This window comes from Maniola hyperantus, chromosome 6 (assembly GCF_902806685.2).
Source record: "Maniola hyperantus chromosome 6, iAphHyp1.2, whole genome shotgun sequence".
NCBI classification, from domain to species: Eukaryota; Metazoa; Arthropoda; class Insecta; order Lepidoptera; family Nymphalidae; genus Maniola; species Maniola hyperantus.
In genome coordinates, this window is record NC_048541.1 from 7038010 (window position 1) to 7182188 (window position 144179).

At 36.3% G+C, this 144179-nt stretch overlaps 2 protein-coding genes across 3 annotated transcripts; both read left to right on the forward strand.

Annotated features, from left to right (window-relative positions):
* Positions 1–16583: 16583 nt before the first annotated feature.
* On the forward strand, positions 16584–18432 carry LOC138402483 (uncharacterized). The gene has a single exon (XM_069499183.1). The coding sequence runs from the start codon at positions 17230–17232 to the stop codon at positions 18430–18432; it is 1203 nt and encodes a 400-aa protein (XP_069355284.1). The 5' UTR covers positions 16584–17229.
* A 17124-nt stretch (positions 18433–35556) lies between these two features.
* On the forward strand, positions 35557–85946 carry LOC117983053 (carbonic anhydrase-related protein 10-like). 2 transcript variants are annotated; one of them, XR_004673633.2, is made up of 11 exons: positions 35557–35805; positions 45848–46082; positions 60175–60225; positions 65254–65390; positions 66460–66651; positions 70229–70324; positions 73419–73485; positions 74854–75008; positions 83252–83369; positions 84700–84748; positions 85022–85946. XR_004673633.2 is itself a non-coding variant. In XM_034969509.2 (11 exons), exons 2-11 carry the CDS (start codon positions 46019–46021, stop codon positions 85042–85044), a joined length of 966 nt encoding a protein of 321 aa, XP_034825400.1. In that variant the 5' UTR covers positions 35557–35805; positions 45848–46018; the 3' UTR covers positions 85045–85946. The 2 variants fall into 2 exon arrangements, 1 of the variants encoding a protein (XP_034825400.1); XM_034969509.2 differs by having other exon boundaries at positions 83238–83369.
* The last annotated feature ends 58233 nt before the right edge of the window (positions 85947–144179 follow it).

A 144179-nucleotide genomic window follows, 5' to 3' on the forward strand; every position in this document is an offset into this window, starting at 1 on the left:
TTGTTCACGGAAAGGCAACCGACGTAAACAAGATACAACTAATGTGATAAATAATGTATGGAGGGCAAACGTGAAATCGAGGAGGGATCGGGTACATTTTCATGATCTTGCGGTTTGTGATGCCGGCTTGTTAATATTAGTTTATAACCCTCTTACGGAATTGTGTACATGAGTCATGAATTTCTTATCAGCTTAAATACAAACAATAGCCTAAATAATATAATTAACCATCCATACTTCTTTAAAACGAATAAAACACGAATCAGACTTGCGCACCAAGAGTTCCGTACTACAGACGTATTTTTCGACATTTTGTATGATAATTCAAAAATTTACATAAAAATAAATAAAAACCTGTTTTAGAATGTACCCCATTTGGTGTAGTAATCTTACTTTGAAAGTTGAAAATACTTATTATTTGTTCCTGATCACATTTTAATTTTTTTCGTGATGTAATCACAAATTCAGTTTTCGGATTTTTCCCCGTGTGCTATAAGACTTACCTAAATGCCAAATTTCGTGATTCTAGGTCAACGGGGAGTACCCTCTAGGTTTCGTAACAGGGTTCCGTTTTTCGTTTTGCGGTACGGAACCCTAAAAATACTGAATCAGTAGGTATATTATGCAGAATAATAGACTCATAATTTTTTTTTATATGATTTTTAAAATTAAATGCTGATTTTTCATATTTTGTATGCTAAGCCATTTTTGTATATTTGGTATCTAACTGGTAAGTGGTAACCCCCGCAATTGCACGCTTATAAAAATGCATGTCAATTTGCCAGTAATTGGGTGTACATCATGTAAAGGTAAACTTATTTTTTTCCTGTTCATTATAATATTTTTGTTATTATCTGTTGGTAAACCCACACAATAAAAATAACATAGAACGTACCTACCTTTCACAAAAAGGATGTTTAATTGTTTAACTATAATGTATGAAAATATTTAATTATTCATTTATGCTGCCGCAAAACCACAAAGGTACATAAATGAAAGAAAGCCCAGTGAGTTATGGCAACAAAAAAAAGTTTGAAATACAGTAAACGTGGGATAGAACTCGTAAAACTGACTCGTTTGTCAATACCTTCTGAAATACGGTAATGGAAATACGAAATAAAACAGAAAACAAAAAGCAAAATATGATTAGTGTTTGCCATACATCCTATTGCCAGATTTTACGGCCTCCCGCCCGGAGGATATCCATTTTAACTCGGAATATATTAAAACACTCATGTACCTATGCACCTATTAGTACACGTCAGTAGGTACGAGTATTTATTTTCTGGGACTGCTATTTCTAATTAAGTAAAATAAATTTTAAACTCTGTAACAATATTGTAAAAAATAAATCGTACAATTATCTTTCTCCTAATATAAGTTTGCATTCTTCTCATCCTTTAGAAGTTTAGTTTTCTGAAAGTTTCACTTCTACCGTATGTGAAACTCCACACATGTTTTTTTTCTGTCTTTCAGCCCATTAATTTTGCAGTGTGGAGTAATTTGGCCATATAATAATTTGGTACAGCGTGTATCTATCAGTAGATTCTGAAAATTAACCAACCTTGGCCCAAGTTGGTAAATGGACGGGACACGTCATGAGTCTACTCGTGTGCTTTAGTGATGTGGATTTGAAATTTCAGTTTTCCTGCGTGTCTCGAGAGCCACTTAACCCAAAAGTCGAAAGAAATACATATTTTATTTTAAACCTGAGTTTATTGTTTATCTATAAACGATTACGAGACTCGTAATCAGGAGTATCAAAACTACTAAGAAACTATCATCTTAATATATAAAAGGAAAAGGTACCTAACTGACTGACTGACTGGTCTTTCATATTCAAAATCCTTTGATCTTTTATCGTTTTGTATTTTATGGCTTTTTTCTTGTACCTGTATTTGTATTTAAATTTATTATTAATCATCTAGTTAGTGTAAGTGGCACTGCCTTTCTAATAAGATATAAAATAAATAAATAAATAAATCAACGCACAGCTCAAACTACAGGACGGATCGCGCTGAAATTTGGCATGCAGATAGCTATTATGACGTAGGTATCCGCTAAGAAAGGATTTTTGATAATTCAACCCCTAAGATGGTGAAATAGGGATTATTAACGGAATAAAAATAAGTAATTATTTCTAGTATATAAATTACATAATAATATAGTAAAAATAAATAAGGGTTCCATTTTTACCATTTCGGTAGAGAACTCTAAGATAAAGATACTAATAACGACCTCAATTGCCTCAATACGATCCACGCTGCATTATTGTTAGACTCACTCCAAACACAAGCCCGCTCAAAAAAAAATTGTAAGAACTTTACAATAAAACTAATTGTAGGGAAAGTGGAATATTAGTCATATTGGCCAGTCGACATAGCCAATATTATTTATATATCAAATGAAATAATTAGAATCCGGAGAGTATCCTGTGAAGCCTGAAGGCATTCAGTGACACGGCACACGACTACGGTGGTGCGTCTCCCTGAGTTCCGGAACGCAGACACACTGCTTCCCCTTCCTGTCCCATTCGTCGAGGACGTGTAATGCTCTGTAAAAAAGTGAAATATTCAGTTTTTATCTTACTTTTAGTGAAAAATAATAATTTACAAAACTTACTGCAGATTTATTTATAGGCTTTTTTATTGTACTGCCCCTGCTGCGTCTGTCAAACAAAATTAATGATTAAACGAACTAACCTGTACGTGAAGTTCTATAATAATTATACGTCTCAAATAGCTCATTTTTAGGGGTTCCGTAATTCCGAATCACCAGAGAAAAAACAAACCCCGATAGGTTTACTTCGTTGTCTGTCTGTCGAGAGTCAAGACCCATCAAGTGAATCAAAATCTAAAGGGTCATTTCCGTCGACCTAGGATCATGAAATTTGGCAGGTAGCATTGTCTTATAGCACAAGTAAAAAAAATCCGAAAAATGAATTTATGTTTAATATCTCCAAAAATGTAATTCTTGTACGATGGTACGGGACCCTTCGTGTGTGAGTCGACTCACACCTGACTGGTTTTACGGTTTCGTAGTCCAAATAAAAAAAAACGGGACACATATAGGATCAGTCGTGTGTCTATCTGTTTGTCCGTCAGTCCCAGCCAATGTACTTTGATTCCTATTTTGTTTAGCAATTAAAAAACTAACGAAAAATCCTAACTCAAATGTTATCAAAACCACGTACCTCATAAACATGTTCAGCCTAGCTATGAAACATATATAAACCAGAGCCTTTTAGCAAACGCCAATTTCGGTCCACGTAAATTTCCAATTTACGTTTGGTTTACAGATCTGTTTGACATCCAGCAAACGAATGTTGGGAAAAAATTAAATTTTTGTTACTCAGGTCAGACACCGTGCACGAGTAATTCAATCCGGTATCACTTTGATCAACCTTTAAACATGGAAACGTGATTGGCTTACCGCCATTTGTTGTTGGTACTTATCAGTGGCGAAGGGTTTTAGAAAAGTGAACACGGGTTCAAAACTCGTTTTGAAAACGATGTTTCTTCTTTTAAAAGAAAGATTGCCATATAATTCTCTTTATCTGATCCTGATACCCTGTAAACAATAACAACAAAACGAATCCACAATAACTGTATTTAAATATTTAAAAAACTTAAATACCTAACTAAAATTTTCTACTTTTTAGTGTTGGTCTTTACTTATTTCCTTGTATCTTTTTCTTTCATACGTACTATTATAAATGCGAAGTGTGTCTGTCTGTCTGTCTGTCTGTCTGCCTGTCTGTCTGTCTGTCTGTCTGTCTGCTAGCTTTTCACGGCCCAACCGTTCAACCGATTTTGATGAAATTTGGTACAGAGTTAGCTTATATCCCGGGGAAGGACATAGGCTACTTATAATAATCCCGGAAAAATGATGAGTTCCCACGGGATTTTTAAAAACTTAAATCCGCGCGTACGAAGTCGCGGGCAACAGCTAGTTAGCTATATTTAAAATTTCAGTTCTTTAGCTACTCGGGAAGTTAGTTTAAAATCGATTGCAAAATTTTGACTAAACAAACAAACAGAGAGACCAGAAGCGGGTTTATATAACATTGGTATCTCTGTTGAAGATTTTAAACCTCTAGCTCATTGGGAAGTCAATTTAAAATCAGTTGTAAAATATGTAATGAACAGACGAACAAACAGAGAGACAAGAAAGCGAGTAATTAAGTGCATTGCCATCCAATTCCAATCTAAGGACAGAAGGAAGCCGATGGAAATATTGTTATAATATGGACCCTTAACCACTAGTAGGTATACCTATAATAATCGTTACGTATAGTCCAAAATAAACATAACTTGTAAATAACTTCGGGTAGTTACATACCACGATAGTTTTGTTTAATTTATTCGTTATTTACTCATCTCCGCAATTTCGTCGTGACCTCAATGTATGTAACAAATTAAACATTACGTTGGTACAATAATGTTAAGGCAAAACTATCATGGTATAAGCAAACCAAATTAATTTACTATTAAGGCAACCATCCCTCTTAATCGAGGATTAAGATCGTTGTTAAAAATTAGAATCTTTACTAGGTTTAAAATACTACTGAGAAAGATATGAATCGTTTTTCTATAATATAGAAAAATTATCTCGCTTCAGTCGCGTTTTTATTTCATAATTTATTAATTGTTTGGGGGCCACCTATTTTAATGATGCGGATAGTCCGTCACTGGGTAAGTATTTTAAAATAATGAAATATTCAGTGGCGTACATAGGATTTAAAGTCACGGTAAGGAGTAGTTAGGTGGGTACCTAAGTACTTACTGGCAAGCCATAATGGATAATGAGCATTGAGCTATTTCCACCAGGGTAACTATTTCTTGGGTAAGCAATACCTTTTTGGCTCTATGAGCTGCATGTCACTAATTATATTAGGTAGGTTTCTTGAAAGGTCGCCAATTTTATCGTCCGCTGGAAACCTACAGGTCCGGTTCGCACGCCTTACAAAATTTTCGTTAGCTACACAGCAGTTAGGAAGTTGCGGCGAATGAGCGGGATGTTTGGTGTAACGCTGATAACACAACAAACAACTTGTTACAAACGTGTTTAGTTTTAGTTATTGCCTCGAGTTCGACGCTTTAACTTATTTCTGTAGTAAGTAGGGAGAAAAGCGACGCATTCACTGAGTTGTTCTGCTATTAGTATACCTCATTAATAAGTAATTCATCATTAAACAGAAACTTTTAATTACCTATAAGGCGCTAAGTTCCAAGTAAGAACCAAGGAGAATGGTGGCCCGAATCATTAGTAAGCTGAAGTGGCAGGCCTTGCTTGTCGTCGATGGCCGTTGGAGCCCAAAAGTGAATACTGCGTATAATTAAGATCCTCCTCCAGCACCATGGACCAACGTTATAAAGAGGCGGGAAGTGGCTGGCGGAGGAAGCCTGAGGACTGGGTGTGGAGGCGCTCGTTAGAGAAGACTATGTCCAACAGTGGACGTCTACAGGCTGCTAACGATGATGATGAGGCGTTAAAGTAGACTATAAGATTTGTACTAAGTAAGACTAGTTTAAAAAAAAATTGTCTTATGTTGCTGTCCAATCCTGCGATTGCGGTAAATTGGCAGCCACAGTGTAACAATAGGAATCACCTCTGATTGGCTAACACACTTCCGCTATTGACCAAAATTTATTGTCAGAGCACAAGTACCATAAATTCGCCAGTCACAACATTTGAGATTCTCGCAATGATTGATGCAACTTGTCCGCAAGCCACCAGCAGAATATTATGTTAAAGTTTGAGTATCGCATATGGCTGAAAGCCCAAAACTCTAGAAATAAGTTTCCAGAGCCACAAAAGGCGCATTTTTTAACACTGAAATGCTCAAGACATCATTCTGGGAACACTAGAATTTTTTCGATGCGCGTGATACGGCTTAATCTTGCTGCTAACTTATGCATATTTTGGCTCTTGTGCCTGTTATGGGTCACCTCATTGTTTACCATGACCTTTAAAATTATATTTTAGAGTACGTTATGGTTAGGTACGAACAATTTGCCTTGATGTATATGAAACTCAATGGAAAGATACGCATAGTTCCTTACACAATTCAATAATATTGTAAGTTGTGCAAATGTGTTCTAGTGGGAAACTAAATTAGTTGTAACAAATGTGGAGCATCAGTCAGGGCCCAGGGCCAGCGGTCGTCGTTAGTGGTCGAGCCGACAGCCATAAATCTGCGCTCCTCGAGGACAGAGACTATAAAACAATCCCTTGATCGGTTTCCTCGCGAATTATTAATGTGGTCGGTTAAATACGTTTTCTATAATCATTTTAGGTAACGTGAGCAAAATCACTACCCATCTTGACCATATTATTAGAAAATGCGAAAGTATTTTTATTTTTTTTGTTGGTTTGTCCTTCTATCACGTTCCAGCGGAGCAACGGATTGACGAGATTTTTTTGTGTGGATATACCTAATTAAAGACCTGGCCAGAAATATGGGCCTTTTTTACTCCAAGAAAACAAACAGTTCCTGTGCCATGTCACATTTTTGTCTTTCAATCAGTCACAGAATATACAGACCAACAAATCCACGTGATTTTGTCCATGGATACAGCTAAAGACCTAGACAGTGACATAAATAACTTTTTGTTCATACATCAACATAACATAATATTAATATACCCGGAACCTACTATACAAATTAATAATGTCTACGTAAAGCCAAAAATAATATGTTGTGTTAGAAACAAACAATACATACATGATTTTTTTTTAAAGCAAGTACTCTTTGAATATCTAGAGTCTAACGCAGTCCTTGAAAATTAAAAAGTGATGGCTTGTACACTAACAGTTTTTAACCAAATTTCATAACAGAGGACAAAACAAACTCAGGATAGCCGTAAAAGCTTTTCCACGCTTTGATCACATACAAAATAGACAAATGGATATAAAAACTGGAATTATGGTGCAATCCATCCTGGCGCGATGCGTTTTATTTGTAGGTAAATACTATACGGCTAGCATTAATCATAATGCACTAAGAGCCAGCGCGTGCCACACCTTCCTTATTTTATAAAAGCTGAAAGTTTCTCTATGTATTGTCCCCAACACTGGGAGGAACGTTTGTTTGGACTCAGTTTGTTTGGATCATTGTGGCTTTGGGAGATAATAGGTACCTAATAAAGGTGTAAGAAAGTCTAATTTTTTTATACTTTCTTCGGAATAGTATTAGAAATCACGTCATGCAATGCCAGAAATTTAGTGTCGTGGCCACTCCCAATCAGACAACCTTAAACTTTTAAATATTAAGAGTGTCTGGCACGCGCTGGCTCTCTCTCTATAACGTAGGGGTGGCGTCACTGTAGCGAGTGCGTGTGCAGTTGTGCACTCAGACAACGAGGCCACAGGCGGGGCTATTGCAAACAACTGTACCGAGAATTTAATCTTACGACTTACGAGCGTCGAATGCTCTACACAACATCGACTGATATCTACTTGGCTTCGAAATATGAGGTTTTTTTCATATTTGTATCTTAAGGAGAACATAGCCTAGTGGTTAGGATATCCGCGTCCTAATCAAAGGTCAGGGGTTCGATCCCGCTCACGCACCTATAACTTTCGGAGGTCTGTGCGTTTTAAGTACCTAATCAAATATCACTTGCTTTAACGGTGAAGGAAAACTTCGTGAGGAAACTTCCATGCCTGAGAGTTCTCCATAATTTTCTCAAAGGTGCGTGAAGTCTGCCAATCCGCACTTGAACATGGCAGACAATGGCCAAAACCCTTCTCACTCTGAGATGAGACCCGTGCTCTGAGTCTGTAGTGAGCCGGCGATGATGATGATGGTGATCATGATGATGATGATGAATCTCTAGAAGGGTTTCCATTAAGGGTTTCAACCACCTTTGCCCTACAGCGCAACGCCCACCATCCGCCGCCGCGCCGCCAGCTCGTCTTCCGCAGTTGAGGCTCATGCACAACAACGGCTGCGTTGCTGCGCCGTGAAGCTAACTAAACGTCAATTATTGTCGCATGTTGTTAGTCTGATGTAAAACAGTCTTTAGGTATAGGTATATTACAGCGACAGGTTGAGATGGCAATTGGGGAGGGAACGCCCCGCACACGCGCACAGCCCCCGCGCTAACCCAGTGCGAGCGAGCGCGGGTGACGTGCGGGTGTGCGGGGCGTCCCCCCACCTCATACACCGATTGCCATCTCGACCTCGCTTACTATACATAACAACAAAGATAAAAATGTCACTAGTCTAACCAGACATTTCCTATTTCTCAATTGATTGCATTCGTGGTTGGTCTGCAATCTACGGCAACGTTTCCAATATTTTCTTTTCTATATATTTTTGGTATTCACAAATAGGTACACTGATACTATTGGATAGGATAATTTACATTTGCGAACTATAAAATAAATAAAAAAGCCTTATATTCTCATGGTGGTGAGACTGAAGTGGCAATGGGCAGGGTACACCGATCGAAAAATCAATAGATGTTGCTTAAGGTGTTGGAATGGCGACCTTGCACCGGAAAGGGCAGCGTTAAAAGACCCCCCAATAGGTGAACAGGCAACCTCAAACGAGTTGCAGGGCACCGCTGGATTGAGGCGGCGCAGGACCGTGGCGTGTGGAAATCCCCACAAGAGACTTAATGTCGAGCAATGGACGTATATCGATTGATAATGATGATGATGAATACAGATGTGGTTAGTTTTGTTAGGTAAAATTAAAGCAAGAATTAATTGTCGTAATTCTTGGAAGTCGTAAGTTATCGAAAGTAACGTGATTCAATCAATTATACGAAGTGGCTGTTAGTTCACGTAGAACGTAAATGTAGGATCAAAAAGAGCAAAAACGAGTGGAAAATCGCTTAAGCAAATCCTCCGAGCGCGACGCCTTTATTTGCGTAGGGTTCTGGTGATAAAATTCCACCATCTTTTAACATTATGTTTATTTTATAACTCTACAGGAACGAATATAATACACCTTACCATATAATATATAATGTTTCTGTAATAATCAATCCATATATTATAGGTGCGAAAGTGTTTTCTCGTTTGTCCTACAATTACGCCGTAACGTAACAATGGATTGACGTGATTTTATACACGAATACAGCTAAAGACCTGGAAAGTGATATAATTATATAGACTACTTTTTATCCTGAAAACAGCAAAGAGTTCCTTAGGAATTTTAAAGCCTAAATCCACACAAACAAGTCCCGAGCATCAGCTAGTTTATTTGTAATTTTTACATGTAAACAACGTAACGTACTACACGTGTCATACTATTAATTAGCTTATTAGGTATAATATCAATGCCGTAGTTATAATTTACAATAATAGTTGTTGTATACTTATTTCATTTTCAAGACTAACCCGTTACCTTACATGCATCATATCTCATTACGTGCGATCAACCCGTTATTGATACCAAGGGGCTAAAGGCTACAAACGACCCATTTCATGGCATAAAGACATCAAGCATTATCTGTTCAAACATCGTGAAAACCATAAATCATGAATTTATTATAAGAATTTATTTATTCTACGCACTTACCACTAGGTGAGATCGTAGTCAAAGGCTAACTTGTCGATGGATGAAAAACCTCACGAACTAGAGACATAGCCGTTATATAATGTTGCAAGATGAGGAAAACCACGAGTTCTAATTATTATTATATTATTAGTATAATTAAATAAGTACAACAACTGCGGATTTCTAATGTAGTAAAGTGCTGTATCGCAGCAACTCTTTTTAGGTGCGCGTAAATGTCTACCGTAAGAAATACGAGAGCAGCTAATGACGCTATTTCCTTCAGCCCAAATAAACTGCGGTGCACTACAAATAGGTAGTATCCAACAAAAAAATTAAGATACTCGTAGGTACCTATACCAATTTTTAAAACTATAAAAGTAGCTTTCTAAAAGTTTGTATTTCAGTTAAGAAGAGGGAAGATAAAATTATTAATATAATAACTCTGTATCTACTTGTTTGTACTATCAGCTAATTGAGTCAATACACGTAATATTTTTGATTGATTGCGTCTGTAAATCAAGGACAATGCAAGGTAAAAAAGTGAAAGTGGCCTTCTGCAGGTCACGTTTCAAAAATAATGAAGATTTTCTCGAGATTGGCTCACTCCTTTGAATATTTTCAGATGAGTAGGATAAAAGCTAAGAGGCAATATTTCAGCAATACATTGTTTAGGTTAAGATGAGCGTGAGGCTGGAGTAGTATTTTGCGGCAGACAAATACTCTGTGAAATTAACTGTTTCGCGCCCAGCCTGTTTCGGACGCTCTCGTTTATTTTACAAAGATCTAACCCTAGAAGAATGTTTACTTAAACACTTTCAAGATTCTATGTTTCGAAAAAATGATTATGAATTTATTAATTATTCTTTTTAGTGGAACTCTTGCGCTATACATTGTACAAAATAAGGTTTTCAGGGACATCAGAGGAGTAAAAATCTTTTGAAATAATTCAAGACTCGATAAAACAAAATTAAACAAGAAGAGATATAAAAAGAGGGATAAGGAGAGCAAGAGTTCATGAGAAAGCTTTTGTGTTGTTTAAGCGAAGTGACCACTAGGAATAACTCTTGCAGAAGTTTGGCAAGTCACTTGCTCTATGTCCACACTCTTAGCAAGTCAACTTCTAAAATTGTTGTACTTATATTATGTAAATTGCGGAAAGTGACTTGTGAGCATTTACACAGTAACCTTACTGTAATGCTAGAAGTGACTTACCAGACGTCAATCCTGCAAAATATTACTTTGTTTAACAAGTCAAGTTTGTGTTAAGTTTTGTCTTTTGCAACGAGCAACTCGTTATTAAAATAAACACAACTTTATTTTGAGCTTTAAGAACGAGTTGTTAAAACTCAAAAGGTATTTTATTTATTACGTTACAAGTTCCTTTGACTGCTATCTCACCTAGTAGTAAGTGACGATGCAGTCTAAGATGGAAGCGAGTTAACTTGGAAGGGGTATTACAGTTTTATTAAACTCATAGCCCTGATCGATTTCTACGCGCCAACATACCGGAATGCTAAATTGCGTGGCGGCATGACTTTGCCGGTAGGGTGGTAACTGGTAACTATCCGCGGCCGAAGCCTCTCACAAACAAAAACTATTATGCCACATCCACGTAATTTAATTCAATGAAAATTGGGCAAATTGTATGCACAAGAAGCTAGTGGAGGGTGTGTGTAACAAGTCGAGTGGGAACAAAGGAAACTAACGGCGAGCGGACTGTTTAAGAATAGTTTGCTAACATGCTACTTACTCTTGTTGGCAATTTTAACTATCGCTTCGAGACCAAATATATGGGATGCAATTTACAACGAGAAAGCATTGCAAATTACAATTTATTTTAATTCTGTATATATTTGTAATGAAAAGAAAATCTCGGCCTTTCATTTAAGTAAATTATGTTAACTGAATATGCATTTTAAGCAATTAAGTATCATTTGCTTTAACGGTGATGGAAAACATTGTAAGAAACCTGCATGCCTGAAAGTTTTCCATAATGTTCTCAAAGGTGGCAAGTCTGAAAAATGTTACTTGACCAGCGCGGCGTGGTGGACTATGGCCTAAACCCTTTTCATTCTGAAATTAGATCTGTTTTTTGATGATTGTAACACTTAAAATTTTGACAGTATCATTTAGGTTTCTTTCTAAGGGTTGTGTAACGTTAAGTCCATATTAAATTAGTAGACATATCTCCAAAGTAATCACACTTTGTTAGAAACAAGTTATTTTTGATGTCATATTATGTTATCTCTAGACTGCGGTAAAGTTGCGATCGCCGCAAGCCTCGCTTGTATTAAGTTCTATAAAATGAACGTATGACTACTTTATTTATTTTAACGTAGGACTTGGCAGTATTATAATCGTAGAGTCACGACTCATGACCCTTTTTCTGCGTAATTCCCCTTTAAGTAGAGCATAAGTAACAAGTGAAAATATTAGAGGTACGGTTGGAAAATTTGTTGGTATTCACGCAAATACTATAAGAGTTACCTTTCCATTCACCTTTTTCAAATAGGTAAAGTTATTGTATGTGACGTACCTGATTATTATTGATGATATTCACTTTATGTAGATAGACAAGAAAATGATAATGTTAGTACTGCTGTTATAAATTTTGACTTGTGGTTCATTAATGCCTGCAGTTTAAGACATTTTGTAAATTAAAGAATACCTTACTTAAATCTCCACCACTTAAATGTCATAAAAGCGGGGTGGCAATTAACAAGTGTTTTAAAAACAGTGAAACATAAAAAATACACCAGTAAATATTTGTTTAAAACATATTTTATATCAGACAACTCTGCCTCAGATTGTGGCTTATTTCTGCAGTAAGTACTATACCTAATAAGAATACTTGAACGGCTAAGACCAAAATCCTAACAATATTGATAAGAAATGTCTAAAGTTAAAAATAAGGCTTTGTTGACTAAGATTATCCAAATATGTTTATAAAATATAAGGATAATTAAACATTTTTGGAGGGTGCTTCTTAATTTTAATGATATGACCGAAATATAGCTGAGTACGCCTCTTAGCAGAAGTGCGCGTCTCGAAAAGGTCTAGGGTGTACAAAGTTCACCTCTTACGATAATACCGCTATAGACCCTACTTCAAATCTGAAGCAAGATAAACGGAGCTGCTCTTATTTGTAATATGAAGAAATTGGGAATAAAGAAAGGTCGTATTAAAAATATTTTCGTACGAGATTGGTTTCATTGTGATGAGGATTATAAATAATTTCGGATTTTTTTCTAATCAAGCTTTTTATCCGACTGCATCAGAAGGGTAATGTTTTTCAATTGTATGTATGTATCAAAAAATTGTTTGGCATCGCCTACAGTCTGAACGGAACGGACAGTACACAGACTTCAATAAATGAGGTGTCGATTCGTCTTAGTTGTGGGAGTGACTCCAACTAAGTTAATGATGTCACTCAAAAACAATAAAATTATAGCAAACCGAATACGTAATATTTTTGATTCGACCTGTAGCATACACATTATGGATTGAAAGATAAATAAAAGTGGGATCGTTAGTAAAAACATTTTTTCCGTGCAATCTTGAGGTGAGACTTCATTGAATAGTTTTTTTTCAAATTATTATGAGGTTTATTTGCAGTTTTTAAAAAAAAAAAAATCGGTTAACAAAAAAAGTCAAAAATGAAATAAAAATTAATTAGTAAATAAATAAATAAAAAGAAACCCGACTTATTACTTAGTAGCAATATTTTCTACGATTTAAAAAAATACATACATAAATATATACATAACTGCTACTTATCTTAAAATTACGCCAAAATGTGACCCATAACATTAGGCCAACCTGTTACATAGTCTGATGGAAGTTTGATGATTTTATGATATCGTGTCGTCTGCTAGTTTTTATCCCATATTTTTTGTATCTATCCCAAAGGCAAATCATTTTTTGAATTGATACACCCCATTGTGTATAGAACCTGTATCTATGGGTGTGAAGGATTTATAATATAATCCAAGGTTCGTCCAGGCGAGGGAAACTTATTGCCAAGTTGCGTGTTAGCTTCTAATACATTACGGCGTCTACCTGAAACATCTCTGTCTGCAATCGCAATATTTAATTTGCAATAAAACAACGAATTTATGAAGCTTTTATCTATTAAGATTACTCATTTTAATCATGATAGATAGATAGATAATTAATTCAGAGGTTAATTTTTATTCCGGAAAAATCAAAGTTTTTAAAACTTAAATCCACACTGACGAAGTCGCGGACATCATCTAGTCTTAAATAAACGATGATCCCACTAGATAACTACAAATTATTAGTTTAAACAACATCGCAAAGTACGAAACCTATCTAGTAGGTACCTACTACTACGAACATAATATTATTATGAAGATAGTCTTCACACATTTATTTTTCAGATCCTATTACAGGGGAGCCTGGGGGCAATGGCAATTTTACCGCTGTCTGGAAAACATATTATAACATTAGAAATAACTTATTTTTCACGAGGTCTGATAACTTACGTGTTCCAGCGCGTGCTTTATCGTGTATTTTTTCACGATTGCTTGAGTGATTTTTAGGATGATTGTGTACTAAATTTTAGCGGAAAATTATGAGTTGCGACGGAGGAAGAGCAACAAAGCCTTGACCTGCGCAGACGGGAGACTATTGTCCGCGGAGGACAAAAATGAGTAACTAAGAACTACATTGTATAACACACACGATTGACCAATAGTACGGCGAAACACCGTAATAAAACATGGGGGACTTTTGTCGCGGACAAAAAGTCCCTTGTCTGCGCAGGCCCTAATTATGATCACGGATAAATGGAACTTGTCCGTGATCATAATTTCGACTAACAAAGACTATGAGTCCTATAATGGATTAAGTCAAGGACCATAGTGTAGAATAATGCTCAAGGATGATATACATAGTTTTATTGTTTGGGAATCCTACTAAGATCGAACAATGTTATGAAGTAACGAAAATCATTTTCAATGAAGAAACGTAAAGCCAGTATTGTGAGCAATGATAGCTAAAGGAAGAATAACAAAAGCCACAATAGAACGCCATCAGTCAGGAGTGGCGGAGTGCAGTCAATGGCTGCTGTCAAAACAGCGCCATTCAATACGGCTGCTTATGATTCAATAATGGCTTTCACTGCTTCCCTCGTAAATAATTCAACGTCGAATTCCTGATATTGTAATAGAACTGTTGGTAAAGTAAACTTCCTCATTGTATACAGAATACCTACCTATACTTTTTAAAATTAGATACAAACCCTTGTCTGCGATATTACCTAAATGGTAAGTGACAATAATTTAAGATGAAAAAGGGCTAATTCGCTAACTCTGTGTTCAACTATGAATGATAGCCACGAGCCCAAAATTCATGATTTTATTCTATTATTCAACTGAAAATCCTTACTCCTTTACTTCTTTACATTTTAAATGTACCTACTATTATTAGCTATTTATAGCCCCAATAATGAAGCGAAGTAAACAAAAGCACTATTTTTTCCTACGAGGAGATTTACAATACTACAAGAAGTTTTGCAGGAAATGTATTTTTTACAACATTTGTGAAAAAAAGAAAATGATTCATGCCTAATATTATTAAAGTAGAAACTCACTGCCTCACTATCAATGTATAGGTACAGCTTAAACTGCTGGGCCTGGAAACTTGAAATTTACATCTTGATTTTGCTCTTTTTTGAAGTGATTGTCAATAGTAGTACACCTGCGACACTCCAAATACGACCAACTAAGTACAACTACAAGCAAACTGATTTAATTACCTGTTAGGTACTACTACCGGAATACCGGCCTGTCTGCACACGGTAGTAGAGGTGAGGTCTGAGCAAAGCCAATCGAGCGGGACAACTACAACGCTATAGTAAGCAACATAAGTACCTACTAGGTATGAAGTAAGAATCAAATGAGGCCAGCGCAGCAATACCAGTCGTTGTGGGTGACGACAATTGGAGTGAGAGTCGCTTCTTAGTAATAGTTAGTATACCTACTGTGATAGTAGTATGTTTAACAATTACTTAGCATAATCATATCCCTTGACATTTGTTTTATTTAGCTAACTGTATGACTGTATTTGTAAACGTGAAAACTCTAAGCTCGAGAAAAGCGATTCCAAATACGTAGCACTTGTATTCAAAACAGCCGTTACTTTCTTGAAATTCTTTTATGGAAAGGAAATGTTCCGATCGGCGAAGTCGCCTCTTAAACTGATATAAACATCGTAGCGGGGAAACGTTGAAAATGCGCGCCTCCCGAGAGGGCGAGTCATCGCAACGTACTTCCGTTGCATTCAACACGAACAGACAGTTTGTTTTTAGTTTTCGTTACTAAATAAATAGGAAGACGATATTTTGAAGTTGAGCTGTTGGGAATGGTCATAATGTTTTTTTAATAAGAACGTGAGCGCTGTATCCTGTAGGTTTTATGCAAAATCTTATGTCCCATTAAAATATATTTTGCTAAACTTAAAAACTTTATACAACCCAAAATTCCACACTAATATAAAATAATATATTCAATTGTGTGTATGTCTATCTGCTAGTTTTTCACGGATAGCTTGTATCCCATGAACGGATGTGGGCTACTTTTTATTCGGAAAAATGAAAGAGTTTTAATTTTTTATTACCTAAATTGACGTGGACTAAGTCGCAGATATCATCCATTTGGTACTCAGATAGCTTACACCTTAATTTAGGCTACTTTTTATCCTGAAAAATCAAAGAGTGCCCACGGGATTTTTAAAAACCTAATTCCACGCGGACGATGTCGCGGGCATCAGCTAGTAAAAAAAGACATGTACCAACGATTGTTGAAAAATCAGTTCTTGTGAGTAAACAATACATTGCGAGCGTAGTAAACAGAGACGTCCAGGCCTAGAGGCTTTGATGTATCGGGTGATAGCACGCAACGCTGCAATGTATGCGGCTCGCCTCGTGGCCTTACAAAATAATTATAAATCCTGCTAATACCCTCATTTTGTTACTGAGACTTTACGATTTGAGCTCTCGCCGTGTATTTAATTTTGTTTTGTAGAACCCCTAATAGATGTAGTGTAGTGTAGGCTTGGTGTGTCTCCAACCGTAAGCCCGGTGTAACACCAGCTTGCGCCAAAACTGCTAACGTTGCACGTTACATTGTATTAATGCATTCTCGATTATTACACGCTTTACGCTCAACATGATCAGACGTTTTATTTCTATCATCATCACCAACACCAATCACCACATGGCGACCCTGCTCTAAGGACTTGAGAAGAAGCGACGAAGGTAGAAAATGGGGAAGAAATATCCCAAGTAAAAAGAAGAAAGAAGAGACCATCGTTGTGGCGCAAAATGCCAATGGCGAGGCCAGCGCTAGGCGACTTTACTCGGAATTGGAATTAAGTGATATTTTATTAATAGTGGTGTTGTCGATAATGATGATGGCTATTGTATGGTATTTTTATAAAAGATGTCAAGAAAAATCAATTAATATCTTACGAAGAGAAATGAATGCAGGCCATATGAATGTTGTAACGAGGCCCCCGGAGATGGTGACTTCAGCGCATATTTGAGCCCCGCGACGCGACGTTCCGAGAAATTTGGCCGACGTGACCCGACCCAGTGTTTGTGAACAGTGTACCTACGATGTGAATGGAATGTACTGTGACCTTTTTCCGAGAACTGCACCTGTTACTTAAGTGCGAACTTATAAAATTAATATATGGAATTAGAACAATTAGATACTATATTAGTGCAATTAAATCAATTAAGGACTTATTTAGTGAAAATCGGACCTAGTAGAAGAAAAGGGGACTTGTTAGTGAAAAAGTACAGTGAGGCAAATAAATGTTATAATAGTTATTTAGAAGTAATGGGGATAGTACAAGAAAAATTCGATAAAAACGAGTATACACAGGACACTCAAAAATATGTATTAGGAATTAAATATAAGGTAGAGAGTTTATATAGGGATATTTTTAATTTGTGTAATTTTCAGGAAACTTCCACAGACAAGATGGAGAGTAAGGTAAGTTTTGATTTGAAAACCGCGGTAAACTTGTTGCCTATTATGACCGACGATGAAAGTGTTACGCAAAAATTAATAGATGCAATTGAACTTTATAATTCGATGTTAAATACCGAAACTAAATGCTTACTTGTGAATTTTATCTTGAAAACACGCCTTTCGCGTAATGCTAAGCTACGCCTTAATACAAAATACGACGATGTAGAATCTTTATTGCGGGACATGAAATTGCATCTGTTAACTAAAAAATCCGATGTAGCGTTACAAAGTAAACTACAATCGACCGTTCAGGCCAATAAGTCGATTGAAGAATTTGGACAGGAAGTTGAAAAATTATTCGTAGAATTAACGATTTCACAGGCTGACGGAGAGCCGTCAAAATACGAAATTTTGCGGCCATTAAATGAAAAAAATGCTATAAAACGGTTTGCAGATGGATTGCGGAGCCAAAAATTAAGCACGATCATAGCCGCACGCAACTATAGCACTCTGAAAGATGCAATAAGAGCAGCGGAGGACGAATCCTTAGTGAATCCTCCTCCTCCTTTCATGACATATCAAAGAGGTCAATTTCGTGGTAGACGTGGTTATAATAACTTTAATAGGGGAAGGCCACAATATTATCCAAGGTCATATTATAATAATTCGTATCATAACAACGATCACTTTCATAATAATTCCCAAAGATATTCCTATTATAATCGTGGTTTTTCATCTGCCAGAAATGCGGTCAGGGGTGCAAACCCAACTCGAGGTCGTGGTGTTACATATCAGTGGCAAAATAACAATAGGAGTTCACGAGGAGCTTTTACAAATAGGAATCAGAGGAAAAAAAATTATGCTGCTCCTTCGTCAACTGAAAACAACGAGAGTTCAGAAAAATTTTTTCGTCCCTAAATTCATTTTATCAGGAAATAGCATAAATTGGGTGAATTTTAGGCGTTACGGTCAGACAGTAGACTTATTAGTGGATACTGGAGCATCAATTTGCGCTATTAAGCGTAGTTCATTAAATAAACTTAGAAATCAACCACAATTTTATGCTGATGAGTTTGAGATTCATGGAGTTGGTGGCGGTCTTATGTCAGAAGGTTATGTATTTTTAGATCTCTACAGCTATGGCAAAAAATTCATACAAAAATTTTATGTGTTTCGTAATTTACCATGTAATTCATCTGGAATTTTAGGACAAGACTTTCTGTTAAAATACCGTGGGATTGTGAACTATAAAAATAAGTGTTTAATATTAAGGAATAGATTTAGTACTGTAAGATTAGCGCTTAACTTTGATGACGTGTTAGAAATAGAACCTAGATGTGAAGTTATTAAGTATATTCCTACTAATCTTAATAAAGATTGCGTAATTGTAAGCGATGAAGTGGCTAATGGTGTATTCATAGCGAATTCAATTTGTTCGCCAAAAAATGGGTGTTTACCTGTTAAGATATTAAATACAACAGAAAATAAAGTAGTTTTAAGAAATATTAAGCCTATTGTGCATGATGCAGATGAGTATTATATAAGTAAGTTTAGTTCTAGTTTATTAAGCCCGTCACGCACGCGTGAATTATTTTCTTTATTAAAGTTGGAATCTTATTTGAATAAGGAAGAACAAAGTACAATTGAAAATATTTGTGCTAAGTATAGTGATATTTTTCACTTACCAAATGATAAATTGAGTGTAACGAATATTTACAAGCAAGACATTAAATTGAAAGACAATACTTCAGCGGTTTATAGTTAACCATATAGGTTACCCTTTGCACAAAAACAAGAAATTAAAAAACAGGTTGAAGAGTTACTTAAAAATGATATTATAGAAGAGTCAGTTAGTGATTGGTCAAGTCCATTACTTATAGTTCCAAAAAAGGTAGATAAATCAGGTGAAAGAAAATGGAGAGTTGTTATAGATTATAGAAAGCTTAATGATAATATAAAAGATGACAAATTCCCACTACCCAATATCACAGATATTCTAGATTCGTTATCAGGTTTCATATATTTTTCACATCTTGATTTATCGCAAGGGTATTATCAAATATAATTAGATCCAGAAAGTAGAAAGTATACTGCTTTTTCGACTGATCAAGGTCAATATCAAATGAAAAGACTGCCTATGGGTCTGAAAATCAGCCCAAGTGCTTTTTCTAGAGCAATGACAGTAGCTATGGCAGGATTGAATTATGAAAAATGTCTGATATACCTAGACGATTTAATAGTTTTAGGTAGAAATTTGGAAGATCATAATAAAAATTTAATTACAATTTTTGAAAGACTTCGAAAAGTTAATCTCAAGTTAAATCCTTCAAAATGTGAATTTTTGAAGAAGGAACTTTTATATTTAGGCCATGTTATTTCAAACAGTGGAATTTTACCAGATCCAGAAAAGGTGAAAGTGGTAAAGAATTATCCGGTTCCAAAATCAACTGATGATGTAAAACGTTTCGTAGCATTCGCTAACTACTATAGAAAATTCGTAAAAAACTTTGCAGATATTGTCTTACCTCTAAATAAACTCGCAAAAAAAGATGCAATTTTTAATTGGTCATCAGAATGTGAAGAAGCTTTTAACACATTAAAAAATATTCTAATTAATCCTCCAGTATTGAGTTATCCAGATTTTTCAAAAAATAATGAATTTGTTTTAGAAACAGACAGTTCAGGTTTTGCAATAGGTAGTGTATTATGCAATAAAAACGGTAAACCAATCGCTTATGCGAGCAGAAATCTAAATAAAGCAGAACTAAATTACCCGATTATAGAAAAAGAACTACTAGCTATAGTATGGTCAGTAAAATATTTTAGGCCTTATTTATATGCTCGTAAATTCAGGATAAAAACAGATCATAAACCATTAATATATTTATTTGGAATGAGAAATCCTACCAGTCGTTTAACAAAATTTAGACTTTGTCTGGAAGAGTATGATTTTGTTGTTGAGTATGTAAAGGGAAAGAGTAATGTAGCTGCAGATGCATTATCTCGTATGATTGTGGAATCTAATGAGTTGAAGAGTATGAATGAGAAGTATGTAAGTGAGAAGAATGTTAATGTGATGACACGTGCTCAGACTAAGAAAGCGAGAGAATGTGAGAATAATAATATTATTACAAACAAGGACGTACCGGCATTTAGACAACATGTAGACAACGTAAGGACTGATCAACCTAACGTTGTTGAGATACTAAAAAAGACTACTAATGACACGGAACTGACATTAATCGATAAGAGAAAGTGGTTAGATATTTTAAATAATAAAAGACTAAATAAACGCGTTTCAAGAAATAAAAACTACATGTACGTTAAGGAAAAGTTGACTATATATTCATGTTTGAACCCAAATTCTTTATCAATAAGGACGCGAGACGACTTGTTGAAAGAATTGGAAGATATGTGTGAAGAGATAAATATAAAAGAGCTCGTTATAATTAAAAATGAAGATAACTTGAAAATGATTAAAACAATGTTAAAGATGATAAAAGTAAAAATAAAGAAAATCTTAGGTTTTGTGTAATAAATAATGTGGAGAGAATAAGTGATAATGATAAAAAGAAACTTATATTAAATGATTTCCATTTGTTACCTACAAGTGGACATGCAGGAGTAAGGAGAACACTTAACAATATTAAAAAGTATTATTATTGGCCAGGGATGGAAACAGATGTCATCGAGTTTATTAAAAAGTGTATTAAGTGTCAAAAGTGTAAGCATCATAGATATATTCGAGAACCTCTAACTGTAACTACGACAGCATCTTCAGCTTTAGATAAAGTATTTTTAGATATTGTTGGTCCTATAGATAAAGATGATTTTGGATATAAATATATACTAACAATTCAATGCGAATTAACAAAATATTTAGAAGCATACCCATTAGTTACAAAATCAGCTGAAGAGGTTGCTAAAATTTTTGTGGAAAAATTTATTTTATCTTACGGCGTTCCAAGGATTATTGGCACGGATAGAGGATCTGAATTTATTAGTTCTATAATGAAAGAAACTTGTACAATTTTAGGTATAGAAAAAATGTTATCGACTGCTTATCATCATGAATCTATTGGTGCGTTAGAGAATACACATAAAGGGTTAGGTAATTTTCTTAGAATACAAACTAACGGTTTTCCAAATTCATGGAGTTCTTGGATTCCCTTTTGGAAATTTTCGTACAACACAACAGTTCATAGTGAAACTAAATATACTCCTTATGAATTAGTATTTGGCCATGCATGTGTATTGCCTAACAATCTGACATCAAAAGTTGAACCTTTATATAACTTTGAAAATTATCCTCTTGAACTAAAATATAGATTACAAAAAGCTCAAAGTGATGCGAGAAATAATTTAATTAAAAGCAAGGAAGCAAGAAAATTTAAATATGATATAAAAATAAATCCAATCCATTACGAAAAGGATGATTTGGTTTTGGTTAAGCAAGAGAATACTAAAAAGCTAGAAAATTTATATAAAGGTCCATACCCAGTGGTAGAAGATGTATCTCCAAATGTTAAAATAATTATAGATAATAAAATTAGATTAGTGCATAAGAATAGAACTATTCCTTTTTATGATTAAGTTCTTTATGTGTAAGATTTCTTTATTTGTTTTTTTTCTTTCAAAAAAAAAAAAAAAAAAACGGTAGAGGTGTAGTGTAGGCTTGGTGTGTCTCCAACCGTAAGCCCGGTGTAACACCAGCTTGCGCCAAAACTGCTAACGTTGCACGTTACATTGTATTAATGCATTCTCGATTATTACACGCTTTACGCTCAACATGATCAGACGTTTTATTTCTATCATCATCACCAACACCAATCACCACAGTAGCACTCTTCTTGACTGCCTCGTTGGTCTAGTGGCTAGCATGTTCGACTGCAGGTGACGAGGTGGGTTTAATTCCCGGGTCGGGCCAATAAATAGTCAGCCATTGGGTTTTTCTATTAAGAAATTCACAGTAGGTACTAGACCGGAGTTAGGAAATTGGCGGTGTTTCACGCCCGTACCTCGGAGAGCACATAAAGCCATCGGTCCTGTGCCTGGTCTCTCTCCGGTCGTGTCGGATTTCCATCCCATCGAGCTATGCGAGTGAGGAAACAGAGAGTGCACCTGTGTTTGTGCACACACTTGTGCACTATAGTAATCTCCCGGGCAGTTGGCTAATCTCTATGGAGATTGGCCGCCACGTGGCTGTTGGTTGAGGGACATTAATACCTATATAGCATAGTCCTATATTACCTATTGTGGTGAGATTCACTTGTTTGTAAGATGCCCATTCACTCTTGATTGGCTGGGTTGAACAATAATTGTTAAACAGTCAAATAACGAACCTTTATTTACCAACTTTACTAGTATCTATTCGAATAACTTAAACCCACGATGTCGACCGTGCTTCGAACATTTTACGCGCTAGTATCTAATACTATGGTAATTCTCTACTTTATGAAAATTATACATGGGAGGGGTTGGGAACCTGAGATTATTCCCAACTTCGAGATGATATCTAAAAATATGTAAAGTACACAACATAGTATTTAAGTATATTACAGAACCTATTACGGAGAGTTGTAGCCATCTTGGTTTCTAATAGTTGCAATACAAATCTTATGCTTGCCATTACGAGTACGTAGTATCTGCTTCAAATTAACATGCTTTTGTACCAGCCTCTAGACTTTTGTCGAAACATACCTACTGTTCACATGTGTGCTCTAAGCTGCTCTTTCGAGGCTCCGAAGTCCTTGTCCATAAGGGGTTAATTCACTGCGAATTATGAACGCACGTTGGCGAGGTAAGTATTGAGTGACAAAGTCAATGTTACGGGTTTTGAGGTACCTATTTCTGGACGCCTTCGGCCTGTTGGTCTGGGGACATCGGTCAGCTTTTGGTGTTTCACACCATTGTAATTTGGGCATATTCCAGGATACAGTAAATTAAATACGGAGCGACTTTTAAACACGTCCTGTTTATTCCATTTTCAAACAGAGAGATAATTGACAGATTAAATTACAATAATATGGTATAGAGAATATAATTATAGATATGCAAATTAGATATAATTTTGCTAGGAACAAAGTTTAGCAATATAAAATACTAAACAGTCAATACATCGCTTCCAAAAGTATCGTGCGAATTTTAAATACGCGCGTAAATCGCGTGTAATACGCCAGACGTTCGACTCGCGCGTACAACGCGTCGCCTGCGCGAGTCGTGAATGATACTAAAGACTCCTAAGTTGCGTCTAGTTTACACGCGAACAGTCAGTCTACACTACGCAAGTTTTGTTTGTTCTTTGTCCCGTTCGTGTTTGCTTCGCCAAGCATAGAAGCAACTTTAAGTACATATCTATTTTTATTATTCAAACATCTACGTACTGTCGACAAAAGGTCGTGATTATTTATTCAAGCGACATAAATTCACTCACAACGTCAAGATGATACATACTAGTCGTCCCATGTCAAGATTAAAGGACAGGTGCAATATTACCAACATTTTTGCGATATTGCCCAATTTTTCGCTTTTGTATACGCGAATGAAACTGACAAATGAGATAGATCACATGACAGCACTAACAAGCTGTGAGATATACCACCGAAGAGCGGTTACGCAATCATCCGATTCGGGTCCGTGAAAATACGGATGTGAAAAACTCGGGCCGAACTCGGATATTGCCAACGCACTAATCCTATTTCTGATCCAAATCCAAGCTATTCAGTGGAATTCTTTGTCATACGTCCGATTTGGATCCGAGGCACATCCGAGGCATTTTCACGGATGACGGAGAGAACTCGGATGACGGAAGACGGGTGTAGTGCGTAAGCTACCATACAAATACTTCTATGACTACTTCGGAACGTTTCACGGATTCGGATCGGACGCAGTGGGTAATCGCCCTTATACCACGATATTTATTATGTACATCACAGATTTTTAACACCTGACAGTATAAGGGTAGAAGCGCGCAACTTTTGCCACTTAATCACGGTTTTCGTTTGGAATACCGCAAAAAATATTTTTAGTTTTTTGAATTTATGTCAGTCTTGGTTAAAGCGGTGATAGCCTAGTAGTCAAGACGTTGGCATTCTATTTGGGAGGTCCGGGATTCGATCCTGGGCCTCTAACTTTTAAGAAATTAAGTATTACTTGCTTTAACGGTGAAGGAAAACATCGTGACAAAACCTGCACCACTGAGAGTTCTCCATATTGTTCTCAAAGGTATGTAAAGTCTGCCAATCTACACTGGGCCAGCGTGGCAGAGTAAGGAATAAGCTCTTCTCATTCTGAGAGGAGACCCATGCTCAGTAGTGGGCCGCAGAATAAGCCTAAGCTCTTCTCATTCTGAGAGCAGACCCGTGCTCAATAGTGGGCTGGCGAGAGGATGATCATGGTTATGATGATATCTTGGTAAATTAATTATTATGAAAAAAAATTAAAAATCCGCATTAATATTGAAGTAGGTATTTTAAAAAAATGTAAAAAAATTGGTAGGTAGACTTGCATAATATTGGGGCCGATTTTTTTGTGAACAATTTCTAAACTAAACTAAATTAACAGGTCTAAATCTAGTGCTATCCTTTTCCGCAAGCAACATTATGAAACGGATAGTAATATATTTAGAGGTGTCATTTTAGTTTAGTTTAGGATATTGTGTACAACGGAATTAGCCACAATGTACCTACTACTAAATATAGTAGGTAGAGAATAATAATAAATACTATGGATACGATTTATAAAATATAGGAAAAACTTGCACGTATCTTATTTTCCATTTGGAAATAACTGGTTAAAAAGTTAATTAAGCTGTAGACGGGTCAGTCCCGGGGTGGTTTAATTTATTGCTTCGTACAATTTTTCTCGCACTGTAACCGCTTCATAAATTATATAAATAAATTCTTATGATTTTGTCCGTTTTAGTAATTGTATGTAGTTTTGGTGTATACTTACTTGTTTATAATATTATATGAGAAAATGTGTTTGTCGGGCTTTTCGCGGCCCATCCGTTTAACCAATTTTGACGAAAGGTACAGATATATAGCTTGCATCCCGGGGAAGGTCATAGGCTACTTTTGATCCCGGAAAAACAAAGTTAGATTACTATAGTGAGACTAATATATAAAATATTAGTACGTAGTCATAATACTTTGCAACTTGCTAAGAACTTATTTAAACTCGTTACCTAATTATGGTAGTTCGTATTAATAACTACTTAATTTAAGTATATTTTCAGCTCGGTCGGACCTTAAATCAAACCCGATACCTGGCCTACCATTATCACGGTTTAAATTTATGTGTTAGTTATCGTTAGTGAAAACCTTTGGAAATTATATTAAAAGCTGCGCAGTGGGTAGTCCGGTTAAAGGAAATAGCATCATTAGCTTTCCTCGTATTTCTCCCGGCAGACATTTCATGCTTACCTTGAAAGTGTTGTTCGATGTATTATTTTTGATGACTCTTGTTATCCGGACCTGACACAAGAACTTTTAAACAAGCTGGAGAGACTACAAAACATGTGTATTCGCTTCATCTTCGGCCTACGAAAATATGATCATGTATCAGAGTTCCGTGCTAAACTAAAGTGGCTGCCAGTATCTCGGCGGAGGGAGATGCACGATTTGTCGCTCCTATATCGTATTCTGTACTACCCTCAAACACCATCATACTTAAAAGAACGGTTTTCCTATCTTGGTGAGAACAATCAGTTCTCCCTCCGCTCCAGCACCGACAATAAGCTTATGACTCCACACAGCTGCACGGTATACTATGGTAACTCTTTCACCACTAACAGTGTCAAGCTCTGGAATTCTCTCCCAGCTGAAATACGTCAGGCGAAATCCTTAAACACCTTCAAAAATCGTTTGAAGATCTATTATTTATCTATGTAAACAGAATTATGTAGTATATTATAGAGATATGTATATAGGTATATATATTTATATATATTTGTGTATTATTAGAATGTACTGTGTATGTAGTCTAATTTATAATAATACCTAGGGCCATTTTCGGCTGCCGCACCAACCCGTGCTTTCGTGATTCCTTTCGTCAAAGGTTGCCTGGAAGAGATCGCTTTAGCGATAAGGCCGCCTTTGCATGCTACATCTATTAGATTAAGATCCTGTATTGTGTTTTTTCAATGTTTACTTTGTGTTGTGCGCAATAAAGTGTCAATAAAAAAAAATAAAAAAAAAAATTTTTCCTTCTTTAAAATAATTCGAGTTTGACTCAAGCGATAGTATACTATACTACAGTCTATATTTCAGTAAATAATAGATGAGTAAAAGGATTTACTGCTCATTTTAACAAGATCATTTTATAATTAATTAAATTAAAATAAAATCGTTCGCAATAGCAGCCTTATCTCTGTAAGTGATCTCTTACTTGTCTAATCCTATCTTGTAGACAGTACAGATTATTTTTATAGATTTACGTTTCATAAATTATAATTAGGTTTAAGTCAATGATATTTGCCTATAATACTGTACCTTGACTCGGTCCGCTATCACTCAGGTGCAGGAATTTCTACAAAATCATTCGGGTTCTAGGTTAAAATAAAGAAACCTACATGCAAAAACTCAAGAGTGCATTGAGCTGAACATTGATGATTAGGTACGTCAACCACACACAAATATGTCCATTATACAGATTATTACTGATTATTAAAACAAAAACAGAGCTGGTAAAAACGGATGGCTGTTTCAATTCTAACTATAAAATGTAGATATGATACAAGAATTCCCTCATACGAAAGTTCGGATAAAAGATTCTTTTTTGAACCGAAAAACGAATGGATTAGAATACGAAAGTTATCTAGCGAACCGTGCGAATGGAGCAGGTGTGGGCCCACACTTTTTATTTTGCCTGCGGGCTATACTTGTATTGCAAGCGAGCACAATTGTAGATCAAGCTTTGAAAACCTATACTACTCGTATGTAGAATGTTTTATGTTCAGTTTTTCATCGGTGACAGGTTTCCGCTCACCTAAGTAATGATACATGGAAGCTCGCTAACCAGGTTATATTTAGTTTCTTTTTTGAGTCATACTCTATTCTATCGGCATCGTGCTGGAAAGCTAAATCGATTAGTCGATTACAACCGTGCTAAATTTTTTTTAACGTTTAATTAAAGTATACCCTTATATTTTATGAAGTAAGTATTAATATATTCAATTTAATTTTAGTTATAGGTAGGTAAAGATAAAACCAAAAATTATTGATTCATATTAATGTAAAATCTATCTGTTTGTCTATCTATCCGCTAGCTTTTCACGGCCCAATTTTATGGAACTTTTAACAGATTTTGACGAAATTTGGTACAGAGATAGCTTGCATCTCGAGGAAAGACAGAGGCTACTTTTAGCTCTGGAAAATCAAAGCAAAGAGTTCCCACGGGATTTTTATAAAAATTCAATCCAAATGGATGAAGTTACGAGCATCATCTAGGTACTTAGTACAGAGATGGCTTGCATCCTGGATACCGAGATAGACTAGGTATTTTATCCCGTTCCCACTGAATTAATTTTTTTTAATAGGTACACGCAGAGGAGGTCGCTACGAAACCAAAACAGATATAAACTTTTCAACTAAATACATATTCTAAAACACTGACATCAACTCTAAAACATTTGCATGTCGCATACAGAAATACATTTGTGTAAACAAACGTAGTGCCCAGGTCGGTATATGATCGAACGAACCACAAAATTCAATTACGTGGCAGACAAAATAAAAACGGTTCAGTCAGACTCTACCGTATCGTTGATTTGTTTCACTTTGTTGTGTATTCGGGTGCGGTTTCAATCCATTTTTCAAATGGAATGACGTTAGTTGTTTATGATTACTATGTAATTAATCATAATATCATTGAGTTAGTATACGATATCATTGGTTAAGCATTAATAACGTTTGAAAAGAGTTAACTCGAATAGACTTGACCTTATTAGAGGTAATATAAATCATTTTTACGTGTCTTTTAGTGTATTAAACCCTATTTTGTAGAGAATATACCTAGTAGTAAGTACTTGGCAGGAAATATTGCACATAGAACTGAAGAAAGAGATAATGGTTTCGTAGAGCGTTGTCTCTGATGATGAGACCGACAAAACGTCACGTAGTATAAGTGACAGAAACGATGCTCTACCCGAAATCTCTTTCTAAATTTCAAGGTGCAATTTTTCCTACTGGGTACTGTACCTACCTACTTACTTAGTTTGACAAATACCACAAAAGAACGACAATATTATATTATTACAACAGTGACATGAAATCAAATTTTAACTAAAAAGTTGTTTAATTACTAAAGTAAGGTGAACAACGTCGTTTCAATTTTGGTTTCTCTCGTTTCTCTAATATTTGATTGACTGGAGGAAATTAAAAATTTCATAATTTCATTTGCGTGAGAGGTACTTTTTCAGTTGTTACACCACGAACCCATGTTTGACCCAGGCTCTCTTCATGTCCCATGGGGGACATGAAGAGAGCCTCCCCGCGTGGTGCTTAGTTTAATACCAATTACAAGCACCCGGCGTCCCCGGAAGCAGCACTACATAAACCAAACCAGTAGGCTGACCAATCTCTTCACCACGATGGCCACCTGTAAGAACCAAGCTCGCTGTAAACGGCCCTTATTAGGGCCAGCCTTGACAGTGCTCTCTATTAACATCGAGGGCTTCTCCTCAGACAAAGCAACTTTACTTGCTGAGCTGTGCCATGTAAATAAATATGACGTAGTATGCGTACAAGAGACGCATCGAGGCCCAGATAATCCGCGGCCAGAAATACCCAACATGACGCGCATCATCGAGCGACCACACCACAAGTACGGCAGCGCAATTTATACCCGACCCGGTGCGCACGTAAAGTCTGCCTATATGACGGATGTAAATAATGTGGAGATCCTGACCGTAGAGCTGTCCGACACTACGGTGACGTCCGTCTACAAACCGCCCAGCCACCCCTTCCTTTTCACCGCCCCAATCAACTTTGGCAACACGAATACCAGCATAATTATTGGAGACTTTAACAGCCATAGTGTCTCATGGGGCTACAGCGCAACAGATAGTAATGGAGAGGCCGTTGAAGAATGGAGCGAGGCCAACAATCTTGCACTGGTGCACGATTCAAAATTGCCCACGTCTTTCAATAGTGGAAGATGGAAAAGGGGATACAACCCAGACTTAATCTTTGTTAGTGCAAACATTAGTTCTCAGTGCCGAAAACGAGTCGCAAAACCGATTCCTCGCACCCAGCATAGACCTATCTCCTGTGAGGTAAGTGCTGTGGTCCAACCTATTACAGTTCCTTTCCGGAGGCGCTTCAACTTTAAAAAGGCGCATTGGGAGGAGTTCTCAACCACAATAGACAACCGTATACGCACAATGGAAGCCACCCCACAGAATTATAACATATTCATAGATATGGTAAAAGAAGTGTCTCGCAAGACCATTCCGAGAGGGTGCGCCACATCTTATGTACCCGGGCTGTCTGGGGAAGCTGCATGTCTCCTACAGGAATACCAAACAGCATTTGAAGGAGACCCCTTCTCCCAATCTACAATCTTCCTCGGCGAACACCTAATGCAGTGTATCGGTGAATGCCGAAGGAAGAAATGGCAAGACCTGGTTGAGTCAGTCGATATGACCCACAACAGCAAAAAGGCCTGGTCAACTCTCAAGAAACTAACTGGCACCCAAAACTCTCCCGGTGAGTACACAAACGTAACTGCAAACCAGGTCGCCCACCAACTGCTCCTAAATGGAAAGACTAAACCCCTCCGAGGAGCTACTAAAATCCTAAGGAATCTAACCACAGAAACGGATGCTCTGAGCACTGACATTAGCCTCAACGAACTAAAGGCTGGGCTCAAGAAGTTGAAGAGTGGTAAAGCGTGTGGACTTGACGATCTCACAGTCGAACAGATAAAGCAATTTGGCCCTGCAACTTTGGACTGGATTTTGAGGCTCTTCAACAAGTGCCTAGAAACTAATAACATCCCAAAAATCTGGCGCAAAGCCCGTGTCATTGCGTTACTTAAGCCTGGTAAACCTGCTGACGACCCCAAAAATTTCCGACCAATTTCTCTCCTTTGCCACCTGTATAAGCTGTTTGAAAGGATCCTTCTTGGCCGACTTACACCACACATCGATGAAAAGCTTATTCCCGAACAATCAGGCTTTCGCCCAGGCAAGTCCTGCACGTCGCAAATTCTCAACCTGACCCAACATATTGAAGATGGTTTCGAGAGGGGGAAAATTACCGGTGTCGCTTTTGTGGATCTATCGGCAGCTTACGATACCGTAAACATCAGCGCTATGATTAAAAAGCTGTACGAAATCACGGCTGATTACACCTTTTGCCAGATCGTGAGGCAACTACTGAGCAACCGCCAATTCCAGGTCGTCCTTCAAAACCAAAAGAGCCGGCGGAGGAAACAGCGTAATGGACTGCCACAGGGTAGCGTCCTGGCGCCAAGCCTGTTCAATATCTACACAAACGACCAGCCTAGGGCACAGGACACTAAAAGCTTCATTTACGCAGACGACCTAGCACTAGCAGCTCAAGCGGACAGCTTCACGAGCGCAGAGGAAGCAATAACCAAATCCCTGAACCAGCTCGGTGACTACTATGCGGCAAATGGATTGAAACCAAACCCAAATAAAACCGAAGTCTGCGTATACCACCTTCGTAATAAAGACGCAAACAAAGAACTTAACATCACATGGCAAAACACAAAATTGTCGCATAATAGATTCCCCAAATACCTGGGCGTAACCCTCGACCGAAGCCTGACAATGAAACAGCACTGCATGAACACCCAGCAAAAGGTCTGCACACGCAACAACTTACTGAGAAAGCTGACTGCGACTTCCTGGGGAGCTAAACCAACCGTCTTGCGCACTACAGCCCTTGCGCTCTGCTATTCCGCTGCCGAATATGCCTCCCCTGCATGGGAACGGTCGGCACACGCAAGGCTGATCGACGTAGCTCTGAATGAGTCCTGCCGTCTAATAACAGGTTGTCTGAAACCAACACCTACCGACAAACTGCACCAGCTGGCAGGAATAGCCCCCCCTGAGGTACGTCGAGCGGTCTCTAGCTCGGTAGAAAGAACAAAGCAGACACAGGATAGACGTCATCCACTATTCAGTCATACACCGGCCCGTCCTAGGTTGCGCTCAAGGAATAGCTTCTTACACTCAGTGCAGCCTCTCAAGCAGTCCGCTGAAACTACACGTCTTGCTATGTGGAGGTCACGGCTAGGTACCCCGAACCCGAACACCAGCGTAAGGGAGAGACTTGCCGAAGGATACAATCTCAGCTGGCCTGTCTGGAGGTCGCTCAACCGCCTCAGAGCGGGGGTGGGGAGGTCTAGGGTGGATTTGGCGAGGTGGGGCTTTATCTCGGTACATGATACGCAGTGCATCTGCGGTCATCCGAAACAGACCATTGCGCACATGACTGGGTGCCCTGCGTGCCCGACAGCCTGCACGTACGAGGAGCTGTACAACGCTACCGACCGAGCAATCGCGGTAGCGGCTTTTTGGGCTGCCCGTGTTTGAGGTGACCGTCGACTCGAAAAGAAGAAGACTAAACAGCTGGAGATAATTTAAGCAATAAAATAGTTACACTAAGCTAATAATTTAAGCAGTCCTTCCGAGGTACGGAACCCTCGGAGCGCGAATCCGACTAGCACTTAGTCAGTTTTTATTTTAATGAAAGGTTCACCGTTCAAGTATGTATAGCATTGAAACAAAAATCTGTTACTACTATGCTGGCAAGATTTTCCAAAAGTGTATTTCGTAGGAGATAAAACGATGCTACGGTTTTCCTATTGTGAAATACGTCAAGAAAATAATAGCGTGCAAGTTTTGCAGCGCCTTGGCTGCTTTCTGAGATAATGTCTTGAGACGAAGAAAATTGTTCGGTAGATGGCGTGACGGGCGCTTTCTCTCCCTTTGAAACCTATGTCCTAGATTTTTATAATGTTTTTGAATTGAATCCCACAGGATTTAAGTTTCGAGTTTATTTTTTTATTTTATAACACTTGAAGGAGCGGTTTCCTCTCATTCGTCGGTTCGACGATTTGCTAAAATATGGTGTTTGTATGGTGCAACGTGCAGCATGCGATATGCTACAACTTCTAAACATGCAGGAAAAGCGTTTTGTCTGTTTTAACGAATTAAGCTTACGATTCCTTGTATATCATAAACTTCCGCAAAGTAGGTACCTAACGCCATTTTAAAGAATGCTAAACAAAAAGTTACAAAAATAAAAGAGGTAAGTACGCCTTTGCTGTAATGACTAGGAGGAAATAAATTAATTCTATTGTACACAAGAGTGCTCTAAATAAGAACACGCTTTGTTGCAGAAGAAATACTCCGTGAAATTAACTCCATGGATTCGGTTCGCACTGGACACTTCAGGTACGAAAGACAAACGACCCGAGGGCAATCATGACTTCGATAGGGTTAAAATATTATAATTAAAAAGTTTTTGGTATAAGAATTTTCAATCTAAATTAATATTATAAAGAGGTATAGGTATTAGTTTGTACGAGTATTTAGACGGTAAGCTCCAGAACTAATGATTCTATTCTGAAAATTCTTTGTCTCATAGATAGCTACTTTCCCCCGGATTTTTTCGGAATTCCTGCGGGGTAGGAATAAATTGAGAATTAATAATATTATCGTCCAGTGACGTTGCGAGTGATCGCTCGTAATCTGAATTTAAAAATAAATAAATGTCCTGACCTAGAAAGCTGAAATTTTACACAGAATTTCCCTTTATATTATAGACAAGGAAAAATTCCTACGGGAGCGGAACCGCGAGCGGTCGCTATTCGCTAGTTGCTGATAAAATTAAAACTCCCCCTACCAATACAAACACAAAATCGATTCGCCCGTATATTACCGGCTAACTAAGTCTATCGTCATTACGGAGCAATAATACAGCAACTAAAGAAATTTACGAGCCCAATGTTTGACCCTAAATTCGCGCAATAAATTATGGTTTACTTTGTCGTTTATGAGGGCTGCTGTAGACATAACCGTGCCCGAACATGTGTAACAGATTGCGGCAATAAGGGAAATTGTCTTTTTTATGAACGCCCGACGACAACGTACAGTAACGACAGGAACAAGCTGACACGTCTGAACGCTTTCCTCTTTCACTTAAATGACTCTTTGATATCAAAGGTCACGAGAAACAAATTGTTACACTCAGTATTTAAATTTTAAATTAAGCTGAGCGCCTAACATCTCATACAATACAAACCTGACTCACTCACTGAATGCAGATTCATCAACTCCCAGCCCAAACCCTTGGACGTAGAAATGTGTGCATAAAGATTCCCTTTATGATGTACCCAAGAGTAAAAAGGCATCTTCTAGGCAAGTGCACTCCAACCATTGCTCCATCATTGCTTTTTATTAAACATGCGATTGTCCGGCGAGATTTTCCCAATGTTAAATATTTACTCTCAACTCACTTCAAGGCATCCACAATAAAGCGTTGCACATATTTTCAGAGTGGAGTGATGTGGTGCAATAAATAAATTGGTTTTTTTTGGCATACCAACGGCTTGTTTTTAAACTCTTTGAACTTAAACTTAAACTTTTTACCAAGGGCTTTCGAAATAAATATAAATAATCTATATATATATAATTCAAAGTCCTGACTGACTGACTGACTGACATATATATCAACGCACAGCCTAAACCACTGGTCCTAGAGACATGAAATTTTGAGGGTGTGTTCTTTGTAAAGAGTAGGTATCCAGTAAGAAAGGATTTTTCGGATTTTTGTATGAAAGTCCGTCATTTTTCAAGTTGTTTGCATGAAAATTGGTATTTGGGTTTTCGGTCACTAATGAAGAAATACGTGTTCCAGGATTTTTGCAAATTCATCCCCCACCTCGATTTTCTAAATTCCACCCGAGCGAAGCCGGGGCGGGTCTGCTAGTTTTATTACATTTATTATCATCGGGCATTAATAATGAAGAAATAAATCGATAATTGGCTTAGTTTTAGATCTAGAACAACAAAATAATAGAACAATCGGCGCAATGCGTTTTTTTGGGAAAGCGCGTATGAACCTTAAAAGTGTTCTTCAACTAATTTTCAAGACCGCATGAGATCCGCTTTGACTAGGGGTAGCAAAACTGTACAATATTTTCAAATAATTTGACTCTCCAAAGATCATTAGGAACTCAGTAGGTATACATAATATTTATAGCATCATGATGCCAGTAACGCCCGGCACGCAACATGAGAAATGTAAGTATCTCGCAGAAAAATACTAGGTAAAGTTTTGAAAGTCTGAAACATAGCTCTTGTTTTATTCATGCCCTGACGTGTGGCGTTTTCTCCGTTGTATACAGGCTTTCTTCCTTAACAAAATAAACAACATTTTACTTTAAGTTAGGTCCTTTGAAAGACTTCCCCACATGTTTTATGAAAGAGTTCTTCAGTTGCATTTTATTTGTATACTGAATTTTTAATAAATTATAATGTATACAGTATTACTGATGTAAGAAACGTGTCAGTATTCACATACAGTCTCTAAATTAAATACCTATAGGTGAATAAAGACATTATCTTCACACATCTTTAGAACATTTTAAGATCATCCCCTCCACTCGATTGTTGTAGGCCGTTCCCTTTTGTCACTGAAAACTCTATCTATCTCTGTCTGACACGGAAAAATTCAAACATTTTCCAGCGTTCCGCATCACATTCGATTCTTTGTTTGCAGCCTACTCAAAATCTCAAGCACTACAACATAAAGCTTATTATTGTGCTTCAGCTGGCACGACTTTGTACCTTTTCATCTTTAGGCTGCTGAAACGTAAACTGTTAAGTTACTACGCATGTCATAAGAAAGTTGTAATGTTGAAACATTTTCTAAGCTAACACTTTTTCAATAAGGTTCATTTTCAAATAAATATAACGATTCATATAGGCTGTTCTAGGTTGAATGAAACGTGGGAAACTTAAAAGGTAGGCCACTGGGAACATGTTGAGTGAGGTTCCCAGTGAAACATGCCTTCAGTCGCGCTGCGCACGTACCATCACGGACACAGATTTTCAGACCGTTGTACGTAAAATGGCGGGAACTTTCCGATAACATACTAACTTTTTATTCTAACTAAAATTTGTTTAAAATACCAATTTTAAATGGTGAAAATATAGGTTTAAAAATACTTGAAAAAACTTTGCCAATAAGTTTTATAACAGTGTTTAAAATAGCGTTACTTAGTCATCATCATCAACTGAGCTCTTCGAATGAGGTATGTACGATTTTACATAAAAGGACTTTTTGGGTTACTTTTATGTTATCTTTCTATTTTTGATAATAACTTATGATGAATTTGTCAGGGTTGAACGGGATAGAATATGAACACCATCCAAATTACAAACTTACCTATGTGAATGTCAAATAAAAAATATTTCAACTTAAACACAAAGCTAATAATAGCAAAGATGGGAACGATTTCTTTATCTTATTTTCAAAACAATTCGTTTATTTTACACAAAATTTAAACTTTAAAACTTTACGTAAAACTAAGTGTACCTACTTATTTCAAAATAAAATCATAAAATATTGTTTAGTATCAAGAATGCTTAAAATATAATACTAATTTAAGAAACATTAATAAAATCAATATAATGCCACCATATTATTAATTAAATAGCTGTTGTCTCACACTTTGTGTAAGATTTTTGTTACCTATAAGTATAGTTAATTTCCCACGGTAAAGGTAAAGTACCTACCCTCTGTAGAACAGTTTTGGTATACGAACCATAACATTACTGCCCGACCAGTCCAACAGATCGATTTTTTTTTCGGACAGTTTGTTTAATCTACTTAACAGACACCCTTAAACTTTTAAACTTTAAAGGTGTCTGGCGGGGGGTTGCCATAATACTAAGTTTCTGGCAATGCATGACGTGATTTCTAATACTATTCTGAAGAAAATATAAATAAAATTATACTCTATACTTTGACGTAAGATTTTTTACACCTTTATTACCTGTTATCTCGCATAGCCACCATAATCCAAGCAAACATCCAAACAAACGTTCCTCCCAGTGTTGGGGACAATACGCGGAGAAACTTTCAGCTTTTATTTTATTTATTTATTATTATTTATTATTAGACCATAATGTGCACTGTCCTTGCAGGGTAGTCCTAATGCGACAGTGCAGTGCAGTATAGTGCAGTATAAAATAACGAAGGTAATAATAAGGAAGGCACGCGCTGGCTCTCTCTCGATTACGATATCCTATACGATTCTACCATACCTATTAAACCTAAACGTAATTCTAGATCATTCATGATCTTAAAATATAATATTTTGATTCATAGCTTCCCGTGAATAGCAACATTGATGTTGAATTAATAAAAATTATATTCTGTGAGTTCTGTGAATAGCAAAATAGAACTTGCTACCTTCTACTGAATACCTACTTTACAAAACTGTTTCGAATCTACCTTGACGAGCTGGCTAACAAAACGCTATGTAATTGGAACGAAATTAAATTATACAAGAGGAGCAAAAAACTGAAAGAAAATTGTTGTACTGTAATTATGACGTTTTGATTGAAACCATGAACTTTGGAGTCAGTATTCACTCAGTTTTAGGCCATGTTACTTTTAAATTAGTTCAAAGTTCTATTCAGTGATCAAACTCACAAACTTTGGACTCAAGATTAGCATCGTTTAAGGCCCTTATGCTTGGAATTAAGTTTAGTTGCGTCAAAAACTGTGTGAAAAAAAGTATTTCACCGGATTTTCATAATAACGACTCTTGAGATAAATCCCGCTGACAGACAGAAAGTCAGACGTGTCCACGTGTCACAGGCGGTCAGACGGATGGACTGACTGACGGACGGACAAACGGATGGACAGACGGACAGACAGACGGACGGACAGACGGACAAACGGACAGTTGGCGCCCTTAGAATACGGAACCATTTCAATACGGATGAAGTCGCGGGCAGATGTTAGTTTGTAATATTATTCCAGCGAATGAAAATTTCGATGCACTTGATACTGATAAAGTCGCTGGGGGGATTTAATTCCCCGACTGTCACGAATCGGCGCATGTTTTTTCATTAAAACGCATTCAATGGTACGACGACGCGACGTGGCTTTCAAATAGCGGGCCTTTTCAAAAATATTCCGCTGACATTCCCCTCGATTCTGCTACCATCGTATTTTATGGTTTCGAGTAAAGATATTTTTTGTAGACGAGTATTTTGCCTTGTTAAATGAATACATTAATCAATTTTGTTAACATTTAAATTTCCACTTCTTACCCCCGACTACATGGGAATTGGGAGGGTAATGTTTTTAAGGTGTATGTATGTATTTTTGATTGTGTGTATCAAAAAATTGTCTGGCGTCGCGTCGCCTACTGAGTTGATTCTTATAAATGAGGTGTCGTCAGACTTTTCTTGACTGTGAAAGTGACACTGGTTGGTTGACGTCACAAAAAACATGTCCGACTTTTACGTCAAGAAAAAAATGTTTAAAATAAAAATTTATTATTTTACATTGTAAATTTATAAATATAAAAAACCTACATTCATGTAGGAATAGAATGAAAAAAAATCTACAATTTTAAAGGTCCATGTTTATTTTAGTGCAATAAGAAGAGGCCTAGAAATTTCCAGTCACTTCATTCATTACAAGAAGTAATAAATGTGCTACTAGCCTAAAGAACCACTTCGTGAAAATGGTATTTTGGTCGAGATAATATGAAAATCCACCGTAAGCGTTGGTTGGAAGATTTAATTCCTTTGCTGGTTGCGAATCGGTGCATGTTTTTTCATTAAAAATGAAAAATGCATTCAATACGACGACGTGGCTTTGAAATAGCAGGTCTTTTCAAAAATATTTCACTGACATTCCTTTCAAAACTCCATCCTATTATATTAACAACTTGTAGTCAAATGATATAGATCTCTTTTTAGGTTTTTTAGGTTTTTATATCTTGAATAAAGCTCCGTATCCATTTGAGCAGGCTCGACTTGGGGCAATTGAGGCTTTTCGAATGGGTATTACTAGGACATGGACTAGTGCTTTCTACTTAATGCTTCGTCCGGATTCAGGCTTAAGAGAGGTTAATTCGCAGTCCACTCCATACAAACTTAGTTTGACTCTTATGTAAATACTACAACCAAATTCAATGATGTAGATACGTTCTAGGAAGTAATATCTATGTCTGTGGTGTTCCATAAAAATATTCAGTTTCAAAGTTATACGGCCAACCCTTGTAACTTTAAAACCAGTTATTTTTCCGGAAACCTGGCAAACCAAAGACGTAAATAATAGTTTCTAGAAGGTGTCTATACAATGACGTCGAGTTTGAATGGTAAATATTCAGATGAGAAACAAACTACGTTTGTGTGGAGCGAGGGAAGGAGAGACCGTTAAGACTGCTCAGATTAACATACAGTTAAAATGAGACAAATTTATGTCACTGTTATAACAGCTGTGTCTCATTTTGACGCTAAGTAAAGTCTGAGCAAAGTGGAATTACGCTCTATAGATCTCACAATGAGACTCTGTTGAGTGACAAACCAGCGAAACTAGCACAGCACAGAGAACTTCAGGTCAGGCAGGTTGCGGCCGCGTTTCCACTTGAACTGTTCACTACGACTTGTAGTTGCCTCTAGTGGCTACAACGCTGAATATTAATAGTTAAACCACGAAATAAGCTTAAAATCATAAGTGTATTTTAGAACTGATATACCTAATATAGTCCGTACAAAATGAATTCTCACGCGTCATTTTAACTCTATGGGTCAACTGTCATGTCAAAAGTACGGTTCACCCTTGGTTCACCTTTAAAATAAGAATCAAAATCGTACTTTTGACATGAAATTTGACGGTTGCGGTTTTGAAAATGTATGAACAATAACTAGATCTCATTGGTCGCCGTGTCCTAGCTGCCTAGTACGCATGTAGCCTAAAGGGGAATATTGTTTAGTTTCAGCTGAATGGAATCCATATCATGTATGGTGATAGCCGCGAGGTGAGTTGCATCCCTGACTATTGCAAATACAGCGTACGTATATTTTTATGTTTTGCAAACCCATTAACTTGATTATGATAGGTAAGTTTAAACAAATTATACTGTTGATTCTATCGAAAATACAGACATTTTTATTCTTTTAATACATTAGACATGGATACCTACTTCGACGTTTTAGGTTTTTTTTTTAAATTTCGTGTGAACTCTTTGATTTTATGGAATAAAAGAACCATCATCAAAATCAGTTAAACGGATAGGCCCTTAAAAGGTTACAGACAGCCAGACACAGTTTAGTATTTATAATAATAGTAAGTATGGATTAATAAAATAATGACTCGATGCTATATCTAACGCTTTTCATTATGTTACAAAGATTATTTATAAAACATTATGAATATCAGCTTGTGGCTGATTTTCTCATTTTAAAAATTAAACAATTTAACTTCACTGCATATAGAGGCGAAAATACTAAACCAAGTTGTCCAATAACTATAAAAATATCTAGGCCAGGCAATCAAAAAGTCAAGGACACATGTGATGCTTAGCATCATAAATGGTGACATAAATCGCCATACTAAAAACTTTGGTCACGCGAATTCTGCTTTGTTTTTTTACCTTGCACTGGTCTTGATCGTATATTCACAAAGTTATGAAATGTTTAAAGTTTTCCATGAAGAGTTTCGTATCTTTGCCTGCATTCGAAATAAAACCCAATATAATATGCTTTTTTTCAAAATCTTTATTGAGATAGTTTGGTCGCTTATGCGACTACATCACTCCGTAAAAGTTACTTAATTTATGTTTTATCTCATTCCGCCTTAATATTGCTGCACTTATATACCAGATGGTACAGGTATATCAGATGTTAAGTCTCGGTAGGAAAGGCATTCCGAACCAGTGGTAGATGCATCCGACTATTCGAAAGTACTTGTAAACGTTTATTCGAATAAAAAAGATTTTTATTTTTATTTAATTTAATCAATTCAAAATAATTCAACGCCGCCAGTACATCTTAAAACACTTTATAATATTCTTTTTAGAGTTTCATACCTCATCATAGAAAAACTTTCTTTATTGGGCATCCGTCTGAGTGTCTGAAGTTGAAAATACTCAATACTAAAGTTGAAAGCTTGTCATTGCTGTACAAATTTCAAGTTTCTAGTTTAATTCATTAAAAAGTTTCAGATTTTTTAAAGCGTATTTTTATACAAAAATGAAGCGTCATCAGAACTGGTACTTTTCGATGAACCAATCTTGATATTTCTGAAAATCATTTCCGAAAAACTCTAGATCTTACGTCTAGAGCTCCAGTACCCGTATTTTACGTCTCACCAAACGAAAGAGTCGATCCGCGTTACAGTAAAATGGACCTAAACAGCCTTGAATTAAAGTCAAATATTCAATGCCACTGATTTTAATTTCGCAATGTTTCCGTTTGGAGCGCTGGCTGTAGAAGTGTGGACAAACTTGAGCTTTAAAACAAGGCATTTAAGATCCAGTTTACTGTAACGCAGAAGTATTTCGACTCTCGAATTTGGTTTGGTTTGGTGAGACGTAAAATCTTGTACTACGGGTACAGAGTGTTTTTGTAAAGCGCGAAGCTCGAAGTTCGCACAGGAGGAGGTCTGAATGCAGGGTCTACGAAGCGAGTCTTCTGGCGTAGACCATTTAAAAAACTTCGTAGCAGGTTACGAATTGCGAACGGATGAAAAAGAACGAACGCCAGTTTCCATAGAAACCTTTGTATTTTTAGCATCATAAAAACTTTTACTCTTATGTTTGGCTTTTTTATTGTCTTTTGAAAAATAAATAAAACGCTATAGTGTAAGATTTATTATGTTTACCACTCGTAGGTAAACATTAACTTAATAATAAAAGCTATAGTCAATGTGATTTTAACAAATTAGGGATGATTTATACTATCGAGTGGCAAGCGTGGGCATGTGCTACGTACGAGGCGCAGACGAGTCACGGATTCAAAACAACAGGAACATTTTTATAAGACGCAGTTCATGCTTCACCATGTGGCGTCCGTGCACGGACAGGGCACGGTGAAGCATAAATCATCCCTTAATCTCGTGTGCTAGTTTTTATTCATATTTCCGGTAATTGTTAGTAATGTTCAAGTAATTACACCAAGAGTAACATATTATGCAGAGCGTTCACGTCATGCACCATACCTTAAAAGCCGGCAAGAAATTGGTAGTTCCTCTCATACTACAGATGTTTATAAGTGATCAGCCTGCACGTTTGTTTGCTATCCATAAAAAAATTCCCTAAAATACTAATTATATCCAAGTGGCAAAAATAGGTAAAAATTACCCTAAAGCTTTCTATGCGTAACGATAAAACTAGAGTAGGTCTTCTATATCACTACCCATATATCACTACCCATATTATTATAAATGCGAAAGTGTGTTTGTTTGTTGGTTTATTGGTTTGTTGGTTTGTCCTTCAATCACGATGCAACGAAGCAACGGATCTACATGATTTTTTGCATGGTTATGGCTAAAGACCTGGAAAAGCTACTTTTTATCCCGGGAAATCAAAGAGTTCCCACAGGGTTTTAAAAACTAAATACACGCGATCAAAGTTGCGAGCATCAGCTTGTAAATGTATATTTTTCACCAAGTCTATCAGCAACGTATATAAGTTCTCCAATATTATGGTTTGCATTCGCGTTACAAAATTAAAATACATAATGTTTGTATCGGATAGTATTCGTATTATCTTGCATCCAATTACGCGTAATTGCGGATAAACGTGACAGCTACGATAAACTTTTATGTTCACATAGAACTGTGGAAGCTTTTCACCCAAGCCATTAACCGCGGGTTAAAGCGTCTGTTTAACTCCTATTAAATCACTATAACCATACTTCCATACAAATATTATAAATGCGAAAGTGTATCTATCGTTCTATCTACTAGCTTTTTATGGCCCATCAGTTTGACCGATTTTGACAATAGCTTGCAGTCCGGAGGCTACTTTTGTCTCAGAAAATCAATGTCAATATAGAATCAAGAAAATCAAAATCAAAGAGATTTTTAAAATCCTAAATCAACGCTTATGAAGTCAGTGGGTATCGTCTATTTAGTACAGAGATAGCTTGCATCCTGTAGACGGACAAAGGCTACTCTTTATCCCGAAAAATGAAAGAGTTTCCACGGTAAGTTTTGGTTTTCACCTGCATTAAGCTTTGGACTGTAACATATTATTATTATATAGAACATTGACGAACCATTAAAATTTTGATATTTCAAACATCGCGATGATCTTTATAATTGAAAAGCACGGTGCCGTAAAACAAGTGCAATACAAAAAGATAAGTAAGTATAGCATTATATTGATCGGTCTGGATGCATCTGTTGTCGGCCAAGTGCCAGAAAAGCTGTTGCATTAAGAGGATTGCCTGCAACTTTTTTATAAATCGTTAATGTTTGCTTATTATTTAGTGAAGATTAATGAAGCCGGAATGATAATAATCTTTACGATTTTTTATTATTACTTACGTTTATGTTATAAGTAAATGTTTAGCAATAAAATAGAGCCAACCAGCGATATAAATGTTCTATTAGATAGGGCACTCCATATTCCATCATGTGTCTGCACTCCTGTCAATCGTAATCCGCTTTAGACGCTGTCCGTTTGTAAAAATTAAACTTGTAGGATCTCTAAATAATAATATAAAAACTCTAAATTATTATTTACATAGTTATCTTTATTAGCTACCTATAGTTTTAATAACTTATGTAAGTTCCTAGCAACGAGCTGAGTCTAAAGTGGATTAGGTACGATTAAGTGTCACGACACACCTGCGTAAGTTCGTCGCCGAAAATTTTTGGTCGTAGTGTTCGGTTGGTATGACAAACCTTTTGAGAAAAACGCGCCAAACAGTATGCGATAGAACTTTACGCAGCGTCTTTTTCTGGGCACTATACGATGGAAAACGGTAGCGTGATGTACCGAAAGCTATGTGCACCAAATTTTCGGTCACGTAACGCGCTATGCAAAATACATTAATTGCGTTTTAACTAAAGTAATCGCCCAACGGAAGGTACGGCATTATGCCGAAAATGTCTACATTTAGTAGATGCATCATAGGTAATTTAAAAGGCAATGCGAGCCTTTTCAACCTAACTTTTGGCGATGTAATTTACGCAGGTGTTTCGCAATACTTAGGTAAGTGCGGACACCGATATTCGGTGAAAAATGTTGTTACTATGAAGCGCCGCATCTAGTGGAATATTTATATCGTTGGAGCAAACAAAAGCGAGATAAACCCCCATATCAATGTATTTATGTGAACCATAATCTCAGGCGAGCTGTTTTTAGGTGGCGGTTTCGTTGCGGTCGTTTTGACACCCTCAGCTCCCATTAGTAAACCGTGAGGCAGGGTTAATGACCGGTTCGCGTGATACCACACTACTTCACGTTTATTTATACGATGAACGAACAAACCGAGACCTTACATTCAAGTGTTACATGGCGCTACCTATCAAATTTCCATTATCAGCAAGTTTCAAGCGTAACTTATGTAGACATTTTTAACTCAGTTCTGTATGTAACGAAATTATAGTGGTAATGCCGTGAAAGCGACTTTTGTTGTTCTTGTAAATATTTGTTTTAATGCTTCATTGGGTTCTATAAAATCTTTATGTTGTAGAGCTCATTGAAAGCTAAATAGCTCAACGGTATAAAGGCTGACTTTTAGTTACTAAGTTACTACATGACGCCCGAAACTCCATCCGCCTGGATTTAGGATTATTTTAATTAACTAATTTCCCGATAAGTAGCATGACGTGTCCGATCTGAGATGCAAGCTAAAATGGCTTAAACTAATGGGCCGTAAAAAGATAATATAATATAGGTCGATAGAAAGACACACTTTCGCATTATAACATTAGAAGGTATAGATAAGTAATTTTAAAAAAAATTATTGTAGTAAATTCTATACAATATTTATTTTGTATATATTAAGAAGTAAGTATAACTGGTTCATGTTTCACAAATTAAAGGGTAAATGTGTAAACGTACGAATATGCTAAAATCTGTAATTAAAAAAATACTGTAATTAGTAACTGCAAATTATTCTTTTGACTGTCCTAGATTTGGAATACTGCCTGTATTTATACTAAACTTTTGATAGTGTCTAATTATATTTTAGGATGGTATACTTTATAATTCATAAGACATGCTTAAAGAGAAAGGATCATACAGTTGAAAACTGAAACCCGACTAAACGCTGATATTATAGCAAAATTGTTTTCCTGTCACTTGCTATATTTTAATACTGTAGTAGGTAGGTATATTTAATTTATGAACTCAAAAATTTCTCATCTCTTATTTGACACCCCACTCGATATGATAGCAAAATATTTTTTTTGATACCCCCACTTTTTTCGGATGCAACATCCGCCATATTGATTTTATTCATTTAAATTTAGCCTATGTCACCCGGACTGTAATAGCAAATCGATTGACACCTCATTCATCAAAATCGACGCAGCAGTTTAGGCACCAGGAGGTGGAACACACGTAAATACAAACCTACATACATACATAGACTACTAAAATCATGATCTTTCCTTTTGGCTTTGCCGTAGTCGGGTAGTAAAAATAAAATAAATTGCAATTTTATTTATTTATCACAGTTAACCATACGTTGAGTTGCAATAATAAAAAATGCACATTCGTATATTAATTCCATAAAGCAAGTTTTCGGATCATAACGTGTTGGAATCGGGCCTACATTAATTTATAAAGGCCGTGAAGGATTTATGAACGTTGCACCAATTTCACAGACGGACGTCCTATGTGTACGCTTGGAAAAAATCTATTTGCTAAAATGTAGTTTGCGAGGCAGGACCAGAATAAATCATTTTATGTTTCACTGGTATAATGAATAAATCTATATAGGTAATATAATATGTTTACTAAGTTTGTACCGTGACTTGGTATGATACCCTATGGTCTAGGACTCGGGGATAATGAAGCTATCTATTAGTGAAAGAATCTTCAGAATCAGATTATTAGTTCCGAAGATTTTTCCCTACATACAAACATACCCAGGCTAGCCCGCTTCCATCTTAGACTAGGTACATCATCACTTAGGTACCACCAAGTTGAAATTGCAATCAAGGGCTAACTTGTATCTGAATTAAAAAAAAAAACTTAATAGCAATCACTTAATTATACATTAATTATATTGTATTATTTAAGTATTTTTACCCGACTGCACCATAGGGAGCGTAATTTTCTTATTCAAATAAATATGTTTTTGTTTCAGGTAGCAGAATGAAACGACATAATATCATGCGTCGATTAGGACACAATCAACGGTAAACCAAAACCTTAAAATATTTATCAATAATGAAAAAGTTAAAAGAGAAAGACGGTGCATTTTCTATAAAATTATAGACAATTTCCACTGTCAGAGATGAAAAGTATGCCATAGACAATGTACAACCTCCTTGGAGCAGCAACAACGTCGGCTTTACTGCAAATACTGCTTTCTTACACAGGTATGATTTATATTGTATCGAGGGTTTCATAACAAAACAGCGTATATGCAAAAGTGCAGTTTAGCAAAAGTTTGGATAAAAATGAAAATAAAAGCAAGTATGCCTCTCTTATAGAGAGTTACATTTTTGTGCCGTTTGCCGTGGAGACCCTGGGGCCATGGAGTCTTAGGGCCGGTTGTTTCAACAAACTTTGACGGACACGTAACCTTTAAATATGGCGCTAACGAACGTAAGTAAAGAAAAAGCGTTGATTCAGCATCTATTAGCGCTAACGTTCGTTAAAAAGTTACGTTTACGTTAACCGGTGCTGGCGCCATTGGTGATCGTCAAATCAGTTCGTAACTTCATACTTCTTACAAACGGAATATTTTATTTACAAATTATAATGGAATCAATTTAATTCAAAGCTTTTAATGATAGTTTTTTTGAAGATTTTGTAAGAAAGAAAAAGTGTTTAAAATGCGAAGTAGCAATATTAATAACTATGTATATAATTTAATATACTTAAAATGAAATAAGAAAAGGATACGGAGAAGTAAGTTAATTTTTAGGGTTAGTTTCGCAACCAAAATAACAATGACGAACAGTTTTTTGTACAATGAAGCAACGCACTTAAATTAACAGATGTTAAAGTTCGTCTACGTCCGTTAAATTCAACGAACGGATCTTACGAAGACCAATGGTTTGAAACAACCGGCCCTTAGTGCTAAAAATTTTTTACGAGACATTTCACCGCGATTAATAGCCTCAACTGGTGACAGAAGGGCTGGCTCATTTTTTGCGCAACGGATCAGCCTGGCTGTCCAGCGCGGAAATGCAGCCAGTATTCTTGGCACCATTCCACGCGGTCATGATTTATATAGTAATTAGATAAGGCTAGCTTTAAGTTTTATTGTATTAAAAAAATCAAAAAAATCAAAAGCTGATAAAGGCTTATATTTGGAACACGACTCTTTCTAGGTAAATATTAAACTTATTCTTTATTCTTTATTTATTTGCATTCATGTCTTACATCATAACGTAGGTATATAATATTACAATATTACAACATTACAACATGAAACCCGTCAGGGCATTGCAAAATATAACATTTGTACATTATATATAAATCTTAATATACTTAAACTATATGATATGGAACTAGTTTAGTTTAGAAATTGCATTTTTGCGTATACCAACGACCCTTTGTTATGAAATCCTTGATGTATAAGTAAGCATTAGGCCGAGCGCATTTTGGATACCTTTTTGTACCAATTTGAGTCGTGCGAATATGTAGCTCAGTGAACACTCACGTATCGGGACAGGTCGAAATGACAATCGGGGTGGGAACGCCCCGCATACCCGCATAGTCCCCGCGCTAACCCGATGTGGTGCGGGGTGTCTCCCCATAGTTAGGGAGGCGAGGTAGCTAAATGGCGTAATTCAACGGCGCCGTCGAGACCTATCAAAATCGAAAGATAAAATAATTTCGAAAAGAAAAGCTCGTATGGTAAAAACCATTTTAGCGGTGGGTTTGGCGTGTACGGTTTTTCAAAAATGTTTAAAAAAACAGTTACTTGGGCATTCTCGAGCGCGTCAGATATTCATACTACGTATGCCCCAAGTGCCTCTGATAACAACGGTATACTAATCTGCCGGTTTGCGTGGTGGGGATAGGCATATAAAGTAGTCAAAAATGCAAAAAAAAAAAAAATTACTCGAGCGCGTCAGATTTTCGGAAGGGGTGTTGAGTAGGCCCCAAGGAAGCTTCCTTTAAAAAAACTGACGATTTCGGCGCGACGATAAGTTACGATGAATTTTTGAAAATGCAAAAAAAAAAAGTTTTTTCGAAATACTCGAGCGCGTCAGATTTTCATAGGGGAGGTTTATCTCGGTATCCTGAAAGCGTATTTTCTTAATCTGACAAAAATGTTGGTGGGTTCTCTTAATCTGACCGAAAAAGGTTTTTTGGTTTCTTTTTTTCCTTTCTTTCTCCTTGATAAAACGGGGAATTTGAGAATGACAATAAAGCGATAGATACAACCAACGTAAATGTAGATGAAATGTAGTACGAATTGTATTATTTATTGTATAAAAAATGAAATGATATAAAAATAGTATTATAATTGTATTGTTATGTATGACCTACATTTTTGGTAATCATTCATCTAAGTTTTTGCTCAATACAATTCATCGTCTTCTGCTTCAAGTCAAAAAGTTTTAACTTTGGACAAAAATGTAAAGAGACCTTTTTTGTGTAAAATAAAATTACCTTTTTTGTTTATTTAAACTTTTTTTTGGTAAAATGTATCGTTCGCGACTTATATGCCGCAACGCGTTTTTCGGAAGACGAAATGGCTCCTCCACACTTCCGGTCATGCGGAAACCGGCAGATTTTGTATTTTTAGTAAGTTTTAGATTATATTCTTCAAAATAAAAAAAATAAAAATCGCGCTCGAGAATGCCGGATTAACGTTTTTTTTTTACAAGTTCGCGACCCTATAACTTGGCGGCGTCAAGGATTTATCGTCAGATTAGTTAAATTTAGTCTTAAAACACTAAAATCAACCCCCAATATCTTAATCTGACGCGCTCGAGTGTTTCAGACTATTGATTTTTTTTTACTAATCTGATCGTCTATGCTAGGCGCGCGTCACTACATATAGAGCTAAATACTTTACAAGGTTGTTCTATTAGGTCTAAGGTATCTCTCATATCTTAAACTGCCACGCTCGAGTATTACCGAAAATTCCCCTATTCGCCTCCCTAACTACCACCTCGTACTCCGATTGCCATCTCGACCTGTCGCTAACTACAAGTAAGTAAGCAATTTTATAAAATTTACAACGTCACAACTTTAAAACTTAAAATAATGTACTCTGACTCTATAGTGAGTTTACTATGGGTACCACTATGAGACATCACTTCCATTTTTTTTAATTTACATAGTAAACAATAAAGATTATGTGTGAAATAAACTCGTCTTATAACTTTATCTAGTAATATAATCCTATAGAATAATAATCCAAGAGTTAGTTACTGTTTATCAGAAGCTATTGTACTGGCGAATTTCTGGTGCACCTAATTCTAATTAAGTATATCTGCATTGGGTAAAAGGTAATTACATAATTCAGCATTTATTGTTCTTTAAACTACAATAAACAAACCTTTTACTTTCGAGCTTAAAGTAAACTTCTATTAAGATTAAATTCAAAAACAATAAAGAATAATGTCCGATGTTAGAAATTCTATTTCTGTTTTTAAATGATAAAATTCAATACCATGGGCAATGAAAGTCATTATTGTTCGGTGTGGACTGTAGACAGTGGTCGCTGAGCTATGAAACTACTTACTCAAGCAATAGACGAAGAGCTACACAAACAATAATAGCGTGGTTTTCTACACATTGGTTCATTGCCGGTTTCTTCTCAGACCAGGGCGCGCTTGAAACCCTTTAGTATTTTAGGGCAATAAGCTACAAGAGGAAAAATATGAACGATTAAAAGTGTTTATAAGACAGCCTAAATTGAGTAAAAATTCGGGTTTTAATTTCACAACAGTTTTGGTAATCTTAGAGGTAAACTATTAGGTTGTAGGAATTTTAGTGTACGGAATAAATATACTTGTGTTTTTGTAATTATTTGTATAGTCCAGTTTTTGTATTTTTAGGATTGCGCACGTCCGAATGAAAAAATCCTAATAATCTATAAAGATTCCTTCCTGTATTTATTTGTCTGTCTGTCCATTTTGTCCGTCCGTCACAGCCAATTTGTTACGAATCTACTGGACCGATTAAGTTGAAATTTGATACATATCGAATTTCTGTGAGCCAGACACGATCTTGTAACGTAAATAATTTGGGGGAAACTAGAAAATAAAAAAATAAAAAAATAGTTCTTGACTTAGGTATTGATTTCAGGAAAATCTATAAGAAATCTATAGTTTTAAAATAACATGCTAAATCGCTTAATATTGTGTGTACGAACTTAAATATTCCGCGAAACATATTCCTGAAAAATGTCTCTGGCTCTCATATTGTCACAATATTAAAGATCACTTGCTCTTTGTCTATAAAGACAAGCGTCGTGTCGCCCCAGGATACAGCTGTGTCGTTCGCGTGCTGTTTACCAATTTAAGCTAACTAAGCTGATTATATATAGGCTCGTTCCTGTGTCGTGTTTTATGACCTTGTTTAACTCTTTCCATTGTCTTGCACTTTATTTGCCCACCTTATAAACAATCAGCTTTTAGACATAGGATTGTGTTAAAGGAAAACTTTCATACTGGCTTACTTTATTCAGCGTAAAAGATTATGCTATTTTTTCTGTACAGATATAATTTCCTGAACGCAAATCTCGGAACTAAAATGGCAAGTCTAAAAGTAGCTGTAAGTTAGCTAACGCTTTTTAATAATAATCCCTGTGGAAAATGTACTGTGTGTGTGTAAGCCCTACTTTTAGGCCTCGACTACGTAATTAATTTACAACAAATCTAATGAAAATGTACTTTTAAGAGTGTTTACATTAGTAAACTTGTCGTAAGTTAAATGTCCGTCTCCGGAATGCAAGCTATCTCTTTACCAATGTTTGCCAAAAATCAGTTAAAGGAATGGGTCGTGAAAATGTAAGAGACAGACAGCCATAGGTACATTATCGCATTTATAATATTAAGGATATGAATGAAATAAAAAGTGTGAGCGTTGCAAAAAAAACTTGTTCAAATGCAAACTGGCGAGCATCTGGCGAATTAGAGAAATGCCATGAATGAGTGCCGTGCAACATACATAAAAACGAGAAAAAATGCATAAAGTAAACAGGGGTCACAAAAACCGTACCGCAAATTGTGTTTCCAGTTTCCAGTGGTAGGAATAGGTCGAGGGAGCAGGTGGCCGGCCTTAAGCTCAGGCGGACCGGCGGCGCGGCGCCAAATCCGCATGCGACTTCAATTTAACTTTGCTTCACTGAATGCTGTTCTTAAGCTAAAATATAATTATTTCCAGTTATTAAAACAATGAAATGTCGTGACTTGAATTGCTGGGATTTAATTTTAGTTGGTGCAGTTTGTTAGTTTACTTTAAAACACTGTTGTTCAAAGATATAATGGCTTACTTTCATACACTTTTAATAACATAACCACAAGAAACAGATTATATTGTTCATATTTAAATTCAAAGCTCACATGAACTTAAAAACTTCGTAAAATTAGCTTTTTATATGAATCATCAAATCTATTCTGTATTTGGGTAATTTACGTGATGTCTTCCTAATATGACCCAATCATCAATCTCACACACACAGATAATCTGTTTTGTTTTGAAGTCAGTAGTCAGTTAACTACAGTTTACTATTACAATTTTTCAAATTGTTTACCGTGTTATACTCCCTAAGTAAGTATGTTAGTATTACCCGAAAGTGTTACTCATTACATGGCTGACCACTCGTCTGGTGCTACAGCAGTAACATTTCAAATACATCCTGCGAAAATAAATCGAAGTAAAAGCTTTTTTCAGAAGCAAAAGCTAATTGGCTCTAGGCTCATTTATTTTGGAGAGTAAGAGAAAAACTACACTTTGTACAACTCACGTAAATGAAAAAATACGAGCCATTGACCATACCTACCAGCTAAACCAATTTCAAAACAAATAGAATCAAAATATTTTACGCTATTTTACACCGTCAAAAATGAATTACTTTTAGTTAAACGATGGTTAAAATAATTATATAAAGTTAGCTAAAAACCAAAGCCACTCGGACTCTACCGCTCCCTGCTCTCAGAACGACAGAACAGGTTTTAGCTTCGCTTCATTGAATGACTTTCTTGAACTATAATAAGAGTTACTTCCAGTTATTAAAACTCTACAAATTGTGAACCAGTTTGATATTTTAATTTCAGCTTGTTAATTTTAAAACACTCTTATTTTAGCTTGCAGGTGATTGCGTGCTTTTATGTAATGAATTCCCGAGAAAATGTTTTTTCCCAATTTATGCTCGAAAGGTATAGTTTTTGTTTTCGATAGTTGGTAAATGAATGCCTACGTACACATTACTCTTATTACTTTAGTACACATTACTAACATTTCCAACAATCGTAAACTACATTATCACTAGCAATCAGCTGATAATGATTATATTATTATAATGATCCGAGAGCACGTAAAAAATGATTATCACAGGAAAACCACTTTTACTTAACGAGAAAAAGTACTTTTTCTCGTAGATTGCAGGGACATCATCACATAAGTACATTTTTATACCAAATAAATGTGAGTAGCGTGACCGTGCTCCGCAGTGGGACAGTGCCTTAACGTTCATGTCATGGTAGCTAAGCTTACGTTAACTTGAAAAGTTACTGATCATCATCATCACCAACCCATCGCCGACTCACTACTAAGTACGGGTCTCCTCTCAGAATGAGAGAGTCCACCACAACGGCGGATTGGCAGATTTCACATCCACATACCTTTGAGAACATTATGGAGAACTCTCAGGCATGCAGGTTTCTCACGATATTTTTCTTCACGTTTAAAGTAAGTGACATGTTGTTTAACGTACTTAATTTCGAAAAGTTAATGTTGCGTGCCCGGCATCTAATCCCCGATCCCCCATCTTAACCACTTGGCTATCACCATGTTAGTTTCAGAATATGACCGGGTAATAAAAGAATTGATTTTACATAACATTCCTATTTCCTACGCGACTAGCTTTCATATTTTCATCGCATTTACTTGGGCCATAAAGGTTAAATTCTATTAAGGTTATCGTTTCCAGATGTTAGGAGTACAAATGCAATAGTGCAAAATTTGCATGGACGAGAGTTCACTCGCGATACGGTTTGAATATGTAACGTTACATCGCACCGGCGCGGTTCGGTGACCGAAAATACAGTTTCATAAGCGGCAACCTATATTTTGCTGCTTTTGTTTCAAATTTAGAATCTTACATCAAATTGGTTCAATTATGGTGTGTAACTTGTAAGTTATTAGGTATGGGCGTCTATTACTTGAGGACATACGTATAAGTGAAAATCTTCTTGAGATAGCTTTGATAAATAGAAATAGGTACAGTACGCGGCAGAAAGTAATGTACATCGGCTATTAGAATGACACTTCGGCTTTATAGAGTGTTGTCTCCGTCACTCATACCTACCTATATGACGTTTTTTCGGTCTCAACGATAGAGACAATGCTTTACAAATCTGCTAAAGGATGTATATTACTTTCTGCCACGTACTGTAATACATATTGTACGTATAAATTACAGTCAAAACTCTTATCTAGTCAAAACTAATTTTAATAAACAAAGTTGGTCAAAAGTAGTTTTCACGGAACAAAATTAGTCAAAAGTAAAAAACAGAAAATACCAAATAAAAGAGTTTTAAATCTGACTGCCCGGCTCCACGCAGTCTTATCTGTCCTACCTGTGGCGTTATTAAATGGGCTAAGCCGGACTTGCTTCGTTACCCCTTCACTCAGCTTCATCTACTGGTCCTAAACTCAAAACCTGCTTCGCGAGCTTCAGGCTTCGCGCTTTACAAAAACACTCTAGAGGTAAGAGTTATACAGTCAAGACTGAAGTACCATGACAAGAGTTGTGATGCTCCAATTTCCTTTTGGACCACGTTTGACCCAATCTTATTATTAATTTAATGATGAGCTATTCCAGTAAAGAGTTTGGATCGGAATTTCAGTCAAATCTACTTTTGACCAATGTCGTACGTCAAAACTTGTTTTGACCGTTGTTTCATTCAAAAGTAGTTTTGAAGTGACTGCAACATAATTATATTCGAGTGTTTTTATTTTCAACCTTATAAATATTGTCTATTAGACTTGTTGGACATTTTTATGATCCATGCATATTTATTTTTAAATATCGCGTATTTGTGAATCTCGTTCGTCATTCATCGTTATTCAAATCCAATTTCAGCTTGAAAATTTTAACTCAAAATTGATGGATCGTGTTTTTTTATTTTGAATTAGTTTTTATTCCCAAAGTAAATAAAAATCGATACTATTAAATCTACTAAAAGTATGCTTGACATACAATCGAAGATGATATACCATCCTAAATGATGAATGAGCATGGGATTCAGTCTCTCTACCATATTTTTAGCGTTTAAAATTTAAATTATCGTGAGTGATTTACATTACATGTTATGTCCCTAAGCCACCATGATCCAAACTTCATAGTCACTGATCGTTTTGGGGACATTACGCAGAGAAACTTTCAGCTTTTATAAAATAACGAAGGTCTAGCACGCGCTGGCTCTTAGTCTACTATATTTTCTTCTTCTTTTCTTGTCTATGGCTCTATGTACTGCGGTTTTGTGGTCCGCAATAATTCCGCCAATATCAATTCAGTGGAGAAATCATCGTTGTAATTTGGTTCTTGAATTCCTTTCATGAGAGACTTTTCTTTCTATCCTTTGTTAGACCTAGACATCACAAGGACAACACAAGTTGTTAGTTTATACATTGGACAATTAGTATGATTTTAGTTTAACATAAAGGTAATATAACAATTGATAATATCATGACAGTTAAAACATTAAACATTGATGTTAGAAATACATTATAATTTAATATCATACAAATTAATATAATTGCATAGACATCTTAGGATCGAAGGATTAGGAAAAGAGAGTAGATAAGGGAAATGAATTGGGCCTATATTTTCTTTCTTGAAAGAATTAATTTGACGCCTGTATGGCAATACAGTACAATACATAAATTAATTCTTAAAACCGTAAATGTGAAAAAAAATTAGTTCATTTTTTGCAGGGCAGTCGTATTAATTGTTATTTTTTTTATGAATTGCGTTGGTTCTGCCCGATAGGAAGGGTTATATATAACACTTGACGATCTAAAAGCACTTTTTAAAAATTTATTTGAATAAAAAACGTTTGTTTTCTATATTCTATAGTAGTGTGATTTCGATAAGTTTCTCGAGTTTTAGAATTATTCGCATCAATAAAATGTTTATTATGCGGGCGTCAGCGCCAACAGCTCAACTCAAGCTGCACTTGCCACGCAAAGAACATTCAATGCACCGTGAAATAGCCTATTTTCCGCGTGATTTTATTTACTTATTTATTTCATACATTGAATGCTATTTCGCTTCTATGCAAACAAATTAAACAGCTATTATCCGGGTTCCGTACCCGAAGGGTGCCAACGGGACACTAAGCCTCCATTCGTCTGTCTGGCAGCGGGCTGTATCTTATGAACCATAATAGGTAGAAAGTTGAAATTTTGTGTTATTTCTATTGCTGCTATAACAACAAATAATAAAAAACCAAGATGGCAAATTTCAAATGTGGCCATGCAAACATTAAAAGTGTTATATTATCTTCTACGATGGCACGGAATCCTTCATGGAACCTATAGGCAAAATGTTTTAATATTCACCCCAAGGCCCAAAAAGCGAGTGCAAAACTAAATTGAATTACTTTTAATTCACGAACTTACACTATGAATTTAAAATGTACGAATAAGTAAGTTCCATGTGTCCCAACCAGTTCTTGTTTAAATTCGTTATTTTTTCTGTATATCGCACCTTTTTACTCACAGCTTAAAGTCTAGATTTGATTGAATTTTGCTGGTGAGATATATCATTTATTATACACTAAACGGAAACTGATTCATTTCCGATGCACGGTTGAAGCTCTTTGTGGAGTTCGTCGGCTGCGAATTGCTCACGTTTTCAACATTTGATTGCGACATCAATACCATTGAAATATTGTTGGTCATGTTATGCTGTACCTGTATCGTTATCAATTTTGGTTCATTATGAACGATTATATTATATTATGTGACATGATGTGACATATAATCGTTCATTATATATCACACACTAAATAACTAATAATAAACAAAATCAAAAAATAAACAATATAAGTCGCCACTCCACTCACCACGGGCACTAATTTGTATAAGTTTCAACAGCTACCTACTTTTATGAAGGAATGCAACTGAACTGAATCTTTGGATTAATTAAATTATGTTTTTAAGTGTGCATTCAACTGGCTCCCCGTAGCTCAGGGAGCTTATAATCCTAGTTTGACGGCCAGGAACTTTGTTTGCTACTACCAAGGTTTACTTGGTGTTTACCTTTTATCAAATAAAGATTTATTTTATCGACGATGCCGGAAATATCTTTTATTGGAAATAATTCCGTATTCCCGTCTTCCAGACTCGGTCGAGAGTTAAGACTACAAAACAGACGCTGACTGGCATCTCCCAGGCGGGCACTTCCCTCAGTCACGTAACAATCGCGTCTGCAAAATGCAACAATGCATAAGAATTCAATCTTATGTTTGTTTCAGAGCGTTTGCAGCGCTAAACGAGTCAAAATACGGAATAATTTATTAGCATTTCTCTTGCTCCCTGTATTTAAGGAATAGGTATTATAGTTCGCGACAGGTCGAGATGGCAATAGGGGTACGAGGCGGGGAACGCCCCGCACACCCGCACGTCACCCGCGCTATCCCGCGCCGGGTTAGCGCGGGAGCTGTGCGGTTGTGTGGGGCATCCCCAATCCGATGGCCACCTCGACCTGTCGCGTACTATACAATAGTTTTAAGATTTTATTATTTTACCGTAATTTGGTTTGGAATATTCTACTGAGTCTATTGCTATTAATACTGGGTAATTGCAAATTGTATTTGTAGATTTCTAAACTCAGCAGAAAAGTTACAAAAATATTCTGCTGATTCTGTTGCTACATCAAAAAGCTCTTAACTCAATGTCCTAATTTCAATGTTTTTATTTTTAACAAAATATATATTTTTGCAATCTTTGAAATCTTGTAAACTGTAAATTAAATTTTTAAACAGAGTTTACAAAACGAAATAAAAAAGCCTTTAGGTTTTCAACTCGTCGAATAAAAAAAGTCGAGTTTATGAGAAATAGAATTTTCGTAGAAAGTCATAATTTATACGCTTTTACACAACTGCTTACGCAACGCAAAGAGTGTTATTTAAAAGTGGTGTATCTTTTTCATCCCCAATAATACAGAATTCAGTTCATTCACTATCAAATTAGTCAATCACCGAAAGATAAAAAAATGTACCTAAATATCAAAAAAATACTGTAAGTAACTACAAATAAAACTACATACTTTGACTATTTTTAAGCATTCGTTTTTTTCTCATCTCAAAACATTCAGTGTTACTTTTGTATGAATGTAGAGTCTCTCAGGATGTAAATCTGTAAAGTGTATTTCATACAAGTTAAATTATTTTTCCAGCAGCTCTCTTATTAATAGAAAGTTAGGCATGTATCCAAGTACCAACAAAAACTTTATTCGAAACATATTATTAACTGAAATAAACGTGAGCGTACTCCGGGAGCAAAAGTTTGTTGAGTAGCATTAAAAGATTAAAAGTCGACAGTTCGCTCAAGCTGTATCGAATCGAAACTGGGAACGATATCTCGAGAGCCGAGTCGACTGCGACATATATTTGCAATGCAGGCTGCGCGTCCGTAGCCAACTTCGCCTGGCGAATGCAAAAATTTAAATTAAAAGCATAAATCAGGCATGTATCGAGTAAGTTCGAGATTGGTATACATTTCAACTGCACGCTTTGGGATATATACTTCGAAAGATATCGTTTTGCTATTTGGATATTGTCTACTCATTCTTGTATTTGTTTATATTGGACCCGTAAGTCTCGTCAGCTCAACCATACATTTAGGCGTTGGACCGAAATCTAAAAAGTTCTAAGTTTTTATTGATGAATTGGAAATAAAATAAGAATGTTAGTTAAGAACGTGTATAACACATTTTTTATAAAGAACATTTAATCAGAGCTCATAATATGACCATGTTTTCTAACGAAATAAATAAACCTGAATATTGTTTATTTAATGATTTATTCCTATTGCTTGTTTACGAGGAGGTACCTATCCAAATAATTAGAGTAAAAGAAAATAGAGTATACAGTATATACATATCCAAATAATTAGAGTAAGTATAAGAAAATCTGTGCAATTGGTAACCTTAATGCTCCAGATCAGAGTTGTTCTTTTAATTAATCTAAAGTATATTATCAATAGATTAGAGATCAGAGTCTATTACTAAGTATTTTATTAATTGGGGAAGCATGAGATATTATGTTTCATTAAAATGGCCGCTGTGTATTAAAATAATTATTCGGCGTCCTTAGAGTGCGAATATTTCGTTATAACAGAATTCTCAGATAATTACGGCATAAGAATTTCACTTTAAGTATTTTTGAATTAATTGCTCCGAAATATTATGAGTATCATAATTCTATAATCTTAATTAAGAGAACTCCAGAACACTCAAATTAGAAATTTTAATCTCTTGAAAATCCGTCTCTTGCGACTTGCGAGTTGGTGGAGCCGTGGAGTTGGAATATTTTTGTTTTTGAGGTAAAAAATATTCGTATTTTTTGAGTTGAAAGATGAGCCACGGAAAGTTACGATACGCTTCATGAAATTTTTACCTTACGAATACCGTCAACATAAACATGAATTTACTGTATTAAGGAACAAGAGTTATAAGGAAAAGATATCATCATCATGATCAACACATTGCCGGTCCACTTCTGAGCACGGGTCTCATCTCAGAATGAGAAGGGTTATAACTCGCTTATAACATTAGTCGATGTAATGAGATAGAACTATAAAAACCGGCCAGACTAGCGCACACGGTTCCGTACTAAAGTCGTATTTTTCGACATTTTGCACGATAAATCAAAAACAATTATGTATAAAAATACATAAAAATCTGTTTTAAACTTACTTAAAAAAAAATAGGGGATAAATCAAGTTCATGGGAGCCCCCCTTATATATTTGTGTTATTTTATTTTAATTATTTATTTTTAAAGTGAATATACCTATAACTTAATATGCAGTGAATATTTCAAGCGTCTACCTATTGCCGTTATATGCCAGTATCGAGCAAAAATGAACAAAAAATCACATTTGTTGTATGGGTGCCCCCTTAAATATTTATTTTATTCTGTTTTTAGTATTTGTTTGTATAGTGGCAATAGAAATACACATTTTATAAAAATTTGATAGCTCTACCTATTACGGTTCACGAGATATACAGTCCGCTGGCAGACAAACAGACGGACGGGCGGACGGACGGACAGCGGAGGCCTAATAATAGGGTCCTGTTAGCACCCTTCGAGTATGGAACCCTAAAAAATATTTTTTTACGTTATCTGAAAATAAAAAGACGATGGGTATAATGGACATTGTAACGATTTGTGAACAATTGAAGTGTAGCGCCATCGCGCCGCGTCAAGGAAAACGTTTTGTTTCAAAAGGAGACCGCTTTCACGCTCCATTGGCTTATTTATTTCATTATGATTGATTCGTTTAAATAAAACTGAAAAAGAAATGGCAAAGAAATAAGAAATGCTTTTGGGGTCCTTATTGAAATAGGTAGGCACAACTTTTGCTATAAGTACGATAATATAATGTTCTTTTATGTTCTTTTTTACAGTCGATTATCGATCTTTATAACTACAGAAATATATTTATATATACGTGACGTGCGAGAGCTGACTTCTGCAAGTTATATATTGCTAGTGGATACTTGGAATTATATTTGGCAGTCCGTAGTAGGTTATAGGTACCTTATCTGGAAAATCAAAAAATACTCATGGGATTTATAAGAAACTAGCGACACGCCCCGGCTTCGCACGGGTAGCTTATTACGATTTTCGTAGTGATATTTAAATAAAATATAACCTATGTCACTGAATAATTTAGTTTTCTACTGGTGAAAAAATTTAAAAATCGGTTCTGTAGTTCCAGAGATTACCCCCTACAAACAAACTTACAAATTTTACCTCTTTATATTATTAGTATTGATTGATATATATTGAAGCGGATGAAGATGCGGGCATCATCTATTATGTTAATAGATATGTACTTATAGATTGTATTCTATGTAATATTAAAAAAAAATTATTCTATCATTTATTCAATGAATAAACTCAAATTATGTTGTGACGTTGTAAAGTATTTCGCTTTGTTAACTCTCTAAATGCAAATGGTAATAGGACAAGTAGCGCAAGAAATGTAAAGCTATGTTCATTATGAGAGTGCAGACTTAATTAGACTCGGTTTGATTGTAGCTGTGAGTGGCGTCAGCTGGGAAGAATGGTGGACCTACGACGGCATTTCAGGTGAGATTTCATATTTGTATGTATAAATACCTGTATATATATTAAGTATAGCTACCTGTATTATTATGTATAGCGTTCATTCCGTTCTGTTTGTTATTATTAAACTAACTGATGCCCGCAACTTCGTTCGCGTGGATATAAGCTTTACAAAATGCTGTAGGAACTTTTTATTTCGCGGGATTAAAAGTAGCGCGTCACTCTCCAGGTACTTTGATTATATGATTTGAATTTTGAATTTTATTAAGGCTCTTATTTTTTTCATCTCTCGCTTTTTTTTAGACTACCTCGATTTTTATTCTAAATAATTCATATACTTAGGTAGATATGCCCAGCTGTGCCTCGTGGGCTGTGCTCTCCATAAATAGGCTGAGTGGTGTATATCTAATTGTTTTAAATTTTCACTTTTTCACGGTTTTTTAAATGGCTGTGACACACAGACAGATGGACAGACGGACTAGACAAAACTATAAGGGTCCCTTGTTTTACTATTGAGCCCTAAAAAAGTATAAAATTTTTGATGCGGCAGCGGTGAAAATCTACGGAACCCTAGAAAGGTATAAAATTGGTAATACGGTACCGGTGAAAATCTCAATCCAATGACCTACCGCAAACCCGCAAATATTTCGATTGCGAACCGTATCAATTCCTCTGCGCCGATAACATTTTTGCCAGTTTACGTGACATGAAATTTATACGGGCGATTTATCTTGCATTCATATTGCGTTACTGGCAAAATTGTGAGGTGTGTTATCGTATCATTCGGGCACAGATATTTCATACGGTCTTACTTGAATTTCATCATTCGAATTTTGGCGGAAAAATTATGTCCTTTTTGGCGTTTCCCCTTGTGATATTTATTTGTGGGTAAAAGAGTTAGATTTACCAGCTGAGTCGAACTAAGTCAGGATTGCGTGGCATTGAAGTTTCATTGAAGTTATCACTACCCATTTTATAAATGCGGCTGTGTTTGGTTGTTTGGATCGACGTCACTTTTCACAGGATATAGTTAAAGACTTGCATAGTGTCATTCTACTAAATTTTATCCCGAAAAATCAAAGAGTTCCCACGGTATTTTTAAAAAACTAAATCCACGTGTACGAAATCACGCTGATATCAGCTAGTAACTCATAAAAATGCCGATATGAAATTCGTAACGGCCTTACGTCCTCTAATGGACTGAAGTTTACATTCACAAAAACAAATCAATTTAATTTTTAAATTACTAACGATACAAATATTAAACCCATCTTTTATTTTTTAAATTCGATTTCATTTTCATGATATCAATTTAGAATCCTCATGGGTTTAATGTATTGCTAATCAAATAAGAGGAGTTAAAAATTTATCAAACATTAGCAGTGGTGGAATCCCGATCTAGTCGATTTACGTTTTTAAACCCAGCGATACCGTTACGACTCCGATACATCCATCCATTCACCATTTTCTATTATTTGCTAAAAATTTACATCGTACTCATAGTGTGCCTCTATATTGGAATGCAGTCAATAAATTTCTTTCAAATATTTTCATTTGTTTGAAATCAGATAATTAAATAAATTATAACTAATTGAAAACTTAAATTTTAGTTTCAATATAATTTTTACGAATCTTTTAATAATTACATGCATAGGTACATTTAAAAGCTTGTCATTCTTTTAAAAGCTTGTCACGAGATTTACTAGTGTAGATAAACCTAGAAATTAAATAACGTGATCTGATTGATTTTAATTTTTAAACTTTCAACCTAAGTAAAACGAGTACTTAAAACTCGCGACAAGCTTTTTATCGTATAAATAATTGTGTAATGACATTAGAAGTTGTTAGTTAGTTTAAAGGAAAAGTTTATTTTATTCTTTTTAGCAAATTTAAATAAAAACTTGTTTTTAATAAAGTTTTTTTACTTTTAAATTTAATTATAAAATAAGTAGATAAATATCGACGGGCGAAATATTACGTAGGTATATCATAAAAAAGTTAATATTATTTTTGGTCGCATAATCTAAAATTAACCGCTGTTGCGTGAGCTCAAACCCTCATCCCTTCTAATATTCAAGCCCATTAGTAATCGTTCTTACGATACTTTGCTTCCTCTTCTTTTTTGATAACGGTTCCCATGGTATGAATATTATTTTCCCACTTAATGTATTTTGTGCTAACAATGTTTAATTAGAATTGCTTTTTATTTACGAGCAACTGACGCACCCCGGCTTCGCTTGAGTGGAATTTTTGAAAATCTATTATACTCGTAGGTAGAATTTCCAAAAATCCTGAAACACGGACTACCTACTTCATGTTTGCCCGAAAGCTTTAGTATTGATTTTTATGGATATAGGTATGTAAAACTCGAAAAAATAAAAATTAAGCTTTCTTAAAAATATTTATCACTTCTTTATCTAACCGTCTTCCACACTTAATGTCTAAAAATCGTGATACACAACATATTTCTCCGTTTTTAACCGAAAGCTGAAACACGAACTTTCATGGATATAACTTGAAAAGTGGCAGAAATTTTGCTACATTATGAAACGAACCTACATTGAAATTATTTAACTCCAGCAGTTTAGGCTGTGCTTTGATGGAGCAGTCAGTTAGTCTAGACAAGTCTTTTTATAGATAACAAGTAGGTACTTTATTTACGATAATTAGTTGTTATTTGTTTGTTAAAACTACAAAAAAATAGCCCACGCTTTAAAAAATAAATTTAAAACGAGACAGTTACTAATTAAGAATTCCCACCCACTAATACTTAAAAATAGATTAGGGTGTAGCCGTAGGTAGCAGTTTAGTAGGTACTACATTCACGGTAATAGTGTGGTTAGAACGCTGTTTGTGACGTAATTGCAGTTTTTATTTCAAGCTAAACGGTGCCAAAAAAGTATTTACAATAAGGCAAGTTCACACGTTTGCCCATAAAGTAGGCGTGACCACAACCACTGCGCCAGCTTTAACCATGCAATTTTAAAGGCCGTAAATAATAAAAACGTGAACGCTATCCAAAGCGCTTTGGCTTCTTCTGCGCTGTATTCTCCATATTGAAATACCGAATGTAGATGTTAACCCAATTTGGCCTTTCTAGCTTTGAGCGTTATCGTGTAACAGGGCACAGAACAAAAATTGGAGTAGGCTGTACCTGCCTGGATATATCTGGTTTTGATTTTACGTTTCGTGTGTTTTTGCAAACTCTAAAAACCCTTTTTATCAAGATAATTAAAATTAATTCTGTTTTAAAAAAACTTTAGCTTAGTAACAAGATTCGTATCATCTGTTTTCAAAAAATATGAAACGAAATAGAAAACAGTCATTATAACATTGCCATTGTCAATATTTCAATCAATAGGTACTTAACAGTCTATAAACATGATGATTCCGTTATAATAAACTGTATGTAGCTACATTAACTAATTGTACCGGTGGAGCCTCAATAGCTCAACCGGTAAAGGAGTAGACTGAAAACCGAAAGGTCGACGGTTCAAACCCCGCCCGTTGCACTATTGTCGTACCTACTCCTAGCACAAGCCTGACGATTAGTTCGAGTGGAAAGGGGAATATTAGTCATTTAACGGAAATAAGCTAGTAAACCAAAAAGCAGAAAATAAAATGTCATTCTCAGAACTATCACCTTAGCTTTGTGCCAAAGAACAGGCTCAATTGCTCATACAAGATGACCTTGTATTTAACTTGCAAAATAATTATCTGACCTAAAACAACAGTTTTGTAATAATTATTTGACAACTACCTAGTGTTTGCACAAAATGTACCTAGCAGTACACGTACCTACCCTGACTATCAAATAATATCGTCTATTACGTAATAGATCTGTGGTATGCACACCAATGCACCTTTATGAAGCTTTGTCACTGCGATAATTTAACAGAGAGTTTGGTTTCATCTGATTTCAATGAACATAGCCGACTGTGCATGTACCGTACCATATGTCATGAATTCGAACGTATTCATACTATACGTATCTCATGCAACCTATTTATGACGTCAACATCTATCTATAGATACATCTATAAAGAATGTCTTAACTAACAGACTGATCTATAAGGAAAGACTTGTCATGCGTGACAGACTGATCTATCATTGAACGCACTGCTGGAATTAGAAACTTGAAATTCTGACATTAGGTTTCTTTTATAGCGTAGGCACTCACTAAGAAGTTACCTAAATATAGGGGATGAGTTTGTATGAAAGTTCATCATTTTTCAAGTTATATGCATGAAACTTGGCATTTGGGCTTTCGCTTAAAAATTAAGGACTAGGTAGGTATGTGTTCAGGATTCAGCCGCCAAATCCAGTGGCTCCTTATGACTCATTTGATGTCGCATGTCAACCTAGTAGGGGGTCTACGAACGCTACACTTTCTGGTGCAAGGTCGCCATTCTAACGTGACACCAGGGCACCGCCTGAAAATCAGTGTTGCAGTAGTCAAATACTGCAGCATCATGCTGAGGCAGTAGCCCCGTCAGCTCAAACAAGACATCATTTTTGTTTTTAGTACTTTCTATGTAGTTTGTAGTTTTAAGTTAACCTGGTTTTCATTTTGTAATTTTTAACATTTGGTTATATTAGATATAATATATCATATTTTTTTCTAGTATTGTTTTGTGTCAGCTCACATAAATAAACTTTTATTTATTTTACTAGTTTATGCTTGCGACTTTGTCCGCGTAGACTTCATAAATTTCAAACCCCTATTTCATCCCCTTAGGGGTTGAATTTTCAAAAATCCTTTCTTAGCGGATGCCTACGTCATAATAGCCGGCCCGATCTGTCCAGAAGTTTGAGCTGTGCGTTGATAGATCAGTCAGTCAGTTACATTTTCCTTTTATATATTTAAGATTTATTTATTGAACACCCCAAAAACGCTAACCGGTTTTTTAAATTTTCAGGTCCTACTCAAAAATGTTTTTCGTTCGTTGCGTAATGATTTGTGTGCAATTAGCTTTATCCCGTTATTCTGTTTAAGTAACCCTATAGCGTTGTTTAATTAAATCCTTAATAACGTGTACCTATTTCGTACAGGGCCGGCGTTCTGGGGCCTGATCAACCCCGAATGGTCGCTATGCAACAAGGGGCGAAGGCAGTCCCCCGTCAACTTAGAGCCAGAAAAGCTGCTGTTCGATCCAAACCTGCGATTTTTACACATAGATAAGCATAGAGTAAGTTAATTTTCCTTTCATATTGTGACGAAAACTTTCAGCTTAAAGTTTTATACAGGGTGTAACCAGTTGACAGTACCTACTGATGATACCACAAAAAAAGCGAAAAAAGAAGATATTAAAAAAATCCTATAATTTTGTATAAGTTTACCATATATTACAAATAAAACATATGACTGACGCATAATATGGTCAACAAACGTTGCGTAAGTAGCGTATTCGGAGTCAATGCCGCGTTGTAGTAGGCGGGGCATCGACCCTTGTTTTGAACGCTATACATTGCGGGTTTAATAATACTTAATCACTAAAACTACAAAATGAGGCAAATGGTTATTGGTGTTGGATTGTGAGGTAGTAAAGGTAACAATAACGCAAAGTTTTTGCTAGCGTTCTGGTTACATTCTGTATATCCTCTGTATATTTGCTTTTCGGGTCAATTCTTTTTCTTTTAAATAAAAATAGCGAGCAAACGAGCAGACGGATTCGCCCGATTTTAAGTGAATACCGCCCATTTGCAGCACCAGAGAAACCGCCAATGCCAATGTCTTCTTTCACGTGATTGTTTTTAAATCCATAGTGAATCTTTTGATGATGAAACTCTTAGCATAAAAAATATTTTTTATGCTAAGAGTTTTCATGATAATCTGTACAATGAAACGAGTAATGAAATGTACAATGAAACGGTAAAAGACCGACTGGGCTCGTTCAAAAGTAAGGATAGAAACATTAGGTATTAATTATATTTTATTAACTTTGGTTCAGGCCACGTTGGTAACCAATGTCTCGTAACCAGCTACGAAATAAGATTTATACTTCGTCTTTTCGTAACTGGTTATTAATGAAGAATATTTTATCCGGGGTTGTAACGGAATATAAGGGTCTTTTTGTAACTGGTTACTACGAAACGACGTAATTTTAATATTATTCCGTTGCGAACCCTGATAAAACATCCTTGATTGAGTAATAACCAGTTACCAAAAAGATGAACTACAAATCTTATTTCGTAGCTGGTTACGAAACATTGGTTACCACTTACCAACGTGGACGCAACCATAACTTTCTGTTTCAGATAAATGGTCTAATAAGTAACACCGGTCACTCAGTAATTTTCACAGTGGAAAATGAGACCCGGCACCATATAAACATAACTGGAGGACCACTCTCATACAAATACCAGTTCCACGAGATCCACATCCACTACGGGCTTCACGACCAGTTCGGATCCGAGCACGCTATCAATGGTTATTCATTTCCTGCTGAGGTTAGTTATATGGATTTCTGTATATAAAATTGATATTATATACTGCTAATAATGATGGCCACAACTTCATCCGCGTAGATATGTAGGTACCTATAGGTTTTTATGTGGGTGGAAACTCTTTAGTTTTCCGGGATAAAAAGTGGCCTATGTTCGTTTTCGAGATAACACCTGACGCGATTTGGTTTCGGTAGATGGCATGCTATGAGTGTCTACGGAGTGAACAATCCCTTTTTATATAAAAAAATAGATTTAGTTACCTGATGATTATAGAAAACAAATGTATCATGGTTAGGTACGATGTAAATAAATATACCTACTTAGTACTTAATCTTCAGAAACCTTCAGAAATATTGATAGATTTTACTTTTTATCGTGAATTATATAACCTTATATTATACCTTATATCTTATTACCTGATGCAGTTTAGTCTTCCTATATGGTAGGTATATGTATCTGCAGTATACCTAGGTACCTATAATATAATAGTTGTAAATGTTTGCATTCGTGAGCTGCAATCAATTAGTGCGCATCTCTTCCCTTGTTTACTAAGTGAAACTTAGACGTGACTGCAATATTGCAACGAATACTTAGCTACTAATTATATTATTACTTAGGTCACAATATATATGTACTATAGGTAGTAAACTATACCCGAAAAAGTTATACCAGACTAATCAATGGCCGCGAATTCATTTGCGTGGATTTATATTTTTCAAAATCCCGTGTTTGATTTCGGAGATAAAAAGCCTCTGTGTAAATCCAGCGTATAATCTGTCTCCATTTCCAGCCGAATCCGTCCAGTAGTTTTTACGTGAAAGAGTCACAAACATACACACACACACATAAAAATTTTCGCCTTTATAATATTAGTGTGTTATAATATTAGATAGGTATGCATGCGCAAAGAGAAAACTAACTCAAAATCTTTGATACAATTGATTTTCAACTATTCAATTTTACCGATGATAATGGGATCCAAATAGAGTAGAAACTATGTATAATTAAACAATTATTACGTTCTGTATTTGTGATACCGAACTTACCAAAGCAATTAATTTAAGCAAAAGCGCAAAGCTTTGTAAAGTAGGTACCTACTCGATGTCTGTCTTTACATGTCTGCTACTCGTAAATTGCCCTGTAAGTTAACAAAGTTAAACAACAGTTCAGTACTTATGTCTGAGTTAATTTATATAATCGTTACACGAAACTATATAAAATCCATTAGAATGTCGCAGATTTTTCCGAATAAGTTTCTGAGGGTAACAGATGTTTCACACATAGGCCTTGCGTTACCCCCGAGGCGTCCAAATCCCTAATGTAATCCCAAAGAACGACTGCGAACCAACTCAAGCGTTCTTCGTGTTTATTTATGTGACAAATTTTTACGCAGCCGCGTTTTATCCAAAATCATGTGCTTATTCTTGGCAGGATTTGTTTTTATTTATATTTGTCTAAACAATTTATTACAGTAGAGTTTTTGGGGCGAAATAAAATGTCATACAAACGTAGTTTGGTTCTCATTTGGATATTAACCGATCAAGTCAAGATTTAAAGTTGCAGCGGCTTAAAGATTTATATGTAAATCTTTGAACCCGTGTTACTTTAAAATTAAACATTTTTACAGAATTAAATAGAACCACAGAATGATAGATATTTGTTATACATGTCTGCAAGATTTCATTGAAATAATATAAGTATTGGTTAATATTTAAACGATAACCAATCCATGTTTGTTTGGAAAGTCTTGGGGGGCGCACTAGGGTTACTTCTCAGAAATAAATAGTACGCCTCATGTTTTCGTTAATAAAAGTATCTATTGAAAAAACATTAGGATGCTGGTATTTTTAGGGTTCGGTACATCAAAAGGAAAAACAGAACCCTTATAGGATAACTTCATTATCTGTCTGTCTATCTATGTGTCCATCTGTCTGTCTGTTTGTCCGTATGTCCACCGTGTCTGGTACGAAAACCTATAGGGTACTTCGCGTTAACCTAGAATCATGAAATTTGGCAAGTAGGTAGGTCTTAAGCACAAGTAAAGGAATAAATCCAAAAACCGTGAATTTGTGGTTACATCACACAAAAAAAAGTAAAATGGGTTAATGAACAAATAATTAATATAATTAAGTATTACCAAGTGGGGTATCATATGAAAGGTCTTAGCCTGTATATTCTAAAACAGATTTTTTTTTTAATGCATAATAGTTTTTGATTTATCGTGCAAAATGACGAAGAAAATAATCGAGTACCGAACCCCCAGTGCGCGAGTCTGACTCGCACTTGGCCGGTTTTTTCATAAGAAGTTTCAGTGGGTACAGTAACAGATGTTTCGCACGTCGGCTGTGCGTTACCCCGAGGCGCCTAAATCCTTAATGTTACTGCGAGTCAACTCAAGTGTACCTCGTGTTTATTTATGTGACAAATTTTCACACAACCACGTTAAACCTAAAATCATGCGATTATTTGTTAAGGATTTATTTTTCTTTTATATCCTTACACATTGTATACAGCTTTATGCTGTACATAATACCTAACAGAAGAACAAAACGAATAAGTATCCTTAAAAATATTCCGATACTAATTAATATAAATTTTTATTATTATTGCTGACTTGATGATGCCCGTAACTTCACCCACGTGAATTTAGGTTTTTTTGAAAATCCCGTGAGAACTCTTTGATTTTCTGCCACAAAAAGTAGGCTATGTCCGTCTTCGGGATACAAGCTATCTAATAATAATAATAATAAATGATCTTTTATTTGGGACCAAAGCGCACAGTTTACAAATATACAAAACACAACAACACCAAACAAAAGTACAGAAAAAAAAACCAAAAAAACACAACAAAGAACAAAACATGAAGACAAAAAGATCACAATTACTAACTAATAACCTACGGCTTTTTTCGAAAAATTTCGTCAAATTTCGTCAAATTGGTTAACCCGATGGGCTGTGAAAAACTAGCAAGTAGACAGATAGACACATTTTCTTAATTATAATATTAGTATGGAAATATAGATTTAAAAGACAATTATTTATTTTTTACTGGAGATGGAGAGCACTCGTATTCCTTATATAAATTTAATTATCACTAGGTACTATTTTAATTCAAGTGTTTTAAAGCTCAAAGCATAATGCGGTGGAGTCGAATGGGTGCATTAACCCAAAATGCATCGGCCGCCTACTAGGTAATCACTATAGCAATTTTTTTTTTACTTTTTTTGAGCTTTTATACAATACGTATATATGACAGTCCTATCGTACCCTATTAAATAGATTAACCTAAATAACTATTTGTACCTAAGTCTAATTTTACCTATATGTCTAACTTATGCAAAACTTATGCAAGGTAAGGTACCTAAATAATAACGAGCACGCAACATGCATCAACGCCTTTTGTCTCAGAGATTCGCCCTATGCACTTTGTACATTAAAGTGCGGAGTAAAAGTTCTACATATTTACTTTGCAACATGAATTGACGCAACGCTAGTAGTAGGTACCTACTGCAACTGGACTTTCTAGTGTAATTTGATTTTATTTTTAAAAAAAGTATATTAAAAATAACATTTGTTTCAGATTCAAATCTTTGGTTTCAATTCACAACTGTATTCAAACTTCTCAGAAGCTCTTCACAAAGCGCAAGGAATCGTTTCAATTTCTTTACTGTTACAAGTAAGTATCTCTTCTACCTTTCTACCTTATTAATAAAATTACTGTAAGTAATATTAATCCTGGATAAAATACTTGAACTAAGTTCTGAGTTTAATAACAAATTAATAACATATCTGTTATTTACGATTGTTTTTTTTTATAAATTTTACAGGTAACGAATGTCAACATATTCTAAATATATAAAAGGAAAAAGTGACTGACTGACTGACTTACTGACTGACTGACTGATTTATCAACGCACAGCTCAAACTACTGGACGGATCGGGCTAAAATTTGGCATGCAGATAGCTAATATCATCCGCTAAGAAAGGATTTTTGAAAATTCAACCGCTAAGGGAGTAAAATAGGGGTTTGTAATTTGTGCGGACGAAGTCGCAAGCATAAGCTAGTATTTACATAACAGAGTTATATCATAGAAATTAAGTCTAAGATTTAACTTTGAAACTACGTGTCTGCAAGTACATAGTCTGCTTTGAAATAAAATAACATCTAAGTAGGTAGGTACCTACTTGTATTTGAAAGATAATGGATTAAGTATATCTATCATGTTTGAATAGTGATCCAAGGTGATAGGTTATCGTCGAATTGTTATCAACGGAGCCACACCTATCCGTTGCCTCCCCGAAAATAGTGGTAGTTAATTAAGTAAATTGGTATTTTCTGCGCGCCATTGGATTAGTCAAAGCTATTAGTTCAAATTAAGAGCTGTCTGACCATGATATAAAAATATGTTTTTTTGCTTTAGAGTTTAGATAATACGGTGTATTTTTATCGTTCCGTATAAACGGAATGAATAAACGGAACCCCTATAGGATCACTCGTGTGTCTGTCTGTCTCTTTGTATATCACAGCCAATATTCTCTAAATCTACTGGATCGATTAAGTTGAAATCTGGTACACATAATATCTGAGACCCAAAATAAACGTAACGTAAATAAATAATTTTGAAAATGAGGGTAATTATTTTACATCGAACCCGGGACCTCCCATTAATTCCCTCTAAACAACGTTCACCACTGCGCCAGGGCGGTTTAACAAAGGTGGTTTATCACTCGAGAGGGAAAATCAGATCCAAATTAGACTTCGGAGTAGCGGTAGGTAATAGGTTTCTGTAACTTTACAAAACAACGTTACAGCTTTTATGGTTTCTTTTTAAAATGGCTGTAACACACAGAGACGGACCAGACGAAACTATAAGCTATGTTTTACTACGGAACCCTAAAAATTCGTATAACACCTCAGACTCAATAAACTGATAGCAATTAGTTGCGTAGACTTAGCGCCGTTCAAACGACTGTTTTCTTATAGCAAAGTAACTGTTCGACCGTTTACTCCTTAATGAGGGCTGGCTGTTGTCCCAGGGTGTTTGCTGGCGCGCTCATATCTCCCTAAGCTTGCACGCCATACGATACCTGTGAAAGCAAGCAATGTTTATAGAGATAGGGTATTTTGCTTCTAAATTACTACTTGGAAAATAAATAGGTACAAGATTTCTAGTGTTTAAAGTTTCTAATTACCTAGATAAACAGTTAAAATATTGAGTAACAAACTGGCGTAATGATTTTATTGATATGCATAATGCCCGATTTAGCTTACTCCACAGAATATAATATCAGAGAGTGTGTAGGTTTGTATATAATATAACACGTATAATATACTCATCTTATATCTGTAACGTGCTGACGAATTAGCCGGAATCTGTGAAAAATTCCAACAAAGCAAACAAAATTAGCGTAGCACGTGGTGGAGTGTCAACTCAATCTCGGTTACGCACATAGTTTTTTTTTCATTACAAACTAGCCCTTGACTGCAATCTCACCTGTGAGAAGTGATTATGCAGTCCAAGATGAAAGAGGGCTAACTTGGAAGGGGTATTTCAGTTATATTAGTAAACAACCCTTATCGGTTTCTGTACGGCAACGTACAGGAACCCTCAATAGCTTGGCAGCACAGCTTTCGCCAGTAAGATAGTAACTAGCCACGGTTGTAGCCCCTCACTTGACCAGAACCAAACCAAACCAGAACCACCATTTACCAAAACGTCACTATATTATAAGCTAATGCATGTTTTAATTTAATGTTATAAGGTTGACATTTACCTACTGATACGGAACAGATTTTACTTCTATTGTGGACATAACTGAAAAAAGCTGTGATAACCTTTGGTTAGGACGTCCGCCTTCTAATCGGAGGTCGGAGGTTCGATCCCGGGCACGCACTACTAACTTTCGGAGTTATGTGCGTTTTAAGTAATTAAATATCACTTAGCTTCAACGGTGAAGGAAAACATCGTGAGGAATCCTGCATGCCTGAGAGTTCTCCATAATGTTCTCAAAGGTGTGTCAAGTCTACCAATCCGCACATGGCCAGCTTGCCAAACCCTTCTCACTCTAAGAGGAGACCCGTGCTCTGTAGTAGCCGGCGATGGGTTGATCATGTCATGATGTGTACAGAACTCATGTCTTCCCAAACTTGCATGGTTACACGAAACATACAAAAGCAAGCAATTTCCTCACACGAGACACCTATGTACCTAAATAGCTCTAAACTTATTTACCTGTATTAATTAAATTTACCTGGTCTATTTACCAGGTTAATGACATTTAGTTTGCTTTCGCTTAAACACTAATGCTCAGCTCTGCAATGATATTTGCATTAAATTTCCTTTAGTAGGTAATATGATAATGTGAAATTTAATAACTAAACACACACAATGCAATGGCAGCACATCGTGATGGAAAAGTGCCCAACTTGTCGACTCCCAGTTTTTTTAATGTGACTAGGATAATCTAATTATGTACAAATCATACACGTCCTTAATCCCTTTCACAAATAAATGAGCCAGCCGAAATCATACACGTTTACGCGCACGTTGATTGTCTTTCTGCCATACATTTTCCGTCACACCGCAAGTTAGGTATTTTTATTACAGGTTTTAACTTTTAATACACGATACTTTTAAGAATTAATAATTGTCATAGCTTGAAGCGATACCAATTAGTTTGAGTAGGAATTTAATGAAACTCAAAACTTAACGAAGCAGACTATTACTGTTCAGATATCGTACAATTTCTTAAGATGCATTTATTTTCAGCTTGGAGATTTATCAAATCCCGAGCTCAGGATATTAACGGAGGAGTTAGAAAATATAAAGTACGGAGGTAAGTTATAACTTTTAACACAATTTCAACGACCGTTTGAAAGTTTGCGTAGCTGCCTTCTGAGTTGGGATTTTTATTCCCTCGGACGATAAATCTATTATCTTCTACGGTACTTATCACCGTTCAAAATGTCGTTATATACAGAAGCAATAACTTTAAATTCCTTTGCTTTGGTATCCCGAACTTTGAGTTGTAAGACTATTCTATGTCAAAGACTTACATATATTTTAACATCTTTGGAAATCACCAGTGTATTAGGCGTACTTAGACGGTATATATTTTTTGTAAATATCAGTTTTTAGTGATAAAGTTTTTGGCATCAAAACTATTTGGGCGACGCGTTGGGCGATTTTGGAAAGGGCAAAAACTTCAAGGTCGCCTCACCGTCATGCTAAAGTCAATAGTGCTCAGAGAGTCAATAAAATATGTAAAAACTAATATAATGTACCTAAATGGTTTAACATTCTTGTTAAACTCTTGTACCTAAAGAAAACTGCCTGGAGGTACAAACATTACACGAATGGGAATTTCTTTACAATTACTGTTGTCATTGTTATGATAACTGGAAAACCCATTCAGACTTGGAATATTATGTTCTAATTTATTCATGACAAAATTAAAACTTATCTAAATTGTCAATTCTAAAAATAGTCTTAACATTTTCACAATTTTCTCTGTGATAAAAGGGAAATATCACTTTAACAATTTAGTTTTGTTCAGAGTTTGTGTAGGCCGAATTAATACCATTATCATGCGCTAATGGGTATTTCTAGTCCAATATCATTTACTTTTTGCATTGTGAGAAATCCTAATTAAAAACGAAAATAGTCTTTTGATTTGGGTTTCATTAATTAATTATTCTACGTGAATTTCGACCCCACCTATTAGTGTTGGCGTTGTGTGATAGTGATATTATTTGAAATCACCTATGCCGTAATGGTTTGATTCAAAACAATATGGAATACTTTCAGTCAGTAATTTGAGACCTTAGCGAAACTGTCAATACATGACATTGATTATTATTATCTAACAAATCCAATAATAGACTTCCAGAAAGTGTATAGTCCCTAAAAATTACTCCTCATACACCCTTTTAACTCTATGGGTCAACTGTCATGTCAAAAGTACGGCTCTCCTTTAAAATAAGAACTAAAATCGTACTTTCAACATGAAATTTGACACAAAAAGTGAAAATTGGCGCGTGAGGAGTTAAATTTTGCGCGTCATACAATGGTACCAATTTTGAATAAATTGCTTTGACTTTGACTTTATTAATATAGAATTTCTATTATCTTATTTAGAATTCTGCGTTTAATTCCAACTAAAACGTAAAACGAGCATAATACAAAGATAACATTGTTTGTTTAGGAGCGGAAATGCCAGTAAACCGGCTGTCGGTCCGAGGCCTGCTGCCAGAGACGGACTATTACATGACGTACGACGGCTCTACCACTGCGCCCGCCTGCTACGAGACCGTCACATGGATTATTATTAACAAGCCCATTTATATCACTAAACAACAGGTTCGTGTAATGCTTTGAATATTAATTTACTTCAAAAATGAGAGGGGGCTACCGTTTTCGCTTGTCTAGAATCTGTACATTTAGGTACAGAAGTAAAATTCAATTAAAAAAAACACAATTTATTAACACAAAACCAAATACTTTTACAATTATCAAACTTTTAATGATTGGAACAAAATTTAACACGAAAGACACAAAAAGTAAAAGTCAGTAATAAAGAAAAACATAATTCAAACCAGACCACGATGAATACAGCACAAAAATCAGTAGCGAAATGAGCCCAGTGCTCGCGCGCGCTCAGCTTTTATAGCTAAGCTCATTAAGAGAGGTGGCGTGACCTAAGACGGCCTCTCCTGACTATGCGGCGTCCTCGCCCGCCAAAATAGCCAGAAAAGGTCGTGAGATCTTCTCTGCGGAGACTTGCAGCTGGTGCCGCAACGCTGTCGGCGTGCGGTGCGCGAGGGGAGACCGGTGAGGAGCTCGCCGAATGGAGCGATGCCTCTGCCTCTACCGCGTAAGGTGCCGGGGCAGACTCAGGTGCGGAAGGGGGACCAGCACCTGGGCCAACTACTTCATAGTCATCACCTGAAATTAGCTTCGATATAGCACAACTCCATAGCTATAAATGGTAACACAATGGGTAAGCAATTCGAAATGCGACTTAGTATTAGCTAGACATGTAGATAAATCATTTAGTTTTATGGGGTGTCCCTATCACCCAGAGGAGGTGACACCTAACAACCTATGAGACGTCTCAAACCTAGCGCGCGCTTCTTCTCGTCATCTTCAGACCGCCAGACTCGGGGAACGGTCTCAGACCGTCAGACTCGGGCAACGGTCTATGGAGCAGGAACTTGAGATGACCTTCATCAGACCACCAGACTCGGGCAACGGTCTCAGACCACCAGACTCGGGCAACGGTCTATGGAGCAGGAACTTGAGATGAACTTCATCAGACCACCAGACTCGGGCAACGGTCTCAGACCACCAGACTCGGGCAACGGTCTATGGAGCAGGAACTTGAGATGACCATCATCAGACCACCGGGCTCGGGCAACAGTCTATGAAAGTGCATCTCAACCAGCCACCGTTGAACTTCCCTTGAGGAGTAAAGCATTACCGTGATTTGTTTAGTCATAGCACAAAAATAGATGTCGTGGATCAGTCCGTCAGTAGATAAGTACGTAAGGGAGCAAGCAAGGCCTTTTTAGTAAGGAGGGTGAGAGTTTTGGGGCTATGATTAACAAAATCACGACTTTCATCTTCACCACCACAAAGTAGTCAACAAGCTGAACTTACATTCGAAGAAGGCACCACACGCATCCGGGCACCACTCTCCTTGCCAGGGCACCATGCCCTCCGCCGCCACCTGAGCGGTCTTGCCATACGACCCACTCAGCAGCTCCAGCTCGTAGCAGCCGATTCAGGACCTTGTATGGACCTCACATGCCAGAGTCAAACTTCCCCGTTGACTGGGAATACTTGATCACCAACACCATGCCTCCAGCCTTCAACACGCGAGGCGGACGACGATTCTGGTTAGCATAGGCATCCTGCCGGGACTGATTTTACCTCAGCAGCTTACTTGCCCTGGAGCGTCACATTTCACGCCATGCCGCTCGATCAAGCCGTGCAGTTTCTGCAACCACATTGTTGTGTGCTGGTGAGGAACTCTGGAGACCTGCTTGTTTGATATACAAACCAGGCAGTGAACCACATGCTTGACTACGAACTCACGTAGCCCAAGAAACCAGAAGTACTTCAGGATCAGGTCCAGAGTCTTTTCGACAAAGACTTGCAGCAGACTAAGACGGTATCACGAAAACCACGCTTCCGCTCCTACTGCTGAGTAGCGGTAATAGAGCGTAACACTTTAGTACACATACCGATGAGAGTCTAGCTGTCCCACTTACAGATACTCGACGAGCGTGTCCTGATCTGCGACCTGCACCATCTAAACCCAGTTGCTCGGCTTGGCGATGCCGTTGACTTAAAGGGTTGCAGATAGTCGCCACAACACATCATCGTGCGCTTTTAGTACTCAAAGGCGAAGATGAAGTCATAAATCCACTTACGGGTAACGCGCAGTAGCAGCAGCGCTCGGTGGCTGTGAAAGCGTTGTAGACGGTCACACCCTTAAACTGAAGACAAACCAAATGGTGGCGGAAGTGTTGACTGCCAACGCTTCTAGCACGTAGGAGTACTACCTACTCACTGCACCCTGGGTAAACGTTGCTAAAACAGGCGACCACACGCTTCTTGCCGTCGTTGTGGATCCACCTCAGCGCCGGGCCATAGCCGATGCTGCTGAAGTCAGTGTGCACCTCTGTTTGGCAAATCTGTCAAGATACCTTGCTACCTTCTGCTCTGGCCTCAATCAAAAGGAACCTCTTTTTCCGACAGACGTGCAAGGCAGGCTGTCTGGATAGCATACTCCTCAACGTAGCGCCTAAAGTACTGGGTACTAGACTACTAGTAGATCTTAGATTGCCAGATTTGTTTAATGTACTCAAGGGGTAAGGACTTTAGGTAATGGCCTTGTCTTTAAGACTCGGCCCCGCCTGACCCTAACAAATGAATCTAATCAAAATGGCAAAATCGGAAACAATCGGTAACGGGAATTATCAGATTTTCTAAAAGAGTTGAATCTACCCACGTTACATAATTTACGAACGCACTACAGTGCGTCACTGACTCGCATATTATACGAAACACCTTTAAGTCCAAGACGGTATGCGTAGGTAACGTGATTTACTACAACACATTACACATACCTATCGAAATCATGGACACTAACTTTAAAAAGAACATTCTCACCAATCAGCTCGTACAAGGGCTCGGCAGCGCTTATGCAAGCCCTACGATGCGCGCGGCATCGTGCCACAATACCATTGAGCTGAAACGTTCACGAAGGGCGCCGAAGCTTGGAGCAGCATGCGCGGTTTGGTGCCGCGACACCAGTGAGCCCCATGCTCGCGAGAGGCACCATAGCCCGCAGCGGCGCACGCAGCGCAGTACCACCAGCGCGCCGTCTCGTTCGCCAAGAGCGCAGAAAAGCGCGGCAGCGGCGCGGCACGTCGCAGCAACGCCAGCGCAGCGTCACGCTCGTGCAGAGCGCAGAAAGGCACAGCAGCGGCGCGGCACGGCGCAGCAACGCCAGCGCACCGTCACGCTCGTGCAGAGCGCAGAAAGGCGCGGCGGCGGCGCGGCACGGCGCAGCAACGCCAGCGCAGCGTCACGCTCGTGCAGAGCGCAGAAAGGCACGGCAGCGGCGCGGCACGGCGCAGCAACGCCAGCGCAGCGTCACGCTCGTGCAGAGTTCCAAAGCCCGCAGCCAAGCGTGCAGCATTGCGTCGGAACATTCGAGAAAAGAAAGATAAATGTGAGCACTATGTTCGACTATGTTCGACTATGTTCGAATCGTGTTCGAATATAAGTATTTCCCAGTTGGTTTAGTACAGTCCTTATTACGACAGATCCACCTATTCATACAACGATCTAACACCACATGAAGACTGATTTCTAATCTTGTGGAAACTCAATTTGTTATCTCGTGGCAAAAATAATTGTTTAGCAAAAACTCATCTACCTACATTACGGTTACTCTTTTTACAAAAAGAACAAACTGCATCAAAACCGATGTTTTTGGTTTTCGATAAGTTTTAAGTTTTCGTACAGTAGGTACACTCTGTGATCCTAATTTTCACTCAGAAAACAGCGTGATTGGAAAGTACTAGACTAAAACTTTAGACTTTCGCAGTTTAAGACTACGCTTTCTAGTCTTAAACTGCGAATTTAAATTGCGGGTATCTTGGTGAGATACTTCATGAAGTGACTAATGGACCGACATAGATGTTCTTAATCTCAATATCGACCTCTCGTGGGCACAGCGGAATAAATTCCGTTTTAAAATTGATCTAAGACTGATCATAACAAAAACCTTTTGTACAAGTTCCACTTTACGAAACTACCTCCCGGCTATGCCATCGGTTGAGGTTACGAACATGATCAACTTTTTTACACCATGCATCAACATCATTAAAAATCGAGACCAAAAATAAAGACATCTACGTTCCACTAATTGTACGACACCGACTAGCACGCCTTTGTTCATTATTCAATTTACGTGAATTACTTTTATACTTAAATCGATTAGTAGATTTAGACGACGGCATTATTAATTCACAAAAACACGTAGGGTAGACGTGAAAACTTTTAGACAAAAATTCAATTTGGACAAGAACACTTGAACTAGATTCGTTCACGTGGCCAATACGTGCTTAGCCATAAAGCCAAAGGTATAGGTACTTGATTCTAAAGATTTAATTGCAGTAACTTCATCTTGTTCGGAACAAGGTGCAGAAACGGGAGTGTTGCATTCTGTTTGAACGGTCACAGTGTTACCGAGACGATTAATATTACACTCGCTTTTAGTTACTACCGAGGTTAAACTATTTTCGACAAGTCTCGACACGTTTTTCTCGATCGCGGAGTATTGATTCATTATTGAGTGCAACGTTTGGATAAAAACACGACTAAGTGCGTGATCTCGCGACCTACATCTAGGCCCTGCTGTTTCACATCCACGTGGTCTGCTTCGAAAACTTCGAGTTTGATCACGGCACATCACGGCTACGATCGCGGTTACGATACCCGCGATCCGACATTGTACAAGAAAAACAACAAAAATTTAAAGGTTAGAATTTTGTTCCAATTTAAGCAAACTGATTGTCAGTGACTAGATTTTAACTATAGTGGGCTATTGAATAGGAATCCCAGTTCTGAATTTAGGTACAGAAGTAAAATTCAATTAAAAAAAACACAATTTATTAACACAAAACCAAATACTTTTACAATTATCAAACTTTTAATGATTGGAACAAAATTTAACACGAAAGACACAAAAAGTAAAAGTCAGTAATAAAGAAAAACATAATTCAAACCAGACCACGATGAATACAGCACAAAAATCAGTAGCGAAATGAGCCCAGTGCTCGCGCGCGCTCAGCTTTTATAGCTAAGCTCATTAAGAGAGGTGGCGTGACCTAAGAGTACAGTACTTTAACTTACCCATCTGTGCTGAGATTCTCTGATAGGTATTCAAATAGTAACACAAAAAGACGTGTTTCCTTCAAATAGTTTTCGTATTTAGTTTTACCCGACTACGGCAAAGCCAAAAGGGAGGGATTTTGGCAGTCTATGTATGTATGTATGTATGTATGTATGTATGTATGTAGGTTTGTATTTAAATATGTTCCACTATAGCGGCTAAACTACTGGACCGATTTTGATGAATGAGGTGTCAGTTGATTTTTTGTTATGATCTGGGTGGCATATGCTATATTTTATACGAACAAAATTGATCTCTTGAAAAGAGATCAAAAAAGTGGGGGTCACCAAAAAATTTTTTTGCTACTGTATCGTGTGGGATGTCAAATGAAAGAAGAGCTAATTCTGAGTTCATAAATATAAAATATATAAATACGAAAAGTTAGAGGTGCGCGTGCCCAGGATCGAACTCCCGACGTCCGATTAAGAGGCGGACGTTCTAACCACTCATAGCTACGGTACTCAATTGCGGTAACTCAAATTTAAACTCGATGTTGCTACGTTTATACGAGCCGGTACTTGTAAATCAAACTGAAAACCTGTTCAGTGTTCATGTTTGCATACATCTGGCATAGCAGGAATAATATTCATAAGCAAGGACCCCGACTGTGGCTCGAAGTTAATTTGAAATTAAGAATAGTTTGCTATTTTAAATCGTAATTTGCAAACGTAATTACCTTAACAAATAACTAGTTCATTAGTTGGCTTATTATGAAACACAATACGTACCTAACTATTTATTCCACGTAATTTTTAAAGAGAATTTTTTATTCAAACAACGTATAGGTAAAGGTAAACACTTTTGAAACGTCAAACGTTTCTACAGTACTTTATTTTGTACTTATTGATTATTCTGCGTGTTGCTTGAGTTCAATGTCGATAGATTCATTAAAAGTATTCAAGAAATTAACAGTGACATCATACAGTCATAATTTTATATCTGTACCTAGATTTTTACGTAGCACTGCGCAACTTCGTCAGCGCAAAATAGTTGTTTTTAATAAATAAAAAGGTATAGCGTTAAACAATAGGTATCTCATCAGTCATCAGTGTCAACGAGTTAGTTCACCATCTAAAATTAAAAACAATAACGTTTTAGTTTTGGTACATATCGAGTTAAAATAGTAGGTACCTACTCGTATGCGAAAAGACCTGGGAACCACAGACTACAGTGTATATAGGGAGACTGGGAACCCACCGCATCACTATCCCAAGAAAACCCTCTACGATTATGAGATTAATAGAAAGAGATCACGAGTCACGACCTTCGAATACGACGCAAAGACAAAAACCATAGTTATTAGCTTGATAGGCTCACTCGAACTCACAGACACGACGGTCACTTCAAATTGTTTAGTTGTGCGGATTGTTTGATAAATCCCAGTGACGGCACATCCAGCATGAGCCGAGTCCGTGAGCCGGCCGCGGTCGAGGCCAACGTAATAACATTTTCATTTGTGCTCACGCTACAATAAACAACTCACGTCCCTCGCCTTTAGACAAAGACTCCGCCGTGAATTATGTACGTGTTAAAAGTAAACTGAAAGTGCCGTTGTATGGCTGTTATTATAAATCATTGTTTATGTTTTCCGTTTGTTAGTGGGGAAATTAAGTGCTAGTGGAAACTGCTGGCAATCTTGCGGGTAGTTCGGCGAACGTCTCGCGGTCGGGGCTACAACTTTATCACTTGCATTTTCGGTTCCTAATTTACGTAAATAACCTATTTAGCATTCGCACGGAACAATTGCAGTGCAATTCAACTTTAAATTAAAGGGCAGTTAATCTTCTTCTAAATATATAAAAGGAAAAGGTGACTGACTGACTGACTGCCTGACTGACTGATCTATCAACGCACAGCTCAAACTACTGGATGGATCGGGCTGAAATTTGGCATGCAGATAGCTATTATGACGTAGGCATCCGCTAAGAAAGGATTTTTGAAAATTCAACCCTTAAGGGGGGGAAATAGGGGTTTGAAATTTGTGTAGTTCACGCGGACGAAGTCGCGAGCATAAGCTAGTAATATAAATAATATAAAATATTCATTAGTCCATATTAGTAGTATATCTGAATAAAAGCCATCCTTGTATTAAAAAGCCATTGAAAAAAACACAGTAAATATGTGTGGTAGAAACGTATTGTTAGGCTTTTGTTGTAATGTTTGAAAAAGCCATGAAAGTTAATAAAGCAATAAAGGAAACGTACGAGTCATTTTCGGCAATCCACAATTCTTAGCTCCGCAGCGATGTCTATAATCACAATCAAACGGTTTAATACGGCGTAAACAGCGATGGAATGAGATACCGGCGCTTGCGTGCCGCGGGCCCGTTAATCCCACCTGGGGGGCTATACCAACACTACACCTCAACTATCCTACCTACCTACAAATAAATTTCAATTCAACTCAAATCTTGTATATTATTTATGTACCTTATTTATATTATTTATGTACCTATGTATAAACTTTTACTATAGTAACGATTGGTTTTTCTAGCCATCTCAGCTCGACCCATTATTTTGGACCGTGTGGACGTAAAATCCACCTGAAAGCATGTAGGAAATATAGAGAGACGCGTTTTACCAGATAGTGCAATCTAGTATCTTCTGCTATCTCACCTTTGCAAAATTTCCTATACGGACTCTTCCTCCATTTATAAGCATACTAGCTTATGCTCGCGACTTCGTCCGCGTGGACTACACAGATTTCAAACCCCTATTTCACCCGCTTAGGGGTTGAATTTTTAAAAATCCCTTCTTAGCGGATGCCTACGACATAATAGCTATCCGCATGCCAAATTTCAGCCTGATCCGTCCAGTGGTTTGAGCTGGGCGTTGATAGATCAGTCAGTCAGTCAGTCAGTCACCTTTTCCTTTTATATATTAAGTTAAAGATAATGTCAAGAGCTTCAAACCTACCAAATTTCTTCAGAATTATAGTTTTTTTTTTTGATAAATGATGTATTGTGGTATAAAAACTTAGCTTGGTATTTAAGCTATGTACGTACGTACGACGTTGTTTTACACTTAAACCAAATAGCCCCGAAAGCTCTTTCGCAAATTTCAAAAGTTAGCTACTGTTTCACAAACTGTGCGGTTAATTAAATTTATTTACAACTTTAGTTGCACGCCCTAAGGCGATTGATGCAGGGGGATGCGAGGCACCCAAAGGCACCCCTCGGAAACAACTTCCGACCTCCGCAACCACTTCACCATCGAGCCGTGCGGACTAACATTGACTTTGACTTGAGCAAGGTACGTGTATACCTATATTATACATAATACATTTTCATAAGTCCACTAATGTTTCTACTAGAATAGATATCGCTTACTTACACAGCGTAGGTACAAGGTCACCGCATGTAGGTAGGTACATGGTATAGTAGCGACAGGTCGAGATGGCAATCGGGGAGGCGGGGAGACGCCGCGCACACCCGCACGTCACCCGCGCTATCCCGCACTGGGTTAGCGTGGGGGCTGTGCGGGTGTGCGACACGTCCTCACCCCGATTGCTATCTCAATCTGTCGCGTACTATACTTTTGTACAAGTCTCGTGCAAATGTGACAGACTAGATAAAGTCTGTTTTCCTTAATTAAAAAAATGGTAAACAAATAGCATATCGCTGAAATGCACAAGAGGCGTTTATGCGTTTCTCTGAGAAGATTTCTGCAATGTTTATTTTTAAGCAAACTAAGAAAAAAGCAACTAAAGTAGCGACGAGTTTTCTTAGCAGCGACGCAACAGCAGATTTTTGTGCCTCGAACTTGAAAGCAGCTATCTTAGCGTGGATGTTTTAACTAGTTTAGGGGGAATAGTGGAGAAAGGGTCCAGTACAATAGATCTAGAAGGGTCGAAGTGCATCCGCATATGCAGGCCCACCTAAATAGGAAACATAACGATTTACAACATATAGCTACAAAGCTTTTGTAGTGAGCGTACGGGTTAGACTGAAGGAGACTAGAAACGTGATTATCACTACCCATATCACTATTCACTACCCATCACTACCCATATTATGATATTATAAATGCGTAAGTGTTTGTTTGCTGATTTATCCTTCAATCACATAGCAACGGAGTAACGGATTGACGTGATTTTTTTGCATGGGTATAGTTGAAGACCTGGAGAGTGACATAGGCTTCTTTATATCCCGGAACATTAGAGAGTTCCCACGGGACTTTTAAAAACCTAATTCAACGCGAACGAAGTCGCGGGCACCAGATTGTAATAACATAATTTAAATTATACGTATTTTATCATGATCAACACATTGCCAGCCCACTACTGAGATCAAGTCTGCTCTCAGAATCGGAAGGGACCGGCTATATTATATAGCCCGTAACGCTGGCCAAGTGTGGAATTGAAACCTTTGAGAACACTATAGAGAACTTTCAGGCATGCGGTTTCCTCACGTTTTTCTTTACTGTCAAATGAAATGCCATTTAATTTCATAAAACACACATAGCTCTAAAAGTTAGTGGAGCGTGCACGAAATTGAATCCTCGACCTCCCAAATAGGAGTCTGACGTTTTGACTATACTTATTAGGTATGAACATTTACTAATATAACATATTTTTTTTCAGTATCCAGGCAAAACTTGCCCCAGCATGCATCGGGACATGCATTATAAAGGTTGGTCCGATATTTTTCATTTATTTATTCGTTGCAAAGTGAACATTTTACACCACAGCACTAGATAAAAACTAAGACTAGTGTTTGCAATTTGCAGCCCAAATAGACCGTAGTTTGTGCTAGGGCTGACAAAAATCATCGACGTTATGATATAGAATATAATAATTCAATCCTTCCAGTAAGAATTCATTCCAGTAATTAAACTAGAAGTTTCGAACATCGTGAACTTATTTGTAACAGTTCAACAATAAATTGATCGTATTTCTATTTCAGCCAAAACCTGGACACAGTATTGAACATCTATGATTCAACTACGGCAGGCATTCATATATTTATTATCCTAGCAGTTATTTATTTAAAAAACGTTATTCGGAAAATTAGGCATAAGTATTTTGTAAATATCTTTTGTACAGTTTTGTTAAAAGTATATTGCTTAACTTATGAACAGAAAGTGTACTTTTAAGTAGGTTAGTGTAATTTAAAGGGTTTATGATCAAATTGTTTTAGAGCTGAATTATCTATATACAGTAGGCTTATTAGATAACTTTTAGATACATAATATATTATTCAAATGAACTGTTACTGTTAGTAATATTGTATAGCCCTTTGTAATTTAGGAAAGATATTTTCGGATAGATTATTAAAACTGCGTCTCGCTGTCAATCTATACTTAGTACCTTATAGTTTTTAAATAAAGTAATTTTTAAAATATTAAACGGTTATGTATCCTTTTCGAACATAGCACGCATAATAGAAAGCTAATTTAGTTTTTAGTTTGTATATCATATCATATCACCAAACATTTAAGTAATTTATCAAGTTGATATCATTTCATATCAAGTGTGTAATCGTAAACAGATTAATAAAATCATACATGTGTCTAGTTATGTAGAATATCATTAATTTAACAAAATTATTACTAACACATACGTAAACGAAATATAGAGGATTGAAATTAAGCCATAATATCATTATAACGAACGAAATTTACATGTAGGTATGTAAATTGGGTTGAAAATTTATTAATTTTATTTATAGATTTATAGTATTGATGTGAAGCATAATTACAGCTTTAATAATATATTTAGAGAGTAATATTATGTAAAATTTAATGTCATACATATTATATGACTTTGAATTTGCTTCTGAGAATGTAGATAATATCTTATGTTTTATTTAAATAAACCATACTTCCTGACGCTTTTCTTTATTTTCCCTTAAAATTTACAGCCTCCAGCTTCCCCTTAGTGTAAGTAAAATGTTCGAAAAATTATGATGGCAATGGAAGCCCATTACAGCTCCATTCGGGGTCTTTTGCAGAGTCACAAAGTCTGCGATCGCGAGTTTAAAATATACGTCTATACGTTTTTTCAGCGGCAATGGTGCGGAACCGTCTGTTTTAGTGTTTTCTCCACTCCTGTGTTTGAATAAAAAGCTCATTTGAATTCTATGTGAATCGAAATTGGCTCTCCTTTTCGCTGTAGTAACTTAATTTAATCGGGTTCCATCACAAAGTCTTTTGGATTAGATGCTCGAGAATTAGTACTTAGGAAAGTGACGCAATGATATTACGGTGGCATTTGAATATCATATCTTTTTATATGTACATTGTACATATTATACTCGTAATAAAAGTGAATAATAAAGTTCTTACCATCTGTAAAGTGTGTTTTTTTGTATGGATTTTGTTAAAGATATAAAAGACGTGACTTATGCTACTGTAGCGGAAAATCAAAGAGTTTCCACGGGATTTTTAAAAACCTAAATCCACCCGTACGAAGTTGCGGACATCAACTATTTGCTACAGTCTACAGAGGTAGCTTGCATCCCAGCAACGGGAATAGGCTACTGTTTATCCCGCAAAATAAAGAGTTCCCGTGATATTTTCAAAAACCTAAATCCACCCGAATGAAGTTGCGGGCATCAGCTAGTAAAAATACATAGCAAAAACGTTTGATTAATCTACTTTAGATTAAGCAATAGACACAATATGATGAGCTCACATGATCGCAATAACTACTAATTATTATAATATAGGTACCTACAATCTACATATAAATCGCTTCTCGATGGAACGCGAGGCTACGTTATTGAAAAACTTTCCATTCGACCTAGCTTAATGGCCTTACACAAATTGAGTTCATTAAAAATAATTTTGTCTAGGCCAATCTGCGCTTGAACTTGTACGAGGAAAGTGCTAATTAATAGATTGAGTGGCACGATCTATGAAGTATAATAGACTGTTTTCATTATTTTTTTCAAGGAGTTTTAATGGTAACCTAGGCTCGATGGCCCGATAGTGTAGTAACCGTAGTTGTCAATTTTAATTATGATAGTGAGGTGGTGCTATTATTATGTTATAATTAACCACGTTCCCAAATGATTTTTGTAACTTAAATTCATGCCCACGAAATCTCTTGCTCTAGAATCCACTAGAAAAAACCGGCCAAGTGCGAGTCAGGCTCGCGCAATGAGGGTTCCGTACTACAGTCGTATTTTTTCGACATTTTGCACGATAATTCAAAAACTATGATACATAAAAATAAATAAAAATCTGTTTTAGAATGCACAGGTGAAGACTTTTCATATGATACCCCACTTGATATAGTTATCTTACTTAAAAAATTGAAAATAGTAAATACTAATTATTAGTTCATGACCACAGTTTTTAGGGTTCCGTACCTCAAAAGGAAAAACGGAACCCTTATAGGATCACTTTGTTGTTTGTCTGTCTGTCTGTCTGTTTGTCTGTCTGTCAAGAAACCTACAGGTTACTTCCCGTTGACCTAGAATCATGAAATTTGCCAGGTAGGTGGGTCTTATAGCTGACATTTGGGGAAAAATCTGAAAACCGTGAATTTGTGGTTACACACAAGAAAAAACCGACCAAGTGCGAGTCAGGCTCGCACACTGAGGGTTCCGTACTACAGTCGTATTTTTTCGACATTTTGCACGATAATTCAAAAACTATGATGCATAAAAATAAATAAAAATCTGTTTTAGTATGTACCTACAAGTAAAGCCCTTTCATATGATGCCCCACTTGATATAGTTATCTTACTTCAAATATTGAAAATATTAATTATTAGTTCATGACCACAACTTAATTTTTTTTGTGTGATCTAACCCTAAATTCACGGTTTTCCGATTTTTCCCCTAAAGCCTGTGATCCTATAAGGGTTCCGTTTTTCCTTTTGAGGTACGGAGCCCTAAAAATCTGGGATTAGTGTCCCACCCATTATTGGGATCCATAATCCATACTTCCGTATTTAATATTATAAAGTATGTGAAAGTGTCTATTTGTCTATCTGCTAGCTTTTTACGGCCCATCTGTGTAAACGTTTTTGACTAAAGGTAAGAGATAGCTTGCGTCCCAGGAAAGTACATAGGGCTACTTTTTGTACTGGAAAATCAGAGTCCCGATGTGATTCTTAAAAACCTAAACCCACGTTGACAAGTCGCGGGCATCAACTCTTTACTACAGAGTAGATGCATCCTGGAGACGGGCATAGGCTAATTTTATCCCGGTAAATCAAAGAATCAGAGAGAGATAAAAAAAAACTTAATCTACTTGGACTTAGTCATAATTGGCATCTAACGCGGACGAAGTCACTGGTATCATCTAGTAATAATATAAATTCAATAGGTTTCTAATTCAAAAGAAAATCTTCAAATTCAAGTAGGTACTTACTCAATTTTAAAAATATTGGTTTCCAATTACTTATTCATTCATAATATTATCAAAATAAAATATTTTTGTCAAACCAATTCACGTATCACAGAGTCCCGAGAGCGAGGGTGTTTACAAACGCCGCTTAACACTTCACGAGCGTGTCGAGTGTACACTCAAGATGAGTGTAAGCTCTACTCTTCTACAACTCCAAGTTTATTTGCTTTATATTCTCTGAGTGACGGAGGTCTTGACGTCTACATGCAGTGCTCATTTCTATCTTAGACTAGCTTATGCTCGCGACTTCGTCCGAGTGTACGAGATTCAAACCCCTATTTTGGGTTGAATTTTCAAAAAACATTTCTTAGTTGATGCCTACGTCATAATAGCTATCTGCATGGCAAATCCCGATCCGTCCAGTAGTTTGAGCTGTGCGTTGATACATCAGTCAGTCAGTCACTTTTTTCTTTTATATATTTAGATTTAAATTATTTGTAAGCGGCAGCGGTATTATTCGTTATGAAGTACCAAATAAAACATATTTAATTGAAGAAATTCACATAATATTTCACGAAAGTATTTCAGAGTCCCGCGGGCCACGGTGTTTACAAACCCCGCTAAACACTTCACGAGTGTGTCGAGTGTGCACTCGAAGATGAGTGTAAGCTCTACTTCAGCTTCGAGTTTATTTGCTTTATATCCATTGAGTGATAGAGATTTAGCGCTGTGAGCTTTAGGTAGTATGTAATTTTACATTGATATGTACGTTCGTTGGGGAGCCAACGTTGATAGAGTTCGAGCGTCGAAATACTGCAATATTAGAGTAAAATCAATCGTAACTGTCTTGTTTGAAGCTCAAGTTCTCTAAGCGGAAACTTTGTAAAATGAAAAGCAGTGGAATTTTTCATTTTATATCAAGTGACCTTAGGTTTATTTTATCCTAACAATATTTTGTTTCGACACTTGAATTCTATGAAACATTAGTGAGATGTAAAATTTCATACTAAGCACAATGAAAAACACGCTACGGCTGGATATCTAACGCGATGGCGCGACGAATACGAGGAATTTATAGACCGCGAAAAATATAGCCAGCGTGGCAGACTATGGCCTAAACCCTTCTCACTCTGAGAGGAGACCCGAAATGAAAAAAATTAACGACGTTCTTAGTGTGAATCGCACGTTCTTGTCGCGTTTGTGGTCAGCCATCTCTCTTCATACAGTTATTTGAATGAAAAAATAATGCATGAATACGCATGCCTTTAGTGTAACGCCCTACCGTGCAGTTACCATCGCACGTTAGGTATGCATGTTTCAGGCTAAATGCAAAGCAAAGAAATCGTATAATATAACATATCTTTTAAGATACTTAGCTCAAAAAATGCTGACACAGCTTTAATTTTCCTAATCCAGTTAAATTACGTATTACAAAAATTCAGCGAGACCTGAAGCAACCAGCACTCCAAACAGTCGCATTTTCCAAGTATGCTAAAGAGATGTTACATAGTACGTAGGTACTTTTAGTTTAACTTTCATAGCGGGTCGCATACACTTTGTTGAAGCCAATTTGTCTTTATGCAAATGCATTTGGTGTTCAGGCGAGCTTGTGTGGGACCACAGCGGTAGTTAGCAAACACAATGATTCCAGAGAAATGAATTCGATATGAATGTCTGCTACTCCGTGCCTCGCTTGCGGCTGTGGTTGACGGTAGTGATATAGAATTTAAATGCAATTTTCGTATTTCAAGGTTCCAGTTCCACACAAAAGCCTAATGCGTGCAGCGCTAGCGCACTTTTGCAGGCACAATTGTGGCAAAATCATTTGATGTTTACATGAAAACTCATAAAAGTATGCAAACTAGCTAACGCTGGCCGCAGGTGGCAAATATTATATTATATGCCAAGAGGCATATTCACATTCAAGGAATGCATTATTGACTGCTAAGGGCCAATATATACAACGCTCCTTAGGATTTTAATAATAAGTATTATGACTGTGTTTCTCTTATTTCTTCTTGATTGGCTTGAATGATGAGCTACAATGAATGTGCGCAAGAGCGATTGGTAATACAAGCTGCATAAATCTCATTTAACTCCAGTGTGTGACGCCTGCAAGAGAGTCGTTCCGAAATGCAATTAATACAGTTCTATGTAGGAATTATTACAATATCTAGAAGTCACGTTGGGATAGCCGTTGTAGGTTCGGTTTAGTTCAGGCAGCCTGACCAGATACGCTCAGTATGAGATGTTACATTTCCTCATTCGAGAATCAAAATATACCTAATAACGTCAGATAAAAATGAACGTAGGTTAATTTTTCTTGATTCAAGGTCCTTAATTTAAGTCACCAATTGAGATTAACCTATATTTAGTTTACAAGGTTTTTGGAAAAACTTGAGCTTTAAAACAAGACAGTGAAGGTCGAATTTAACTTAACATGAAATGTTTTGAGGCTCGAATTCTATCAACGTTGCGTTGGTGAGATGTAAAATCGTATACTAAACACCCAGTAAGACTAACTTATTTTCGTACAGTATCAACTCTTTCCCGTTTCTAAAATATTCGCGCATATTCAAGTTGTAAATACGTTTCAATATTCTTATGGAAGTAGGTACTCTGAACCACAAAGAAAGTTTCGCCGCAACTTTAAAAAATCATTTTCATAAGTTAACGAAACTTTTCGGTGGCAAGCGGCAAAGGAAGTTTTTACCTCAACTAACTCTTTATTTGTATGGCTGATCCCGAGGGGAAGAAGTTAAAAACAGCTTTCACCGGCCGACGCGTTTGAATAAGTTTTACACAAGTTTTATTGGAGTTGTAACATCGGGTCGGTTTGATATATGTACTTCGGCATCTGAAACCCGTGGTCGAAGTTAGTGCATCGTAAATTATTCAACCCCTCTCTATAGGTAGTTTCGGTTGTCGTATCCAGCTGTTCGTTGACATTGTGATTTTTGGTATACCGCGCGCCGGTCGATGCCCTCTGTATCCGGGTCTATTGTTCTCGGTGCACTCTTACGTCACAATTAAGTAAGTAAGTGCCAATAAGGAATAAAGCAAGCGAGGTTTAAATGTATTAGGTGGGGCCTTTAAATTTTTTGGTTGACACTTATTCAACTCGAAATAGGTCGTAAGCAATGAGAACATAATAGAATTCAATCATGCAGCCAGTGCAGTGGATTATAATTTTGTAGCCCAACAGACTACGCACACTTCTAAACTGTACGCTACGTGGTAGGTATGTTGGTGTGTCTACTCTCTCTCTCTCTCTCTCTCTCTCTGTCGTATTCCTCATTATTGAGAATCGCTACCTTTTTCCATTAATTAAATAATGGTATGGGTTTTCTTGCGGTAATAGTGTGGTAAGCTCCTGGATCCTACCGCATGCGAATCGACTAAAAGTAAGGGATTTTTATTCTTAGGTTTATTATTATTATGTTAGTGATAATGACCGGGACCAATAGCTTGACATACTCTCCGTTGCAAGAATTACACAAGAACGCTAAACTTCTGAATTTCCACAGTTGGTCACCCATCCAGTTACTTGGGTCAAGGTAGCTTAACCATTGCAAACGACTAACGTTCACAGTCGCAACTACGCCACGCATTCTTCAACACTGTGTGCTCTGTATGCGAACAGTATATTATGGTGTATACCACAGGTGACAGGTCCATAATGGTATGCACAAGGAAGCACTATGTAATAAGCTATAATGCTATACCCACCTTATCATACCTTTTAATTATCAGTACCCTTATTATAAATGCGAAAGAGTGTTTGTTTGTTAGTTTGTCCTTCAATCACGTCGCAACGGAGCAACGGATCGACGTGATTTTTTGCGTGGGTATAGTTGAAGACCTGAAGAATGACATAGGTATCACGGAAAATTAAAGAGTTCCCACGGGATTTTTAAAAAACCTAATTCCACGCGGACGAAGTCGCGGGTATCAGCTGCTAGTAACAAAATAAAACGACCTAAAAAACTAAATACAGTGTATATTAAATTGTAATATTTAAGTAGGTAAAGGAGACGAAAATTGTAATTTTCAGTCTTGGTATTTAAATTGTTGGCACACAAACAATGGTTTTTTCTGCATTTGGCACAGTGACTTGTGTTCGTTCCCACGGTTGCTTGCAGACATGCGAGCCTTACTGAGCTCGTTTCGTTCCTGCTGCGAGATTTATTAGTTTTAATTACGTCTCTTTGTTCGGCACTCCTTCCAGCATCTTACAAGGCGAGATTAGATGCTTACAAGGCAGTGATTTAGTGTCATGATTAGCTTGTTGTTCTGTGCTTAAAGGTTGTTGTTAAATCAGTCCGAAATTAGTGATCCCAAAAAGGACTCCGTTAGGACTCAATGGAGATATGACCATATTATTTACCATAAAATGTAATGCTTGGGGTTCTAATGTCTATAATTAGTAATCCGAGCTTTATACACTTCCACAAGCCACAGGCTCCCTGCGATCAGTTTCATATCATCTGTCCATCTAGTCGGAGTCTTGCAACGCCGCGTAGGCAAGGCGAGCTTAGCTTAGCAACCCGTTTAGCTATGTCGGTTACTCTGGTTCACCTGCGGATCTCCTCATTTGTGATTTGATCATTTAGAGAAACTCCAAGCATAGCTCTCTTCATCGCAAGCTGAGTGACTCTGACCTTTTTAGGGTTCCGTACTGTATGTCTGTCTGTCGGTCCGTCCGTCCGTCCGTCCATCTGTCAAGAGAACCTATAGGGTACTTTCCGTTTACCTAGAATCATGAAACTTGACAGGTAGGTTGGTCTTATAGCACAAGTAAAGGAATAAATCCGAAAACCGTGAGTTTGTGGTTACATCACAAAAAAATTAAAATGTGTTTATAAACATATAATTAGTGGGTATTTTTAATTTTCAAAGTAAGGTAAAGAAAGTTTACCTGTACACTCTAAAACAGGGTTTTGTTTAATTTTAAGCATAATAGTTTTTGAGTTATTGTGCAAAATGTCGAAAAAATTCCCGAGTACGGAACCCTCGGTGCGCGACTCTGACTCGCTTTTGGCCGGTTTTTTATGAGGCTCACAGCTAAAGACCACCTCTTGGATACATATTATGTCATACTCAGATTTGCCTACTAATATTTTAGTATTACATGTTATAAATACAATCACAATTCAATTTTTAGGAGAGCTTATGTTTGATTTTAAAATACAAACAAAAAGCCACAACACGCTCTGAAAATAAAATGTACATTCACAATGAGAAGAGAAAACAAATGTAAAAAAAGTTAAAACATCGAATCATGGGTCTTTTGTTCGAGTGAAAGCATACCTATTGATTGAGTAGGTAAAGTAAATAAGTAACTCTAAATGTTTTATTATTCTCAGAAAATATAATTATAAATGAGTATTGGATATACTGCATCACATAATTCATAACCGAGTCGTACAATATTATACTATTTTAATGGCGCATCATTGAAACAGACTTTCATAATATTTTTTTTATTATTACATTCATTCTTTTACATACTGTAGCATTTTTTATACCAAAGCGAAATGCAATTGACGTTATAAGTCCCAAATATAATGTTTGTGGCATGTGATATTATTAACTATCTATTATTACCACATAACAAACATCTATTTCTCATCTATCGCGAAGAAACCTTTGCTCATGGTTACTACTAATTATATCTCGCAGCCATTTTAAACGTTATTTATGAAAATCTAGAGATTTCATCCACGTTGATTTTTTTTTAAAATCTTCATATAGTACTTACGTAACTCTTTAATTTTGTGGGATAAAAATTATCCTATATAGCGTTCTGGTTACATCCTGTATTATTATCACACAATAATATTATATAAATATGTATTTTTGTTATTCAGTAGGTACTATTATAATATTATAAATAACGTAAGACTTTCAAAACTACAACAAAACAACCCTCCCCCATCTCTAAAAATAATCGCACAGAATAAAAACAGAAAATAAAAATGAAATATCTCTTCACTCGTATACGGTACCAACGTAGCTCAAAGCAGTTACAAAAGTCCACATTGTATATAAAATATGAACATATTCATATATTTTGTACTATACTTGCATTTCAAGAAACTATGATTTTATCGGTATTCATCGCGGAATAGAGGTATTCATTAAAATATGTTGGAAACTTTTCTCCGTATATCTACACAATAGTTGAATAGTTTTTTTTCTCCCTATAATACATACTTAACTTACATAATTCTATAATTTTAATAATAATATTTTATAGAGATTGTGATGATAAAATGCAAATAATATTATTACTTAACTTAAATAAGAAGTTTGCTACGAGTGTAATCTAGTGGTAATATGTAATACCAATATTCAATACCTTTAATTAAAAAAAAACATTATTATTATTATTATTATATTATAATACGTGTAAAGTGCCTAAATGCCAAGTAAATGAAAACTGATCGTGAAGCAATGGGCGGGGCATACCTAGTTCAAAGAACCGATAAACGTTGGGGTCCCGTGGTACCGAAATGGCCACTTCGCACCGCAAAATGCAACGTTGGCAGACAACCCAATTAGATGGGCAGACTAACCAACGAGTCGGAGAAAGCCTTTTAATCCAAGCGGCATGACGCAGACAGCGTCATGTGGAAGTCTTAACAAATAGCCTTTGTCCAACAGTGGACGCCTATCGGTTGACAATGATGACGAAAAATGCCTAAATAACTCTAGATCGAAACAGTGTTAACTGTTAATAAGGTTCTTCAAAGAACATAAAAATAAATTGTACCGAATATGTGCTTACAATAGGAGAAGGGTTCAAAACTGAACAATGTAACAACATAAACAGCATGTCACGTTTTGCACTTGGCATGATGTGCTTGTTTAGCACCAAACAGAAGGCCTCCATCGGTATTCAACGCGAGTTGGAAGGCTTCATTAAAATGCGTCGAACAAAACCTTTCCCCATGGGGCCGTCCTGTGGTTTTATTTTAAAACCATAATTTATTTATTTATTAAGGCTACTAACAATATTCATGAAAATATACCTAGACTTGATTATAAAAAGTTTAGCTAGCTAACTGCAGCATCTAGTGCAAATAGCAAAAATGTACAAAAATAGATGAAAAGTTTTACGTACGAAATGAACATGATAATTAATATACGAGTACTAGTACAAGTAATATACAAAATGGCAGTTATTTTTTGTTCCGATTTAGTTTAAAGTACCCCACTGCTCGGTGGGTCGCAAGCGGCGCAATGCTCCAAAGTTCGAATACCTACAGCACAGTTACCGCGAATTAAAATTCACTCTTTGTATCAACTTCGTGTCTTCGTGTTGACAGGCGTCGTCGCTATGTGGACATGTCTCATTATTATCATTTAATTCCAAGTACATTCACATGACCATAGAGATACCTGCGCCAAAATTACGAAAATCAAGTTGCTTCAAAACTGATCGGCAATCTAAAGTCCAGTGTTCATAGATAAACAATCATAATCATCATCATCATCGACCCTTTAACAGCTCACTACTGAGGACACGTATCCTCTTAGAATGAAAAGGTCCACCATATTCCACCACGCTGGTCAAGTGCGGATTGACAGACTTTACACATCTTTGAGAACATAATATGGATAATGGAGATTCCTCTGGCATGGAGGATTCCTCACGATGTTTTCATTCAATTGTTAAAGCAAGTGATATATATTATTGTTAAAAACGCAAATGGCTCCGAAAAGTTAGAGTTGCAAGCCCGGGAATCCCCGACCCACCGAATAGGAGGCCGACGTCTTAGCCACTACGCTATCACCACTCGATAAACAATAATATCTCATTATTATAAAATTAAAAAATTCATAAACACATCAGCTAAGCAATTAACTTCTATTGTGTTCTAGTAGGTAAAGCAGGACTCTGTGAACTCATCGCATAAACCACACGCAACGCGACGCCCGATGCATGTTTTTGTTATCACTGAATTAGTTTCTTATCTTGAATTTGCATAACTATTTAATAAAATTAAAAATTCAAAGTGCAAGAGTTGAACTTAGTAACGTGCTAGGGGCTACTTATATGGTAAAAAAGAATTCCTGTTTCCTAAAAATATAAATTTTTACATTATACAAGACAAAAATGTGACCAAAATGTACAAATCATAGCATAGGATTAGAACTAGAAGCTTATTATCAATAGGTATCTACTATGATGTTATACTTTATTCTAAATATATAAAAGGAAAAGGTGACTGACTGACTGACTGACTGACTGGTCTATCGACGCACAGCTCAAACTACTGTACGGATCGGGCTGAAATTTGGCATGCAGATAACTATTATGACGTAGACATTCGCTAAGCAAGAATTTTTTGAAAATACAAACCCTAAGGGGGTATGTAGATTGTAGGGGCAGTGAAATGTGTGTGGTCTAGGCGAACGAAGTCGCGGGAATAAGCTAGTCATAAATATAAAAAATATCAAGAATCGTCGGAAAACTGAAAATAAACCCATATAATTCGTAAGTTAAGTTACTTGAACTTGAATTTATTTACATCAAGACGAGAGAGATCACTTGAAGAATGCATTGGACAAGATTTTCTCTCACGTTACGGCAGGGTTCATCCTAAAGGCAGCCCGAGTGGAAGGATACGACCCGTAAAATACGATTTCATGCATGTGTCGACTTTTGTGATAAAATGTCTGTGAATGTACGTCTCTTTTTGATAACCCTCCTGTGTCTTAAATCCTAAACGTAGTAGGTACGTATAGGCCACATCTGAAAGGTCGGATTGAATATTTAGTTATCCGTAATTAATAATAAACAACTTGATTAATAGATAAAAAAAATATTAATTAAAATAATAATATCAAAGAGCTAAATAAAGGCAAAAAAGCGGCCAAGTGCGAGTCAGACTCGGGTTTCGAGACTGAGGGTTTTGTTCACTCTACTATTATAGCGAATACCGTTGTCCCATGGATACAAAAATACTTACTAGGTATAAATACTTAATAGGTATAATTGCATACTGCTCAGATGAAAAGTTCTTTTAGAGTAAATTCTTCCAATGTTTCGCAGATACCCATTCTACAATATGTAAGACTACGGTTTTACAGCGCTTAATAAGCCGTTGTATTGTACACTTATATACTTACGCTGAAAAATATAAACGTCTTAAGCAGCATTTTGCTTTAAACTAATAGCAAAAACGCTATCACTACGTATCGAGCAGAAGATTTCATTACGCGTAGTGGCCGGTATCGTCTTTATAGTGTCATAAACGACGAAACAGCATAAAAGGGGAGCATAAAAACTCGAACTATGACATTGCATTCTTGTCTTAACGCTCATACAACGTTGAACTTTCATTTTAGCATGCTATTCGAAGAACGTACGAAACACGAACGTAAATTATGTTACAGGTACTAAAACGTTGTACCTAAAATAGGCTTAAAACTAAAGTAAAACACTTCAGAATAGTTAATCTTAACAAGTAATACTTTTTAGCTAACTTAAACTAAATTGAAGCTCATAATATTATTTACTACTATCAAGATTTTCATCACATCCATTCCATCACTGTGGCGCCCAACGCGGGGCCATGTGACGAGATATACCGTCACACAAGAGTAGGTGGCTTCAAAGGAAAAAAAACACGGGTCGTAAGTGCAGTTGCTGTTTACTCTCTCCCACTTCTCCACACTGTTTAGATCAAAATAGGAACGAGCACTGGTCTGAACAACCCACAGCCAGCGGACTTCGTAGCGGTCGCTACAAGGCCTGCAGATAGCTGCCACAGTCTTTTAAAAAAAAAAATTAATCTGCAACGAATGTCACGATAGTACCTACCTGGAAATCAAAAAAAGATCATTTTTAACGCGTTTTCACATTGGACGGCGGGCGATAACACATCGGTTTGGTAGTCGCCGATACATTCGACTCATGTTATTGTAATACCGTCGCGTCGCCGCGCGCCGTTGCTGCTGACGGCCAATATAAAAACGCCCTATTTATTTTGCTTTCATTAATATAAGTATGATAATTTAATAATCAATTTTGCTCTCCATCTTTAATACAGGTACCTCCGAGTGAATAAGCATCTTTTCGATTTAAGGCCAGGCAAGCGTGCTTAAACTTAAACTCCATCATCACAGCTTGTTAGCAGCTCTGATTGCTGCCAAGTGCATTACAAGTGCAAGTGTTATATTTTTAAAAAAACTAATCGGAATCGTAATCTGATCGAACCCGTAACTAGTAAAATAAAAAAGGCACATAGCTACGAAAGCCTAAAAAGCAATTTAGCGGTGAAATCTCGTATAAGTTAGCAAGCTGATGAAGCTCTGCCAAAATTGCTAATGACCGCGAAAACGGCGTGCGGCCGCGCGGTCGCGCACCGGATCGCGTCAAAAACCAATTTACTACTAACAACAACATTATTATATCGTCCGCTTATTAACTTCATATTTTGATATAAGTACCTGCTTATTAATTATGTGAAACCGCAAAAAGTTTTTAAGTAGGAATCCTACTTCCTACTAATATAATAAATGTGAAAGTGTGGGTGTTTGGATGTTTGTTACTCAATCACGCTAAAACGGCTGAACGGATTTGGATGATATTTGGAATGGAGATAGATTATACCCTGGATTAACACAAAGGCTACTTTTTATCCCGGAAAATCAAAGAGTTCCCGCGGGATTTTGAAAAATGTAAATCCACGCGGACGAAGTCGTGGGCATCAGCTAGTAAGTAATAAGAAAAAACTGGCAAGTGCATGTTGAGGTACTGAGAGTTCCTTAAACACAAGAAACAACAATGTTTATTTATTTTTTGATCATTTTGAAATTATTATTATATTTTGTTGTTACAGCAATAAAAATACACACACTGTGAACATTTCAGCTCTCTACCTATCACATTTCATGAGATACTGAACCCACTGACAGACAGACGGACCGACGGATGAGCAAGCGGATAGACAGCTGAGGCTTAGTAATAGGGCCCCGCTGTCATCCTTTAGGTCAGGAACTCTAAAGATCGATAATTTAGATACCAAAATGTAAGTAGCCTAACATTGTTTTGAAAGAGCAAGTAATAAGATTCCTTGAAAGTAACACTCAAGCAAAGTCAAGGTTCGATTAACACCCAAACTGGCGAAAATTTTCCAATCAGCCTCTGTAAATTGGAAAACTTTTATATGCTTTCAAACGTCCAGGTACCCGTTATCGCGTTCCGACTTTTTGTAACTGCCCCTGAAAATGTAGTAAAACAAAAATTTTATAAATCCTATGACTGTAATTTTTCTTTCGTCGTTAGAAATTTGTAGACTGGCCCTGTCACCCCAGCTTTGCACAGTATCGAGATATGAGTCAGTAGGTATGTATATAAGAGCCATTTCCACAAGTAATTAATTTATCTATTGGTAAAATTAGAATAGAATAGAAAAATGTTTATTCGAGGTATCATATGAGTACATGGTGTAGGCAATATCGTCCTGTATAGCAGTGCAACACCTCAAACAGGTAGGCCACTCAGCTTGTGTTGAGACGTCGGGCCCCTCAGACACAAACCTCCATGGCAAATATCTGAGGTACCAGACGCCTCAACGCTGATTTTCAGTGACTACCTTTTATTACTGATATTACGTCATTTTTAGACTCACCAAAGACTATTCTGTAAGTATAAATAAAAGTGTATGTAGGGATTATGTTACGTAAATATAGGAGTATATGAAATAAAATAAAATTAATGAGGGAGCTCCCTGCGGAAGGCGGTGCAGGAAGCGGACGCACCGACACCGTTTATCTATATTATCTAATACCAAATCTTAATAAACTCGAAATGAGATCTCTTTTCCTGATTTTTCAGCTTTTTACTAGTCTACACTTTTCATTAATTAAGTATTTTGAAATGTATAATTTTGTTCAGAGTTAACAAAAATACATTTCAAAAATAACAAGTCATAGGGAGCTCGTAATCTGTAGGTACTTTTTATTATTTTATTTTATTTTGGCCTTTTGCCGTTCTAATTAATGATTAAATTCATTAATTTTAAATCATTAGATAGCTTAAGTTGAAAATTATAATAAAGCACGTATAAGCGCTTTTGACCGCTATGCCACGGTTCCTCAGTTCTTCATTCTTTATTCACGCCCCGGTTTCGCACGGGTAGCTTATAACAATTCTCGTAAGGATCTCTAATTTTTTTAAATAAAATATGCTATGTCACACAGGAATAATGTAGCTTTCTACTGGCGAAAGAGTTTTCAAAATTGGTTCAGTAGTTCCAGACATTACTCCTTACAAACAAACTTACAAACCTTACCTCTTTATAATATTAGCATAGATTTACAGATTAGGGTGTAAAGGAGGCCTTATCACTTGGTGATCTCTTTTAGGTTATATGTCCTATAAAGTTTGCATAAAAAGTACCTACGTGTATTTAAAAATTTACTTAAAATATGTACTAACTGATAAAAATTATAAATAGTGGGTAAAATAAAGATTGGATTTTAAAACGGTTCACAAGACTCAAAACCTATCACTCCTTAGTCCTAACCACAAGCTAGTGTACCTACTAAAATTACATGAGTATTTTTTTTAATAAACTTTTAAAATACCACACTATAACCACAATATTTTGAAATTTCAACACGGGTTTAAAGTAAATCATAACAATTTTAGACCTAAAGTACTACGTGTTATTGTGTACTCTGTGCCTGGAGCCTTAACTAGGATTATGTTTGAGGTGCGACGTGCAAGCACAAGATAAAGTGCGAGTCTTCAAAGGCTTTTAGAGTTAGAATAGTCTCGTTTGTCTACTTGGAATATTTTATGAATTTCAAGTCTATTGTTGAAATACTTATAGTTTATTACGGTATTTATAATTATTACTGTGTTGACTAATTGAAATCCATATCCACACTATTATTATAAGTGTGAAATATGTCTGTCTGTCTACTTATTACGGCTCATCTGTTTCAGCATTTTTGACGTACAAAGATAGCTTGCAGAGATGGAAATATAATATACTAGCTGATGCCCGCGACTTCGTTCGCGTGGATGTAGGTTTTCAAAAGCCCGCGGGAACTCTTTAGTTTTTCAATTTTTCTCTTGGTAAGAACCATCCTCGTACTTCAAGGAATATTGTAAAAAAGAATTAGCGAAATCTGTTCAGTTGTTCTCGAGATTTGCGATCAGCAACACATTCAGCGATTCATTTTTATATATAGAGATTATGAATGTTCCTAGGGAATTTAAAAAAACCTAAATACACATGGACGAAGTTACGGGCATCATCTTGTATATGATTTGGAACAAGTTCATAGTTCAAAGCAGAACTTGTAAATTGTAAAGCAATGATACCGCTTGAGAGCGAAAACTCATAGCCGTTTGAAAACAATATCCGTGTGCAACCATTCGGTAACTCAACGGTTTTTACTGATGATTGTCGAAATTAATTGTTCCGCTGGCAGCCGTGATGAATGACGCAAGGAATGAATCCAAGTAGCGTACAAATTGCGAGCATAAATTATGCCTTAATAATTTCCCGTACGGCCTGCTCTCTCGATCACCGAAGTACAGCGGCCAGGTGTCGCCGCCATAAATCCAGACTTGTTAAAAATTACAACTTCCTGTCACCGTTTTAGGACCATATTTTTGGACGTCATATTGCGATGAAAGTTCTACAGCAACGGATTTAAAATTAGACAGGTACTAAACGGCGGTCTCCCTTTCACTCGCTCCATACAAACGTAGTTTGGCTCTCATTTGAATATCAACATATCAAACTTAATTAAATTTTGTAGATACGTTTTAGGCACTAATATCTATGTCTGTGGTGTTCAGATTTCCGTGAAATATTAAGTTTCATAGGTACGCCGTCTCAATTATTTACGTGCAAATCTTTTAACTCGTGTTACTTGAAAAATAGTTGTTTTACTGAAATCTGGTAGCACCACATATATCTATGATATTAGATAGAACGTGTCTACAACATTACATCGAGTTTTATTGGTTAATATTCAAATGAGACCCAAACTACCTTCGTATGGAGCGAGTGACGGAGAAACTGCCATTAAATCTATTTATACTTCAGTGGAAAACATCATTCAACATCCCAATCGGAAATTAAAAGAAATCTTTCACCGTCTGCCTCATTCTTTCACAGACAATTAGATTCGTCAAATATATTTCGTGATCGAAAATAAAGAAAATTTTAATTTATTGGTAAAAGCAACGAACCGTTTCTTTTTTTATAGCTAGCCAATTGAAACGTTTCCAGCTCTCTGAATAATTCATCTTTCGTTTGAACAAAGACGAAGTGGGCCGCGCGGCGATTCTTTGATCTTTTGTAATTGGAATCGATGCTCATATTAAAAAGAGAGAATTCTTTAGCGACCGATGAAATGCACCGAAGCCATTTTCTTCGAGTCGATTAAAGGCGGCGGTGATTTCGCGCCCTTGATCCACAAAGCGTTTCATTTCATAGACAACTTCCACTCCAAATATTATTCGCATTTTTATTAAAAATTGAATATGAAATCCAATATAACAAGCTTATCAATAATTATTATTGAGATTAGAATTGTTTGAATACTAGCTTATGTCAGCGACTTCGTCCACGTAGACTACACATATTTCAAACTCCTGTTTTACCCCCCCCCCAGGGGTTGAATTTGCAAAAATCCTTTCTTAGCGGATGTCTACGTCATAACAGTTATCCTGCCATATTTCAGCCCGATCCGTCATAACAGTAATCATGCCATATTTCAGCCCGATCCGTCCAGTGGTTTCAGGTTTGAGCTGTACGTTGATATATCAGTCAGTCACCTTTTCCTTTTATACATTTAGTTTAGATCAATAGATAGAGATCAAGCTTTCCATTTTAAGAAAAGACGCGTTGCTTTGCTTCCAATCTTCCGCAATATTCCTTGACGCTTATCATGTTTTCCGACCGGCTATTTTTTCGTAGACGAGTTGGGCGTCTAGCAAACAGACATTTTCAAGAAAATCCTCATACCTAATATGTTTATTAGAAATTTCTATAGTGCTGTTATGAAAAGTTTTGCAAGATGTTAGGTATCGGAATGACTTGGCAACTCTATCAATAAAGTTGTGAACTTGTGCAATAACAGCAATCGATTACTTGATGCAAGAGAGATATTGTTGTCCAACTTGCCTCCACTTGTTTAGTACTTTATAGTTAGTTATTGGCAAACAGATGAGTCGTGTTTTACTAAATTATATAAAATCACATTAGACAATAATATACAATTAAATATTATTATTACTTACTAATCTAGTCTTTATGAATGTTTAAATTTCAACTCGATATTTTATCAAGAGAGCAAACATATTTTGAACTCATAATATGTAAGTACAAGCAAGAAGCGTCTGTCTATAAATAAAACTTTTAAAAATAACGACTATTTGGAAGTGCATTAATACATTTATAACAATTAAATTATATTAAGTATATACCAAGAAGAAATCACGTGTCGAATAAAATTAAGATTCATAATTAACTTGAGAATCATAAAAAAATCATGTCTTGAGTACTCGAATCCCTTTGTAAGTATAAATTCAACTCATCAACTTTATGAGGCTAGTCGGAGGAAGTTTAAAATTTAATCCCCCGTGCGGGTAAGAGACCAGAAAAGTTAACCACCCAAAACTTTGTGTAGCGTTCCTGCCATATGTGTGCAAAGGCAGCATGTTATCTATGTCTAAGTACTCCGTAGTACAAAATATGTAAAGTGGGTATGAATTTTGGGTCCGATTTCTAAAATAAATACACCTTTAGGCAGGCACATTATTCAGGTAATTACCTACTTTGCTGGTTTATTCTAAAAATTGGAATCATTTTTTTAAATGTTTTTCTATTCTAAGCATTTACGACAAGAAATATTGTACATCGGCCTTTAGAATTAGATTTCAGCTTTGTAGAGTGTTGTCTCTGTCACTCATACCTATGTGACGTCTGGTCGGTCTCAATGACACAGACAACGCTCTACGAAACCACTATCTCTTTCTAAATGTCGATGTACAAGATTCTCTGCCGCGTACTGTACATATATGCCTAAATAAGAATCGTCTGAATGACAAGAGAATTATCGCAATCGGTTCAGATTTGACGGAGTTATGGAATAGGTAACAATATGTAAAAAAGATTCATCCCCGGTCCTGAAGGAACCTTAATGATTTTTTGGAATAAAAGTATCCTAAATGTTTATTCAGTATAAATAGTACTCAGTACATGAAATAAGTATTTCGGGCTTTATTTTGATAGTAAAGCTTCCACGGATTAAAATTTTCAAGTCATATTTTATAATGTAGAGAATTCGTTCAATTATAATTTTTATTATAAGTAGGTAAGCTTAAATATTTTAAAGGTAAATTAAAAATAATCTTAAACAAAATTAAGAGAAAGAGCTCGTCTTTGAATTGCTGACATAAAAAAGATATCATGAAAGTTAATACCTACATACTTTTACAAAATACCTTACCTTTTATAATAATTTTAAGACGAAATTATCCTCGGAGACAACGACCTCGGTATTTATGAAGAGAAAAAAATATTTTCCCTTAAATTGAAACAAGAGGTATTTAAGGTGTCTGGACATGTCGTTGGATAATATTGAAAACAATATACTTAGGTAACATTTTTGTTCAACGTTGTTTTATTAAATTTTAGGTCCAGCCTTACGTCGAATGTGATCTTACCTTATAATTTGATACACAAAATATCGCGATCGCTATGTTGACTTGTACCTATTCGGATGTCTTTGAATTCCTATGCTATTAGAATTACTGTACGGTATGGATCGAATATACCGATTGTAGCATTAACTATAGTAGAAACTCTAGCACTAGGCATTGAACAAGGATTTTCATTAAACGTAGTGGTCGCTATCGTCTTTATAGTGTCGTAAACGACAAAATAACATTAAATGGGAACATAAAAACACGACCTATGACATTACAGTCCAGCCTGAAAAAAACTCATCAATGTTGAACTGTCATTGTAACTTGTTTTTTATGACACTAATCGGTTTCGGCTAAACATCACGATACAATCTTAAAAATCTAGAGTAGTTCTCTTAGAATAATATGAAGACCACATTGCGGATTCTATTGGTTAACGGTTAAGAGGTGAATTGAAAATTGAAAGGCTCAATCCTCAAATCCTCGAATATCAAAGAGTTTCCACGGGATTTGTAAAAACTTAAATCCATGCGGATGAAGTCGCGGGCATCTGCTAATACATTATATAAATATCAGCAACGATTGAATATGACTATGTATTTTACAAATATGCTATAATTAGAACGTGCATGGCTTAATTGATGTAAACAATAGAGGGCCACTAATGGAAGTGAGGTATCACTCCATTTAATTGCCATACATGGCGAGGTTACATGTTAATTGAAGTTAATAAGGTGGCTACCCCATACGCTGCATAAAAGCTCTATGTACGAAAATCACATGATCAAATTTTACTTCACCTATTGGCATGTAAACCATATTTCGTTAAAAGCTACATACAGGGTGTAGTTATTAAATCATCAGAGGTAATACATCCCCTAATATTTTCATGCGAGTGGATCATTTGGAGTAAATGTTAAAAGTTTGAATTTAGCAATTTTTCTAAAAATATTAAACGATGATTTTACTCTAAAATGATCAACTTTTGCCAGACGTTAGGGGTAATTTATTGCATATATTTTCCTCCCTTTTGTATTTTTACTAAAAACCCTGTGAAATGAATGCTATCTAATGATACCCATTCCATTCATGGCTATTTATTCACATACATATAAATGGATTCCATGGAACGAGGATTAGTTTAACTATATGATTTCGAAATGTAAAAGTTTCATCTCAATCGGTTCAGTAGTTTTTATGTGATACTTATTTAGATGCACAGACAATCTTGTATAATTTTTATAATAGTAGAGATTTTCTACGATGCTCGGGAAGAACAGCACATACAAGATTCAAACTAAGTAGGTACCTAGATTTTTTAAGGAATATGGCATGTTTAAACAATATGACTAATATTTTTTTTTCAAATAAGGTTTTTATTGTACGACAGTAAAAGGTGTATAATAAGTAACTAAATTACAATAAATAACCAAAGACAATAGTGTAACGGGTAAGTGGGGTTTTGAACCTATGACTTTTAGTATTTCAGTCTCCCTAGCCGTAAAGTTAGTTGATGCTATTACTTGGTACAATTTGCTTATCACTTTTTTCGCACCAACACAGCTACATACCTACAATTGAAGGCGGAGATATTATTTTGTAAACATAGTTGATTACTCTCAGAATAGTCTCTTGAGTAAATTCCGTGTAGTAAAGAAAGAATTGTGAAAAGCGAATAGTAGCAGTAAATGCAATATTCAAATAGGTCGCTCGGGACGCAGCAGACAATCGTATATGTTGCTGATTGCTCTGAGAATACGATCTCCTGTACCTATAGTAAAGAAAGATGTTACGAGAATAGCCGGTAGCACTAAACACAATGATCCTGCTCTCGTCAATGGACATTTTTAAGAATAGTACACGTTTTTGTACTTTGCTTATTGATCTGTGATTTAGATTTTTAAAAAACCCGCGGGAACTCTGTGATTTTCCGGGATAAAAAGTAGCTTAAATCATTCTTAAAATCCCGTCGATCCATTTACTTAGTTGCGCATTTATAATAATATATTATTATGACTAATGATAAGGTAGTGATAGGTAGTGATTTCCTTAAAGCGATATAGTCTGCGATAGGTTGAGGCGAGGGGATGCCCCGCACACCCGCATGTCACCTGCGATCGCCCGCACCGGGTTAGCGCGGGGCTGTGCGGGTGTGCGGGGCATTCCCTCCCCGATTGCCATCTTGACCTGTCGCATACTGTAAACCACATGCAAAAGTAATGAAAATACAAACAGTTTTTCAGTAGACCGCCGCTTATGCATTGGTGACTAGTGCCACGAGCCATTTGTTACCGCCAAAGTGGCTTGACATAGGTAAGTGCGCAAATTCGCCTTTAGCGAAACATAGGAAACGATAGTTTGCTACGTTAATTGAACTAGAAGTTTTTCCTCTCTAACACATAGCGATGCCAATTTTCTAACTTGCGCGCTCTTTAGCTCGGGTCGATAACCTTGCGCGTGAAATATGAACACTCAAAATAAATGGAATTAAATATAATAATTTTCAAATGTTGTGAGATTTTGCTTCATGATTTTTCACAGGATTTTAAGTAAGATAGCAAGTGGTACATTCGAAAAGGCTTTTCCCGTGATTTTCCACATGATATCAGTGAAATGGTCCATCTCTAATATAAACTCTTAATTTGTTTATTAGCAAATTAAGCTTTTGGTTCATTATATATTAGCAGGGCCCACAATAAGCGTGGCAGCAGGGCGACGCTCGCACAACAGACGGAAACGTTTAAGTGCGGAAACCAGCCCACAGTGAAGAAAAAGAAGCGTGGCAGCACAGCCGGTGTTGTGCGACTAGACGCGACGCCCCGGGCCGCCGCCGGCCGTACCGCGATGCCTCGACTGAGGTTTATAATATGGATAATTGAGATCGAGTAGGTATGTTAACCACACTGCCGCGCAAAACAAAGCCTCGCGATGCTGTAGCACCCATTGGGTTCCTTCCTACTGAGAAGGATGAAAAATGACTCGTTTTTATAAAAATTATCCCCATCTTAAGATAATTAAAACACAATTAGGCAAGGCAATGGTCATTGTAGCCAGGCAAGGGGTGTGCGCTCCCACGGCCCGCGCAGACATGCGACGCTTTATTTGACGAGTTTTGTTGCCCGCTGAGAGATTAATTACTTTTAATTACATTTCGTTGTCCAAAACATTCATCTAGATTCTAGATGTTCTAATTTCAATGCTTATTTACTTATAACCTTAATTATTTACAGTTTCACAAAGCAGATTATTGTAGTTATCGGTTAGATAAAAATATTTGTTACAGTAATTTAAGCTAATTAATAATATATTGAAGAGAGAGCAATGTGTGAGTTCGTTACGTATGGCTAATAATCATCATCATCATCGTCGTCAATAGATGTCCACTGCTGGACATAGGTCTCTTTTAGCGACTTTTACCCGTCACGATCTTCCGCCACCTGAATCGCTCCCTGCAACTCATTTGATGTTATCTGTCCACTTAGGGGGTAGCCCTCTAGCACTGTGCTTTCTCGTTAGAAATATAATGTAAAAATATAGAAAGCAGTTTTTCTTTCCCTATTTTGTTATGAAAGCAATTTAATAATGAATAAACGCATACAGTTTTCTCCATGTTCTCGCAAACATGCGACGTTATTGTTGAAGCGTTTTGTTACCCGCTGAGAGATTTATTACTTTTAATTACACCTCATTGTCCACGGTACTCGTCTAGGCGCCTTAAATTAGATGCTTACAAGGTAGTGATTCACGGCAGCAGTTAATGTATGAAGCACTAACACTTTTTATTTGTTATTATAGCGACAGAGCCAGGGCGTGCCAGACCTTCCTTATTTTATAAAAGCTGAAAGTTTCTCTGCGTATGGTCCCCAACACTGGGTGGAACGTTTGTTTGGATGTTTGTTTGGATCATGGTGGCTTTGAGAGATAACAGATAATAAAGGTGTAAAAAATCTTACGCTTCAATATTAATGCTGGGGAAAAAACCGAAAAGTACTTATATGTAACGGACTTTATGAATATTATGAGAAAAATAATCAATTTTTAAAAACCGACTTTAATAATAATTGTCTCATAAAAAGATTAAAATTTTATTGATTCGACTTATATTTCTTTTCATTTCATATTATTATTGCAACGTTACGCGTTGGATCAAAATCTGCATTTTCGTAGCGCTCATAGAGAATTCATACATAGAGCATTATATTCTCAAAGCAATCAGCAACGCTATCCGTTTGTCTACTGTGTCCCGAGCGGCCCATCACGGAATGCTTGAATAGTACTCCTACTTGTAAACTGTCCACGTTGGCGGCGCTTCTTGTACGACATACTAGGGAGTGATTTTTAAATTGTGAATGGAAAGGCAAAATTTATATTGATTTGACTGTACCTTACTCTATGCTTAAATAATGTCTCACTCTATCCTATAGCGCTGTCTCTGTAACACCACCACCAGCAGTTGCGAGCTAGCCCCATGTGGTGTCTGCGTACGCCATTTTATTCATTGCATCGAAAACCACCAGGCAGATTTCAAAGTTAAGCGTCGAGTAAGGTAATAAACTAATAAGCGTAATATTTTAGCGTTTAAACTATCGTGAGTGATTTCCATTATATATAGTATATTTCTACGGCTATACTCACGGATCCAGACGACGTTAGCCCGAATAGTTTCCTCTACTAGTTACTTCGACTAGTTGAGTCTTAAACGCGACGCGTGCACGAACTGACCCCCTTGATAAAGGACCCCGGATGGGTTCGAAACTAGTCGGGCTAACGTCGACTGGATCCGTGAGTATAGCTGTAGAAATATAGGTACTATATTATATAAGCGTAATATTGGTAGATAAAACGCGTTTATTATTATTTTCTAGGACAAAGGCTTGTATCTACGATAACCTTTACACTCATCATCATAATTAACAACCGACAGACGTCCTGTGCTGGACATAGGTCTCTTGTAGGGACTTTCATAATCCACATGCCACTATCGGTCTTGCGACACCTGTAACCAGTGCCTCCCTGCGACTCGTTTGGTGTCGCTTGTCCACCTAGTGGAGGTCTTCCGATGCTGCGCTTTCGCGCGCAATGATGGTGGAATGAACACATAGGTATAAATTCACGCACACGAAGTTGAGGTGAGAAAGCTAGTCATTATTAAATCAAGTCATTAATTTTAACAAGTAGATAGGTAGCTACATACCTACTGTTCAAGAAGCAGCCGCAGAACAATACTGTTAAGTGCTATTAGCTTTGACGTGGCATTTGGCAGTAAACATTCTATATAATTGCAGAGTTTGCTATTAGGTTGCAAAACAGCAGCGATCTAAGTTGCCAGATTGTGAAGTAACTTAGACGGAACTATAGGACGAACGAAGCGCACCCATTTAACTAATGCACTGTCCGACTATTGGTCTTAGTGCAAACGAGCCACTTTGTTCAGTTGACTTCTAACGTATTTACTACGTTACATAATGGGTACAGCGCGTAGAACCTTATAGTGAACGTAAATTGGTAGTCTTGCTAAGAGCTTATACTAGGTGTTTTTTTTTAATTTATTAACAAAGTTAGTATAAATCAACGACCTCTAAATACTACTATGCCCTAGAAGAATCATTTTAAACAAAAAAAATTGTTTTGTGCACCTCGCTTTTGCGTAAGTAGATAAGTAGTAGTTTCTTACATAATATGTACTCTAAGTTCTTTCGTACGACTTATTCTATACTACACATTTTTTTTTTAATTTAAAGACTAGCGCTTGGCTGCAATCAGACATGTACAGCCCAAGATGGAGCGTGTTTGCCTAGAAGAGGCATTTTCTAGGCAAAACACTCCATCTTTCACCCTTAACTTGAAATGGAGTGGAAAACTGAGTAACTGAATAACTAGATGATTTTTAACTATAATTATTTATTTATCGACGCTTCGCTTCAGTATTCCAATAAGCCCGCATGATGCCTGTATTTAGTGTCGCATTGTATTAACAAGACGCTGTGTACTCTCTAACTGTCTATTATTTACCTAAACAGCAACAATCATCTAAGAGTACGCCGGTAACAATGCGAAAGTGGCATGGATATTCTAATTTCCACCATGAGCTTAGTGGTAGATATTGATCCAGTTCTCATTAAAAAAAAATCTGTACGATGTATAAATAATAATAATGTTAATTATGTAACATGTATGTTAGTATATTAAATTTCTTTTTAGCTTTTATACGTATTTATTTTATTTAGGTACACGGGTATACCCGTAAGAAATATACTATACTTATTAGGTAATTGTAACACTAAAAATTAATAGTTAGTTTGTATAGTCAAAATATTTTTACTTTACTGGTCTCGTGGGCAATTAAAGACTATTAACTCTTATTGAAATAATTCTCGTAAAAAGAAAAATATTTTTATCAAGACATGATAAAAAATTCAAAAAACTTATTTAAAGGCTTCGGAGAGTTAAATTAATAAGTAGACAACTCTTTACATATTTATTATTTACGAAAAATATATTCGCTTTTTGATTATCCTGACAATTATTAACACAACAAAAAAAATCAATTTGGGTACAGTCGTTCGGAAGTTACGAGAAGAGAAGATGGGGAGAAGATAATATGATAGTATTGTAAACGGGAGATTTTGTCTCATTTTTGTCATTAAATAAACTCAAAATCAGTATTTTTAAATGAGAGACCGAGGCAATCAAAACTCTTTTACTGTATTTATTATATAATGAGATAAATAGTCGGTACATCACCTAATTTATTTATTTATTTATTTTATTTATTTTATATCTAATTAGAACGGCAGTGCCACTTACACTAACTAGATGATTAATAATAAATTTAAATACAAATAAAGGTACAAGAAAAAAGACATAAAATACAAAACGATAAAAGATCAAAGAATTTTGAATATGTACGCTGAGAACATTGAATGACATATTCATGCAATGCTCTCAGCGTACTTCAGTAACTCCCGAACCAGTATTATAGACCCATCATTAAATGGGTCCCATTGAGCATTATTGTCTAATAACTGACAGAATATTAATAAAGTAGCCTGGTGAGATGTAAATAGTAGGCAACAATGTTTTGATATTAGATTCGAAAAATTTACTTACTAACTATAACTTTAATCTAAGAAAAGCATCTTGAACATCGTGAAAAGTTAACAGCGTTGCACAAGCTCATGTCACTAAGAAGTTGGAAGTGACATTGTCGAACATGTTTCCTCGCTCTCTAATACTTTAGTCGCTTCGGACAACATCTAACTTTTCGTAACAATTCACAGTTCAGTTTGAGATATTTATAGGTATTTCCGAGTAACTTCTCTCCTTTGCATATTTACGTTGTTATACAATGTAGCGACAAATATGTGCGTGGAATGGGGGACGTAAGATAGAATTTCCCGCATTACTGAATAAATTTACTTGTTCAGAGGTGAATGTCAACATTACATGCTTGGGTAAAATGTTTATACTGGTCACTTTTCGGGCACTTTACCACCAAGCACGCGTTTTTCAAAGTCAAAGAATGGTCAAAGTAATTTGTTCAAAAGAGGTAGGTATCATTGTACACTTTTTGATTGTTAATTGTTGATAATTAGTTTCGTAAACTTAAAACAAAAGCTACAAGGCTTCCAAACGAGAAGAAACTCACAACAAACTCAGCCGAGTCGGTGCCATCTGTCCTAAAATTCCTTCTTTGAAAGACCTATCAGAAAAGTCGGACCTACTGCTGATATCCATGATGCCGATAGTATGGCCGATCTTGACCTGTCACGGACTATTGTAGGTACTATCATAATATTATTAGGTCGTATAATGGATGTTTAATAGTAATGTGTTGTCAATTTTTATGCTCACTTCTCTGCTCGCATTGATTTTTTTTTTACCTTGTAAAATATTATATTGTTGGGTAACCAAATAACTAGAATTTTAAAAAGCGTATATATTTTGACTGTTTGCGACACCTTTTTTCAATAAATCAGTTACACCCGCAGCCCACGTGTCCGCTGCATACAGCAGTGAGCACATTGTCAAACGGATTGCTGTATAAATCCAACGCGGATTTAGAACTTTTTTTGTCGCATTGGAAGCAACGGCTTTACATAGCTTTACGATCACTTTATCAATTTTATTCTTTTTTACCCGACTATGGAAAAACCAAAAGGAACGGTTATGATTTTAGCAGTCTATAATAATAATTATATGTACCTATGTATGTTTGCGTTTTCATATGTTCCACGTAATCCCTAAACTACTGATCCAATTTTAATAGATGAGGTTTATTAAAATTTACCCAGTAGTTTAAAAAAATTAAATTTATTCATTTCCTGACATCACGTTCGAAAAAAAAACTCATCATCAAAACACCTGAATTAATGATTTTTTAACTAAATTGCATATTTGAAGTAATATTCAATGTACGAGTATGTACCTACTGTATGAATGTGACTGTAATTTACGTTCATGACGTTAATCAGTATCACGGGCCGCATAACTTACTTCAGAGGATTAACGCAAATTAACAAACCCTCTGCATGATAAATTTTAAAAATTTGGCTTCTACCTTCTTCTGAAATTTTGTAATGCAAAGTTTATGATATTATCATGACTTATCTATTAAAAGATAGGTTTAATGATAAAAATTATGTAAACAAACTACTCTAATTCACTCTTTGTTGTGTTTAAACAATGTTTATGTTACTAGCTGATGCCCGCGACTTAATCCACGTGAATTTAGGTTTCTAATATTCCTGTGGGAACTCTTTGTTTTTCCGGTAAAAGAAGCCTACGTCACTCTCCAGGTATTTAACTATACCCATGAAAAAAAATCACGTCGATCCGTTACTCCGTTGCGACGTGATTGAATCACAAACCAATAAACTAACAAACAAACACTTTCGCATTTATAATATTATGGGTTTTATAATAAGGGTAGTGATACCTACTTATACACATAAGTACCTACCTGGGATTCCAGTCCAAAATTCTCAGCGTTTGAATATCATCTAATAATACTCGTATTACACAAAGTTTTTTAATATTACTATGTTGGAGATGATATTTGATAACATCAGAAACTAACAAGTGGAGACAAGTCGGACAGCAATCTCCCTTCCATTATATAATCGATTGCTGTTATTGCACAAGTTTGCGACTTTATTGATAGAGTTGCCAAAGTAATTCCGATACAGACCAATGTTTGACGTAACGAAATCAAAGCAAATATTATTTATTTGTGAGAAAACAAACTCTACGAAAAATTTTACCTAGTAAAATATAATACGTCGTCATCATCATCATCATCCACCGATAGACGTCGACTGCTGGACATAGGTCTCTTGTAGGGACTTTCACACGCCACGGTCTTGCGCCGCCTAAATCGCAAGCAAGGGTATGAAATCTATGCCGTCTTCAATCGACTCAAATGGCTTCGATGTAAATGGCTTCGGTGCAGTTCATCGGTCGCTAAAGAATTCTCTCTTTTTAATATGAGCATCGATTCTAATTACAAAATATCAAAGAATCGCCGCGCGGCCCACTTCGTCTTTGTTCAAACGAAAGATGAATTATTCAGAGAGCTGGAAACGTTTCAATTGGATATCTATAAAAAAAGAAACACTTCGTTGCGTTTTCGACTAAATTAAAAAGTTCTATAGATCATAAAATATTTTTGTCAATTTTAATTGGCTCGTGACTTCGGAGCGTCTCCACTCTCAGCGTGTATTGATTTTACTATTCAATAAGTTCAATACACCTATTCAGCAAGTCTAAGCTTGTGGAAAATTTTAAGAATGTCTGAAGCGGAATGCAGTGGAGACATGTACAGCTCAGCAGATAAGTGAGATTTTATTGATATTATATCAAACAGTCTCCACTTCAGTCAAAATTCATCTTTAGAGCTCAACTCAACTGAAGCGAAGTGGAGTAGTGCTTAGTCTACCAAACAGATTTTTGAATTTTGAGTGATAACATGATATTTAATAATCTTTTAGTCTACTGAAATCATTTCTCTGCTCCACTCCTATTCATTGGATAGACACCCTAATATTGTGAACTGTCACACCATAAATCCTGCCTAAAAAGGTGACGAGGAGGTAGTGTAATTTTAACAAGTCTGGATTTATGGCGGTGACACCTGGACGCCATACTTTGGTAATTGGGAGAGAGAGAGAGAGAGAGAGAGCTGCAGGCCAACCTATAGGAAATATTGAAGGCCTAATTTATGCTAGCAATTATAAAATTAATGAAGTTTATTTATTTTACAACTAGTTGATGCTCGCGATTTCGTCCACGTGGATTTAGGTTTTTGAAAATCCCGTGGCAACTCTTTGATTTTCCGCGACAAAAAGTAGTCTATGTCACTCTCCAGGTCTTCAACTATAACGATGTAAATCACATAAATCCGTTGCTCTGTTTGCGACGTAAATGAATGACAATCCAACAAACCAACAAACCAACAAACCAGGCTTGTCCGATGCGCAAAAAATAAGCCAGCCCTTCTGTCGCCAGAATATGAGGCTAAAATCGTAACTGTAGGTATAGGTACATATTATATGTATAAATTCAATTCGATCATAAATATTCCAATATCGCGAATTTCATTAAGATGGTGGTACTAAGATCCAGATAAGTGGTGACACTTCCTGTCGCCGTCTTCCTTCGCTCATTAATTTTATTTTACGCTTGTCTTAATTCAATACAAATTGCAGCTTTACATGCCATATTATCGTAATCATTGTATAAGTACACTGGGTTTCAGAAGATGATAGAAAACTACATCACATTATTAATTATAACTCTAATAAAACTGTGATAATACTTTTTATTGTCAACCAGATGATACGCGTAACTTCGTCCGCGTGGGTTTAAAATTAGCATGATGTTTTAAACATCAAATTTTACAAACGGATCTAGAAATTGAAAAATGTTTCCACACCCACAGTATTTTTAAAAGACCTATTCAACGATACCCCACACTATGGGGTAGACGAGAAAAAAAAAACATCCCCACTTTACATGTAGAGGAGCCATCCTAAAAAAAATATTTATCACAATTTTATTTCACCACTTTGTCGGCGTGATTAATATTTACCCATGCCTAATTACAGATTTCTACCACTAATAGTCTCCGAGATTAACCAAAGACGGACGGACGGATAAGGGTTCCTTGTTTACTACGGAACCCTAAAAAGTAAACTAAGTCCGTCTTCGGGACGCAAGCTATCTCTCTATCAATTTCCACCAAAATCTGTTTAACAGATGGGACGTTAAAATTTAAAAAAACACTTCCACTTTTATAATATTTAGTATTACGGATTTAATGTTTAGGAAAACTGTTGTTATACTTTAACTACATCGTAAAACAATAAATAAAATAATTAAATTAATTTTTTTCCGCTCTAATTAAATTTTTGGAGATAGCTGAACAAAAAGTTAAGCCACCGTCGATAGAAACGGGTACCTGGACGTTTGAACGTATATAAAACTTTTCTAATTTACAGAGGCTGATTGGAAAATTTTCGCCGGTTTGGGTGTTAATCGAACCTTGACTTTGCTTGGGCGTTTGAAGCAAGTGTTGATTTGATTAGATATATCCAGACTCTAATTACGTACTAGCTAATAAGTTAAGAGTTAAAAAGTTCTGAAAAAACTATCTGATTTTGAAAATGCTTCCATTGATATATAGCTACATTATCTCTGAGTGCAGTATGCTATAACTTATATCATGCGGACGTAGTCGCGGGCGAAAGATATACCTAGTTTATAATATACTAGCTGATCCCCACGGCTTCGCCCGCGTAGATTTAGGTTTTTAAAGATCCCGTATAGCCTATGTCACTCAGGAATAATGTAGCTTTCTACTGGTGAAAGAATTTTTAAAATCGGTTCAGTAGTTCCAAAGATTACCCCCTACAAACATACTTAACGACATTACCTCTTTATATAATAAGTATAGAGTATAGATAAACATTTCATATTATTGTGACCAAGCACTAGTCAACCCACCGTAAAATAATCAATTAAGTAACTAATATCATGCTACAAACTCATATCAACAAGCGGGTAACACAACGAAATTGTTGTTAGTAGTAAATTGGTTTTGGCGCGATCCGGTGCGCGACCGCGCGGCCGCACGCCGGTTTCGCGGTCATTAGCAATTTTGGCAGAGCTTCATCAGCTTGCTAAAGGCTTAATGCATCATTACGGCACGCCATCATACTGTTATACTGCGCGGTGCGGTCGAGCTTGGCTACGGCGCGGCACCGCACGGTGCCGATCTACGGCGCGGCGCAGTTGAGCTTTGCTCCGGTGCGGCGCGGCGGGGCACCGTAGCGTACGTAGCACGGCGTGCCGTATAGTGTGCATCTCGACCCTTATATTTTACTAGTTGATGCCCGCGACTTCATCTGTGTAGATTTAGATTTTCAAAAATCCCGTGGGAACTTTTTGATTTTCCGGGGTAAAAAGTAGCTTATGTCACGCTCCAGATCTTCAACTATATCTATGTAAAAATCAGATCAATCCGTTGCTCCTTTGCAGCGTGATTGAAGGACAAACTAACAAACACACACATTTGCATTTATAACATGGGTAGTGATATGAGGTTTCACATCTTTTTTGTTTTTAGAATCATATCACATTTTTAAGTAATTTATTATTTATCCACTATTGCATAAATTACTCGGGTTAAATGAAAGTAGATGTATAATAACAAATTATTATCGATTGAAGCCACCACTTCGAGTTCAACAAATTTATCTTTGCCGGCCATTATTATTAAACCATTACTATAAAGGACCATAAGTTTTATTTGCCATTAGATAAAAATTGATCTTAGAATCTAATTAGAAATTAATCATTTCCACAAAATCATCATTTTATATTATGAATATATTTAACTAGCTTATGCTCGCGACTTCGTCTGCGTGGACTACACAAATTTCAAACCCCTATTTCACCCCCTTAGGAGTTTAATTTTTAAAAATCCTTTCTTAGCGGATGCCTATGTCATAACAGCTATCTGCATGCCAAATTTCAGCCCGATCCGTCCAGTAGTTTGAGCTATGCGTTGATTGATCAGTCAGTCAGTCAGTCGGTCACCTTTTCCTTATATATATTTATATGTATAATTACTTCGGAATATTTCCAGAATATTCAACTCTTGGCCTCTGGCTTTTTATCTGTCTACGTGATAGTGCACTCGTACGTAGAGGGTTTTCTACATACAAATTGGTTTAACCCAAATAAGATATCATATTTATCTAGTGTGCACAAACGATAATCATGCATAAAATTGACGTATTAACTGTTATTGGCTTAATTTGTAAACTATTAAAGTCAGAATTTTCACTAGCGTTATCAATCAATATATATTATATATATACTTATACTTATATATATATATATATCAATCATCATCAATCAATACTTATAATAAAACTGTAACAGGTCAAATTCTGTACATTGAAGATATTTTGAAATTTTTTTTTCGAGGGCACTCTATAATCGATACTGAACCCAAAACTGTAATTTTTTTCATTTTTGTCTGTCTGTCTGTCTGTCTGTCTGTCTGTCTGTCTGTATCACGGCCGCGCATCACGCTGAAACTACTGAATGGATTCCAATGAAACTTGGTACGATTTGAGGTCATACTATGAGGAAGAATATAGGATACTTTTTATCCCGAAATTCAGCATGGTTCCCGTAGGAGAGGGGACGAAAGTTAAAATGTATACTGAGTTGTAATTCATTAACGTGTAGTCCGATTTCATTCATTCTTTTTTTTGTTAGAAAGGTGATATTTTAAAGATTGTTCCGTAAATATTTCAAGGTCATCGGTTTTTAACCGACAGTCAAAAAGGAGGTGGTTCTTTTTTCTACATCGATTTTTTCGAGGTTTCTGGACCGATTTGCAAAACTTTTTTTAAATCAACAAAAAAAGTTTACGTCGTGGTCACATAAAAAATTCTGGATTCAACTCCTTAATCCTGATGCTGCAGGGTTACTGCCCGCCTGGGTTATCAAGATTCAGGAAGTGTTCATAGTGAATTCATATTGTAGGTACCAAGCAACGACAACAATCCCGAAAAATCAAAGAGTTCCCGCGGGATTTTAAAAAACGTAAATCCACGCGGACGAAGTCGCAGGAATCAGCTAATTATAAATACGAAAGTGTTTGTTTGTTGGTTTATTGGTTTGTCCTTCAATCTTAACAGATCAGCGTAAGTAATTTTTTGTATATGTATGTATATAGGTATACTTAAAAACCTGGAGAGTGACATAGGCAACTTTTCATTCCGGAAATCAAAGAGTTACTACGGGATTTTTTAAAACCTAAATCCACGCGGACGGAGTCACGGCATCTTCTAGTAATAATAATAATATAATCAAATAGCTGATGCCCGCGACTTCGTCTGCGTGGAAATAGGTTTTTTTTACTATGTCACTCTCCAGGTCTTTATCTATACTCATGCAAAAAATCACGTCAATTTGTTGAGCCGTTGCGACTTGATTGAAGGATAAACCATCAAACAAACACACTTTCGCATTTATAATAAGGGTACTGATAGTCATTTTAATTAATGTTACAGGTAACCAGGAAACTGTAATATAAATATGAATTTTCTTAAAAATTCTGTCACCAACAGCATAGGCATAAACCATTATTATGCTTGTAGAAATAAATATTGCTCTCTACATACAAAAACAAATTCATACGATATTTTGACGCAGATTACATTTTTAGGGTTAAACAATGGCTACTAACGAAGTGGCATCTTCGCTTCTGCGGTTCGCGTAGGTATCTATACTAAGCAATTTTGTAGTCTGGTATTTTTAACAGCTTATTAGTATTCTGGTCTTGCGTTGCTTTCAATTTACATACCTTTGTCTACACGATAGGCACCTGGAAAGACGTTAATTTGAATGTAGCGAACTATGTTCATTAGAGTATAAAGAACAATATTTTGCTGTTTCTGTGGAAACTGGAACCTACGTTTATGACATACATTTTTTTTTAAAGTATATTAGCCATGTTAAATCTATATATATAAAAGGAAAAGGTGACTGACTGACTGACTGACTGAATGACTGACTGACTGACTGACTGATCTATCAACGCACAGCTCAAACTACTGGACGGATCGGGCTGAAATTTGGCATGCAGATAGCTATTATGACGTAGGCATCCGCTAAGAAAGGATTTTTGAAAATTCAACTCCTAAGGGGGTGAAATAGGGTTTTGAAATTTTGTAGTCCACGCGGACGAAGTCGCGAGCATAAGCTAGTGACTAATATGCCCCTTTCCTCTCCAACTAAGCGTAAGGCTTGTGCTAGGAGTAGGTACGACAATTAGTGCAATGGCCGAGGTTTGAACCGTTGACCTTTCGGTTTTCAGTCCACTCCTTTACCGGTTGAGCTATTGAGGCACATTGGTTTTCTCATTCGAACATTTTCAAAGGATAAAGCTCAAAAATTAAAATTTAGTTACGTACTTACTCCCCTTATAAATATCTCCACGGATGAGTGGTTCTTTACTACCCCTATTATAAATGAAACAGTGTGTTTATTTGTTGGTTTGTCCTTCAATCACACCGTAATTCCGTTCACATTTTTACTATTAGTAATCAGTACCCTTATCAGTACCTACCCACACTTATTATAAATGCGAAAGTGTGTTTGTTTGTTGGTTTATTGGTTTGTTGGTTTGTCCTTCAATCGCGTCGCAACAGTGCAACGGATTGACGTGTTTGTTTTTGCATTGATATAGATAAAGACCTGAAACGTGACAAAGGCTACTTCTTATCCCGAAAAATCAGAGTTCCCACGGGATTTTTAAAAACCTAATTCCACGCGGACGAAGTCGCGGGCATCAGCTTAAACCTCTATTTTCGGATGCTACAAAATGAATCCTTTCATTTGAAACCAAACTCGATATCACTTATCTCAAAAATTTGTATTAATTTTGTTTGTCATATTACATTTGTAATACATATCAGGAAGACAGCATCAAGACCGGGAGCCGCAGCAGAAACAGCTGAAAACGGCAAGCGGCGCAAGTATGCCTCTCTTATAGAGAGTTACATTTTTGTGCCGTTTGCCGTGGAGACCCTGGGGCCATGGAGTCTTAGTGCTAAAAATTTTTTACGAGACATTTCACCGCGATTAATAGCCTCAACTGGTGACAGAAGGGCTGGCTCATTTTTTGCGCAGCGGATCAGCCTGGCTGTCCAGCGCGGAAATGCAGCCAGTATTCTTGGCACCATTCCACGCGGTCATGATTTATATAGTAATTAGATAAGGCTAGCTTTAAGTTTTATTGTATTAAAAAAAAAAAAAAAACATTTGTAAAGCTATAATGAATTAAACTAAAAAAGTTACATAATATATCGAACACGAAATGTCAAATATTAAATGAGTAATTAGAAATGGTAGATAGAAAACCAAACCCTCCTATTCATCGGCTTGCTAATTAGATGCAGCACACGGCATCCTTTCATCAACCATTTTCTGTTCTGAGCTCTACATTCAGTAAATGGTACACCAAAATCACAGCGTACCTATACAAATTCCATGGACGGATTTTTCAAAGCAATCTTAATTGGCTCTTTTCTAAAGATAATTAAAAATTAAGTGACTTTTTTCACTGATATTACATCTATAGGCACAATTCTTTTTAATAGCTAAAACATTAATTAACTTGAAAAAAAAATGTGTGAATCTGAAATGAATAGAATAGATATTTTAATGTATATAACGGGTAGGTACATACCACGATACACGAAATTTTTATTCAAATACACTTTTACACAAGCGCTTTCAAAATAATTCGTCAAAATAAGATAAGTTTTCCTAGCGCACTCCCCAGCACTTTCCATATAAAAGTAGTTTGGTTTTCACTTGAAAATTAACTAATCAACTCAATTAACTTTTGGTACACACGTTCTAGTTACAGGGGTTCAAAGATTCGTAAGTAAATCTATGAGCCCATGTAACTTTAAAACTTGACATTTTTACAGAAATCAGGATAACTACGTACACAGATATTAATTTATTCTACAACATTTCATTGAGTTTAAGAACGTTTGTTTGGAGTGAGCTACGAATTAACTGCTTTTAAAGCTATAAGTGCTTTTAAAGGTAAGTATTTAATTATATATTTTTAACAGCCCACCAAGTAAGTGTTAGTGCAGTCAATTAAAATAACCCTGAGAACAATTTATTGTATCTCCACGTTACACGAGAAGCAGGAAAATTTGAAGCAGTAATATTAGAAATTTGGAATATAATATAAGTGCTCTCGTTCAATTTGGAGGGTGTACTTTAGAAAATTACAGGAAGGTGGTCTGTACTTCAGATGCCACTTGCAAAGGATCAAATAAGGATAAATTATTAAAAACTTCCATGACAGATAGAGAAAAATCTGACCATCCACAGTATTTCACGTTGTACCTAATATATTTTCTCTCTGAAAATCTATCGTGCCCATAGAACGAAACTTTAGGTACTAATTTTAGCTACTTTAATACTAAATAAAGTTTTTCTTAATAATATTCTTAATTATGATTAACAGGATAAGGAGTACTCATGAAATAAAGCTATTATCTTAATTTAAAAATTATCAGGGGGCACGGGAGTATGTAGGGTTTGTAGAATCAGGGCTTAAAAGTAGAGTTATTTGTTATTTATTATTATAAATGTGATAAAGTCAAGAGTACTTATAGGTATACTTAGGACTTGGGACAGGTCCCAACAAATCGAAGCTCAGCTAGGGGCTTGGCTCTACTAAAGATCTCATTACTTTTTAACAGTAAAAGCATTATGAACTTGTGAGTTTTGGCAACCAAATTTACATAAAATGTTGGTAGGATTTTGATACTTTATTGATTATTCACCAAAATGTTCACCAAAAAGAAACACTGACCTACTTTCTGAAATATAATTTGAACCTCAGCTAAAACAAAACGAAAAGAAGGGTCCTCGATAATTATTCAAATTGCTCCTTTATATTTTTACTCAGATATCGTAATAAAAAATTAACTTAACGTAATTTAAGTCTTATCTACTGCGGCAAGAGCATATCTAAGAATTTTCGTAAATTATTCATGAAGAAAGTTTTTACGGCGACATGATTTTAAAACCGACATTTGTAAGCCTCGCTACGAAATAATTTTGAGAGTTTTCAAACCAGTATTCATAAAGCATAAAAATTAGGATAGGAATTTTAATGCTTTACAAATGAATGGCGACAAAAAAATTCAATCAGAATAGTTGTGCTTGAACAGAAAAGTAATATCCTCAATTAAAAAACCGGTCAAGTGTGAGTCAGACTCGCGCACCAAGGGTTCCATACTACAGTCGTATATTTTCGACATTGTGCACGATAAATCCAAGAACAATTATTCACAAAAATAAAAATAAACGGTTTAAGAAAGTACAGGTAAAGCCCATTCATATGATACCCCACTTGTATAATTATCTTACTTTGAAAATTGAATATAATAATTAATTTTTCATGAAAACATCTTGCGATGTAACCACAGATCCGGTCTTCGGATTTATTCCTTTACTTGTGCTATAAGACCTACCTACCTGCCAAACACGATTCTAGGTCAACGAGAAGTACCCATAAGTAAGTAAGTAGGACATGACAGACGGACAGACAGACAGACAACGAAATTATCCTAAAAGGGTTCCTTTTTTCCTTTTGAGGTACGGAACCCTACAAACCCTTTTCTATAGCAAGCTTTTTAACGAATATGTTAAGACAAATCTAACGCGCCCAAACACGACGGAGTTATATTGAGAAGCTGAGGATTTCCTATGGTCACCTTCCGCTTTCATCATTTGATCATCTACATGTACTATTAGTGCATTTGTTATAGAACACATATTATATTGTGTTCCTAGATCAATCGGTCGGATCGCGTTTAAAGTTCATTTGTAAGATCTGATCACATACTAACACGGCAAGTAAAAGTAAAGCTTGTGATTTAAACCATCTATCTGACTTGTTGGAATCTTCCCAACAATCGCAAGGGGTAAACACAAATGTGATCAAAATATTAACCGACAAATAACATTCCCTGGGCAATCCCAATATGGCATTCAGCAAAGAGCAGAAACTAAGGGTAAGGGAACTGTATAGTGATCGGACGATTGGATTTGAAACAAAGCTAACGAACCGTTGAATCATGTAAACAGAAACAAGACGACCGTCTTGTTTACCTAAAGAGCCTTTGCTTCATTAGGATCCAATTTACTGACATCAAATTAATCCCCTTCCGGTTGTATTGTACAGTTGTTTTAGTTAAACGATATCCTATCGCTTCGTGAAACTTTATATCCTACCTGATGGATGATACGTAGATGTTAGAGATACTGTTAAATACAGTGTAAACTCTAAATAACATTTTATTGTGTTATAAAGAGTTTTCCTTAAACGGAAAGTAAAGTAAATTTTACGAATAAGTGTTTTGCAACAAGACAGTGGGTAGGAGGTACGGTAAGTAAACAAGTGCTAGGCTATTACAACAAACAAATTAACACATTTCTAAGAATTCCATTATGCGTACGAAATATTTACGACCCTATATCAGTATTGTGTTTAAAGGTCAGTGAAATTAATTTTTTTTCGGGGTCTAAATAATCACATATTGTGTTGCTACCTATTGAGAGTGGTTGCTACGCTATAGATATAGTGTTTCAATATATACGCGTAACAATGTATACCAAACGAACCTTAACCCTTACCTTAACCTTAACCTTAAGTTCGCAATATAGAGTTTACACTGTAATTTGATTAAAATATTTGATGGTTGAATTATTTATAACCCGAGTTATTTTTTATTTATAAAAACTATTATATTATTAGCGTTCATTTTTAGAATATATCAGATGCTCACGACTGCTCCCTAATGGATTTGGGTTTTCAAAATATTTCATCGGGATGCAAGCTATCGTTGTACCAATTTCGTCAAAATCGATTAATCGGGTTTTCAAAAGCTAGCAGACAGACAGGCTAACTTGCATTTATAAAATTAATATAGTTTGGGCTACTATAAATTGTATCGTGAAATAAGGTACAAGATAAGTATAAAAATGGAAAACAACGAGTGAGAGGGTACAATACGTCAAAACGGTGAAGTTTTCTATCATTTCTTGCTAAATAAATTATAGCTCTTTGAATCCTCCTTCCTGCGAACAGTTCACGACATCTTATTTACTCGACGAACAAACGAGTGAATTGCAGTAGTTTACTGTACATTGTTTAAACGTACTGTTTAAGTTGCTTAGGAGAGAATAAGAGGAAAACATTGCAATAAGTTCTACAGGTGATATTTAAGTAAGTTTTGTAGATTTAGATTTTTAAAATCCTCAATAGCTTAAAGAGCGGTCTGAAATCCGAAAGACCGGCGGTTCAATCATAGATAAATACATCAATTTTATCTATATAAATAGAAATCAATGTTTCTATGTTTGTGTTCTATGCGTTGCTAAATTATTGATCAAATTGTAATGAAACTTTGGCAGAGTGCTCTGAAGACGCCCGAGAGGTTTTATGGCACAAAAAATCTATATCTGTATGAATTAAAAAAAATCGTATTTTTTTTTGAAAGTCCTATGTTTTCCGTTTTAATGAAACTTTCTGTTTTAGCGAGTTATATTTAATTTTTAACCGGCTTTCAAAAAGGAGGAAATTCTCTATTGGGCCCGTGTTTTTTTTTGGATCCTACTCCTTAATCCTGATGCTGTGGGGTTATTGCTCGCCTAAGATAGGCAAATTTTGGAACTATTCATAGTGAATTAATACCGTAACTTTACCAAGCAACGACTTTATGACTAAACTCGCAAGTCTTAACTCTTCAATCCTGATGATGCAGGATACAGCACTCCTAAGCCATAGAGATTCAGGAACTGTTCGTGGTGAAAGAATATTTAAAATATTGAGCATAGATTATATCGTTAAACTACTTCTTGAAGTCCCAACTCCTCAATCCTAATGTTGCAAAGTACTGAACTCCTAAGCAGTAAGAATTCGGGATTTTTGGTGATAAATTGATACTGTAGGTACCGAGCAATGACTTTATCATTGTACTTCGGGCCCTAACTCCTCAATCAAGTTGTGGCATTACAATGCATGTCGGGTACAGTTAGTTTATTTATATAAATAATATACTTAATGAAAAATGGGAAAAGCAACACATTCAGCAATTAATTTTTATATATAGAGATTTATAAATTACACTCACATAACTTTTATGCGTCTGAAGTTAAATTTATCGTTATACACTAACTAAACATTGATTTTCTAAATAGAAGATCTACGCTTAAAGGCAATCTTTTCAAGAAGAACATTTGCACTCAAAATAAATGCTGAATCCTCGTAAATCTGTCAGCAAAACAATTCGTACCCTTTCACGAGCAATAAAATACAACCAAAACAGAGGCAACGAAAAAAGTATCATAAATATAAGATTCATTTATATTCGTTCAGTCACGATTCCACGACCCTTGAGACCGAGTCTAATAGAGAACTTTTGAGACGAAGTACAAAAAAAATGTATTTTTTTCTCAACCTCCCAAAAAAAAGAGTGTTAAATAATAACCATTTATTGGCGCATAATGATAACGTTTTATTAATATTTATGGACAAGCTGATGCCCGCGGCTTCGCCCGCGTGGTTTTGCAAGATCACCAAATTTCGTCAAAATCGGTTGAACGTAAGGGCTGTGAAATGCTGTCTAACAGACAGACAGACACACTTTCGCATTTATATTGGATTCGCATTTATATGCATATTATTATGTGGATGTATAGTAGTAGGTATGGATTTTCTCTCTGATACTATTTATTGAAATATTTTTTGCATACGCAGTCAGGAACATAGGCCATAGTATCATTTTGCAGTAAGTAAGCATAGATTTTTACGATACGCTGAATTTACAAATGCCTTCGAAAGCACACTGTCTTGAACCCTTTGTTTGTTCTATTCAAATCCAATGCTAATACATTCAAAAGCATCAAAGCGAACGGATGTTCTTTGCATCACTGAAATATCAGATTTTAAAAGAAAACGAAATCTTTTACGTTTCGTACAGCAATATAATATTGGGTACTTTAAGTTTATGTGGGGTTTTTATTTTCTGCTACTCACTTTAGTATAACCAAGAAAATTTTAGCTAAAACATAGGTCAAATAAATGTGTTTATAAAGTTCTTCGCACATTACACAGACTCAACACCGACTCAAGTCACAGTAAAGCATGGAAATGTCAGCTTTATATTGTGTTCCTTACAGTGGAATTTTCAACATTGAAGTGTGTAATTGGAATGTACGACGCGAGAATCACACGTGGTCTACGGGTCTTGCATTTCTTTTTATTTATTATACTCAATTAAAATTGGAAATTTCACCGTCAGAAACACGATCTAAAACTTACATTTGCATGTTTTACCTGAATCGAGTCAGAGTAGAGTCGACGTCGAGTTTTTGTAATGTGATCATGATCGGCCATTGCCTGACACTACTAGTCTGCCACGCAATCCCAGTGCAAACTGGTAGACTTCACACACCTTTGAGAACATTATGGAAAACTATCAGCCATGCCGGTTTCTTCACGATATTTTCCTTCACCGTTAAAGCAAGTGATATTTAGGTACTTGCTTAGTATGCACATAACTCTGAAAACTTAGAGGTGCGTCCCCGTTATCGAATCTCCGACCTCCCGCAAAGAAGACAAATGTCTTAACCACTAGGCTATCATCACTTTTTTTTAATTTTGCTTTGTGTTATATGCGAGCACCTTAAATTACACCATTTCAGAAACATTAGTGGCAGTTGACAGGCCACTAGCATCCCACCTAATGGAGGGAGGTTTTCAGAAAAGTTAGCAACTTGTGGAATCTATCGCAACCGCTCCGCTTCTTTATGAGCTTCCATTATCATCACTTTTGCGTTTTCCGATAAAACGTGCTACCCTTATTCCTAATAGCCATTTCGTAAAGTTTAAATAGGCTATAAAATCTGTAATATTTTCAATTTTTGTACTCTTGAATATTGAAATCATTGATGAGATAATTATATTAGACTGCGGATACACCTGTAAGTTTTACTCACGTAAGCTCAGGTAGCTTACACAATTAACTATATACTACATAGACAACTAATATAAACATTATAATATTTACATTACTAAATTTGTCGTAAGCTACTTACGTGAGTAAAACTGACAGGTGTAATCGTGGCCTTAGATAGGATGATACCTATATGCAGTTTTGCAGAAGAATGCACAACGTTTAGGTCAAATTGCTAACAATTGCTAATAATACCAAGATGAATACGCCTTACGATAGTTTTAAGGCTGTTTTACTCCAGAGCAACAACATGCGACAATGTGGCATGCTACAACTGGAAACATTAATATTGTGCCTTAAACAACATACACCATCATTAATATACGACAGTCTGCCAATATTTTTTTTCACTACATTTTAAACATTCGCGCCGCGTCTTGAGCAGAGGCTCTTTGAAAAAGGATCCGGGCGGGTTCGTAACTAGACGGACATACTCCAACTAAACATATCAATCTAGTCTTCAGATGTTTATATTTATTATAGATATCACTCACGATAGATTTAGTTTTTGAAAAATCTCGCGGGAACAATTTGGTTTTCCAGTATAAAAGTACCCTATGTCCTTCCCCAGGATTCAAGCTATCTCTGTACCAAATATTGTCAAAATTAGTTGAACGGATGGGCCGTAAAAAGCTAGCAAACTGAGAGGCAGACACACTTTCACATTTACAATATTAGTATGGATGTGGCCCTGAAGCATGCCCGCAAAGTCGCACTATGTTGCCCTGGCGTAAATGGAGCTTAAATTCTAAAGAAGTAGTTTTAATGCTCCAAAGTGAGCATTACTTACGTCAGTACTAACCGAAACAGTTCATAAACAAAAATAAAACTCAGACCGCTAACTTTCCACTTAACTTCCTTGAAATGTTAGCTTCCTGTTTTTAAAACTCCGGCGCTTTTTTGCTTTGGCTGAAGAAAACGCTTTAAGGTTGCAAGTTTAAAGCAGCACCTAACACCTCGTTCCGAAGTTTAGTGCATCTTTTAAGGCTCATTACCATAAATAAAATAGTTTGACGCCTTTATACTGTTATACTTAACGTTTTCTATACCCTTTGCTAATTGCTTTTATATCATTACGATAAATCTGCTTAATAAGAACAAAATATTGATTTCCTAGAGATGCGAAACTTTTTCAAGGGCTTTAACGATAGGTACCTACTTTTAAAGTCGATATTTTAATGTAAAATATACCTAGTTGTTTTGATGTACATATAATATTTTTATTATTGAGTTTGTCCACGGAATTGGATAGATAACTTTAATGGTACTTTTGAAGTAATTATTTTAATGTAAAATATAGTTATTTTGATGTACAGATGCAATTAATATTTTATTACTGGGTATACCTGGGTATCACTGGGTATACCTACACGGAAGTGGAATAGATAACTTTAATAGTAATACCAGTATTTTAAACCATGTAATTTCAGAAAGGCGAAAGTGCGTCTGTCTGACTGTCTGTTAGCTTTTCACGGACCATCCGTTTTACCGATTGTGTGATGAAATTTGGTACAGAGATAGCTTGTACCTCAGGACTACTTTTTGCTACATCATACCTACTTTTCGTCCCCGAAAATCAAAGAGTTCCCACGGAATTCTTCCCACGGACGAAGTGTTGGGCATCAACTAGTGTAAAATATAGTTACTTTAATGTAGATGTAATTAATATTTTATCACTGGGTTTCCCCACAAAATTGGGAATCAGCTCATTTTATCCATAAAAATAACTTGCGATGAAACAGTCCTATCACATTTATAAGTCACTTGGGTCAAGACCATTCGAATATTGTCGATGACCCTCGGGGGCCGTTATGATAATATCTCATTTTTTGTGAATGCAAGCTTCAATTTATCGTATGATTAAATTTCAACGGGCCTTTATGGTTAACAGAATAAAAATTACTTAACTGTTACTAAACAAGACAGGCTTGTATTCATATATTGATAACAGAAGTTTTTTAGGGTTCCGTAGTAAACAAGGAACCCTTATAGTTTCGCCATATCCGTCCGTCTGTCTGTCCGTCCGTCCGTCCGTCCTCGGTTAATCTTAGAGACTATTAGTGCTAGGAATCTGTAATTTGACATGGGCATAAATATTAATAACGCCGACAAAATAGTGATGATGTTTTAAAGTCCTAATTTTTATTAGAGTCCCGTTAGTGTTTATAAAGAGTTAGTGATTTGTTAATTCAAATGACTATACTTAAATGAAATACAAAACAATAAACTAGACTTAAATCAAAATAAAACTCAAGTCAGAAATGCGAATTTGAAGCATTACTAATTAAGATCACACACCGAATTAATTTACATCGAATTACTTCTCCCATCCTTTACGATGCCTCAAAATAAATGTAAAGGGAAAGTTAATTTTATTACATCTTCACCTAAAACAAAAAAAGTGTAGGTAAGGATAGTACTATGTACCTACACATTTTCGTAAAAGCTAACTAAGGTTTGTAACGTAGGTACCTAATTACTGAAAGTTGTCTGTCTAAAGGGGTCTAAAAAATTATATCTAAGAGCTGAGCTGATATTTAGTGAATTCTATAGGATACTTCTTTATTTGCGTTGGTTATGGTAGCATTTTATTGGTCCTAAAAGGGTGCGAATTGTTTCAGTGGTAGATTTATGGGGAAATATTTGGTGCTCGTTTTTCTTTTTGTGCTGGCGTGAAATAAAACAATGGAGACAATTAAATACCTACTCGAATTATGTTTGTAAATCAAGTACCTATTCACATTTCTTCATTTCAGTCTGCTTTAAAATTTACTAGATTAGAGGATAGTTTTAAAGGTTTCAATTGTGGAGATGGCTGCTAATGTAAACTTAGGGGAAAGGCGTACAAAATGACATAGGTGGGTCAAACGACATAGTCGCATTTCTCCGAAACCACGGTTTATTTAGTACACCCACCGACATGTAGAGGGCCGCTTTGAAACATCTCGCAACCTGTCGCATCGCCAGTACCGCACGCAAGGCCATTCGACGCAGACGGCGGTTTGAATTTTTTGCGAATTTTCAGTTATATGAATTGGATTTTGTTTTATCGTAAAAGTAAGTGAATTTGTTACACTTTTCTGCCCTTCACGTTCCTGTTTATTGTCAATAGATTAATTGTAACTGAGATTGTGTTGAAATTCAAAGTTATTTAATGGTTTTATTTCTTTTATCGTTGATTTTATAAAACTACTATTTGGACAAAATGACACACCCTTTGTTCGGACACAATGACATAGTATGTCGTTTTACCCAGTTTTACCCACCTGATTTTTTTTCTTTTTTTTTAGATATCAATATAAATAAATATGCCTCATAATTATCAGAAACAGACAGACCGTCAGAGCTGGAGTAAAACCTCAATGGAGAAAGCTATTGATGCTGTTAATAAACACGAAATGGGCTGGTTAAGGGCATCTAAAATATATGGTGTCCCAAAAGCTATGCTAAGAAGACACTGTAATGAACAGAATAAAACTATAGCCCCCTGCACTAAAGGTTCTACAACTGTGTTTGAAGAGGGAACATCAGCATTTGACAATCCAAATCTCCCCTCAACATCAGAGGCTGGACACTTAGCTACTATAAGGCCGTCTTTAATTAAAGATCCAACAACTAGTACGCACCAAGAGAAAACTGTCACAGTTCCAGTTAGTCAGATTTCGCCAGTTCCAAATTTCAGTTCTTTGCAAACTTGTACCTCTGCCATCGCCGATGAAGAAGATTGCCCTTGCATCTATTGCAATGACCTGTTCCCCAGGTCCAAGCCAAAAGAGGTGTGGCTGCAATGTCTGAACTGTAAAAAATGGGCGCATGCATCTTGCACAAACGTATCAGAAAAGACAAAGTCTTTTATTTGCGAACTCTGCACTTTTTAATGTACTATTTTTTGTATGCCATTTTGTCCACTCTATGTATGTCATATTACCCGCCTATGACGGACAAAATGGTTTTTGTTCATGTTTTTTAAAAAGTTTCATAATTTCGTTGTATTTGTATTAAGCTGATTGATCTCTTTAATTTTAATAGATAATAAACCAAAGAATAAAAAGTCTGATTAATAATGTTAAAATAATTAATAAATAAAGATTTATGACTGATTTAGCGGAGGGTATGTCATTTTGTACGCCTTTCCCCTACACTTAGGTGCAGGATAAAGGGCAGTTTTCTGACCAAATATTACGTGAGTCTGCTTGCGCATCCCATTATTAAGAAAGACAAAATAATACGGAGTAAGCTAGCGTATTCAATACCGGGCAAATAAAGGCATTCATTGAATAAGCCATTACCAGAAGGCGAATAGCTAAGCGGGCACAATGCGTCAAAACGGAAAAGTTTCCTATTGTATACTTTAAATTAATTGCCTGCTAAATAAATTATAGCTCTTTGAATTCCTTTCAACGACATAATTAACTATAAGTATAGTACGCGACGAGTTGAGATGGCAATCGGGGTACGAGGCGAGGGGACGCCCTGCACACCCGCACGTCGCCCGCGCTTGTCCGCACCGGTTTAGCGCGGGGGCTGTGCGGGTGTGCGGGGTTTTGCCTCCCCGATTGCCATCTTTACCTGCCGCGTACTCTACAAAGTAAATTATAATTGTTGTAGTTTGTTATTAACTCTACATTTTGCCTTATTCAAACTGTGTATCACTGGTAAAGGGCATTTTTTACTTCCCATTAATTTTATTTTTTATCGCACCAATAACTTCGACACAATATATGACAACAAAATATTCAAATTGACAACGGGTAGGTATGGTCACTGTTGTCAGTTACAGTTAGGAAAATATACCAACATGCACTAACTTATTAACTATGTGTAACTTTGAGTTAATGAAATCTGTAGCACGTAGTAATAGGCGAAAGAGGCTCCCTCAGCGGTATCTAGTTTAAGATTTAAATCTCGCGCCTTAAAAGAGACGCCATCTCCGCCGCTGTGATTGGGTGGAGCGGGCGGCGCCATTCATGTAACTTTTGTCTTGTGAGCGTCGCGAGCGGGCGCAAAAACTTTGTTCCAAACATTTTTTTATTTATTCCATTATTATTGCTCCAATGTAAGTTAATTGTAGTGTGCTTGTGTACATGTTAAATAAAGGGTGTAAAAAAAAGTAGTGAAGTGTATTCATTCGCTAAAAATCGCAAATACAATTCTTTTAAAAGTACAGTACCTATAAACTAGACTAAAATATTATAATATTGAGCCCTCCTCATTCACCCGCTTTCCGCCAGGTCATCAGTCCAGCGGGCTGGAGGTAGTGTTAAACTGCGCTTAGTGGTTAGACGAGGTATCCACTCCAAAACCCGTCGGGCTCATCGGACGTCGGTTCTGCGTTAGACATAACCTGCCCATTGCCACTTGCTAATCCTTTGAGCTGTGTCGGTCGCTTTAGTTCTTCTCCGAACTTCCTTGTATCGGATTTTATCCATGAGAAAGATACCCTTACATTTTCTACTCCATGAAGATACCCAACATAGCTCACTCCAAAGCGTGGTCAACTGTCAGTGTCAACGTTTCTGCTCTATACAGGTGCAGAAACGTATATTTGTATAGTATAATAATTGTTACAATTGCTGAGAATATTATTCTGTTTCTGGCAACGGGTGACAACAGAGGCGTATACAAACGCTGCGGTTAACCACAATGAATCTTAGCTGTATCTATCGCTGACGTCATGACTCTCACAACCTCCCTGTCTGAGGCTACAACACTATTAATGTATAGTCGGCGACAGGTCGAGATGACGATCTAGTACACGACAGTTGACCCATATAGTTAAAATGGCGCGTGAGGAGTAATTTTGTACGCACTTATAGATTAGTTTATAAATTGTGCACAACAGAATAGCAATTTTCCCAATTTGCTTGGTGGGACAAAAGATATTAATTTAAAAAAAAGTTCAAAACTGCCGCAGAACTCACTCTTTGAATCAGATAATTTAGAGGAACTATTTATTATGTCCATAACAGCCATAATTTAGGCACATTAAAGCTTCCGAAGTTGGGTTTGAAGTGGATAAGACCCACCTTTCCGTAATTTTCTCAAGTACCCTCCAAATTGAACAAGAGCACTTATATTTCAAATTTACAATATTTCTGCTCTAAATCCTTGCCCTCGTGTAACGTGGAGATATACTCGTTATTTATTACCCGTGATGGTATTTTTTTAATTGACTACTCTAACAATTTATACATACCATGTATTTTCCAACATATATTTAATTTTCTGTTTATTAAAGTTTGACATGAATCTTATTAGGAAGGTATTTGGTCTATGTTAGGTATCAAGTTTTCCATATACCTAATTATTATTTTAATGACAAAAAATCCTTTATTACTATTGGACATATACCTACCATTATTGAACAAATTTAAATCGAAAAGATCAAAGGATCTTTTTTATTTGAAAAGGACATGTCAAATGTCGAGTAAATTCCAGTATTAGTTGTTCAATCAATGATAACAGGTAGGTATATAATATTATGTAAAAAACAAGTATATATGTTACATAGCTAGGTGTGTAGGTATATAAAGCGAAGACTTAAAACTAGAACACTTGGTTCACATTTTTGTAGAGCGCTCTTTTTTTTCTGATACAAGTTACCTAGTGGTAAGTGATGATGCAATCTAAGTTTGAAGTGGGGTTACTTGGAAGATATGGGAGTCCATAATCTCTTCTTATTTTTTATCTCTTTTACGCAATATGAACGCAACGTGTCTAGGTATAAATAAAAGATGGTGCACTCCGCATCTAGTTATTAGCGATAGGTACCAGCCAGTAAATGCGAGGTTTCAGTACACATAGCGGTTCTTATTGCCATTGTAACCCTTTTGATTTATGTTCTCCGCTACTTCGTAGTGACATTTTGTGATTCTGAATTGGTAATACTTTGTAGATATAGTACGCGACAGGTCGAGATGGCAATCGGAGTATGAGTATGAGTCTCGTACACCCGCACGTCACCCGCGCTATCCCGCATCGGGTAAGCGCGAGGACTGTGCGGGTATGCTGGGCGTCCCCATCCTGATTGCCATCTCGACCTGTTGCGTACTATACTTAGATAGTTTGTAATTGTAATCTATTTCTGTCTAAATCAGCATAGTATTAATTTTAGAGAAAATAAACTGCATTACAAAAATTCATACTTAGTTTTTCTTAATAATAACTTTTATCAAATCACATTACCTACTCATATAATTGCGATTGACAAAGATTGTGATGAGTGATGACTATGATAACACAAAGAGAATATACAAATCTGCAGCCCAATCACAATCAGTACGACAATGCTATCTCGCAACTTTAAAGCGTTGCAAAAGTCGCTATCGTAATGGTTATGCTCGGGTTGCAGGTAACGTTAGGTGCGGGCAACAGAACCTGGGATACGAGTTGCTATAGGTCCCTTTTGTCTGCCATGTCAGTGCATAATTGACGCGTGCTCCGTCCAGGCTGAGGTAATCCATACTGCAATATCCATTTCATTAGCCTTTTGAGCTCGTATTCGTAGCTTTCATACAAATCGCAGTTTTCATTTCCAAAATTAATTATAATAGGACTAGCTGACTTTGTTCGCATTTCTTTTTTTTCAAATCCCGAGGGAACTTTTTGATTTTCTGGGATAAAAAGTAATCTATTTCACTCCCCAGGTCTTTAGCTATAACCATCAAAAAATCACGCTGATTGGTTTCTCCGTTGCAGCGTGATTGCAGGACAAACCAACGAACCAACTTTTGTATTTATAATATGGGTAGTGATGGCTAGTATTGTTTAAAAAATGTTATGATATAAAGTAAAATATAAAGATTTTTTTTCGTATTTAACTTTTCCGACTTAAACTCTGACCCTTTTTAAGGGTTCCGTACCTCAAAAGAAAAAAGGAACCCGTTTAGGATCACTTCGTTGTCTGTCTGTCGACCCGTAAACGGAAACAAAACCTATAGGGTAGGTACTTCCCGTTGACCTAGAATCGTGTTTGGCAGGTAGCAATCTCTTATAAGTAGGTTATTATAGCACAAGTAAAGGAAAGAATCCGAAAACCGTGAAATTACATCACAAAAAAATTAAAAAGAGCACGACAAATAATATTATGTTTACTAAATCACACCATAGAGGCGCTGTCCGTAATTAACTTGCAGCGTGAAATTTCCAAGCTGTTGGAGCGAACATAGGTAGGTATTCTAATGGAGTGCTATTATTAATTTTTTGTACGATGATACGGAACCCTACGTGTGCGAGTCCAACTCTGATAACTTACTCTCTGTTCAAAGTCAAAGTCAAAGTCAAATGATTTATTCAAAATAGGTAATAAATTACTCTTATTGATTGAAGAATACAGAATTGACAGAATATTGTTGTCTGCCTGATCTAATAAACTTTGACTTTTTAACATGACCGACAACATAAGCTGGAGAAAATGTAAGTTCTAGTGTATTTTTGACGGTAGAGAAAAAAATTTAATGTAAAAAAATGGATGCGTTGATTTTTCGACCAAATAATTAAAAATTACGACTTTAAATTATGTACGTGTAATGAGGTCCCGTGAATAATGAATTTATTTATTAACACCGATGAAAGCGGCAAGTAAAATAATTTACAAACGACGCCAACCAGCCCATACGCAGGTGATAAATTTCATTGTTAATGTTCCCGTGACAAAAATGAAGCAATTTGTTTCGTCGACAGGAGGAGATGAAAAACATTATTTAACAAAGCTTCAATAAAGTTAATAACAATAATGAGCCAACCAATTTAGTGGGTAGGATGTAATACTGACTCATTCCGGTTATATTTTCTTGTCTATAAACAACATGAATTTTCATGGATACAACTTCAAAACTGACCGACTCACACAAATTTTAAATCCCTATATTACCCCCTTAGGAGTTTAGTTTTCAAAAATCCTTTCTTAATGGATGCCTACGTACAGTTTTCATTTTATACAGTTATGATAATATAACTATCTTTATGCCAAATTGCAGCCCAATCCATCCAGTGATTTGCATGCGTTGATAGTCACCTTTTCTTTTCATATATTTAGAAGACGCAGAAAACTTATAAATTATTTTTAAAGAAGATTGTTATCATGTGACACAAGCTACACAGTGCTAAAAGTAGCTCCAAATATTCTGTTTAAAATAGGGTCTTACACTGTAGTAATAAAATGATGTAATGTATAGTGGTAGTTTATGGGGCTAGAATTAATTATTAAAGAGAATAATTTTGAAAAAGTCTTGTTTTTCATTTACTTTTAACATAATTAATTGTTTTTTTTAATTAATTATTCTCTTTCAAAAGGAATTATTGCCCCATAAACTACCACTATACAAAAAAATCACATCATTTTATTATATTCACTACGGTCCAAGACCCGATTCGGAAAAGTGAAGTGTTACTTTGTAAAGAGTACATTTTTTTTTAACTTGATTTGACAAGGGTGTTACATTAAAGCTTGTGTTTGTGAACATTCAAAACTGTACACAGTTTTTTTTAAATGTTCCCATGTTGCTCTTTGATATCGAGCTCTTTGTTGTCACGACAGAGTCACGTTTGAAATACACTTTGTGCATAATACTATTATTTTTGTAACAGGCACTCGACACGTTTTTAATTTTTAGACAAGTGGATTTACGTTATCCTTTTACAAGGGCATAAAGTAATGAAAAACAAAAAATGACAAAAACATGTGTATTTAAATTTGTCGTATGAAAATTATTCAAAAGAACCTTTGCAATCGGTATCAAATACCATCCGAAAGCGGTTAAGACCTCGGCCTTCTTTACGCGAATCCGGGGGTTCGATCTCGGGCATGCACCTCTTACTTTTCGGAGAAATCTGCGTTTTGAGCAATGAAAAAATTTTTACAAAAAAAATAAAAACCGACTTCGTTACACAAACACTAAAAATTGAAAAATAATTTAATTTATTACCGATTATATTATGTATACAAGAGTTAATATAGTTCCATAATAATATTTTTTGGTGCCGGTGCCAATTAGCTTTAGCTGCGCGAATCGTCTAGACTTCATATTTTTATGAGACTCCACAATGGCACCTCATTGGCACCGACCCCAAAAAATATTATTATGGAACTATATTAACTCTTGTATACATAATATAATCGGTAATAAATTAAATTATTTTTCAATTTTTAGTGTTTGTGTAACGAAGTCGGTTTTTATTTTTTTTGTAAAAATTTTTTATTTCACAATTTTTAGTCGCCCCATGGAATTATGCTATGACTGGTTAAAAATCTACTGTTTACTAAGCTATTACACTGATCGCGAGCAATTTACTCTTATCCGTTGAGGAGTTCCAGTATCTATCTTCGAAGATGTTCATCAGATCTTCACCAAATTGAAATGGGACCAACTTTGAAGTATACCCTTTCAAACAAAAAAAGAATTTTCAAAATCGGTCCAGGCGTTTTCGAGTAATCGGGGAACATACATAAAAAATAAAAAAAATAAAAAAAATAAAAAAAAAAGATTCCGACGAATTGAGAACCTCCTCCTTTTTTTGAAGTCGGTTAAAAAGGAAAACATAAGGAGGAAAATGAAATTTGATAATGAATAATGAATAATGAAATGGACCGGAAATGGGTCGACCATATGATGATGATGATGATTAAATACCATCCTACATCATTTCGATATAAAAACATCTCTGTAACTTACTTACCTATTTTACTTTTCTCTCAACTCTATCTGTGGCCAGAACTATTACAGGATTATAAAACATGAAAATCTCCCACCCATTTCCCGCTCAAGAAAATGTATCACCTCTTCTAACGACAAAGTTTAAAGCTTAATCCGTCACTCTGCTTCCAGCGAGTTAGAGGTTGAATAGCAGTATGACTACAAATCAGGTTTACTTAAGCGTAGCTTACTTGTACCTACAGTGTACTTGGTATATCTATTTCCAGACGTGATAAACTATATACCTAGTGTATCCGGTAATATTACCTTTAAAATCAGATTACTAATCAAATAATGCTACAATTACATACCCACCGCTGTCTTGGTTACTTAATTAATCTTGATTACCTACTCTACTAATCTGAAAAATATGTGGAAAAATACCTTTCATTTTTTTAATTTCACGGATCTCTAAATGGACTGGAAAAATCAGATGGCAATCAATCATATTATTTCATCCACAGTGATTTAAGTTTTTTATAAATCCCGTGAGAGCTCTTTGATTTTCCGGGACCAAAGTAGCCTCCGAGATGTAAGCTAGCCGTGTACCAAATTTCTTCAAAATCGGTTAAACGGATAGACCTTAAAAACTAGCAGACAGACACACTTTAGCATTTATAATATTGGTATGGATTTTATAGATAGGGAATTTTGACTAAAATTAGCGTGAAATATTTTTACGCTTTTCTTCCCCCAGTGTGGTCATTTGACAGATGTTAGCTCCCGCGCCGAGGTAATTAACACGATTCTTTCCGACTCCCTAACAAAACTTTATTAATACCGCGCGGCTTACGCTTTGAGAGAAACAAAACTTTTGTAATGAAGTCGCCTCTCGGAATAACTATGGGCACACTTAATTTGTTCATTCTCCAAGAAAGAAACCGACAAATTTTACCCGTTTTTAATCTTGTTTTAATGTTTAGATATTCTAAACTAATAGTTTTCCAAATTATTGAGTTCATCCCCTAATATAATTTAATAGACCTCTATGTATAAAATAAAAACAACTGCCACATGTATCGTTACTTGAGAACTTCAACAGCTCGACTGATTTAGATGTTTTTTTTATTGTGTTCAAATCTCAATACACTTTCTCACATTTTCGTCATTAGTAAATTACACCCGTGCGAAGCCGTGGCAGCCAAAATATATACAAGGAAAAACTAACTGACTGATCTATCAACGCACAGCTCAAACTACTGGACGGATCGGGCTGAAATTTGGTTTGCAGCTATCTATTATAACAAGGACATCCGTTAAGAAAAGGTTTTTAAAAATTCAACCCCACGAGGTAAAATAGGGGTTTGATATTTATTTAGTCCACGCGAACGAAATCGCGCGCATAAGCTCTGAAAGTATGTGTCTGTTTATTTTGATTGTTACTTTTCACGCGTCAACTCTCCAACTAATTTAAAATTAAATTAAATATACTTACAATGCTCAAATATTACCTACCTAGAGAAGGGACTTTTTATCCTTCGACAGCTTCCCCAAGGGATTTTAAAAATTTACATGTACGCAGACGAAGACGGTTACAAAATCTATTCGCTTTGCCGCTGGTGTATAATAACCATCGATGTATAATAACAAACTGAGAGCTCCCATCAGAATAACAAGCAATATCATAATTACGGAATTGTGTAACAATAGCTACATTACCCGGAATTTCATTGTACCTACATGTACGTGAGAGATTTCAGGCGTCATGCATAGAGAAGGTGTCAAAATGTAAGCAAATGTGTTTATGCAAATAAGTAACTCCATTAACATTGCTCTTGCCACGTGTTTGTTTTATGAATATCACATAAAAGTAAGATTTAACTTGCATTAAAGACGACTTCTCTGTGCAACTCAACACACACACGGATTATAACATATTTTATATTCGTAAATACGAGTACTAACTTATTCCCGCGACTTCGTCCGCGTGGACTACACAAATTTCAAAGCCCTATTTCACCCCCTTAGGGGTTGAATTTTCAAAAATCCTTTCTTAACGGATGCCTACGTCATAAGAGCTATCTACATGCCAAATTTCAGCCCGATCCGTCCAGCGGTTTGAGCTGTGCGTTGATAGATCAGTCAGTCAGTCAATCAGTCACCTTTTTCTTTTATTTATATATATATATATATATATATATATATATTACGCAGTGGAGTTAAAAGTTCAGCCTACTGCAGTCTCAAAAAGACTGTACGTTTTGCCCATAAAGTCCCCAATAAAGCCTGTAAACTATATTTCTTATCTTCATTGCCATTACGCTCTTGACAAAACAGTTGTGGTCGTCACTGCAGTGCTATGGCACACTTAAAAATGTGTCTCCATTCCTCTCTGATAATTTGCCTGCTTTGCCTAATTTGGCTGCCTTTTTTTTACACTCATGTATGTTCAACGCAGCCCTCCTTAGTCTTTCCATCTCATAGGCGATCTACCACGTGCTCTTGTGCCCTACTATTTCCTGAACTACTAGACGTTCAATGGAAACGTCCTCGCATCTCGTGAGAATATGAGTCTATACAGCAGAGCACAGACGCTGCTTCACGCAGAATTCTTCAAGAGTGGATTTATTGGCCCGAAGTTTGGTCCAAGATTTTCTTGTAGGAGTATCAGGATATTTTTGTTATTTAAGTAAATGCCCGACTAAATGGCATGTTTGGAATGTCATGACTAGTGCGAACCTGCCAGCTGGTTTAATCCGAATGCCGCAAATATGCGTGCAATGTAAATTTGATACCTGAAGAGCCGCGGTCGGACACCGGCCTACTTCGGCCCGACTATGCTACGAATCCCGGAGGTATGCTGGCTTGGATCAAGTAAGTGTGTATCCCGCAATCCTTGGCATTATAACTTTAATGAAGATGCGAGCACGCATCGCACGTACATTTAATTATTTTGAATTTCACGTGTCCATGAGTTTTTACACAATGAATGATCTATCATCTTACAACCTAAACTGCTGGTTACAAATTAGAAATTTCGACAGTAGGTTCCTTTTAATATAACGTAATGACTCATTTAGAAAGGTTTTTTTGAAATTGCATCCCTAAGAGGATAGGGGATGAAAGTTTGTATGAAAATCCGTCAATTTTCAAGTTATATTGTAAAAATTGGATGACGGTAAAAATGAAAAAATATGTGTCTAACGATTTTTGCTAATTCCAGCCTCATCTGCCGTACTCAGAGTCGCTAATCGTTACTTAAGATTGAGTTAAAACGAGACAGATTTATGTGAGAGATATAGCTCTGTCTCGTTTTAACTAAACTTAAGTAACGATTAAGCGACTCTGAGTACGGCTGTAAGACAATTAAATTAAGGTTAAAATTTTGTATAAAAGTCCATCATTATTGAAGTTACCTATATCCATGCAAAATTGGTATTCAGGTTTATTTGTAAAACTGGAAAGTGCGTGTTTCAGAATTTTTGAAAAACTTAGCCCTCACTGATTCCTAAAACCTCTAGCGAAGCTGGGACTCAACTAGTCCACTAATAAATCCACCTACTTGACGGGGTGTGGCCACTGTATGGCCCAAAGAGTACAATAATATTATACTGGGTAATGGCCTAATCGCGACAGCGTAAGTATATCAATCCAATGTTGATAACTGGATGGGGGGCCGGTTTTGATTTTGTTTGAAAAATCACAGCTTACTTAGAATGGATCGCAAAAGAGGACAAACGGAGGAATTTGAAACAAAGTCCATATAATATAAAATACTTGGATAGTCTAGTCTTGAAAAGGGATTTTTACGATACGCTCAATTTACAAGCGCCTACGAAAGCGCGCTGTCTTGTACAATCCCCTGTTTGTTCTATTCAAATCCAATGCTAATACGTTCACAGAATCAAAGCGGGCGGAGGTTGTTGCTAAAAAAGCAAATTCAAGTAAAGCAATAAAATAAAAGCAATAAAGAACACCGTTTTGTTCAGCAAAACAGTCACATTACTGAATGTATGTATCCTAGTGTTTACTTGGTTGCTTTTGGAAAATAGAAACAAAAAGACTAGAATTTGAGTCCGTGACAGGTTAAAACCCATTATCAACCCAGTGCCGGCTCATAACCGAGCACAGATCTCTCAGAATGAGAAGGATTTGGTCATAATCTATCACGCTGGCGAAGTGCGAATGACTTCACACACCTTTGAAAACATTATGGACGTGGACTACAACATTACAGGCGTGTAGGTTTTCTTACGATATTTTCCATCACCGTTGAAGCAAGTGACATTTTTTTTACTTAAAACGCACGTAACTGCGAAAATATCTGATGAAATCGAACCCCTGACTACCCGAATAGACTGACATCTTAATCACTAGGACATCTTAATCACCTATACGAGTGACTGGAATGAATCATCTCCCTATCAGGATAGTAATAATCTCATAGTAACAATTTGTAGAAGTTTTAATTAGGTGCACCATCTGACCGACTGACTGATCTGTCAACGCACAGCTCAAACTACTGGCCGGATCGGGCTGAAATTCGGTATGCAGATAGCTTTTATGACGTAAACATCCGCTAAGAAAGGATTTTTGAAAATTCAACCCTAAGAGGGTAAAATAGGGTTTTGAAATTTTTGTAGTCCACGTGGACGAAGTAGCGGGAATACGGGAATAAGCTAGTACATAACATAATATTTCGGACTCTACCCCCATCTGGCATAATGAAATGGATGTTAGAGAATAGATTACCTCGGCCTACACTGAGCCCGCGTCAATTATGCACTTACATGGCAGACAATGAGCAGCTATCACAGGATCTGTTGCCCGCAGCGACGTACCTATGTTCCATAGATGCGGCGAGCAACATGTTCAAACGAACTTCGATGTCCGCACTCTTGTTACGCGTAATTAGGCGCAGTCCGTTTGTAAATAATAACTATAAATTACTCGATGCTCGTGCCTTCGTCCGTGTGGATTTAGGGTTTTTTAAATCTCATGGGAACTCTCTGCTTTTCCGGGATAAAAGTAGCCTATGTCCTTCTCCGGGATGCAAGCTATCTCTGTACCAAATTTCGTCAAAAAGGTCGTGAAAAATTAGCAGACAGACAGACAAACAGATAGACACACTTTCGCATTTATAATATTAGTATGGAGTATGGGTTATTCACGTTATTATAATATTTGAGTAGGTATAGTTAGCTTTAGTAGCTTACAGGTGGCTATAGTATGTTCTAATTATCATTGTTCGTATACGAACTGCGCCTAAAGCGTAGAGTAATAAAGGTAGATGCAGGAACGTTTGCTT

Excerpts from the sequence above, each read along its gene's own strand:
- LOC138402483 (XM_069499183.1), top strand. The coding sequence starts at position 17,230 with ATGGAATTAGAACAATTAGATACTATATTAGTGCAATTAAATCAATTA.
- LOC117983053 (XM_034969509.2), top strand. The coding sequence starts at position 46,019 with ATGTACAACCTCCTTGGAGCAGCAACAACGTCGGCTTTACTGCAAATA. Across the intron at positions 65,391-66,459 it reads TACACATAGATAAGCATAGA|ATAAATGGTCTAATAAGTAA; the intron begins GTAAGTTAATTT and ends TTTCTGTTTCAG. Across the intron at positions 75,009-83,237 it reads TTTATATCACTAAACAACAG|TTGCACGCCCTAAGGCGATT; the intron begins GTTCGTGTAATG and ends TTACAACTTTAG.